The sequence below is a fragment of the Hydra vulgaris genome, chromosome 02, assembly GCF_038396675.1.
Source record: "Hydra vulgaris chromosome 02, alternate assembly HydraT2T_AEP".
Taxonomy (NCBI): domain Eukaryota; kingdom Metazoa; phylum Cnidaria; class Hydrozoa; order Anthoathecata; family Hydridae; genus Hydra; species Hydra vulgaris.
Genome location: NC_088921.1, coordinates 59,978,380 through 60,122,558, shown reverse-complemented (window position 1 = coordinate 60,122,558; position 144,179 = coordinate 59,978,380). Strand labels below are relative to the sequence as shown.

The 144,179-nt window shown below is 29.4% G+C and overlaps 4 protein-coding genes across 4 annotated transcripts; 1 reads left to right on the top strand and 3 right to left on the bottom strand.

The window, feature by feature from the left end:
* The first annotated feature begins 2,778 nt into the window (after positions 1 to 2,778).
* LOC136076192 (zinc finger BED domain-containing protein 4-like) lies at positions 2,779 to 3,471 on the top strand. The gene has a single exon (XM_065789665.1). It carries the CDS (start codon positions 2,779 to 2,781, stop codon positions 3,469 to 3,471), a length of 693 nt encoding a protein of 230 aa, XP_065645737.1.
* Positions 3,472 to 46,116: 42,645 nt separating this feature from the next.
* LOC105848251 (melanopsin-B) lies at positions 46,117 to 80,897 on the bottom strand. Its single transcript, XM_065791580.1, has 2 exons — positions 80,871 to 80,897; positions 46,117 to 47,290 (listed from the first exon to the last, which is right to left on the bottom strand). The coding sequence occupies exon 2, from the start codon at positions 47,138 to 47,140 to the stop codon at positions 46,229 to 46,231; it is 912 nt and encodes a 303-aa protein (XP_065647652.1). The 5' UTR covers positions 47,141 to 47,290; positions 80,871 to 80,897; the 3' UTR covers positions 46,117 to 46,228.
* A 7,613-nt stretch (positions 80,898 to 88,510) lies between these two features.
* LOC100203767 (pre-B-cell leukemia transcription factor 1) lies at positions 88,511 to 130,230 on the bottom strand. Its single transcript, XM_065791579.1, has 10 exons — positions 129,882 to 130,230; positions 126,094 to 126,167; positions 125,638 to 125,846; positions 114,848 to 115,038; positions 114,231 to 114,366; positions 112,350 to 112,476; positions 104,737 to 104,810; positions 104,320 to 104,415; positions 102,110 to 102,157; positions 88,511 to 88,824 (listed from the first exon to the last, which is right to left on the bottom strand). Exons 1-10 carry the CDS (start codon positions 130,061 to 130,063, stop codon positions 88,795 to 88,797), a joined length of 1,167 nt encoding a protein of 388 aa, XP_065647651.1. The 5' UTR covers positions 130,064 to 130,230; the 3' UTR covers positions 88,511 to 88,794.
* Positions 130,231 to 137,015: 6,785 nt separating this feature from the next.
* On the bottom strand, positions 137,016 to 141,423 carry LOC136073625 (uncharacterized). The gene is made up of 3 exons (XM_065791577.1): positions 141,208 to 141,423; positions 140,866 to 140,944; positions 137,016 to 140,547 (listed from the first exon to the last, which is right to left on the bottom strand). The coding sequence occupies exon 3, from the start codon at positions 139,469 to 139,471 to the stop codon at positions 137,483 to 137,485; it is 1,989 nt and encodes a 662-aa protein (XP_065647649.1). The 5' UTR covers positions 139,472 to 140,547; positions 140,866 to 140,944; positions 141,208 to 141,423; the 3' UTR covers positions 137,016 to 137,482.
* Between the last annotated feature and the right edge of the window lie 2,756 nt (positions 141,424 to 144,179).

Genomic DNA, 144,179 nt, shown 5'->3' with positions numbered 1-144,179 from the left:
TATTTTTATTGCATTATTTTTAATAAAACATAACTCTTGTTTATATGTTATGCATATTTATACAAAATGATTTTTTGTGGATTTTTTTTTTTTTTTTTTTTTTTTGCCATATAAATTTATTAAAGTTGTAAAGCATAATATAAATACAAATAGCAGGGGCAAGAAGAAGACATAATTGGTCTTATCACCAAGCCCCTTAGTCTATACCGTAAATATAAGACAACAAAAATTAAAAAACGTAACACTATATAATATAAAACGTTTTTCTAAAGACTTAATAAAATAAAAATCATCGGTCCTAAAGTACTATTTTAATTTTTTGTTTTTGTGTTGGTTACGAAAAATTTAAAAAAAAAAAAAAGAAAAAGAAAAAAAGGAATTTGTACAAAGAAACTATGTTACTAAAAAGCAAGCAAGCAAATACGCATAATCCTGAAGCGTTCCTTTTACACCAGCATATACCTTAAATATGTGAATAATTCTTACAAACCATAATTTTATATATATGTATATTTTTTTTTTTTTTTCAAACCTCATTAAAACTTCAGAAAAAACTGAGCGCTACGTCGATCATCTGTAGTTTTTGCTTTAATTTATTCTTAAACTCATTTAGCATAGAAATTGTTTTAAGTTCATTAGTTAATATTTTATTCCATAATTTCGGCCCTCTAGTAGAAATTGAAAATTCGGTCGCCGCAAAATAACTTTTGGGTTGAATATAACTATTATTTGAAAATCTGGTGAGATATCTATTCTGATTTATTTTGAATAACGGGTAAAATATTTTAGGAGATATATTTTTATTAATTTTGAACATAAATATAAGAACTTGATAGACATTTAATTGATAAACATTCATTATATTTAAATTAACAAATAATGCTTGGGAGTGTGTATAACGGCCCACATTGGAAATGATTCTGATTGCATGCTTTTGTTTATTAAATAGTTTTTTTATTTTATTGATCTAAGTTTTATGATCTAAATTGTTTTGAAAGTCCTTCTAAACGGTGCTTGTAAACATCTTATTTGTTTTTTTGGAATTTTTTTGCAACTCTCTGCAAACACGGTGAAGATCTACAAGTTTTTTTAGACAGTTAAGTATAGCTCTTGTAGAATTTCTAGCTCTTTCCCAAAATACAATACACTCTCAAATGACGAGGTTTTCGCTTTCACTAACAATCAATTTAACTTTGCGAATGTTAAAAAAAGTACTGCAAGAACTTGACGGATAGACGGTAACTTTGCGCCTGTTACCTTATAATTCACGTCACCAAATGAAATAAATTTTGTTTAATACTGCTTCCTAATTTCACTGTCATTCCTTAAAAATAAAACAATATCTGTTAGTCATAAGAATGACTAAATTAGGGTTTTCTAAAATTACGGATTTGCTTGGAGCTCCTTTTACAATGTCGCAAAATTAATAATAACTATCTATTTACAATTATTGTAAGTAGATAACTGTTATCTATTTACTATTATCAATTGGTATTAAATTATCATGATAATAATTATTTATTATCAATTATTAAATTTGCACCATTGTATGAACCACTTTTAGCATATTTACCTTTTTAACAAATAGCGTGAGTAAGAACAACTTGTATAAACATGATCCTATGCAAGTCGAATCGGCACGGTTTATCGTACTTCAAATGAGGACTAAATTTATTTTTTAGTGTTTTAGAAGCAAATGAACAAAACTAAGACCTATGCGTTAGAAAAAAAAAACATTGGAAAATATAGGACACCTTAATATATATATAAATAAAACTCAAATTTAATTGACTAGAATGTTTTTAAAAACATTCTGAATGTTTTTATTTTAATTTTTTTTAATAAAATATTTTTATTTTAATTTTTTTTTAGTGTAAATCGTGCACTGAGTGTTGCTACATTGACTATCTTATAGCTTGACTCGCAACAGAGTGCTGCTACATCCTTTTACAAATAGCCTGACTCGCAACGGAGTAGTGCAACATCGACTGACAAATAGCCTGACTCGCAACGGAGTGTTGCTACATCGACTATCTTTTAGCCTGACTCGAAAGGGAGCGCTGCTACATCGACTAAGGGTTTGGTTGGGGAAGGTAGTCTATCGAGTAGTAAAAAAAAAAATTCCGGCCCTGCATTTTAATTTTTACTTTTTGTTAACAAAGTACGGAAAAACTTTTCATTTATCATTTTTAAACAAACGTTCTATTTGTTCTGTAATAAAAGAATAGTTTATACAATATAACGTTATTATCTATAGTATATAGATAATAACGTTATATCGAAATTATCATTTATTATTATAGATTCTATACCAACAAATATTTTGGTATCAAATGTGTGTGTTATAGTTAAATATTTAATATCAATTGTGAATACGTATAGTTTTATATTTCAGGAAAATTTAATAATGAGGAGCTTTATCTGGTCATTATATAAAATAAATGACGCAAGTGATGCGTATGCAACCTGTAATATCTGTAAAAAAAAAATTAAACGTGGAACTAAGGAGGCTGGGCAAAAGTGTTTTAGTACGACACCTCTGCATAAACATATTAAAATAAATCATCCAAAAGAATATCGTAAAGAGAGAAATAAAAGTGAACAGAAAAGAACAGCTCAGCTCACACCGGCAATTTCTCAACTCTTACAACAGAAAGTGAGGAAATCGCTTGTGAAACTTCTAAGCAGACTTCAATAGATGAGTATTTAAAGTCAAAAAAAGTATGGAACATTAATGATTCTAGATCCCAAGCTATTCATCGTAAAATTGGGTTAATGATGGCCTTAGACAACCAGCCGTTTACTTTAGTTGAAGATACAGATTTCAATAGTTTAATAAATCATCTAGAACCTAGATATTCCTTACCAAGTAGAATATATTTTTCCCAAACAATAACTCCTCAACTTTACATGGAATTAAAGAATAAAATTTCTATTAAGTTAAAAAAAGCAAACCACATAAGCTTTTCTTCAGATATATGGACATGCCCGATATCTCACGAATCATTTATTTCGTTGTCAGGCCACTGTATTGATAAAGATTTTAACAGAATTGATGTGGTATTACATGCTTCTCATTTTTCTGAAAGCCATACAGGAGTAAACATATCTGAAAAGTTAGAAAGTATGTGGGATAGCTGGAAAGTTCAAGTTGAAAGACGACACCTTCTTGTAAGAGATGGTGCTAGCAATATGGTTAAAGGGAGTAATCAAGCCGAAATTCCATCAATCCATTGTACCATTCATTTACTTCAATTAGTTGTTTCAGATTCAATCATGAGTGAAAATATTGTAATTGATGTCCTTGCAAAATGTTGTCGACTTATAACTCCTTTCAATCATTCGTCCCTAGCATGTAGCAATTTTAAGAAAATTCAGCAACAACAAAATCTTGACAATCTTTGTCTTGTTCAAGATGTCCCAACAAGATGGAACAGCACTTATTTGATGCTTGAAAGATTAAACAAATAAAAAATTTCAGTTCAACTATACTTAGCAGAACGTTCTGACGTTTTTCTACTTTTGAATGGACACTTATATCAAGCATTATTAAACTGCTAAAACCTTTTTTCCAATTAACTCAGGAAATGAGTTCAGAAATAACAACTTTGTCCTCTGTTATTCCAAATATATGCACATTACATAAATATATGTCCAAATGTCAAGTTGATTTAAATATTCAAAAAACTCAGAGTCAACTTAAAACTTCTTTAAAAAATCGATTTTTTGCAGAAGCAAACGATGTAAAGTCTTTGCACATCACGAAAAAAAGATGCTATGTTATGGCTACATCAATAGATCCAAGATATAAGTTTTCTTTTTTTGATGATGACACCAAAAAACAGGCTAAGTATTGGTTAATAAATGATGTTTTATCCTTTGAAAAAACAATAATTTGTTCAGAAGAAGTAGATTTTCATGAATCACCACAATTAAAGTTTTCAGTAAATACTGAAAAAGAAGAAGACTCACTTGAATCGTGTTTTAAAGAGATTATAAATGCAACATCTGAAAAAACGATACCTTCCAAAAAAGGAGAAGTAGAAAAAAATCGAATGAGATTTTGATTAGAAAAGAAATTAAAAAATTTATTTCTGAACCACTGGTAGACAGAAAATGCTGTCCATTGAAGGCTTGGATGCAAGAAGAACGATTTCCTCTATTAAAAGAAATTGCTTTAAAACACCTATGCACTCCAGCATCATCCGTATTTTCAGAAAGAATGTTCTCAGAATATGGTAACATCTATGAGAAAAAAAGATCTAGATAATTAATGCTTTTATTTATTCATCACAATGGTAGAAAAATAGATTGACTCTTTCATTTGCATTTACTCATTTGAAATTAGTTATTTGTTGAAATTTTGTTTGTTATTTTCTATGTATTTTTTCTTTCTTATGTAATATAAGACTTGTTGCTTTATAAAATTTGTTAATTGGAGTTACGAGCCATCCATAAAGTATGTAGACACGCATGGAGTGTGGGAATACCAAAATATCATATCCGGCCGGATAAATAATATATCCGGCCGGATACAGAATACGGATTATCCGGATATCATATCCGTTACACCTCTAGAATTAAACGCGCTTGAATAAATTATAAAGTCTGTAGTTTGCGACGTATATTTTAAAGACTCTTGAGAATTGCTACTTTGGAGACGGCGAGCTTCAAATAAAACAACAAGTTTGTTTTTGTTGGTATACATTTATTATTTTGTTTTACTTAAAAAAATTCTGCCAAACATTTTTTTTTATCATTCTCTTTAAAATAAACACAGCTAGTCTCGGCACTTTGGGATCCCTTTAAAACGAACACCGATTTGTAAGAATATTTTTGATGAACCACATTTTGAAGAAAATTCTAACAAAATTCGAGAACAGATTTTTATTGACAATATATAAGAAAACTTTCGAGTTGCTTTTTTCTCAAATTGGAAAAAGATTTAAATCTACAATAGAATTAAGACAATTTTTTAGCTTTTTAAAATCATCTAATTTGTTGGAATGTTAAGATTTGGAAATGGTTCATTTATCTTGAAATTTTTACAAGAAATTTTTACAAAAATTTTATTACACCAAGTTTTGAATATGAATTAATGGCATAAAAAAAAAACAATAACATGGTGGAAGAAGTTAACAAATGTGTTGATTTAATAGAATTGTTGGAAGTAATTTTAATTTAATAATAATTTACTACGGCTTTAATGACTCATTTAACTTTACGAATATCAGTAGCTTTAAACGAAAGAAGCTTTTTTAAAATGAATTTAATTAAAAACTATTTGAGAAACACTATGGCAACAAATAGACTTCTGCGCGATAAAATCGCGCTGAAAATTATAAATTTAAATTTATTACATTATATTGTTTTTGACAAAATTACTTTCATGTGCATCAGTGATATTTTCGTTCGGAAAATAATTCTAGTTTTTGTTTTTATTTAGTTTAGAGGCAAAGTTTTTTAGTTCTAATTTTTATTCATTTCAGTAAATAATTTTAGTTTTAGTTTTTATTTAGTTCATGTTAAAATATTTTTAGTCCTAGTTTTTATTTAGTTCAATTTTCGTTTGTCGGATAAATTTTTTATCTCATCTAATTTTAATGTAATATGATTTATAAAATAATATAGGCATATATAAGTAATGGAAGTAGAACTTAATACCATAAGCAAACATAAAAATGAGAAAACATAATTAAATGTAACATTATACTCCCAGTGGCTTGGCTAGGGATTCAAAACCCCCACCCCCTCCATTTAAAAAATAAAAAAACTCAACAACAACCTGTCCTTAGGGCTCCAAAATTTAAAAAAAAACTTTAATTATTAAGTATAATTAAAAAAAAATCTCTTTAAATTTGGTAACAATAAAACTTAATGAATATTTATTAACTTTAATAACTACTCATATTTTTTGCAAATAAATTGATGATATGATTATTATAATGAAGCTCAACATGTACAGACTTATAGTTCCTAGCCAAATAAAGCTAGGAAAAGATTTTTACCGCATTACTCCCACAAAAATAATTCATTCAAGGAACTCCAATTAGTAAATTTTTCTTTTTATTGACAGTTGCATTAATTTTACAATTTTGTATAGTTTTTTATTTGTCTATTTTTATTTTATTTATCAACCTATCTATAAATAAGTTCGCATACGTTATTGAATATTTACTCTAAAATGATAAATCAAGTCGTTTGTTTCAAAATAAACACAATTCCACAAACAGATAAACTAACCTTAAAATTTGTTAGGTTCTTTCCACACAACTTTGTATTGCATACTTTTTTATTTTTGTTTTTATATTTTTTGTTTTATTTTTAGGTGCCCCAAGATGTTCTAACGGTCTTGTCACAGAACACCACGGAAGTGCATTTAACCGGGAAGTTCACGCCTCCTTCCCTACCGTGACGCGAAAATTTGTCCAGAGCACGTTTCGAACCTCGATCTCCTGCTTATTAAGCAAGCGCTCTAACCACTGCGCCACGGCCGCACAAATTTTTCACCATTACACGTTGGTAATTATTTATTCTATGCAATTTCTCCCACTAGCGAATTTATTTTATTTATTTATTTATTTTTTTTTAATTTTTAGGTGCCCTAAGAAGTCCTAACGGTCTTGTCACAGGGCACCGCGGAAGTGCATTCAACCAGGAAGTTCATGCCTCCTTCCTTAATGTGACGCGAAAATATGTCCAAACCTCGTTTCGAACCTGAATCTCCTGCTTATAAAGCAGACGCTCTAACCACTGCGCTACGGCCGCACAATTTATTTGAAAAAAGAACTGGTTGTCGATGATCTAGCTATTAAATTTAGTTATGGGATTGTCCATAAAGTACGTATGCTCAGAGACGAAGAGGGGGTTTGCGAATGGCGCATATGAGAAGGGGGGGGGGGGAAGTAGGTCAATTATAAAAGCATAAAGACACTAAATTAAAAAAAATATCATAAAATGTTGGGTTGGTAAGTTAAAAGTGTAGGTACTTTTAGAGAGGTAGAGGGTACTCAAAAAAGCGTATGGCAAAATGCGGATGGGGGGGGGGGGCGGAGGGTAGGCAAAAAAAAGCTTACGCACTTTGGAGGTACGTACTTGGACGACCCCTATAAAACTTATCAAAAATATTTGAGTTGTTTCCGTCAATTTTAGTATTCAGTAGTTAAAGGGTAAATAAAATTTAAATTAGCAATTTGGGTTAAAAATTTCCCGCATATTTAAACCACCATATTAGTTTTTCATTCAAAATGGCGTCCTCCCAAACTGAAAGAAATTGTAAATTCTGGATAAAGACTGAGCTGAGATTTTCATCATTTGAGAGACTGTGGTTGCAAAACGAAATGAATTTTCCGAAAGACTACTCAATGGGAAGTGAAATGAACTCAGAAATTGAAGAGAATGTTTGGAATCGCCTGGTTTTGGTTGGGCCGATGCTAGATGGCTATTTAAAATAAATAGGGATTGCAATATTTTCCAAACTGACTAGAAGTCATTTAATAGGCCTTGTTTCATCAATTAAATTATGTATTCCGTGGTAAATATGAGGTTTATGGCAGCAATTTTTGAGAGCTATGGAGGAAGCATAGAGTTACTATCACCAAAAAATAATATGAAAAACCTTCTTATTTTAATAGAGAAACAAGATACAGCAATTCAACTGTTTTATCCATCAAGATTTAATGGAATGAATTACCTTAAAAAACGAAATTATTCTTAAATAAAAGATCATGGTATATCAAAAACAAAATTATCTTAAGTTGGGAAATCAAATGTTGTTGTCAGCATAAATAACCCAATACGTATGAAATGCTTTCACAATATAAATCATCTTAAAGTTTCCTTTTATATACAAAGATATACTGCTGAAGGCTTTGTTGTTGACACTTTGTTGTTGACACTGCTACACAATCTCTTGTCAAAAAAGAGTTCAATAATACATGAATAGCGATTAAAAAACGGTTATTTTCATAGCCACACAAGCTTTTAAAAGCATTATTAGGCATAAAATAAATAACAATATGAAAATAGCAATCTTCAGTTTGTGTGGATAACAATGTGGATTTTGAGGTAATTATATTCTTATGTGAGAGAGATTTTTTATTTAAATGACTAACAAATAAAGTTTAATTTATAATAAAAAATAAATAAAAATATACTTAACTAAATCTTCAAGATATAAAATCATGCATTTTTGGAATTCTTTTTCTCCTAAACTGGTTGAATGTTCTTATATCATAATATGTTTTTATTAAGATTTATGGCTATGAAAATAACCATTATTCCGAAGCTCTATATCAATTTATTCATTGTGCTTAAGAGATCCCTTCTTGGTTCTTCCATTCTTACTTTCTAAAAAAAAGGTGGAAAATAACTTCAAAAAAACATAATTCTAGCTGAAATTTGGTGTGAGAAATAAATTTACTATGAAATTTCTCAATAAGTTCACATATTCATATATATGTGAACTTGTTTAAAACTTCCATAGTAATAAATTATTAAGTTCATATGTCAATAATAATAGTTTTTGAATTTTATAAATACATCAACTCATCAGCTGAGAACCAAGAGGCCGTATGTCTACATTTCAAATAATAGATATATGGCCTCTTGGTTCTCAGCTGAGGAACTCACAAATGTAAAAAAATAGTAATTTTTTTATTTCAAAAACATACTATCAACTTGAAAACAAGTCTTACTTGGTTTTAATTTATATTTACAAAAAGCCCTCAAGGCGTCTTATCAAATCTGTTTTTGAACCAATAACACTCTTCTTACGAGCCTTCAGCTCATTTCTTAGCTGGTAAATAGTCAATGCTTGCGGAATAAGTTGAGTAATGACTTGATTGCATTCACTTTTTGCTGCGTGTTTATTTAAAGAACAAACATCTGTAAATCTTTTGCTACATATTTTGCATTTTACAGGCTTTATTATGAATAAAATATCTTCTGTCAGATATTTCTTCTGGATGCAATCTAGAATTGCAACAGACTCAATGCAAACTTGACATAAAAGCTCAGATTTTAGTGAACATGAACAGCTACAGCATTCTTCGCCTGTAACAGGTTTACGAGATCGAAAATGAGATTGATACATGGATGGTATCGGAAATGATAAGGCAAGTAAAAATTTCGTACATAGCTAGACCGCATAAGTTGATACCATTTACCTCTTTCGTCTTGTTTTGTAGATCTGTTGCTGCAAGATTTTAATTCTATCTTAACGGATGAATGTTTAGATTCATTACCTTGCATAGAAAGAATCCCATAACCAACTCCATAACCCTTGAAAATTTCTTGCACATGAAATGGAACAACATAACCAATAGTCCAAACTGTACCGTTGCAGTTTAGAGGGAAAAAAAGTGCAAATAATAAAAAATATCTTTGACAAGCAGCAGTAACATTTTCAATATAATTTTCTTCAGCATCTACTATATTAATGACACTTCAAACATATCGCTGTAAATATCTGCGCTAGAACTAGTCATGTTCTTTTTCTTTATCGTGTTTCAAAACGCTAACTAGGCGATAACCATATTGGGCAATCGATATCATTTGTGCACCAATAATCCTGACAGATGGAGTCTTCAAGCTTTGAAATAAATAAATATTACAATTTAATAATTTGATATAAAAATTCTAATAAAATAATCCATTATGAAAAATTATTTATAATTATTTTAACTTTTTTTTGCTATAAATATAACTTACCGATTATCTTCAACAAGGTAATGTTCTTTATACGTTTTACCAATAAAACTTGAGCCAATGCCAAAAATAGAATCAGAAGAATGCTTAGCTGGTGCTTTTAAGATTTTACAAAACTCAACAAATCTGTTTCGTCTTGTTGCTTCAAAGTATAATACATTTAGGCAATGTGTCCAATTGTTTATTTCTAAATGCAGGGGTCTGGTTTTATTCTGTCTGAAAATATACCAATTCTTGATTCACCTAATTGACACAATCCATTCTCAGCCATAAAATCCAGAGATTTTAGATGTTTGGCATTTTCTGACAAATCATTTGAAAATTTTTTTTGAAACTCTTGTAAATTGACAAGACCATTTTTTCGAGAATTGTTATCAGAAATCTTCCATTTCTTATCAGAATTTGAATACCTAATAGATCTGTCTAAAAAAGTAAGTTCACTTTTGTTGAAATTGCAGAACATTTGCTGCCCAACACAACCAGGATGTATCACCAGCAGGAACAAAGGAAAATGTTTTCATTGTTTATATACAACTGATTACCTTCAATTAACTCCATTTCCTCACTATGCTGACTCCATAGGTGTGCACATACATTATCTTTTTCACCAGCTGTTAACATATGAAGAGGAAAGTAGAATTCACGACTACAAATACAACTGCCATAGTTCCATAGTGACATTGTAGCTATAGTCATTATTTCTTCTTTTGACTCAGGTGCACTATCATCAGAAAACTCAACAGCAAAGTGATTTATGTTCCCATTAAGCCACTTAAGTTTATCTTTCATTGTTTTAAATTTCAAATTTAGATCAGCAATCATTGTGATTAATGATGTCACATGAAACACCACTTTTTATAAAATGAATATCTCCAATATTAAGATTTTTAGCAAAAGTTTTAATAGCTTTATCAGAAATATTTGATGTTTTCAATAAAATTTTATGTTCTCCATAAGATATTATACTACTTTCATTACTGTGTTCAGTGAAAGAATTATTCTGTATTTTACACAGCATGGTATACTTTCTCCTTGACATATAATTTAAGTATTTTGTTAGAACTGCTTTTCACAAACAAGTGTGACTTTTTAATTGAGCATCTGATATCTTACCAACAAAATTTTCAAGAAATTTCCCTCTTTTATAAGAAAGTATTAAGTTTTCTATCTCAGTTATTGAAGCAATACTTCTCAAATAATCCCATGCACCATTAATTGATCCATTTCTTCCACCGTGAACATATTCAAGAATATTTTTTGTTTCTTCATGACATCTATAATGGGTTGAATTAGTTGTATCATTAATCATTTCAAAGCTTGTATAATTACTTTCACGTCGCTTCCGTACATGACTTTTTTATCTAGGAAATGTTTAAGATCTTCAGATTTGTCTTTTAATACCTTTCCTAGGTTAGTTTTTCCATAATATATAAAAATTTAACGCCTTACTTTTATAAACACTGTGTTTATTTAAAGACTTTTTTTTCAACATCAACTCTTTTTTCTGATGAAATCTTTGAGCAGAGGAGGTTTTCTATGATCCAGAATGCATGTTTAATTTAGAGCAGTTTTTTTTCTTTATACACAACCTAAAGATTAGTTTATATATTTAATGACAAACCCAATAATATAAAAAAGATTTATAATTTTAAGTATTTAAATCTGTTCTTTTCTTCTTTGTATAGTTGAACTTAAAGAGATTTGAGGAATAAGTTTAAAAGGTTTTAGGGTTTAACTATCACTATAAGAAAAATACGTGAAAGATTTTTAGGAAAAACATATGCAGTTATAATTTTTATTATAATGTTAATTGTAACATATTTATAATATAATTATGTTTCAGTTAACATCATAAAAAGATTTTTGCCAATTTAAGGGGGGATCATTTCAATTTTAAGAAAGACTAATTATTTAAATCTTAAAGGCACTCACGCCCTCCATCCCTCATCCGCCTCATTAAACAAGTTAAAATAAATAAAGATATGCTTAAAAGATATATTGCTAAACATAAGCACATTTTTTATATTTTTATCAATCTAAAAATTATATTTTGAAATAATAATAATAAATAAAAAACGTTGTTATTGTTTATATAAAAAGTTACGAAAATCGTAACTTTTTATATAAACAATAACAACGTTTCGGTGTCGAATAAATATAATTTTTAGAATGATAAAAATATAAAAAATGTGCTTATGTTCAGCAATATATCTCTTAAGCATATCTTTATTTATTTTAACTTGTTTAATTTCGAAGTCGGTGCAAAGCTTTCATCTTTCTATGAAACACAAATAGTGAGAATCAAAAGGCATATTCGTAGTAGATAGGCTTTCAACCATTTTCTTAAATACTTAAGGAATGACTTGTATATACTTAAAACTAGATTTTGTCTTTAGAACTTTTTTATTATTTTCAAATTGCACTTTTTAAAATCAAAAGCTCAAAAAATACATGTGTTTTGACACATTTTTGAAACTTTTATTAAGACTTAAAAACACAAGTTGTAAACTCAAAACACGCAATTTTATAACAGTTGATGTTATAGCTAGTTTTTCAATTTTTTCGTTGAAGCAATCTCCTCAACGCATACCACTTTTGATTCCAAAATTGAAACAGCACGATATTAAAGTAAAAATTGCTTTTAAAAACACTTATTATTATGTGTTTTTTAATGAAATATTTTTTTATATCTTTTCTAAAAACCTTCTAAAAAATCCCCACAACCAAATACGTTATATTTTTGCTTAATTAATGTTTTAAAGTATACTAGTCTGGTCGCTACATTTAAAAAAAAAGGAAAACTAAACATTTAGAGTGGACATTCTAATTTTTGTATAGACTTGTTTCATATAACTAAAGAAGTTTAAAAATCTTTACGTGCCACTCGGAAACTGCTTATAACTTTAGTTAGAGACAAAAATAGATGCTACTTATTGAAAAGATTTCAAGTATTTGATATCCGCCATGTTGCTTATAAATCGAATACCGCAAAGCATTAATTTAGTTTTCACAAATTATTGACTGGGGGTTAAAAATTTATAAAATTAGATGTTTTAAATACAATTACTCAAATCTATATAACTAAAATTTCATAAACCTTATTTAAAAACAAATTTTTTTTAAATTGCTTCTTATTATTGTATTAAAATTATTAAATGTTTTTAATTTAATAAATCTAAAAAAGAAAATTTGTTCCCGTTCTTAGTTTACGAAAAAGAAATGTTTCTTTTTCAAAAACCGTTTACTAAAAAAATGAGTTTTATTTATTTTTATTTATTATTATTAAAGTAAATAATGACGAGTAGCAAAAATCGCAGCATCTTAATCTAGTTCCTAAATAAGAAATTAAAAATGCTTGCATACTTCATCGAGGAGAAGTTGGTGATAGTAATAACAAACTGTGTGGTTTTACTGAAAATGCGCTTTCGAAAGTGAAGTAGCTTGGTAAGTCACAAAAAAAATATTCAACTCAATTTGTTTATTTATATACTGCTTAAAACAATGGTACGGAAAAAATTATAAATACCATGGATTTGATAATAATATTTTTTTTTACTTTAGTCAAATTCGAAATGACTTTAAAATTATAAACATTTTACCTGATTCGTGCCCAACAACTCTCTTGTTTCATCAAAGATGTTACGATAAGTATGTGAATATAAAAATATTAAACATTCTATAACATCAGAAAAATAGAGCCGAAAAAGTCAATGAGAGTGTAGTCGTGGTTGATGCATCCTCGTGCATCATCTGAGCGCAGAAGCTCAGCTCGAAATGAGATAGATCAGGTAATTTAAAAAACCTTTGGGTGGGAAATGCAAACAAAGAAAATTACCCTCAGTTTTCACGTTATTTATTGTTTTATGTACTACTTCAAAGTTAAAATAGTTTCCTTGTTTCTGGAAAAACTATTGCGGATGAAGAATGTCGCATTTGCTATCGCAAAAAGACTAGTAAATATAGGAACGGAGTGAAATGCTTATAAAATGTGTAACGGAAAGTGCAGCAAACATGTTAAAAAAAAAAACGCTGTAAGTAAACCTGGCATCCCTCGACTAATAGCTAGTATCTCGGGCACAGAATTCTCCAAAACATTTTGTTTGGATTTCAACAAGTTTTAGTTTTAAAAGTAGCTTCAAATTAAATCTTTATAATTTATTATCTTTTTGAAAACAGGGATGGAAACTTCTCCGTAAGAAGAACGAGCGGTGCGTTTAACAAAGTTCCATCTGATCAATCCATTAAACAAGCAATTAATCATGATCAGAAATGATAAGGTGGAAGAAAAGGTTATAGTACGTCTGAAGGAACCATTCAACGCTGGGTACTTACAAATCATACTGTTTCAAAATGTGTTTCAATTTTAAAAAATGACATGGGAATCACAACCAAAAAACAAACACCAAAAGATTTAAAACCATCAATAAAATATTTCAACAACGGATGTATAGAGAGAACTTTGATACTAACAAAAAATTGGGGTCCTTTTGAGCAAAGAGATTCTTTGGTAAATATTTTTTCTGGAATAGAAGCACCTGATGATTTAAAAGAAAATTTATCGAATGCACAAACCGTCGGGGAGGCAGAGTTCCAAAGGTTCTTTAGAAAATGCATTCAATCTTCAACAGTTTCTTTTTACGTTCCAATTAAAATTAGTCATCTGCAATTATTTAACAATTTAAAATGGAAAAAAAATTATTGCCTTGAAGAGAAATCATTCACTATCTCAGCCGAACGAAGCATGTTTGGGAGATTGCCTGTTATTGCAAGAAGTAGAGAAGGTCTAACTTTGAAACAAATACTATATTATTTTTTAAATTCTATCCAATGGGCGTTGGGATTACCTGATGGTAGCCTCGTCAAAACAAACAAGATAAATCTTCTTAATAAGTTGATTTACTACTGTTATTATAGGTATTGATAAATCTTCTTATTCAATAAGCAGTTTAACTTAAACTAGTTGCCAATAGCCGAAATCATTTGTTTGTTAAAAGCATATTAGTCATTCTAAAATAATTAATAAATACTACCTAAATACTAAATTTTGATATTCAGGTAACATTTTCAGTATGTTTAGTACCAATACCAAGTCACAATTTTATAAATTGACATGCGAGGTCGGCGGTCAGTTTACCTAATAAACTAATACTTTGTTTTATTCATTTACTTGGTATAAGTTTTTTCTGTTTTTGTAGCGTATTTTATAAAATCATATTATACATAAAGGTTTCCAGCGAGGAAGTTGTATCACTGCACACAAGTCACGAAGAGGCTGATACAAAAGCATTCTTGTGCTCTAAGCACGCAGCATATATATATATATATATATATATATATATATATATATATATATATATATATATATATATATATATATATATATATATATATATATATATATATATATATATATATATATATATATATATATATATATATATATATATATATATATATATATATATATTTGAAAAAATTGTTTACGTGACGCCATCAGTACCAAATAAAGGCTTAAATTTGATCCTTTAAGCACTTTTAGAACTGCTCGTAAGTTTTTCTTAAGATGTTGTTATTTATTATAAGGTTTTCTCAAGAAGTTGTCTAACGTTTGACGTAAACATGTATTTTTCAGTTTGATAAAAAAATATACATCAGGGTGACGCCATCAGTTCCAAATATGGGCCCAAATTTGACCCTGTAAGCACTTTTAGAATCGTTCGTAAGTTTTTCTCATAATTTTGTTATTTGTTTTAAGGTTTTCTCAAAAGGATATCTAACGTTTGACGCAAATCTGTATTTTTTACGTTGATAAAAAAAGTATATATTAGTGTGACGTCATCAGTACCAAATAAGGGCCCAAATTTGACCCTTTAAGCACATTCAGAAAAGCGCGTAACGTTTTTCTCAATTAAGACATCAACTTTAAACTATTTAATTAGTTTTTGTAATGTCCACTTCATTTCCAAGAAAAAATTACACGTAGCGTCCAGACTATACTTGTTTTTACTAAATTCAGTCAAATTTTTGCTGGAAATACGTTCTTTTGGACTATGGATTTTTAACTCAAATTTACCAGCTTGTTAAGTAAGACTAAACATACCGATTTTTCAGATGGCGCATCGTAATTAAACCATTTCCATGCTAAACTATTTCTCTTTCCAACAGCACAAAGTCTACTCAAACTCATCGTGTAGAAAGTTGCGTGAGATGATCAGGTTCCTAAGATGGTATAACCTTTTTTACGGGTAGACTGATGATTTTTTCGCGAACTTTTTTGTTTAAGGATATTCATACAAGTATGACGGTGTTATTTATTTTAGTTTCTTGGTTGTATAGTTAATATTCTTTGATTGTTTTACTGTTAAAAAAATTTACCATCCCCGTTATAATTTTTTATTATTCAATATTTTGTAATTACGTCAGAACGCAACAAGATCATCAAAAATTTATTACCTCATCAATATTTTATGCTTATCTACTGCTTATTCCATGGGTTATATGATATAATACATAAGCTGTTGTTATGCTATTTAAATTATGATTGCGCTAAGTGAAGTTGCTTAGGATGATACGTTTTGAGACGCTCACGATGAGATGCAGCTTTTTATTAAGAAAAGCGCTATTTTTTTAAAGTTAATCTCCGCGGAGTTTTATTTTGGTATTTCAAGAGCGAAAGTTTTTTTCAAAAAATAGTGTCGTTAACTTTATTAGAGATTATTATTTTAAAAATATTTATATAAATTATATAATATTATATATATATATATATTTATATAATTATATAATAAATTATATAAAATTATATATATATATATATATATATATATATATATATATTAGGGATATGACTTTTTTGCAACCTACTAGGCCTGTATCGTAATTCAATGAACTTTTATGTAAAAAGAACGAATAGATGTTTCATTTTGACATATTTTGAAAAAAGGTCACCCCAAAACCTAAAAAATCGAATTTTCAATAGGTACACTTTTGTACAGTAAATGAATATTAAAGGCTGAAGATGTTGTAAGAGTCATACTCCTGTTGTTATTTTATTTATTTATGCAACATGTACTGTGATATAACAAAAAACATTATGTGATATATAATTATACAAGTATTACAAAATTAACAGTATCAAAGCGTCTAGTACAACAATATACATAACTGTCTGTGTCTATAGGCCTACTGTGTTTAGTACATGGGTCACATGATGCTCACGTCTCATAAAGAGTCTAGCGCTTATTACTTAGAATGAATCGAAGTTGCAGTTTGTCTTTCTTTCTGCAGGAAGCATACAGGTCTTGCATCACCTTGATTGCACGTTCAGCTATCTGATTACTTCGTGGTATGTCGATGACGGATGGCTCTTTCTTCCAGTGATTTTTGAATGACTGCAATGCCTTTTTGTAAGGCTTCAATACATCAGATAAATTCTTGAAGTCATTGTCATTGTACTTTTGACTACTAAACCAATGTTCTGCCCACTCATATGAAATGAACCTGCAAACCTTCTCCAAATTCTTTCTCGCTTCAGGCATAAGAATGAACGCCAGAATGGCGAGAATGGCTCTTGAGTTCCATCTGGCATTGCTCATATTAGGAATGTTCTGAAAGTGAATCAGAGGGAAGTTTCTTTGTTCTTCATAGAACCTAAACACTCTTGTTAAATGGTACAAAAACTTCATATCGTCTCTCCACCCTGATTTATCAAGAATTTCTACAGTTCCATTCATAAACTTATCCTTCAGTTCATCATACTTATTCAACAGTTCAGACACAAATGGGTATTCAATGTTTGGAGATTTGGTATCACCCCCAAGTTCTTCGTCCATCACCAGACGGAGAATCCTGTCTAGTACGTGATGCTGACAACCGATAAATTGTGGTATTGTGACACCCTTTAATTTAAACATACGTTGCAACTTCACAACAACTCCATTTCTCTTCCCAGTATTGACGTTTGTTGTATCAGTAATGATCATCTTAATTGAATTCCACAAATTGTATTCATCAATAAGTTTGGCAATTTTTTCAGCAACAGTTTCAGCTTTGCCATCTTTTAAACGCAGTGCATCAAGTTTCACGTCAGTTCTTTCATTCTGAAGTACAACTACCTGATATTCCTTATCATCTATTCGTTTGCCGTCAAAGTGTAAGGACCACTGTTCCATTTTAAGTTGTTGTATCATTTCTTTTTTTAATTGACCTGCCTCTTTGAATATGGACTTGTAAATTGCTGATTGACTTGGAGTTGGAATATCAATACCTTGTTGTGATAATACATTGCATATTTTAGCAGCTTTCTTTGTGGAAACTCCACTTGATGTAACCATACTTACAGCAAATTTACTTTTGTAGTGCTTTCTGGGTTTTTTCTGAGTGTCCTCATCATCGTCTTTATCACCGTCGTCGTCTTCATCATCTTCAATCTTACTTTTTCAGTTTTCAGATTCAGTACCACTGTCTGTGGTAGACAGGACTTGTGATGTGGAAGGTATTGCTGTTCCAGACTGGACTTTCCTTCTCTTGGAAGGGTGAATGGTTTCTTTACTTGCCACTTGTCCTGTTGAGTACCCCACCTGTCCTTTACTTTCTTTTTGTAGGTGGTATAGACGTTTATCTTCCGAGGATAACCACTGGCCATTCACTTTCGTGATGTCAAATAATGCATTGAGAACATCATATTTTCCACGCTTGACACATTCATCATAGACCTTCAGCACCTTCATAAGCTTTGCTCTTATCACTTGATCAGACACACGTGGAAAATTCAGTTTATTGTCCCACAATTTTGTAATTTCCTTAGAAATTTGGTCTATTCGTTCTTTTCTTCCTTTAACATATGCTCCGAGAAACTGGTATCTTCCTACGATCTGCAATTGAAGTGGTATTCTGGATTTTTCATCGAGTGAATGTTCTTCTACAGCCACGCTTCCTCTTCTTCTGTGTGACTCTTGAAATCTCACCAAATTTTTAGTCCAAGTCTTCTTGTTCTTTGTTACTGTGGTATGACTTTTCTTGTGAGACATCATATAATATTGTTACGACTTTACGGATAGCTGAGCGTAAATATCCGTTTAATAAAGTCGTTAAATTAATAAAATACTTTAACTGTATAGTAATCCAATTATAGTTCGATAATCCAGTCAATGTTGATAACAGTTCGATAATCCAGTCCGTATCCTAACGATAATGCTACAACTACTTATACTTCGTACACTTACAGCGTCTTTAGTTCGCTACAGTAGTTCCTTATTAGCTCAGTTACACGCAGAGTACTTCATAGAACTATTCACATTATCAACACTGAGCTCTGACAGCAGCTCGCTTATATAATTATTTAGAGCTTCCAGAATGTTCTACTAAGTTCTATAATCTTCTACAGTCTGTTACAGTCGTCTATATCACCGTGGTAACACAATGACGTCATCACATAACAATTCCAAGTATTTGCCGGCACACGGCCGTTTCGTTGCCATGGTAACGTGTGGCGTTATATTTATAAATTCATAACAAAATAATGAAATAAATAGAATTAAGCTGAGAATTAAGCTTAAGATTAAAACATCGGTCAAAAATGAATGTATAAAAATGGTAAATCAAATTTTTATTTTGGGGGTGACCTTTTTTTGTTGCAGAAAGCTATTTGGGCCTTTTTTCATGATTTTAGGTAAAAGTTCATCGATTTATGATACAGGAAACATTTTATTTGAAAAAAAATTAAAAAGTCATATCCCTAATATATATAATTATATAAATTATTTAAAAATAGTGTCGTTAACTTTATTAGAGATTATTGTTGTTGTTTTTTTAATGGTTTTTAATGGTTGAGATAATTTTTTTTATGGTTGAAATAATTACTTTTTACTTAAGTATAGTCCTTGAAGATACAATTTTGAATAATTTTTTTTGTGTGATTATTTTTTTGTTATTTTGAGTTTTTTTGAGTTCCATTAAATAAAGCTCATCTTAGAAAACTGGTTTCCTAAGATGATATGATTGGGTTTGTTAAAAAAAAACGCAATTTTTGGTATAAAGATTTTTTTTTAATGAACTATTTATTTATATACTGTAAGAGGAAAGATTAAAGTATGATATCTGCAAAAATAAATATAAATATTATAATATTTCGGCTGCAAAAAATCAATACACTGTTAACATGCTCAACATACGCAACCTTCCTCTAGTTGTGTTTGTCATTTAATTTTTTTCAGTTCGAATAAATATATTCCAACTATATAATAACTATATTCAATTAAGTTCGAATAATATATTATTACAATAAATTGTATTTTAATAAGTATGTATAAATATCAAATAACTCAACTCGTTTCAAAACTAGAACGAAAATATTTTCGTTTTAAAATAATTTTCAATTCAGTTTTTATTCCGTTCAAAAATTTAAAATTACCGTTTTTATTCTGTTTTCGTTCTTAAAATAAATTTCGTTTTAGTTTTAGCTTTCGTAAACAAAAAGCTTTTTTTTTTCGTTCTCGTTTTCGCTCTCGTGCACGAAAATATCACAGATGTGCATATTTGTATTTTAATGTAAAATATAATAAAAATTTTAGTTTAACTATTTTTTATAAGTCATTACTTTTTTTCTTTTTTAAAGTACCTTATTAGAGGAACTAGGGGCCAGGGGCAGATTGTATCCGCTTGCCTTGGGCCTCAAAACTGAAGTTGCGTCTTTGATTAGACGTAATATTTATTTGGAAATTTATACAGACAATTGTTCACATATTTCAGCGGTTATGTAGACTCAGTGGTTTTACAGATGCAAGCAATACAAAGCATATCATGAAAAAAAATAATAATAATAATGAACTTGAAATTTTTTGAAAAAGCTCTAACTTCACTAACACTGGTTCTCTGTGACAAGACCTGTCTTCTTGGAGTATCCGCGTTCTTTTCACTTTATTTCTTATTTTTATACTTTAACAATATCTTCTCTTGTAATTTTTTAAATTCTATTTGATTGCATCTTTTCTTATATATTAGGAATTGTAATAAAGAACAAACAAACAAAAAACTCGATTATTTACAAGTGTTGGAGTATAACACAATATATTAAAGATCAATGGCATGTAAATGTATAGTTGCTAGGTGTCGCAATACCGAAAACCGAAAAAAGTTGTTATAACATTATAACAATATTTTTCATTGTTATTTTAAAGCCTATTAATCTTTTATTTAAAGAAGATAGTGTATTAAGTTTTTATATTGTCTATATGCTAACCAACATGATATGATACAAGGATTTTTACTTCATGCAAACAGATTTTCGCTTTAAATCACACCTTTTCGATATTGTTTTTATAGTACAACTAAAAATACAATTACTTTCTGTATTTCTAATAATGTTTTTAATGTTAAACAAAAATTGTTTAGCTTCTTCTTCTATATTGACATTTTATAAAAATATATAACTTGCGTATTAAATGTTTAAAAAAGGTATTTACAAATAAAGTTTCTGTTTGTAACGTTTAGAAAATGACCTAATAAAAAATATATTGTTGAAGTTACATAACTTATTCATCCAAAAACGATCCGTATGTTAAATTTAAGCATGATATCATGTGATAATAAATAAGCATCTGCATCTTCTCCTATACTCTCGGAAGTTCGGTTTGACACGGTACAAAATAATAATTTTGGTTTTGTGCCGTTTTTACGAAACAAAAAAAAAATTTCATATTGTTTTGTATCGTATTTTTACAAAACAAGTAAAGCTTGTTTCGTTTCGCACCGTATTTTTACGAAACAAGAAAATTTGTTTCGTTTTGTATCGGTTTTTACGGAACATTTCAAAGTTCCCCAGCTCCAAACATATATTTTACAATTCCCTCACCCCCGGTTTTTTGCGAAATTGTATAAAAGCTGTTTCGTTTCGTACGGTTTTATCAAAATAATATTCTTTATCGTTTCGTCTAGTTTCGTCTTGTACCGTTTTGAGAGGCAGATACTTAACAATAACCTCTTAGAACAAATAAAAAATTAACTTAATTATTTAAGTCAAAAAAAGCATAAGCATTTAAGAATTATGTAAATCAAAGTTTCCGAAACAGATTTTAATTTTTATGTATTATGCTTATCTTGTTATAATTTCTGTAGATCTGCAGGTTTTTATTAAATCTACAGATTAAAAAAAATCGTTGCTCAGCAAAATAAGCTTAAAAATACTTAAATTGACCCAGACTTTATAAAAATATCTAAAATTCATATTTTCAAAAATTTTTAATGCAGTTCCCTGGTAGATTAAACTAAAGTTTTTTTGAAAACTTAAATTTTTAAATAGTTCTTAATTTAATGTGTTAAATCTCACCATTTTTTTTTTTTATAAATAGCAATGGTAAATCTGATTTTTTACGTTTTGATCTGAATATGACACACCCTGTTGCACATGAATGCTTTAGTTACGCGGACACATTTTTGTTCACATTGTTTATGGCTTTGTTCATGGTTCACAGCTAGACGATCCGTATGTTGAACTTAGGCATGATATTATGTGATTATAAGCTCAATAAAAAAAAAAAGTCACATAATTATAATTTAAAATGCTGAAAAGTTCTCCAAAGAATGAAAAACCAATTATTTCTTTATTCTTACTTGAAAACGTGCTTTAAAAATTACTACATATGATGGCTAAATTTTGACGGACCTATGGTGTAACTTTTATGTCAATATTACTATTCACATGTATTATTATGTGGATGAAAGTAGCTATATTTGTTCATTTGACAGATGGTTGATGTCTATTAGTAAGTGACCGGGGTTGATATTTACCCAGGGCTGGGTTTGATAAAATATAGCCGGAGCCGGGGCCGGGCCAGGTTTGTAGCCGGGGTTGCATAAATATTTATTCATCCTAAAGTATATATTTTTTAATCAAAATTGTCATATTTTGTATATATATGCATATATAAACATCATTATGATCAACTTGATTATCATAATCATCATTATTATCACGACCATGATGATCATGATCCTCATCATCATCATTATCATTATGATCATGATCATGATCACCAACAGCATAAAATAAGATTGCTTAAGGTTGATGATAATGATCATAATGATGATGATCATTACCATTATCATCATCAGGCTTTGGCCTTCCTCCTTTATGCTGTTTCTCTAATATAAACAATCTAGGGCATTTTTTTCTTAAATAAAGCTCATTCATACTACAAGTATGGCAGTCTCTTCAAGTTTTCTTACTTCTACCTACCTACTTCAAGTTTTCTTACATTTTCTACTGAAGCTGCTACCACTCTACATGCTGGTTGCTGGTACCTAAATTACTTTAATCTTTTTTAACAAACGTTGTTCGATACAATGTTTTTTTCAAATCTGTCTAAGATTATGCTTTCTTTTTTTGTCTTGCTTGAGTCATATTACACATCCATCTGATCATCTTCTCTTTTGGCAAATACTAATCCATTTAAATACTAAAGTTTATATAACAATGAAAGGATTCTATAAGCCAGCATCTAAATAAATAGCAAACATATATGTTTATATTCATAATATGCATGCATAAAGTGTTTCTTTGAAGTTTTTAATCCTTCTGGAATAATAGTTTAGAAGCTTTTATTACCTCTTTTCAATTTTAAGTCAAGGTGGTAGCCCTATAAAAAATGATGAAAAAAATATTTTTTTGAAAAAAAATTTTATTGTTAAAACAGCATCATATATACCACTACATTCATTCCCAAAAAAATTAAATCACCTACCATACCTTTTATGTCAGTTTTGATAACTTTTTAGACTATCTATATTTGGAAATTTACATAGCAACGCCCTTAGTTACGGTTCAAAATGATTATGGTCTAATATAATCCCTTCATGTAGTTCTTTTAACTCTTTTTTTTTCCAGGTAAAACATCCACTTTGCTCTACTCAAATATAGTTCTAAAAAGTATTTTTTTAAACAACAAACAGCATGTGGAAGTTACATCGAAATTCATTACATAGTAGTCATACTTTTATAGCTTCATATATATGTTTACTATTTTATATGGTGAATCCTTTATGTATTTATTAGTATATGCATGTGTGTCTTTATACATATAGATAATATTTTTTAGATTTTAAATAATAATAGAATGCTAAATAAACAAAAATGCATTGTTAAATAAAAGAAAAAGTGGAATGGTGCAATTGCAAATAAAAAAAATATTGGGGATTCATCTGTTCTTGGTACTTGTTCAAGTCAAAGGAAATTGAATATGAATAATGAAATGTCTGCATCTATAGTAAAAAATCCTCTTGATAATGACTATTTTATGTTGGTACATTTTGCAATGCTTCAAAATATATTTTGTGAATTAATGTGTCCGAATTGTGGTAGTAACATCATATTATATGACGAAAACTTAAAACGGCAAGGGTATTCACACTTTATTAGTGTCAAATGTTCCAATTGTGACTGGATTAAAGCCTCATATACATCTCCTGAAACAAAACCAAAGGAAATTAAAAATATTCAGGGTCGCAGAGCCTTTGACATAAATGTACGAGTTGTTGTTGCATTTCGTGAAATTGGATGTGGTTTTAGTGCTATGGATACCTTTTCTTCGGTAATGAACTTAAAATGTTTAACTAAAGGTCCATTCATCCAACTTAATAAAGTTGTTAAAGATTGTTACAAAAAAGTAGCTGAGTTTAGTGTGAAAACTGCTGCTGGAGAAGTTGTCCATATTGACACTGTTAGTGATATACCATGAACTCGTATTTCTGTTGATGGGACGTGGCAGAAACCACGTTTGCGCAATCTTGTGAAATCATATAAAACACTAAAACACCTTTATCTGGTAAGGGAAAACTTACCAACAAGTGCATTGACTCTATGCAAAATTATTATGGTCTGGCCATTCGTAATAATATTGGAAATTTGTATGCTATAAAGAAGGCAATATTATCGATCCTTTTTCATTTCACTGACCTACAAGATCCTTTCGATTGTCATAAATTTTGCCCACGAGATGCTCGAAGTTGGTGCTAATATTGGTCAAAAGAAAATAAGTCATATAGGTCACTAAATTCAATTCCTATGTGCATAAAAAATCTCATCTTTCCAACTTTTAAGGCTTTAATGGAAGATGAGCTATTGGAAAAGTGTATGCATGGCAAAACACAAAATGCAAACGAAGCTTTGAATGCAATCATAAGGTCTCGTGTACCAAAATCTATATTTGTTGGAAGAGAAACCATAGAATTGGGTACCTATTCAGCTTTCATACATTTTAATAATGGCAGAAACGGAATCCTTGGCATATTAGAATATTTCGGATTGACAGGAATAGTTTCGCACCAAATTGCAAAGAAACTGGATATATCACGTGAAAACTTCAATTAATTAAACGTCAGAATTTTTATGAATCACTCTAAATATTGATTTATAGACCTAAACGTTTCAAATCATACCACAAAACTATTGAAAATCGATAGGTTCATCCAAAAAAGTTAATAACTTTTTTAATATTCTGATTTAGGAAAAATCTGACGGTTAAATGGAGTATCTAGGTGTACTGCAGAATGTTTTAAAATTTATTTGAAAACAGATAAATACAAACTGACTTAGAGCATTTTGAAATGTGATCAATTTCGCTGATTTTATGACACTTTTTCCCCCATTATGGATCAACCAAATGTAATTTTTTTTTGAATCAACCTAACTCTCTCCAAGAAACTCTATAAACACTTAAATATAGTAGATTTCTTTTTATTTGTCAAAATCATCTTTTTTATAGGGCTACCACCTCAAGCCTCATTCTACTCCAGATTTTTCACCATTTTGAGCAGTTGCTTTACTAAACATTAATTATTTTTTTCATCGTTTTTCCAAGAACATCTCTCTTCAGAACAAATGTCCTTTTATTATTCCAAAAAGCTAATGTAAAAAAGTCCTATCTAATGTTAAGCTCTGTTATTCTCAGTTTGCTAAATCTTGTATCATATTAGTCTTCAACAGTGTCATTAACTAAAGTAAGTCTAACATTTAATCTCTTATTCATTGGTTTGATCTTTTTACTTCTTCTCAGAATAAAGCAAAGAAATCTTACTCTTATTTGACTGTTGAATATAATGGCCATACTCTTCCTGAAAGTTAAACAGATTAACCCATTGTTAAACATCCAAATCACTCTGGCTCCAATGCTAAAGTTAATTTTTACTTCTATAACATTTTTAGGTTACATTACGTATTGTAACGTAAACGAGATTCGTTACGTTACGTGCAAAATGTCCGTTATTTTTACGTAACCGAGACGTAAGATTTTACGTAACGACACGTAACACTGTTACGTAACAATACGTGCAAAATGTCCGTTATTTTTACGTAACCGAGACGTAATATTTTACGTAACAATACATAACATGGTAACGTAACGTTACGTGCAAAAATGTAATTTTTACGTAACCGAGATTTTACGTATAACGTATTAATACGTAACATTTAGACCTAATAAGGTGTGATCATGGTCACTTACGGCGACTTTCAATTTGCGACATTTTTAATTATTGAATGCGATTACATAAGCAATTAATGGTATACATTTTAGTCACAGCTAACACTTATAGCCGACACAGCTCAGTCTTAACAACAGAAACATTCGTCTACAGCGTGAGGGGTAGACAGATACTTTTGCAACAATAGAAATCACACTAAAAGTTGAAATAGCAACCATCATTACTAATAAAATTCTTATAATATTTGATTTCAACGAAAACTTACTGTTATACACGTAATATAATATACAGCCCCTATAACATTTTAAAATTATGTTACGTCTTAATCGGTTACAATTGGTAACAAGGCTACATTCTCTAACTTTTAATTAAATATTAAGTATATAAACTTGATAATGCAGTAAATGTTTGTTTTATATTGCCGTATTGCTAAAAATCATCTTTTATTTTATTTTTTATTGTAAAATAGCTTCGTCTCAATTGGTTACTTTGTCACGAAAAAAAAAAATTTTTTTTTTCGTGACAAAGTAACCAATTGAGACGAAGCTATTTTACAATAAAAAATAAAATAAAAGATGATTTTTAGCAATACGGCAATATAAAACAAACATTTACTGCATTATCAAGTTTATTTACTTAATATTTAATTAGAAGTTAGAGAATGTAACCTTGTTACCAATTGTAACCGATTAAGACGTAACGTAACTTTAAAATGTTATAGGGGTTAATTAAACACTTCTAAAGTTTGTGCTCCAGAATAGATTTCCATCATAGTCTTAAAAAAGTGTTCTCCAATACTCTCTTCAATTATTGCTAAACTTTTAAAAAGTGCTAAATAAGTGGTTCCAATTTTTTAAAACTCTAGAAAACACTATGACATCTCCAACCAGTTTCTTTATATAAAAGTTTTGAGGTTATTAAATTACTTCTTTCTAACTACAGTAGTAAAATTATTCTTGAAGGCCTACCCTCTTCTTTATTTCAAGTAACTTTAAGGGTTCCACAAGGTTCTATCTTAGCTTCTGTATTTTTCTTATCTATAATAACAATCTTCATGAAATCTAAAGTGTCTCTATTTGCTGACACCTTAACTTACTATTCTTCTCTTGACAAAAACTCTTCACTTTTTGATTTCACTTTTTTCTTTCATTTTTCTACAAATACAATCAGTATTTTTTATTTATTTTAAATTTTTCTTTTTTCTACAAATACTCTCGCCACTTTTTTTTTCTTTCTACAAATACAATCATGGTCAATGCTCAAACGAGCTATCATTTCTATTACGATAAACCAAAACTCATTCTTGCTCGGCTTTTTATTCAACAAGTGACATTCTTTTACTATATCTGTCCCTTCGTGCAAAAAAAACTTTTATTAATCCATTTTTTTCCTTGAACATCAAAAAAACCTAATAACTCTGTTCATATAAGTTTGTTCATATAATCTTTGTTCATATAAGTCTGTAAATGTCACTAATTTTTATATTATTACTAAACAAAAAAACAAAAGAATTGTTAGGTAAACAGTGCAATTTGTATTGAATTAATTAACAAACAAAATAACATGTGTTTTTGTTGACGAGAAATAAAAGTTGATTTCAACCAAATAACATAAGTTACAAGTCATTATTTTAAAATGTTAAAGAAACCCAAAAGGGGAAGTAAGGGGCAATATGTATATTCAAATAGCTTGTATACATATTACATTTACAAGTTCAAGTATTTAATATAGGTTCTCGTAGGTTTCCTAAACTATGTACAAAATAAAAGTATTAAATGTTAAAAATTAACGTCGTTATTTTAAAGCCAGATTTTATGCGTATTATTAAAGGCTAATCTTTACTTTATATTTTTTTCGCACAGCTTTACTGTTAAATAACTAAATAATAAACTAATTCCGTAAGGTCATAAAATTTTAAAAGTTACTGTTTACTATAGCTATGCATAAAAAATAAAAATGTCTCGCTTTTAAAAAAAAAAAATTTATTATACATGAAACCGCAACTGATTTTTGTGGTTTTAATAGATACTATTAAGGAAAGTGTGGGTAATAAGGCCCACCTAACAGACTTTTTGTCATCTAGGACCCTAAAAATTAAGTTTAAAAAAATATTTTTGATTGCTGCTTAAGATTAATTATTTCATTTTTACATCCTTGATGTTAAAATGATATCTGCATATTTAGAAATTAATTATAACAAAAGTTGTTCAACAAATGTTTTTTTAACATGCTTAAGTTGGCCTTATTAAACCCTAGGGGGGGGGGGGGGGGGTAATAAGGCTAAATTAAGCATGTTAAAAATACAAAAAAGAAAGAAAAAAAAGAAAAAAAGTTAGTAATTCATGTAAAAAACACAAAAAAGAAAAAAGAAACAGAAAAAAGTTAGGAAACATTCTTTTAATGCATAGTTTATTTCACATTTATAAAATAGTAAGTAATCTTGCATATTTATATACTTTAAAAGAATTTTTTATACAGCCGTGAATAACAACAGAAAATTAAAAAATTCAATAAAAAAATGTTACAAAGAAAATCATTAATCTTCACTGAATGAATATACTAACTCTTCCTCATCTTCAGAATCATACCCCATGCACGCCTTTCTTGGTACCATACTTTACATTTACAACTTTGTCGAATACTTTTCACAGACTTTTGCTGTCACAACGAACAAAACCAATCATTCACATCCACACTTTACAGACTTCTTTATTATTATAAAGTCTATTGTTCTTCTTATTTGCATAAAGCGTGTACACGAAATAAATGTGAAAGTAGAAAAACAATTAAAAAAAAGTACTCCTCAATTTTTATTTCGAACCAAATAATAATTCTTTTTATTTTTATTTTTTTTATTATTATTATTCTTTTCCTTATTCTTTTTATTAACAGCTTTAGAAGTGAAAGATTGAAAATCTTCGGGGCTTGAAAATTGTCAGGGCTTTTTTTGCGGCCAACCATAGCCATGTTTCTTTTCAGTAGGGCTCAGCATTAAATCAGTGAAACTTGCATAAAGATTCATTTCGGGTTGATTGACTGAAGCTGTTGAGGAACTGGATTGATCGACTAAAACCATATGTAGATATGTAACTTTTAGTGGGCCTTATTACCCGCTTTGGACCTTTTTTTTTTTTTTTGTAGTTATTTTAGGTTCTCCCAGAAGTCCGTACGGTCTTATCACAGAGCACCGCCGGACCTGCCACGTTTATCGATAATGTATCCTTTTGATAAAACCAGATAACTCTAATATTTTAATGCCGAAAAGTTTCGCAGTTTTTATATTTTCCCGTAGTTTGGACGAGTGGGCCTTAATACCCACACCCATCTCATACTTAAAAAAATTTTCAAAATTTTAAATGAGAGTATTACAAATATGTTTTATAATATGGTTTTCATGCAAGCAAGAGTATCGAAAGTTCCCAATAAATTAAAAGTAATTCAAAATTTTAATAATTATAAAACTCTTATAAAAGTTTTTATATGAGCTAAGGTTTATTAAAAAGCATTATAATTCATAAAAATGCTTTTCAAAACTTACATCTTTTTCTAATCGGAAATGAATTTAGGAAACACAAATTATTATTTTACAAGTATTTTAATTTCCTCTTAACACTTTTACATAAATAGTATATTAACCTAATTTTTAAGAAAGAAAAGTTAAATAATATTTGTTAACAAATTTTAAACAAACAAAGAAAGTAAACAAAGACTATGAAGAAACAATATTTGGATGGATGGAGTTATCGAAAACAAATTTGAAAATTGGGATGATACTGAAAAAAAATTTCAAAATTTGTTCGAGAGTAATCTACGTCTTGGCAATATCAACATAAAAAGAGCTCACAGAACCAGAAAAAATGAAGAAAACAAGACCAGAACCATAGTTGTCAAATTACTTCACTATAAAGACTAAGTAAAGGTGTTACAGGCAGCAAATAAACTAAAAGGTTCGGAAATCTATATAAATCAAGATTTTTCCAGCGAAACACTTGAAGTAAGAAAAAATTTACTAAACAAGATGAAAGAACAAGAAAGAATGGTAAGTATTCTGTTATTATTTACGATAAACTCATTGTGAAAGATTTTAGAAGAAAGCAAACCAGCGCTTAATCACATTTTCTACTTTTAACCTTTAAATAAACACAGTTTATGATACTTAATAAAATAATTATATTATTATTAGTTATTATTATTATTTTTTATTTGATACATTTATCCTTACAATGAGTCAAAATACTATTTTTTTAAACCCTGAATTTAAATCAATTCTAAGTAAAAAAACAATATTATTGAATAAAGATTCTGATCCAGATATTAACTGTTATAAAAAACAAATTAAAAATTTCAATCCAATATACTATGATATAGAATCGGAAAACCTTATTGAATGTTTAGATATTAATTCATTCTCACTTTTACTCTTAAACATAAGAAGCTTACAAAAAAATTTTGAATTATTCAAGCAGTTTTTGTATAAAAGCAAAATTGATTTAAAGTTATTTGTCTTAGCGAAACTTGGTGTCACAATGTTAATATTGAGAATGATTCAAATTATCAGTTACAAAATTATAAAGCAATTCATCAGTTTAGGAACTCAAAGAAGACAGGTGGGGGATTATGTACCTTTATAAATTACTTTTTGTCATTTTAATGTAAAAACGAATTATGCTCAACCACAAGCAATTATGAGTCGTTGCGCATTGAAATCGCAAACAAAGCCTTAAAAAATATTATTGTCTTATTATACCTTATATACACCTTTTGAAACAATAAAACCATTTGAAGATTACATAGAAAAGATACTTAAAACAGAATCACGATCAAATAAAAGCGTGTACCTCGTGGATGATTTTAACCTCAACTTGAGTATGACGCAAATAAAAAAACAAAAAACTTTTTCAACTGTATGTTCCAGAATGATTTCATTCCACTAATTAATAAACCCACTCAAGTTAACAAAGAAAGTGCTACTGCAATTGATCAAATAGTCACTAATGAATTCATAAACACCAAATATAAAACAGGAATATTTAAATCTGACATTTCTGACCACTTTCCAGTATTTTTAGTGTCACAAAAGTGCGATAATATTAGTGCCCTAAAAATGAAAAGAACAACTAGAGTAAGAAATGAAACTAATGTAAAATATTTTCTTAACCAATTATCTTTTATAAATTGGAATCATCTTTTAAAAATTACAAACGTCAATAAAGCATATGATATGTTCCTTTAACAAGTTTCAAAAAGTTTATAACAAAGTTTTTCCGGAGACTACGAAATTTGTCAAAACAAAAACGCTATTAAATCCTTGGATAACGTTCTAAAAAATTTTATTATTCAGAACAGTTAAGTAACCATAAAAATGAAACGCAAAAGATCTGGAGCATAATTAAAGAAGTAATTGGGAAAAAAATCTTGATCGTAATACCCTTCCAATCAATCTTAAATCAAATAATGAACTTATTACAGATAAATCTTTAATTGCAGAACAATTTAATCAGTACTTTGTTAATGTAGGTTCTAAGTTAGCATCAAAAATAGAAAACACAAAAGTAAAATTCGAACCTTTTTTGAATTCTAATAATACCAATGTAATGGACAATAATGAGCTTACGGAAAAAGAACTGTTGGATGCAATATTTTCGTTAAAACAAAAAAAGTTTAGAATAACTATTCCACTATTGCACATATTTAATCTATTTTTAAAACAAGACGTTTGTCCTGAAAAACTTAAAATTGCAAAAGTTGTACCAATTTTCAAGTCTGGTGAGGCTTTAAACGTTGTAAACTATAGGCCGATCTCAATTCTTCCTTGTTTCTCAAAAATACTAGAAAGAATTATGTACAATAGCCTTTATTCTTTTCTAAATAGTAATAACACTCTTTACAACAAACAATTCAGATTTAATTCAAGACATTCCACTGACCATGCCATTATTCACCTTATTCATGACATACTTAAAACGTTTGATTAAAAAAAATATACAGTAGGAGTTTTTATAGATCTCAGCAAAGCGTTTGAAACAGTTGATCATAACATACTACTAGCTAAACTAAAACATTATGGCGTAAAAAACTCAAACATTGATTGGTTTAAAACTTAACAAGGAAAATCAAAATATACGACAGTCACACGCGGTGTTCCTCAAGGATCAATATTTGGATTATTACTCTTTCTTTTTATATAAACGACTTACATAGTTTTTCTAATATTTTAACTTTAATTTTATAAGGAACTCACAAATTTAACTGAATGGTTCAAGTCGAATAAACTATTCTTAAATATAATTAAAACCAAATACACTCTTTTTCACAGACTCCACGAAAAAAAAATTATTCCATTAAAATTTCCCTATCTTTGTATTGATAATTCTATTATAAAAAGAGAGCACTCGCGCGCGTTCTTAGGAGTATTTCTAGACGAAAATCTTTCATGGCATGAACACATAAGTGTCATAGAAAACAAAACATCAAAAAATATTGGCTTATTATAAACCTAAAAGGTTTTTAGACCAAAACTGTTTAAAAAACATATACTTTTCTTTTATTCACAGCTACCTTAATTATGGGAACATTGTTTGGTGCAGCACCAACGCAACCAAGATAAAAAAACTACTCAATAGACAAAAACATGCTATACGAATTATTTCAAACGTAAACAGTTTAACGCCCACAAAAGGTTTATTTATTAAACTAAATATACTGAATGTTTATCGACTAAATATTTATCAGATATTTACTTTAATGTTCAAAATTGATAATAAAATGACATCTCTAATATTCAATACTTTTTTTAACAAAATAAATCATGTTTACTAGATTTTCAAATCAAAACTAGATTCAACCCAAAACCTATTATACGGCCACCAAATTCTCTGTTGCAAATAAAAGACCCAAACTATGGAATTCTATTTTTAATAACGACTTCAAAACTACTACTTCTTAAAGAAGTAGTAGTTTTGAAGTCGTTATTAAAAAAGAAGTTCGTGAAAAGAAGTTCTTTTCACAAATTTAAAATAAAACTTAAACAAAAACTTCTTACTATTGACAATGAATTAAGTTATTTCTAAAATTTTTTTTTTTTTTTTTATGTAACTTTATTTTTATCTTTTTTATTATTTTCTGGTTGTTTTTTTTATTTATTTTTTTAAATTTCCTTTTGCGAAGAAGCCACCTGGTTTGCTTTTTTCTGTTCTTGCTATTATTAACTTAAACAGTGTAAAAAATAACTCTTAATCCTATTAATAATTATTGATTAATAATCAATAAAATTATTTCAACGAATTGTGCTTTTTATAACTTTATTTCAAATTTTATATATAATTTTGTTTTGTTTTTTGTACACCTTGAGGTTTATATTGTCTTTTATTAAATTGTCATTTTTTTTTGTTTTTTGGCTTTTGCTAATTAAATATAAATATATTTCAATTAATTTTTAACGGTATAATAAAATATTGATCTTATAAAACTACTGCTTTATAATCTAAAAATACGACGTAAACTACGGGGCTTAGTGATAAGACTGTTTCTGTCTTCTTTTTGCCCCGGCCATGTAATTATTTATTTATAAATTTTGGTATTGTAACATTTTTTAAACGGCGAAATATATACATAAAAAAAAATTTTATCCGACATTTGTAAAAAGGGTAAAAGCGACATCACTTTTTGGATCGAAGTTAGACATCTAGTATGTTTAATATAACAGTTGAGAGACACAACTTTTATAAATTGCGTTTGCGCGTCCCAGAATGCTTCCAAGCCAAAGGCGATTCTACGAATAAATGAGAGGGGGGAGGGGGATGAATCTTTAAAAAATACCGACTGGCTTCTGATAAAAAAAAAAAAAAAGCGGCCTTAAAAACTAAAATTTACCCGACTCAGTTGTGTCAAATATCTGACTAGCCCACTAGATTCGTAAAAAAACCGACAATTACTTGAAAATCACCTTCTTTGGGGGGAAAGAGAAGGGAGGGGATAACACCCTCCCCCCTCCCCACACACACCCATACACACCCGTAAAATCGGCGCTGTTCCCACCAACCACGGCTACAATATCCTTCAACGAGCAGAGAACGCAGTTTTATACTAATCGAACTCGTCCAAACAACTTCGTTGAACCATGGAAGTATAAAACAAATGGAAGTTTATCAAGCTGCAAATATTAAAGCAATTTCGAGTTGTCTCGGTAGTATGCTTGCAACCGAAAATTAAAAAAAACGAACTTTACTATAAAAAAAAACAACAAAAATTCACTAAAATGATTTTCATGGCCGTACCGTGAAATTTTTTACGGGTAAGGGGTTGTTTTTGAAAAAAAAAGGCAGTTTTAAAACACCAAACAAATATCTTATTAAATTTACTAAATAAAATTTTCGTGAAACATAGGTATTTTTGTGTAAACAATGTTTACATAAACGAATTTATTGTTCTCGGAATATTTTTTCTATTTTTATACTGCATAGGCGTATAAGCAAGCTCCTTGTTAGAAAATAGGTATCGATACACAGATTAATAATACTTTGATAAATGGTTTAAATTTTTATTCAAAAACTAAACTTTTTTCATGCAATTTTTTAAGATGTAAAGTGAAAAATAATTTTGAGACTAGTTTATAATCAACAATTTTAATGTAGAGGATATTCATGATGGCTAATGAACCAAGTCTATCATACTGGCTCTCAACCATGTTCTTAATCTTCGCATTGCTGAAAAGTTGCGTTTACGTTCTGCAGATGTTCCGGGTAGTGTACATCCAATCTTTAGAAGCTCAAAGAGATTAGGATATTGATTTTCATCGCAGATTTTAATGGCTTTAGGTAGAGCATTAGGCCTATCTTCAGGTTTAATAACAGACCATTTACATTTCCAAAACATGAATTCTTGATCTACAGCTTCTGAGTTTGGAAGATTACTTTTATACATTTCAACTAACTCCTGAAAAGCAGTTACCCCTCACTGCAAATTATCGAGGGAACCAAGCATAAAACCTTAGCAGCAATCCAATTTATCTTTTGGAATTGTATTTTGATTTCTGAAATGATGGTGTTGAGAAAAGGTATAACCAAGGCCCGTTTATAATATTAATGGAGACTCTCTGCAGGTACGTTGCTTTTTTTTTATTTTTTTTTATTTTAGGTGCCCCAAGAAGTCCTAACGGTCTTGTCACAGAGCACCGCGGAAGTGCATTTTTAACCAGGAAGTTCACGCCTCCTTCCTTTCCGTGACGCGAAAATATGTCCAGAGCTCGTTTCGAACCTGGATCTCCTGCTTATAAAGTAAGCGTTCAAACCACTGCGCCACGGCCGCACAATTCAAACCACTGCGCCACGGCCGCACAATATTTCTGTAGACCTGTCTCATAGTGATTCTGGGAATCGTTGGTTCTACAAATAATTTACTTGCCATACGAGTAGCATGTTGGTAAATTGCGTAAGTTTCTTTTTTAACATTTTTCCGTAGATGGTTCAAATCGTTGATTGTTTTTTGAATGTTACTGTATGTATACACAATATCAGTTGTGCGCCGTTGTAACCTCTCCGTTATATGCGACAACGGGTGAAGTAAGCGGCACAAAGTCATAATACCAATTATAAATTCGAACTTGGTGAGTGCATTAAGGAGTGAGTTGGCCTCTCTTTTTCCTTCTGCGTCCCAATGCATTCTAAACTCTATATTGAAGTGTTTTTTATTAGAGTGTATTCCTAAAATAATCTCTAATGCATCTGCCATAAATGGTATAACTAAATAAAAGTGTTCATATGCGGCATCTATTTCTGACCATCTTGTTTTGCACATCCCTATCAAAATCTTTTTTCTTTCAGTTGATTTACAATGGATCTCTGCAAAATGGTCCAGCAAGCGCTCTCTTTTCAGAGAAGCATTGAAATAAATGAACATATTTCTGTATACCTCCAAAATGTTATCAATAATTGATATTTTTGATGTTGCAGCAATTGATTAATTCAAATTATGTGAGCTCCAATGTGTTACAATTGCTTTTGGTGATCCTTTTAAAATATAGCTGACAACATCCTTTTTTACAGATTGCATGTTTGGTGCGCCATCGTAGCACTGGCCTCTACAAGAACTAAGATCAATTCCACTTTCGCTATAAATTTTCATCAAGCTTTCCCCAATATATTTGCCTGTTATCCTGTCAAGATTCAAAAAGTTAAGAAATACATCTCTAATTTCTATTTCTCCGTTAACGTATCTCATACATACTGATAGAATTTGTTGGTTTGCAGTTGTTACCTCGTCTGCTGAAATTGAATAATAATTTGCAGATTTGATTTCATTAATTAGCTGCTTTTGTATACATTTCTTTACAATTATATTAATTATTTCATTTTGACTCTTAAGGCCAAGGTAGCTAACATATTTGCGTAATGGTGTTTGTATATGTACATTAAGTTCAGCGTTATGGCGAGCTATTTCTTGCACAATTGCAAGTAAGTTTCCAGGATTACTTTTTAGTCTGAGTTTTCCATACACTTTTCATAAGTTCTACAAAATGCAAATCCTTGTTTCCCCATCAAATGCACTGTTTTGCCTAATGCTTCAACAATGAACGGGTACATTTGTTGTCGGTTTTTTAAAGTGCTATTGCTTTTACAATGAAATGGTTTGTCTTGGATCTTCAAAACGACTACAAATCAACAACAAAAAATATAGCTTCTTTATGGTATCTATTGCCTATGAGTAATTTTTTTTTCTCTAAAACATTGTGCCGTTCCTTATATCCACGATTAACAAAAGCTCCCAAAGATTTTTTTTTATCCTGCTTTAGAAATAAAGTGCAGTAAATGCAGTAGACTTCGTCTTCACTTTTGTTGTAGACAAATCCATTTTGTAAATATGCTTCTTTACAAGCGCGTTTGTAACCATGTTTTAATGTTTTGGGAAATTTAAAATGTATCTTCTGTTTTAAGTTAATCGTAAACATTTTGTATATTTCATGTGGTGATAATTCTTGGTTTCCGCGCAAAAGTTCGTCAATATCTTATCGTTTTTCTTCTTCTTTAAAATCACATTCTTTTAAATTTGTTTAATCTACTTCGGATGACAAGCTTTTGTTAATATTATTATCATATTTAATAACTTCCTCTTTTTCTTCTACTTCGGGTAATGTTTTATCGGTTACATTTTGAGAACTGTCGATAATAAAAAACACTTGAAACGCATGTAATTAATAATAAACTTTCAGATCTTAAACTATACCGAAATTAAAAAAACTCGCATAAGCATTACAATTAAAAACAAATAATAACAAAAGTACTATCATAAAAAAATTTAACGTATAATATCTATATTAACTATATAATATCTTTGTTATAGATAATATCTATATCTGTATCTACAGTGGCGGACTTAGACATTTTGGGGCTCCAGGCGAACCTTTGTAAAGGCCATCCCCCCCCCCCAAGTCTGCCTAAATCACTGTCAATCAATTCTGGTCCTTGAGGTTTGCCCTGCACTCGTTTTACTCGTTTATCTGCTCCAACACACCTGATTTAAATGAATGGATGATTTTTAGGCTTCTGCAGAACTTGGAAGAGCTAATTCACTGACTGAATCAGGTGTGTTAGAGAAGGGAAAAAAGTAAAACATGCAGGGTTGTGGAACTTGAGGACTGGAATTTATTATCCCTGGCCTAAAAATACCATTAGGACCTTAGGGTCAAAGGTTTTCATTTTCATACTCCAATGCTGTGAACCATACCATAAAATCAACAGTTTTTTCTCTACTTTAACAAGATACAATTACTTATTAAAATCGTTTTGCAAAAACTTTTGTTTTATTATTGCATTAAAAAAGCTCTAAATCAAGTCTTGCACCAAAATTCAACAACACTGACTAAACACAGATGACTAGAGATGTGAACAATATAGTAAGAATATAAGATTTTTCTAAATTAGAAGATTTTTATAACTTTAATTATTTTAGTTATTACATATTCTGTAACAGGGAAAAGTTGTCAGATGTGAAAATGTGTCAGATGTGAAAAAGTCTGTGTTTGAGATGTAGTACTTGAAGGTGAACTCATACACTGACCCAATATGGATAGCAAGATATCCAGACAAGAGACTCTCTAGTGCAACCTGTAAAAAAGACAATAAAAATTTGTTCGTTTTTTCTTGTAAAACTTGTGACTTGTCTCTTGACTTTATGGATTTTAATTGAAATTGTTGTCTACACAATATATCAAACAGCAGAGGTTGTTGAAGATTCTCAGTCATCCAGGTCATATTAAATCCCAAAAGTTGAAAAAAAGAAAAAAAATAGTAGTTAAAAAAAACAACAACTGGACTGAAGCAGAAGATGTTTCACTTCGCATATAGGAGGCTTTATCAATTCAAAATTAACCATTTATGTCTGATTTTACCATTAAAACTTTACCTTTTTATAATAACTTATATTAATAAAGTATAAAACTGGTAGTTTGTGCTTAAGAGATGAATTATTATTCATTGTCAACTCTTTAAACCAGGGGTTTTCATCTGGCAGCCTGCGGGCTTAATCCAACCCGGTCTGGTGGGTCATACCTTTTGGGCTGTGTGAGGCATGCGGGCTGCCAGTTGAATACCCCTGGTTTAGGGAGTTGGCAAAGATTAATCGTGAGGTTTGTATGGATAACAAATTGTACTTACTGGTCTTCTGTTATGTGTGGTTAAAAACTGCATCTGAAAAAAAAAAGTTGGAGGAAATAAACTCACTCTACTGAACTGTACTGTGTTTTTACAGTGTTAGGTGATCATGAATTACCTTGATTATTCAGCTGTGAAAGTTGTCTTCTGTCTTGTTACTAGTCTTTAGTGACGTGTGGTTAAAGACTGCATCTTAAAAAACACAACAAATATGTTAATGTAGGAGGAAATAAACTCACTTACCTGCAGTGTGTTTTTACAGCATTATGTGATCATGAATTACCTTGATTATTTAGCTGGAGCTCTGCTTATAAGTTTTCTTCAATCTTGTTTTACTGAAGAAAAATAATCACATAAGAGCACAACAGGTTAAAGATAAAAGGTATGCATTAATGTAATTTACTGATTTACAAAGTACTACCTTTTTTTTTTTCCTCACTTCTAGGCTCCCTATTTCTGTCTCCTCTTTTATTCCTCTTTCCGTGGAATGTGGGTGTATTCTTTACTTTGTCCCTTTTTTTCTCGTCCTTTCCTTTATTCATTATCTATGCTTTTGTAACTGTACTCCTCTTCGTTTCTTCATTATATTCCCTTTAAGATATTTTTTGTTTGTTTGTTTCAAGTGTATTTTTTTGGTAATACTGTATTTAGTTATTCAGCAACAATATTCTCACTTTTGAGCTAGCTGGCACAGTTGGCATCACTTGCTGAACTTAACCATGCGGGCTTTATCCACTGCAAACCTTTGTATAAGTGTGTCCATGTCTATTGTTTTCCAGACCTCAATTTCAATGGCAATGACAGCAAGGGAAGACAACCTGCCCTATAACATGGTGGACCTCAGGTATGTTTTTAGTCGTTTAAGTACTGAGAAACTTCTTTCACCTGAAGCTACAGTCACAGGGAGGGTGAGTAGCAGTCTTAGAGCTATGCTTAAATTTGGATACAAGTCAAGCACATTCTGTTGATATATATAATCTAACATCTCAAACGGTGTTAAGATCTGTGAGGGGAAGGATCTGACAGCCCCCATTACTTCCATTTTCAGGTCCTATGCATCAACATCTCCTAGCCTCCTCCAATCTGTGGCAGCATTTACTCAGCTTGCCTTCCTGAACTGTGTTTCTCATTGACTCAGTGGAGTAAAGGAATCCATGTAAGTCAAAAAAGCCCTGTGGGTGAGAAAATCTTTTCCTTAATCTGACTATGGCTGTGTCAACTAAGTGGAGAAAAAATTCTCTTTTGAAGCGCTCCTCTGGAGTTGAAAGTGTTTTCTCTCTCCCTTCATACTCAAACCGCCTCTTTGCCTTTTTCTTTCGCTCCTCAAACCAGCACATCTCCCTCTCAAATGTTTCTGCAATTTTCTTAGCATCAGTTTTTGCAGCATTAAATCCATTCTCTCTGAAATCTTCAAGATATTTTGATATAGACAGTATCTCTCTTCTTACTGTTTCAATGGTTGCACTGGGGCTCTGCAAGATCTCACTGACTCTGTTTATGTGATACAACACATTATACTAAACAATGGTACTCACCAAGAAAGGCATTTTTTTCATGTCCTTGCAGAGGCTGTCGGCACTTGATGCACACTCTGCATCTTTTTTCTCCTGTGCATACTCTTTCAAAGCAGTTAGAGCTTTCATAATGTCTTTGAGCTGATAACGTACTGATTTCGCAGTCTCCCGACACTCCCATCTTGTTGTGGACAAAGCCTTGATAAAAAATCCTTGTACATGCTGCTGGAGAATTTTCCACCGATAAACAGACCCACTGAACAAAGTGTACAGCCTTTGCAATAACCCAAAGAAGTTGAGGGATATCACGGAAGACTTGGCAGCATCACCAACCACTAAGTTTAGGGTGTGGCTTCCACATAGCACACACAGGGGTTTGTTGTTAACTTCTGGGACTCTCTTCTGAACACCCTGGTGTTTCCCTTGCATATTACTTCCATTATCATTGGATTGTCCACGAAGGTGCAGTTTATTGAGGTGTCCTAGAAAAGGTCTAGCAGACTTTTCCCAGTAGTGTCCTCGGCCTCAAGAAAACCCAAAAAAAATGCTCATGGATTGTAACTTCTTTTGTGAGCTCACAGTTTACAATGTATAACGCTACTGAGAGCTGTTCAACATGGCTAATATCTGGTGTGCAGTCCATGATAACGGCATAATATTTTGCCTTTTTGATTCGCTCTACAATGACATCAGTGACACTCTGTGCAATAACTCCTATTAACTCATTTTGGATGGTCTTGCTCAGGTATGTATCAGAGATTTCTTTCTCCTGGATTCTCCTCAGATGCTTCTTCATCAAAGGGTCAAACTTGGCCAGCAATTCTACTTGGCCCAAAAAATTACCATTGCCATGTTCATACAACTTTTCTCCGTTACAATAGCAACAAATCTTTTTAAAATTTCTTTCCATCTTGTAACTTTAGCTTTTATTAGAACTTGGCTTGTCTGATCAATGGTTGTGTCTGTTTGAAGTCTGTCACTCAGTGTATGTCATTTTTTCATGTTGGTGATGTGTTCATCAAACTTCTCGTGCTGCCTAAGATGCGCGTGGATATTTTCCCAGTCGCCGAAACCACTGGAACTCAATTATGTTTTTCCATTTCAAAACAGTCTACAACAAAAGCATACAGCTGAGTTGTTTGCTCTACTGTAGATTAGCCAGGATCGTGTAATTTTCTGTCTGTTTTTCATTAGCATGTGTTAACAATGTGATGTAAATCTGCGGTCATCTGGATTTATAGGGAAGTTGATGTCTTGCTGAACAGGGCCTTTTTGAACAATAGAGCATCGTTCTTTGTCATTCAAGTCTTTTGGCCACAGTGTTGGATCATCTGCCAACACATGACCACCAGACAGTGAAGGGACTTCCTGATTTACAGCGTCACCAGGCTAAAAGGAAAAAGAAGACATTGTTAAAGTTTTAACCGTTAAATTTTTTTGTAAAATGGTTAAAAAAGTAGAATATTGTAGAATATTTTAGATCTGTTCAATGTATGGTCCATAACATTTATTACATGCCTGTGAAGGCTCTCATTCATCCAAGTCTCCATAATCAAGACTGAAGGTTTTGACTTTTTTTTAAACCTTAAGACTTACACAAAATGACTCAAATAATGCCACTTTTCATTTAACAATTCTAACATTTTAGATAATAGTTAAATTTACTTCTTCTAACCTTTTAATTCTGCTTTTTTAAACTAACAATGACATTTCTTTCAAAAGCAAACAAGTTAACATAAAAATATTTTTTGCATTATACTGACAGCTACAAGTTGTACTTTGTATTGCAATTAATGGAGGTAATATGGGGAAAATGATCAAACAATGATAGTTGAAGTTTTAACAGTCAAATATTTTTGTAAAATGGTTGAGAAAAATAGTTTTCATGAATAACATTGTAGAATATTTTAGATGTGTTCATGATCCATGAATCTTAACTTGAAATATTTTAAAAATGTAATGAACAAGCAGGGTTAGAAGCTAAAGTAGGTAAAATATGAAAATCTCCTCTATCTCTCCTCGTTTAAGTCAGAAGAATTACAGACCGAATATCGTTTTAATATTTAGATACACTGCACGAAACATGAAATAGTGATTGTCTCAGCTATTTACTGTCAGTGAGGGTCTCTTTTACCTAAACTTAATCTAAAAAATAGTTCCTAAAATTCTTAAATACATCGACGTAAACTGCAATGTACATCCTTCTATCATCATACCTCATCTTGTGAGTCCTCCTCTTCGTCTTGAAGCGCCATTGCCTCAGCATTCACTTGTTCTTCCTGTATGCTGTCCTGTTCTCTATCCTCCACACTTTCAATGAGCCGCCCGTCATTATCAGCCATCGACGACGTTGTAGACACATTAAAATATGTTGTCAATTTTGGTAGTGTGACTTGTATTGACGCCTTACGTTTGTGAAACAATAAATTTAAAATTGTTTCATGAGAATGATTGATAAAAATCAAACAATTATCATAAAAATTTTGATTAAATATTTTGACGTCAAAAAGAGTCTAGAAATAATTTTTGGCGTCAAATTAAAAAAGGCATTTTGAATAAAAAGGGGGGTCAATCGTACCCAACGAACCCACGGTAATTATTATAATTTAATTATTATAGCGTTAAAAAAAGAATTATTCAAAGGATACGTAACATAGTTTTAACCAATAGTTATTTAACAATATAGTAAACAGGATCACTTTATTTTAAAAGCATATGCTACTTTAAGCTTTTTTTCTTGCTTCAAATCACAACATGACATTTGATTAAAAAGACCACTAAAGCAATCTTTAAAAAATCAAAAAAAAAATGTTTTCTAAATTACTAAGTCTCATTAGTTGTATATCATAATTCCATTAATTTTTGTAATACTTCGCTTATTTAATATGAAGGTTTTTTTTAAATGTTTTCATTTGCCCTTTCGTTGTCGCCATTTTTTATGTTTATACTTGAGTATTATTGGCGAACCGTCAAAATACTTAATTTTTAATTTATAATGAACTTATTAAATTATTAATACTCTGATTTGCGTCAACGCTTAAAGATTAGGCATTTAAGTACAGCCTTGATGTCGTTTTCTTTTTGAATACTAAACAAAAGGTTACAAGCATAGTCCCGAAGCATTTCAATGCAGCTGAATTTCCATCTGTTTTATACATCCATGATTGTACTAATCGTAGCAAGGCTTGGCGCCAAACAAAAAAATTTATAAATTTCTTTGTACATTTTCTTGCTTTTAAACTCAATTTTAAAATAAATTTTTTATATTGAATTTAACAATTCCTCACCGGCACATAAAGTTTATTTTTCCGAATTACAACTTGTACGTAGACACGTGTGTGCCACAATGTAGGCGTAAACCAAAAACACGTAAATATAAGAGGCAGTTTACCCGAGTTTAGTGCGTGTTTCAACCAATTTTAAAGTTAAGGCCTAATGCTGCATCCTTTTATTAGTGGTATCACGTTCTTTGCGGGTTTATTATAATATAATACTAAGTTTTTGTAACGGTGAAACCATTAATTTAACTGTTATTTATGGTAAATAGTAATGATTAATTTCACGGAATGAAAACCATTAATTGCACGCGTGATTCTTTTTGTTTTAAAAAGTTTTAAACACGCAACAGAAACCAAGCGTAACTTTTTTCTTAGTTGTACCGGCTGAGTTAATTATTACAATTTTTTATTACGGAAATAAGATATTAGACTAAATTAGACTAAATTAAAAATTTTTGAATTGAATTTTTAATATATACTTAGAATTTTAAATTTAAAATTTAATTGTTTTAATAATCAAAAACTATCCAATTATAAATGATGAGTTCCAAAGAAATATTATAGCTGGAGGGCAAAAATGATTTTTAACTCGAGTCTATATTGTATAATTCCAGCGGCAAGTCAAAATGGCGTTTTTGCGAAAAAGTGAAAAATTTTGAAATGTAATTTTTAAGCTTTGAAAGCTTTAAAAGCTTTATAAAGCTTTTTTAAATTTCATTACAAGGGTTTCTTAAGAAAACTCCAGCCAACTTGATAAATTCGCACTCGGCTAATCGCAGTTTTGTTACAAAATATTTCATTGCTAAATTGCGCATTATTTTGTATTGCCTAACTTTTCATTGGAAACAACTTTTTAATAATTGGTACCTCCGCTGCGTGTCAAAATAGGGTATGAGCGTGTCAATATTTTTTGATGAAATTTGGCAGGCACGTAGAAAATAGTTATACAAAATTAAACGAAAAGTTACGAAAATAAATGAACATGCCTTCAACAAAAATTTACTTCAATAACACAAGCAAAGTTTTCAATACTAATGAAATCACTAAAAACGTTATTACTTGCAAAAAAAATTACAGAATATAAGAAACTTAAAACACTCTATTTTTAAAATAAAGTCTAATTTAATATAAATTTCTAAAGAATAGAACGACATAATATATCCACACAACATCTACATCGAGCACACTGTTAAAAAGAACACAGATTTTAACTTTAAAATCGATGCTGTAAATGCTAGATTTACACGTACCTAGTCTGTTATACCTCCTTGGTTAATCTAATTAAATATGATAAAATAACATATTAACGAATAACTGTCAAAATTTGTAGTTAAAATACTTTTTATTTTTGTATGTGCATATTGCACAGTTTAAAAGTATAAATTATATATATATATATCTTGTAGTGCATACACGTAGAACGTAATGAACATTCGCTATTTTCTACGTGCATACATCCCAAAGGGCACACGGTTAAAATGTAACAAATTGAAAAGCATTATCATGTCAATGTGGTTTTTCAATTTTCAACCCTAATGGTTATTTTTCATTTAGTGCTTCATTTTAAATATTGGCAGTATATTTAAAATGAAGTTCATGTAATAACTATTTAGCAACACCTTTGTTAGTTTGTTTATATGTAACTTCTAAAAATGTTAATCGCTTTAAATGATAAAGATTTTTTAACTTTTTTAAATGGACTTTTAAAAAAATATTTACTTGGGTCTTAAATAAATTTTTTTGTAACAGCTTTGAATTCATATTCATTATAATCTTTATTAATTTCTATTAGTAATATTTATTATAATCTATACTGGTTTTATCCCTATCCTTCTATGTATATATATCTATTTACATCATAGTATTATGTTTTTTATTATTTATTTCATTTCTTCATAAATATCAAAAGAACTGTACAAACATGACGAGTTACGTTAAATTTACACCCATCTTAGAACTTGATGGCACATTTTTAACACATCATAAGGAATAAGGTAAATATATTTTAAAAATGTAAAAACACGTTTAATAAGCCAATTGACGTTAAAAGTTAAAATAACATTAAAGCAAAAGTGATAATCTCAAGCCTAGGAACTTAAACTTAGGGGCCAAGCATAAATTTATAAAATTGAAAAAGAAGACTGAACATTAGATAATGAAGCGGTATGTTATACCCGGACTTAAAGGTAAATGTAAACAAGTTTCAGCTACTATCCTCAAAGTTTAATCGATAAAGGGTAACTATCCTCAAAGTTTAATCGATAAAAAAAACTGATTTCAACAAACATTTTTTTTTTTTTTTTTTTAGGTGCCCCCAAGAAGTCCTAAAAGGTCTTGTCACAGAGCACCGCGGAGGTGCATTTAACCAGGAAGTTCACGCCTCCTTCCTTACCGAGACGCGAAAATATGTCCAGAACTCGTCTCGAGCCTGGATCTCCTGCTTGTAAAGCAAGCTCTTATCACTGCGCCACGGCCGCACAACATACATCTAACTTAACTTTTTTTTTGTCATTCAAAGTAATAAACGTATACAATTTTATTCAAAATCGTTAAATCTTTTAAAATCACAAGTTGATTTTGGTTAAAAATGTTATTAATTGCCAACCTAACTGTTTTCTTGACTTTTTCTTATGAAAAATTTGGTTGTTTTAAACCTTTTATTCAAAAAGCATTTTTTAAATAAACCATCCTTCCAATAATATATAAATGGATTTACTAATGCAGACATCTTTCCGAAAAAAGCTGCCACATGAAGAAGCCACTTTGGTATTTTCAATGAGGTAAAAGCTGAGAAACAACCAACTGTTGCGTATGGTGTCCAGCACACTACAAATGAAAGCACCATTATTATAAATGATAAAAACGTCTTTTTTTCTTTCTCTTTATACCGTTTTGTTTCAACATTTTCTTTACCGTATGTCACGCAAAAATATTTGTACTTTGTATTAATCACGCGAGCTGTAAATAAACAAGATGCCAAAATTGATATAATAGGAATAAAAAACCCAAAGGCCATCAATATGATTAAATAAAGCTTTTCCACACCTGTTTTGGGTGCAAAATTGATAGAACATCTAGCACGCGTATTTTCTACTGTATACGAGGAAAATCCCAGAAGTGGCATAACAGCCCAAATGAAACCATAAATCCATGAGGCAATTCCAATTCTTATAAACAGTTTTTTATAATTAATTTGATTACTATGAAAGCATGTGCCTAGCAACACCATTCTTGAAATAGCCATTGCAGAGAGCATTGCAATTGTTGTAAACGAAGGAAAAGCAATAAAGAAGGCAGACAATTTGCACAACGTCGTAGCTTTTTGCATATTTGCATCAAAAAATAATGCTGGTATATATCCAGCGATGCTTTGTAATAAATCACTAACAGATAAGTTAATACACAAGATAACGTAGTTATTTTTTTTTTGCTTCTTGTATAAAAAATATAAAGAAACGCTATTAGTAAGAACAGCAATTGATGTAATTATAAGCAAAGTAATTTTAACTGCATCCATCGTTTTCTAGACTGCATCCATCGTTTTCTAGACTGCACTCATTATTTTCTAAGCCGTATCCGTCTTTAAACAGCATCTAACATTAAACTGCGTTTATTAATATTTAAACTGTATTCGCTTTTCTTCAAACTGTAAATACTTTTTAAAATTCTTTCAGGATTTTAAATAAAAATATTATTTTAAAGTTCAATAAATGTAAATAGTGTTTTGCATACAAAGAATGATACATAATAATCAATAATTATTAAATTACTTTTGTTTGTATAATATTGCTTGCATAATTTTATAAGTGGAAGTTAATATTATTGCTGTCTGTTAATATTACCGAAGTATATAAAACCTATTAATTTAGTATTGCAATTGTATTAAGTGAATAATAAAAAGTGACTCCGCCTTATTTTATCTTCAACTCTTTGTAAAAATGAACATTTATTTAAAAAAAAATTGTTATAAACATTCTACATACTAGTAATGCTACAAAAACAAAATTTTCTTATTCTATTCTTTAAATAAAACATGCATAAATTCTTTGTAAAAATTAAACACAGAGTGTTGTAATTAATTAAGTTAGTAATTAGTAGTTAAATTTAAATAAGAAAAACAAATTTTCTTTGTTGTTTTTATTTAAATTTAACTACTAATTACTAACTTAATTAATTACGACTAATTACGACTAGTCGTCTCGTTTGAGCTATACACTAATTTTCAAAAAAGTTTGTTTTGATAATTTTTCAATAACGTTGTGAAAAAGCAAAGCTAATTGCGTATTCGCCATTTCTTCTGTTTTTTCTTTTTTTTTAATTTTTCTTTTTTTTTTTTTGGTTATTAGGGTGCTTCAAGAAGATCTCACAAGTCTTTTCACAGAGCACCATGAAAGTGCATTTAACGAGGAAGTTCATGCCGTCTTTCTTTTTGGTGCCACGATATCGCTAGAGTAGGGATCGAACTTGGATCATTTGATTTTAGTTCAAATCACGTTGCGTCACAGCTGCACAGTTTTACGTATAAAAGTAATTGATTGTTCTTTCAACTTTTTTTGTTATTGTTGTTAATTTTTTAAAATGCTAAGCTTTGTAATATCGAAGTAACCTCATTTTGTTAAAATTTACTAATAAATCAAAGTTAAAACGTCCGTTTAAAAATTACTTTTTTTGTTATTATAGAGAATTAAACAGTTTAAAAGTGTATAAGTGTTTGTATTGTAAAACTGTAATATTATGAAAAATGATCTATATAATAAAAGCATATTAAATAATTTAATTAAAGTTATTGTTTAGATCAAATTATTTAAAGATAGTATATACTATTGCGTAATTGCTATTCTTTTACTTTATCTGAATCTTTGAAATTGTAAAATATTTATCATTATTCTTGCCAAATTTCTTTAATATTATATAAAAATAAATAATTATACATAAAAACCGGCTTATTTTTCCTAGAAAAGCAATACGTAGTAAGTATTGTATTTTAAGGGTAATGGAAACGAAAGGGACTTAAAGTTATTAAAAAACCTTTATTTGAGAATATAGTTATTTTTAATATTAGCTGTAGACACGCCGATTACAAAAAGTTTATAACTTTTTTTGCGTCATGCTTGACGTGATTGAAAATGTCGGCGCTACATTGACCCTTAAAGCACTTGAAGATAATCTAAAAAACATTACACGTTTTAATAGGTGTTGTTAGGTACTTTAAGTGTAATTGTTTACATGCATATTTACTTCTTATTTACGAGTTTATGTAATTTTAAGTTTTTCAAAAATTTTCTATTTATTTTTATAAACATTCAAGTAAATGACAGTGATATAAATATCTGAAAAATAAATTTAAAATAAAAAAATACACAAGTATTTAATTGTTTAGACAGAATGCTCCCAAAAACTTTTGAAGTCGTGAACCGTTTTTAAGAAAATCTAAATTCTCAATAAAAACATAAATCTCATAGGAAACATTAAATAAACATGCATAAATTAAACTTAATACTAATACTTTACCCATAAAAACATTTATTTTTTTTGAAAACTATGATTTTTGAAACATTATGAAAACTTAAAGATTTAAATGCATAAATACTAAAGAGATATTATTCACATTTGAATCAATTTTTGTTAAAAGAACGTCAAATTGAGTTTAATATGGTTTTATTTTGTTTGAAGATAGACACAATAGTTTGTTTTAAAAGGAAATTTATATTCATTACGACACAGTAAACTAGCAAATATTATAGTTTCTGTTAAAGAGGCGTAAGTCAGTACTTGTTTTTGTTAAAAGGTTATGAGTCAGCCAGATGAACCTAGGGTGTTAAGATGTGTGATACAAACCTAGGTCTAAACAGGTGAATCTAGGTCTTAACAAGTGGTATTGTGTGGTTTGAACCAAGGTCCAAACAGATGAACTTAGAGTTGGTACCTGCCTGTTTAACGAGGAATTTTTTTTTTTTTTACGGTTTGGCATTAGTCATCTGCCAGCTTACCATTACTTTTCTGATTGTTGCATCATACACGTGGATTTTTATTTTACACATCAATTTTATGTGTAAAATAAAAGGTTTATTATTCCTCTTCCTATTCATGTTTAAATAGTGAAATGAGTGTAAATATAAGAGTTAGAATGATGAAAAGTTAACAAACTTTGTTTGTTGCTGTACAAATTTTATTACTGCTGTTAATAATTTTATCGCCTTAAATGAAGTATAACACAAAACAGAAATAGCGGCTTTACAAATTTGCCCGCATTAATGGCAGAAAACAAAGCGGAGACATTTAGTTTTAAGAAAATACCTCATAGAATCATAATATACACAGTTAATGGATTTTTAACATAGTTCGGTGTATCAAAACTACTGTGGCTGTACAGTGACAGACATTCACAAAACTACAATGGCTTTGCAAACGGTAAACGACTTTTACTTTTTAAAGAAAAAAAAACAAAAATTATAAGTATATACTGATTTCAACATTGTGGAGCAACTTAGATTAGTTTTTATGTGTTAAAAATGTTTTTTCGGAAAAAAACTCGTATGGCATCCCCTCCCCACTCTAACCGCTTACTCGCTATTTTGAAAGATATGTATGCATCAATATCTCCAACAATGACAATTGGACTACAAATGAAAGACGCATATCCATTCTTAATAAAGAAATAGATGACATCGTGTTTTCCTAACTTGTCTATACTCTACAAAATTGACTCGAATCCTTTTACACCTGCTTATGATGAGAGATATTTTAGTTCACTGAAAGATTATCAAACGTTATCTACGAACAACAATGACAAAATAGTGTCTTTTTGGATTGACGTTTATTTTAATCGAATGTGAGGTTGGTGAGAGCACAGACTTTGAATTATCAATAAATCGTTTTACTTAAAGCAAGCGGGCACAGGCATTCATAGGACGTCTATACAACGTTTTATAGTCGTCAGAAGTCCGTATCATGTTCTTAAGACGTCTTAAAACTTGCATAAACTAGCAGGAAACTAATTTTTTTTCTTAATGCTTGCTCTCCGTAATATGTATAGTGTAAATATATTTTTAAATAACCAAACCATTTCAACAATATTAAATCTTTTTTTCTTTTTTTTTTTTAAACCATAGTTGTTGATCAACGTTTAAGGTGGATTTATAAATCATTTGAATTCTTAAATTTGTAATTTGCTGTCAGCGTTTTATACATAAACAAAAGCTTTAAAAAAAGAGTTAAATTATATAATTTAACTCCTTAACTAAAGTTAAAGAGTTAAATTATATATATTAAGCTAGAAATTGAGAAATATGTTCTGCCGTAGCATCAAATATAAAGCATAAAAATAAAATATTTTGACCGAATGCAAGAATATCCTGACGAACTACACAACTTCAATGCTCTATAACTTGAAGTCAAGATAAGATATTGAAATTTTTTTTTTCAGCTACCTCATACACTATTAGTTAATAAAAATAAAAGAGTTATTTTATTTATTTTTTTTCAATTTCAAATACGGCAAGGTTACTTTTGGTGAAGAGGTTACTTTTGGTGAAGAATTTAATGGAGATTCCCAATCTGGAAAAATTTTTAAAAACAATGTCTTGCTGGAGGAGTCAGCGTTATTTTAAACGGAAAAATAACTAAAATGTGACTAATTGTATGTAAATTTTAATTAAGATATCAATGTTATATAATATGCATTATAAAATGAATAGTATATAATATATGTTATAACAAAAGTGTTAGACTTACTATTAATTTTAGAAAAGACAGCGCACCCGACAATAACATTCACTGTCTAAAATATGAAAAAATCTAATTTTTCTAAAAGCAATCTTAACAAAAGTCCCCATTATGTGTTTATTTTTTTGACATTTTAACAAGATATAGTATTTTCATAAAGCTCAACATAGTTTATATTGAGTTTATCAAATAATTTAAAAAATTTTTCTAGATATAATTTTTTCTCTTTAATTATTCATACATTAGTCATTTTTTCGTTGAAAATTAAGCGTTTCCCCCAGCAAGACACATTTTATTTTTATTTATTTTTTCAGATTCAGATTCCCTATATAATTCCCCACAAAAATGAACTCCCTTATTTTTAAAGTTTGATAAAAACAGGAAAAAAACAACACACTTTACCGTAACATTCTTTGTATATGATATAAATATGAAAAAAGTGCCTGATTTTTGTAAAAATACTCTTCACAAAAACTCCTTTTCTGTGTTTATTTTTATGAGTTTTGAACCAAATAATCAGTTCTCTTAAAGTTCAACATAACAATTATTGAGTTAATCAAAAATTAAATTTTTTTTTTTTTAATTATAGTTTTGCCCTGTTAATTAGTCACATTTTAGTCATTTTCCCGCTCAAAACAACGCTGACCCACCCAGCAAGACATTGTTTAAAAATTTTTTTTTTTTGTCAATTCAGAATCTCCATGAAATTCTTCAGCAAAAGTAACCTAGCCGTTTTTGAAATAAAAAAAAAATCGACAAGTCCTACTCAGCTAGCACACATACGTTGATTAAACGTTAGAACAATGTTGTGCGTTGCGTTGGCCCAGCATTGACCGCCAACGTTGTTTTTATATCATTTTGGTTATAAATGCGATGTCGCCAACAACCAAGTCGACATTGTGTAATGTTTTACGTTGATTCAACGATGTACTTTACGTTTGCACAACTTTAAATTTAACTTTTATCAAAATTTAACTAGTTTGTATTTAGCTAAGCATATACACCTAAAATATTATATAGTTAAACACATACATATTTATATATATGTATTTATATTAGGTATGATACATGATTATATTATATATGTTATATTATATATGTATTTATACATACATATTTCCGCCATTTTGACGATTGATTGGTACTGTGGTTTATCCTACTCCGGCTAATTGCCATATAGAGGCCACATTACCAAGGACCGCAAAGACAAGTTTGGCACCAAAAGGAGCGTCATAACCCGCTCTACGGACCAAGAGATTTTAGGAAGAACGAAGACACGTTAGAGTGAAAGATAGAAGTAGTCGATTTAGAAAGATAGCATAAAGACAGCGGACAGGATTGCACGCGGTGTAAGAAGGTGCAAAATTAGTTCGCGAATTAATTTTTAATTAATACGTAACATCATATTGTTGTTTATTTCTCTCCTCCGGCTTCTGCCTTGAAGAGATATTAATAATGAATACAATGGCATTAATTACAAGACGGTCCACTGTTCCACTACTAAGTCACATATAAAACTCACAAGAGTTAAATACTTAATATAAAATAATGAAGACCTCACATACACAAAAAAAAAGAAACGAAAATGAAATAAAATCAAAAAACAAAACAAAACAAAAAACAACAAGAAAAACATGAAAAGCAAGATTCGAAAATAATCGAAAAAGTTCCAAAAATAATCTGGGCATTTTAGTTTAGAAAAAGATTGTTTATATCTATTTTAATTTTGTTATCTTCGCTCCAGATTTTTTCACATTGTAAAAGAAAAAACTCTTTACTGTTTGATATTTTTGAAATTTCGAATTCTTCATACAAAATCTTTTTGATTGAATTCCTATAACAAACTCACTTTAGCAAACATCGACTTTTCATGGAACGACCTCATTCTATTACAATATAATTTATATAAAAGTTCGTTAAGAAGTAAATTTCCAATATAAAAACTATTTACAGGTGTTAAAGGAAAAAGTAAAGTTTTGAATGTATTTCTAAGAGGTGGATGATGTGGATAGATTTTATGAATAAGAGCGAGTGTGTATTTTATGAGTGGTTGTGCTTTTTCACATCTAAACATCATATGGGGAAGGTTTTCCGTTTTTTTCATACATTGAGGGCAGAGATCGTCTGTTACAAAGCCTCTTTTTTTAAAAATCGAGTTGGTTGGAATTGCAAAGTGTATTAGTTTGTATTTAATTTCGTCTGCTTTATTGTTGATGTTACTTTTGTGGATGTAGTTAAATAATTGGGACCAGTCTTTTGTTGTTATGTTTCTCATGCTATGTTTATAGTAGTCTGCCCATCTGTAAAATTTTCCTGTTAGGTTTATTTCTGCATCATTTTTGGAGATAGTGTATACATTTTTTGGTTTGAGGTTTATAAATTTGAGAGAGGGTGAGTTTTTTAGATAAATAGATGTTAGTGCTTTGTTGTGGTCGTAATTTTGGCTTTGAGAATTTATGAGGTGTTTCCATTTCGGTGGGAGTGAATTTATTATTTTTGTTAGAAGGTGTTGCTTTATACCGAGGAGTTGACTCTCTAGAAAGCCGTTAGCAAATACTTTTGAAATGTCGCCTATCTTGATTATGCTGTTGTTTGTGGATTCTGGTGATGGTTTAAGGATTTTACGCTCGTGTCTTATATATGGATTGTAGAATATGGGTTGGTTTAGTATTTCCTCGATGGTAAGATTTTTGTGGTTGTTAAATTTTCTATAGAGATGACTCCACGTTTTTATTGTTTGACGGTAGTAGGGGGGTAGAGTTTTTAATGAGTTTGAAGAATGCGTGGTGAGAAATATAAGATTTCCTTGATTTGCATGTCGGTAATTATTAAAAATATGAAGGGCTGAATCTTTCCACGCTCCCTGTTTGCTGTCATCAAAATATTTGGAAATCCAACTTAGTTGAATCGATTGCAGTTTTTTTTTCACGTCGATAATGTTTAAACCGCCTTTATTGATAGGGAGTTTGGAAATTTGTTTAGGTGTTTTTATGGAGCTATTATTCCAAAGGAAGTTGTCGATTTTTCGTTCTAATAGTTTTATGGTTTTGTCACATGGTATAGGTAGGGTGAAAGCAAGATGCCATAGGCCACTTAGTAGTGTTTGGTTGATTATTAGAGCTTTTCCTTTAATCGATAATTTAAATCTTTCCCACTTTTCTATCTTTTTGTCCAATTTTTCTATGCTTTCGTTCCATTGTCGGTTGATATATTGATTAGAGTTAGAGAAGTTAACACCTAGACTCTTAAGAGTAGTATCATGCCATACGAAATTTAGAAAACTGTCTTTTATTATAGATCTGTTTCGTCCAAGCCACAGACCTTGGCATTTGGAAATGTTCAACTTTGTTCCTGTACCTCGTTTGTATATGTTTAGAGCGTTGCCTAAAGCTATTATTGAGTTGTCAGTCGATAGGAAAAAGACAGTGTCATCCGCATACTGTTGCAGTTTAGTTTCTTTATTGTCGATTGTGATTCCTTTAATTTCTGGATTTCTCCTAATAAATCCTGCAAAAACCTCTGCCTGAATTATATATAGTATCATGGAAAGGGGACATCCTTGCCTAACTCCTCTGTATATATTTATTTTGTTTGATAAATAACCGTTTATTTTAAGATATGCACTGATGTCATAATATAATGTTTTAATTACATTGATAAAGACAACACTAAAACCAAATTTAAATAAGCAGTCATATAAAAAATTCCTGTCCACACGGTCAAACGCTTTTATTTGGTCTATTGACACAATGGAGGCATCTAAATTAATTTTGTTAGCTATATAAATTATGTCTCTTGTATATGCAAGATTTTGATATATCGTTCTGTGGGGAACACTTGCTGTTTGGTTTTCGTGTATGATTGTTGGGAGTATTTTTGTTAGTCGGTTTGCTATGATTTTGGTGAGTATTTTGTAATCTGTGTTTAATAGAGATATCGGTCTCCAATTGGAAATGTCAGTTTTTTCGCCTTTTTTAAATAAACATGTTATGATGGCTTGTTTTTGTGTTTCCGACATCTCGTGTTTTTTTATGATATCATTTAGAATATTAACTAAAATTTTACCAATAGTATCAAAGTTTGATTTGTAAAATTCGACTGTTAAACCATCATTCCCGGGTGATTTGTTATTTTTCATATTCGTTAATGCGTTTTTGACTTCAGATAATGTTATTGGTTCGTCCAATGATCGTTGTTGTTGTTTAGATATTTTTTTAATATCCGAATTATCAAGTATGAATTTTTGGAGTGTGATATCATTTTTAGTGTCTTTGTATAGTTTTTGGTAGAAATGTTCAAAAGCTTTAGTGATGTCTTTGGTGTTACTTTTTTCAATTCCGTCTTTGTCTTTTATTAATGTTATGACTTGTTTAGGAACTTTTGATTTTTCCAGATGGAAGAAGAATTTGCTCGATTTTTCACCCTCTGTTCGCCATTTAACCTTTGCTCGGATTTCAGCACCTTTGGCTCTATTTTTCTCATACATTTCAAGTTTTGTTTTTAATGCATCACTCAAGTTTTTCATTTTTGGGTTGTTATGGGCTTTTTTTAACGAGTTTTTTAATTGGTTTTTTAGTCTGTATTCTTGAATTCGAGTTACTTTAGCTTCCGTTTTGCTGAATTTTTGTGAAAATATTTTTATTTGTTTTTCTAGATGGTCCTAGTCAGTAGTTGTATTTTTGGATTGATCAATTATAGAGGCGTGTGTTTTAATAATTTGGGAAATGTTTTCAATGTATTCTATTTTTTTTAAATTTTTATTATTTAAAATCCAAATTTCTTTTCCAATATCAATGTTCTTTATAGAAATCGCCGCACATATGGCATTGTGATGATCAGTAAATGTCATTGGTTCGTGTTTAATGGAGGTAAATTGGCGCATGTGTTTACTTATATATATCCTGTCAAGTCGAGAAAATGTTATGTTGTTTGTTGATTTATAGGTGTATTCTTGGGCATGTGGATTAAAAATACGCCAAGTTTCTTCGATGTTTAAAGTTTTTAATAAAGTTTTAAAATCATTTGTTGACAAACATTTTTTTCTGTTTATTTGTGGATATCGATCAATATCATCTAGGACCATATTAAAATCACCTCCAAATATGATAGACATATTATTTAAATTTTTTGTTTTGATTGTTTTTGTTATTTCTTTAAATAAATTTTTCCTTTTGATTTGGTCAGCATAACTTGAACCGGATTTTCCGTAAACATTTATTATTAAAAAACTGTGATAATCGTTTCCTACAAGTACGTAATTAAAGTGACTTTCGTGGTCTTCGTAATGGTCAATTATTTTTAGATTATGCTTTATTTTATTAATTAATGTTATAGTACCTCCTGTGTGTGACGTACTGTTAGAATAGTAGCCAGGATTATTCCAAAGTTTTATAAAATTTTCTGCGTTTTGTGCATTAAGGTGCGTTTCTTGCAATAAGAAAAAATCAAAGTTCATTTTTTTTAATTTTTCTATAATTATGTTTTGCTTGTTTATGTCAGCAATTATGTCCACAAATATTTACGGAGAATATTTTAACGGTTTCTATTTTTGTTTTATTACGTTTTATGATATGTTTGTGGTTTGCGGTGATATAATTATTGGTATGACAGTAAGAGTAATTAAATGCGTAAAGGAATGGAATGTCAGATGTTTTACATTTACAAAAAGTTTTCTCGTAAAAAATAAAATAAAAAGATTAAACCAGATAAATTAGAGAAAAAAATAACAATGACATACGACTAATTTTTTTTTTTTTTTTTTTTTCTTTTATTACAAAATAATAAATATTTACAATTTTTTACAACATTAACTAAGTTTTTATGTTTTTACAATATATGGTATTACAAAGCTAGCGTAAATATATACATTTTTTGTTTTTTTAAATTTTATTACATTATTTTTGAATTTTTAATTTTTTTTATTTTTTTGTGTTTTTTGATTTTATATTTTTTTGTGTTTTTTGGTTTAATATTTTTTTGTATTTTTTTGTTTTTAATTTTTTTTGCCGTTGTGCGGAAAGAAATCAAGAGTTTAGATTAGGTAAAAAGAGAGAAGAAATTTCAAATTAGGTTAAGGAGACGTTCATAAGGAAAAAGAAAGATTTATATCTAAAAAAATTAAAAAAGGGATTACAGGACTTTTACATAAACATTACGTTACGAACACTATAGATAAAAAAATTAATGTGCTAAAATAATATTTCATATATTAAGGTCTGTGATTTGCTAATTTTATATAATAATAAGTTTGTTGTATAACATAAAAAAATTGCAAGAGGGAAGAAAGTCTTTACTAAACATACCACGAGCCGTTGTTTTATTTCAGCTCATATGTTTAGTTTCAGACTTCCATTCTCTACTTGACAGAAAACATTTTTTATACAAAAATACTCACAGAAAATGTCCGCGGTGTTTCTGCGGACATGATAATTATATTTTAAGGTAATAATATGCCTGATGTTCCTGATTATTACCCTGATCACTGCCATTGGGTCAATTTTTTTGTTACTAAACATGTGGTGGCATCTACTGTTCCATATTGCACTCATGATGGTTTGAGTGAGTGTCAACAGCAGCTGCGAAGTGGGGCTTTTCTCCGATAAACTCGCTGCTTCAATCGAGAAAATCGAATTTATCGGAGAAAAGTTGTTTCGGGATGTCAAGGAGTTATATACATGTTTAAAATATTCCCAAATTTCGACAGAAGGAGGACAGAAGGCAAAGATATGCATATTGTTCTCGATTTTACAACAAGTTTTGCATTTGTTATTTTTGACGATCTGCTGCCTTGTGCTTTTGGCTAGCAAGGCCGCAGAAGGTAAACTGTTGTGTAAGAAATGAAAGAGGATGTTTTGAGTCGGTCCGCATGCGTGGGAGGTGAAGTTTTTTTCCAAATTTGGGTCCACGGCATTGTTGTTTTTGTTGAACTGTTCCAAAACAGTTCTGCTGGCACGACTGTCTTTTTGTTTTTTGCCACTTCTAAGTAAAAATTTTTTGTTGTTTTTAGGGGGATGTTAAAAAGGGACCCGTTTTTGCCTAATATTTCTATTGTTGTTTTGTAACACTGAGACGTTTTGTTGTCCCAGTGTTTCGGAAAATTGTTCTGCTTTAAAAAGTTCCAGCTTTGGTTTTGGTTCGTAAATTTTATAAGTGAACTCGCCAACCAATACTTTGAAAAGTAGTAATAATCGTGAGCTTTGTCCTCTTCGCATTCTTTCAGTTGAAAGAGTGTTTTGAGGCGAAGTGCAAGACTTTGCTCCTTCGGTGATAAAATTCCGAGACCCCCGCTTTTGACGGGTAAGAAAAGTGTCTCTCTCTTGACCGGATTGTAATTGGTCTTTTGCCACAGATTTTCGAAAATGGCTCTGTGCAGACGTTCTATTACCCATTCGGGAACGGGCAGCACGTTTGCCAGAAACCATACTTTTGACATTGCTAACGTATTTATCAACATAGTTTTTTCCCTAAGTGACAAAGTACGTAGTCCCAGAAACTTGAGTTTTTTCTCTATTTTGTTTAGAGTTACTAACCAGTTGAAATTGGTAGTATCGCTCAGTCTGGTGTAAAAAGTAACACCTAAAATTTTGAAACCGGTGTTGTTGTTCCACTCTATGCCGTCCAATTCCGGGTACATTTTGGGATCAAAGCCCCCAAGGGCGAGACCCTTGGTTTTTGAGGCATTGATCACTGAACCACTTGCTTTTTCAAACAGTTTTACTTTTTCGAAGAAACAACGGACTGATTTTACGTCCCTGGCAAAAAAGTTCGAATCGTCTGCGTACTGCTGTATTTTAAGGGGTTTAGGTGTACCTGGTAGCGGGAAACCCTCTATTCTGCCATCTGCTCTGATCACCAAAGCGAGAGCTTCGGCGACAAAAACATACAGCAAGAGAGAGAGGGGATCACCCTGTCTAACTCCCCTTTCCGTAGGGAAGGAGGCTGACAGGAAACCGCAATTCAGAACAGATGCCGAAACTTCTGAATATAAGGTGTTAACAAAAGATACAAAATTTTCTCCGAGATTGAATTTTCGGAGAATCAGAAGCAGAAACGCACGATCGACTTTATCAAACGCCTTTTCTTGGTCTATTGACAAAATGAAACTAGGTAGATTTTTAAATTGCGCGTAATCTATAAGATCACGGACTAAATGTAAATTTGAGAATATTGTTCTACCTGGGATTCCGCAAGTTTGATTTGGTTCTATAATTTTCCCCATTACTTTTGCAAGTCTTAGGGCCAGCGCTTTTGTGATTATTTTGTAATCAGCGCCGATTAGGGATATGGGCCTCCAATTTTTGCATTCGGTAAGATCTCCTTGTTTGGGGATCAGTGAAATAATAGATTTTTTCATAGAGTGGCTGGTGTTTTTTTCTACGAAAAGTATTTCGTAGGCAAGTTCTTCAAAATCTTTTTCTAAAATGTGCCAAAAGGTTTTATAAAATTCAGCTGGAAGTCCGTCAAAGCCCGGAGATTTTCCGTTTTCAAATTTAAAAAGGGCTTCTTTTAGTTCGGCGACGGACAGGCGGGTGTTTAAAAATTGATTTTCATCATCACTTAAACGTTTAGTGATGTGTGACAAGACATAGTTTTGGCTGTCTTTGCATAAACTAGTTTTGGTGTAAATGTTTTTGTAATATGAAACTAGGGAGTTTTGTATTTCACCAGGTTCACTCGTCAATGTGCCGTCATTCTTGCGAATTTCGGTAATTGACTTGTTCCGCTGTCGAGTTTTTTCCCAATTATACAAAAATTTGGAAGGTTTTTCTCCTTCTTCGATTAGTTTTTGTTTCGTGCGAATAAACGCTCCGGGAAACTGGAGCAAGAAAAGAGCATCGCGTTTTTCTTTGATGCTATCTAAATTCGGGTTAGCGTTTTGTCGCTCCCGTTGGATTTCGTTTTCAATCCTTTTGATATTTTTTTTGTTTTTCGCACTTTCCTGTATCGATATGTGTTGTAATTCAGCCCTAACAAAAAGTTTGCAGTCGTCCCACCATTTTAAAATTGACGTTTTGGACCGTTTTCTTGTTTGCCAATCTCGAATTAAGAGCTCAATTTTTTGCCTATGTACCTCTATTTCCAAAAGGGAGCAGTTTAATTTCCAGTATCCTGGTCCTCTCCTGGTTTTACTAAAATTGACAGTTGTTGACACGAACTCGTGGTCGGAAAAAGGGTTGGTGAGAATTTTGTTGTATGTTGTTTTTTTAGCGACTTTATCATGGCAGTAGAATCTGTCGAGTCTACATTTGACCGTCTGATTGCGCCATGTGAGTTCTCTTTTGTTGGGAAATTTGTAACGATAAACATCTACGAGGTTATACTTACCTTGGAGGACCCCGAGTTCAGCAATGCCGTAGGTGTGATATTTAGCGTTGTTTGTGCCCTCTGTGTCAAGAGGCAGGCTTTCGAACATGTTGAAATCCCCGACTATCAGGACGGGTAATCCTGTGTCCTGCAAGAAATCTCCAAGGTCGCCAAAAAAGAGGCGCCTTTCTCTCGGCACATTGGGCGCGTAAATATTCAGCACCTGCATTTCGTGTTCATCAATTTTTATCATGACATTTAATATTCTTCCGTTGTTGTCCCTTTTTAGTTCGTGCAAAGACACATTGGATTTGGAGAGTATCGCCACCCCACAACAGTTATGACTCGGACCTGAGTTCCAAATAGACTCGCCAGTCCATTCGTCACTCCACTGTTTAATAGTGGACAGTCCGGATTTTGTTTCCTGAAGGAGGATAAGATCGAAGGTGGATTTTTTGAGAAACCCAAAAAAATTATTGCGTTTTTCTTGATCGTTTAGACCATTTATGTTGCACGTTAAAATATTAATAGCCATGATGGAGAGGATCAGGTTTCCTAATTTGAAAACTCGTGTACCTTAAACATGAATATAATAATTTTACAACCTGACATAAAAAACACAAACATAAAAACCTTAACCCCTATAACATTTTAAAGTTATGTTATGTCTTAATCGGTTACAATTGGTAACAAGGTTACATTCTCTAACTTTTAATTAAATATTAAGTAAATAAACTTGATAATGCAGTAAATGTTTGTTTTATATTGCCGTGTTGCTAAAAATCATCTTTTATTTTATTTTTATTGTAAAATAGCTTCGTCTCAATTGGTTACTTTGTCACGAAAAAAAAAAAATTCTCAATTCGCAACGTTACGTCTCAATTAGTTTTCTTTTTAACTATATAAAGTGTAACCAAATAAGACGTAACATAACGTTACTAAATATAGATTCGAGACGTAACCAAACTACGTGACGTAAATGGATTTTCTTAACGTTACATTATGTCTTAATTCCCCTATCCCCTATAACATTTTCAGGTTACATTACGTATTGTAACGTAAACAAGATTCGTTACGTTACGTGCAAAATGTCCGTTATTTTTACGTAACCGAGACGAAAGATTTTACGTAACGATACGTAAAATTGTAACGTAACAATACGTGCAAAATGTCCGTTATTTTTACGTAACCGAGACGTAAGATTTTACGTAATGATACGTAACATTGTAACGTAACGTTACGTGCAAAAGTATAATTTTTACGTATCCGAGATGTAACGAATAGCGTATTAATACGTAACATTTTGACCTAATAAAACGGGATCATGATCACCAGTGGCGACTTTCATATTAGCGATATTTAATTGTTATCTAGTATGCGATTGAACACCTAATTATAGGCCTAAAATATTGCTGCAAGATACTCTTACAGCCTATATATATATAGGCATTAAAGAACGAACTATCGTCTAGAGAGTAAGGCTTAGACTAATGCCAGTCACACAATGTATAAATACTTAAACACTTATTACACTTAAAAGCTTATAACAAATTTTAAATAACTAAATATATCCTCGTAATAAATGATAGTAACACAAACCTTACCATTGTATATTTTAATCATCATAATTAGACTTAAAAATTGTCTAAATTGACATTATATACACGTTTTTGCTTGTGGGGTAATAAAAACAAAAGAAGTGTTACGCTGTTTAAATAAAAAAAATTTAAAAACGTTTTATTTATATTAAAAGTTTTAACGTAATTAGATTTAAAATATTGTAATTAACATTAATAATAAGTCGTTTATGTGTTGTGTATATATACATATATATATATATATATATATATATATATATATATATATATATATATATATATATATATATATATATATATATATATATATATATATAAATATATATATATATATATATATATATATATATATATATATATATATATATATATATATATATATATATATATATATATATATATATATATATATATATATATATATATATATATATACGGACCCGTAACGTGAAAATTTTTAGAAAAAAGGCAGATTATAATAGTAAATATAAATTTTTCTTAATTTTACATTTAAAAGTTAATTTTACATTTAAAATAAAGAGAATATGCAAATAAAGGGGGATTGATCGCACCTGATTACCCTCCTCCCTCCTCTTCATATATATTTCAAATTTCATATAAAATTTATTGATGGCGATCAGAAAAAAGCATTTAATTCAGAAGTTTATTATAACGAAAAAAATAATTAACATAGTAATAATATAATCTGTGTACATTTTGCCTCTAACTACTGTCTTTGGTAAACGAACTATCATCGTTGCAAATATCATCAAAGGCGTTACTGTCAGAATTATCATTACCAATAGATTCAGGTGCAATACTAGCCTTCTTTGGTGCCCGACTAGGTATGCCTATTAGTCTGGCTTCTGCCTTGATTACTGCGCGTTTTGCATGCATTGGCATTCGTTTTAATTGATCCCCGAGCGCCTCTGCTACCTTATGGGAGGTTAATGCGTTTTTGCGATCTTAGCTGCAGAGAATCTTTAAAATATAAAAATAAAATCTACATCTTTAAAGGAATAGAATCGGTAAAAAAAAAAAAAAAACATTTATCCAATTATATAATTATTGAAATCACATTAGCACAACAGTAAAACTTTTTTTGACAAAATAAATAAATTTAGCGGCAAAACACCTCGAAAAATGCCCCAAATTGTCCCCAAATTATTTGACTTTGAGCGCAAGCTAAATCTCAATATTTGTAAAAAAAAAATGCTAATGTGATTATAATGGTCCAATTTCTTTTTTAGATTATTGTGTTTTCTGGTTTCTTCGTATTTGTTGTTTAAAATAAAATAAAGTTTCGCAAAATTTAGTCAAAAAAATAAAACTTTATTGCGTATTTGCCCATAGTTTTTTTTTTCCTAAACCTTTTTTTTTAACTCAAACAGCATATATGAAAAAACCGGAATACATAACAATCTAAAAAAAATTTGGGTCATTATCACATAAAAAATTTTGTTTTCAGAAAATATTTAGCGCATTTTCCGGGGTTTTTTGCTGCTTGAGCACAAGGTAAATGTCAATATTTTTAGAATTTTTTTTTTTGTAATCGTATTTTTTTCATATTTGCTCCATATTGGGTTTCTTGTGTATTTTCGTTTTATATTAAAAAATTTTTGAACACCCCTTATGCCTAGTTTAAAAGCCGAAAATTGCAAGCATAATTTTAACTATCATTGCTAATTGTATATGTATAAATGTATTTCTAATTAGGAGCCGTTCATTAAATACGTACGCTTTTATTTCAATCCTTCTTCCCCTCCCCCATTTTTAGTACCCTCCACCTCAATAAAAGAATCTACGCTTTTAACGTTCCTACTTTTTTTTTAGTTTAGTGTCTTTTTTTATAATTTTAATATACGCTTTTTTTAGTACCCTCCACCTCAATAAAAGAACCTGCGCTTTTAACGTACCTACCTTTTTTTTAGTTTAGTGTCTTCTTTCTTTTATAATTGACCCCTGATTACCCCCTCCCCCAAATCGTGTTTACGCCATTTACAGATATAAATATAAGGTACAGGCGCAATGGAGTCTTCATACATCAACTGTGTATTGTTTCATCTACCTCAAAATAATACTTTTCTACCGCATTGAAATCTAAGTTTTAATCAAAAAAGTTGCAAAAAAAACTTGACTTTTAAAAATGTTTTAATATGCCGTCTTCGGATTTAATAACGATTTACGCCGTTTATAAGACTTTAAATAAGTTTCATTTTAAATCATACCACTAGCAATCTGATTTAGCTATTTTATAAAAAACAAGAATTATTTGAGATTTTTTTTATGTAAAAAAGAATTAAGAATATATATAATAATTAAATTGGATTGCTTGTGGGTTTTATTTAACAAAGATTATTTTCTAAACTTATAAATTTAAAAGCGTGTAGATCACGTTTTATTTTGATCAAATAAAACGTGATGTAACTTTATATAATCTAAATGTGAGACGCATTTAAAATACCTATAAATTTTTTTGACGTTATGTTGCGTCTTAGTTTACACTTATTATATAAGTGTCATGGTTTTTTTTAATTAATATTTATAAGTTAAAAAAAACCATACTGGTATTTTTTTAAACTTTTAACAATATACAAAAAATTAGTTCTAATTTTTTTTTATAACAAATTTGTCACGAAAACAACGTTTCGATTCGCGAAGTTGCAACTTTGCGATTTGAATTTTTAACTTACTAAATGCAAAAATTGGAGGCCTATATCTTTAATCGGCGCTGATTACAAAATAATCACAAAAGCGCTGGCCCTAAGACTTGCAAAAGTAATGGGGAAAATTATAGAACCAAATCAAACTTGCGGAATTCCAGGTAGAAACATTTTTTCAAATTTACACCTAATACGTGATCTTATAGATTACGCCGAATTTAAAAAACTACCTAGTTTCATTTTGACAATAGATCAAGAAAAGGCGTTTGACAAAGTCGATCGCGCGTTTCTGCTGCAGATTCTCCGAAAATTCAATCTCGGAGAAAATTTCGTATCGTTCATTAACACCTTGTATTCAGATGTTTCGGCAACTGTTCTGAATTGCGGCTTCCTGTCTACCTCCTTTCTTACGGAAAGGGGAGTCAGACAGGGAGACCCACTCTCTCTTTTGCTGTACGTTTTTGTTGCTGAAGCTTTGGCTTTGGTGATCAGTGCGGATAGCAGAATAGAGGGTTTTCCTCTGCCGGGAACACGAAAACCTCTAAAACTACAGCAGTACGCAGACGATTCGAACTTTTTTGCTAAGGACGTAAAATGTGTCCGCTATTTCTTTGAAAACCTAAAACTATTCAAAAAAGCAAGTGGTTCAGTGATCAACGCCTCAAAAACCAAGGGTCTCGCTCTTGGGGGTTTTGATCCCGAAATTTACACACAATTGGACGACATAGAGTGGAACAATGACACCGGTTTCAAAATTTTAGGTGTCACATTTTACACCAGACTGAGCGATACTACCAATTTCAACTGGCAAGTAGCTCTTAACAAAACAGAGAAAAAGCTCAAGTTTCTGGGACTGCGTACTTTGTCACTTAGGGGAAAGACTAATCTGATAAATACGCTAGCAATGTCAAAAGTGTGGTTTCTAGCAAACGTTTTGCCCACTCCCGAGTGGGTAATAGAGCGTTTGCATCGAGCCATTTTCGAAAATCTGTGGCAAAAGACCAATTTCAACCCGGTCAAACGAGAGACGCTTTTCTTACCCGTCAAAAGCGGGGGTCTCGGAATTTTATCACCGAAGGAGCAAAGTCTTGCGATCCGCCTCAAAACGCTCTTTCAAATAAAAGAACGCGAAGAGGACAAAACTCACGATTCTTACTACTTTTCAAAGTATTGGGTGGCAAGTTCACTTGTTAAATATACTAAGCAAAACGAAAGCTGGAATTTTTTAAGGCAAAACACGTTTCCAAAACACTGGGACAACAAAATGTCTCAGTACTACAAAAATACAATTGATATCTTAGATAAATACGGGTCCCTCTTTAACATCCCCCTAAAATCAACAAAAAATTTTTACTTAGAAGTGGCAAAAAACAAAAAGACAGTCGTGCCAGCAGAACTTTTCTGGAACAGTTCAACGAAAACAACAATGCCGTGGACCCAAATTTGGAAAAGAAATTTTACCTCCCACGCATACGGACCGACTCAAAACATCCTCTTTCGATTTCTCCATAACAGCTTACCCTCTGCTGCCTTGCTTGCCAAAAGCACAAGGCAACAGATCGTCAAAAACAACAAATGTAAAACTTGCGGTAAAATTGAGGACAACCTGCACATCTTTGCCTACTGTCCTCCTTCTGTTACAATATGGGAATACTTTAAACATGTATATAACTCGTTGACATCCCAAAACAACTTTTCTCCAATAAATTGCATCTTCTCGATTGAGACTGCGAATTTATCGGAGAAAAACCCTACCTCGCAGCTGCTGTTGACAGTCACTCAAACCATTATGAGTGAAATATGGAACAGCAGATGCCACCATATGTATAAAAATTCAAATATTGACCCAACGGCAGTGATCAGGATAATTACCAGAAACATCAGGAATATTATTACTTTAAAATATAATTATCATGTCCGTAGAAACACCACGGACATTTTTTGTCAACTTTTTTGTATTAAAAACGTTTTTTGTGAAATAGAGAACGGGAACCTGAAACTAAACATATGAGCCAAACTAACACACTGGCTCGTAGATAGAACTAAATGTTTAGTTAAGTGTTCCCGTGTCCATTAAACATATAATTTTTTTACAACAAAATTATTGTTATTTATGATTAAACAATCACTGCCAGCCCTTAGTTATTTTTCAGATATATTTTATTATTTGCATTTTTTTTCTGTAAATTTCGTAATGTGATGATTTGTGTAAAAGTCCTGTAATTTTTTTAGTATTAATTAATAAAATCTTTCTTAACTAAATATACTTAAATAATCTTTACAAACTTCATTATCAACATTTTTCCATATTCTCGATTTCTTTCCGCACATAGGCTCAAAAAAAACAAAAAACACAAAAAAATATAAAAATAAAAATACAAAAAAATAAAAAACTTAAAAACACAAAAAAATAAAAATACAAAAAACCAAACAAAAATTAAAAAATGTATATATATATATATATATATATAAACACGACTTTGTTTTTAAAATATTGGCATAGTAATTAATGAACTTTTTAAAATAGATCAAAGCAAATTAAATGTAAAAAGCCTGTTTTTTTTCGTTTTTCTTTCTTATAATATAAAAGAGAAATATAATAAGTGTATCATAAAAATATTTATAAACGGAAAAATATATAATGTTAAACGTTTTGTAATATCATTGTAAATATGCGTATTTATTATGCAGAGATAGTAAAGAAAATTGTAAATATTTATTATTTTGTAATTAAAAAAAAAAAAAAAAAAAAAAAAAAAAAATAATTAGTACTTAGGTTTTTGTTTAAGTTTATCTGTGATTATACATTGTGTGACATGTATCAGTCTACTCCTTACTCCCTGGACGATGGTATACTATTATTAGGCTATTTTATAATAGGCTTTAAGAGTAAATTGCAGCATTAATGTAGGCCAATTATTAGTTTTTTATTGGCATACTAGATAACAATTAAATATCGCCAATATGAAAGCCGCCGCAGGTGTTCATGATCACGTCTTATTAGGTCAAAATGTTACGTATTAATACGCTATTCGTTACATCTCGGATACGTAAAAATTATACTTTTGCACGTAACGTTACGTTACAATGTTACGTATCATTACGTAGAATCTTACGTCTCGGTTACGTAAAAATAACGGACATTTTGCACGAATTGTTACGTTGCAATTTTACGTTTCGTTACGTAAAATCTTTCGTCTCGGTTACGTAAAAATAACGGACATTTTGCACGTAACGTAACGAATCTTGTTTACGTTACAATACGTAATGTAACCTGAAAATGTTATAGGGGTAACCTTATAGCACGAGTTTTCGTTTGAACTGACGTAATACGAACAATAGGATTCACTGGACCATAACATTCCACAAAAAAGCGCGAACTACAACAATACGAATTGCGACAGCTTAAGCGCTTTTTTAAAAACGTGACAAGCATAATTAATGAAGTTTAAAATAGAACGTAAAAAAAGAATTTTTGTAGAAAGAAAAAGAAATAATAGTTTAGAACAAAAAAAAGTCGAAATAATAGTCTGACTTGAGAACAAAGCTAAAAAGTAAGATAAAACGAAAAATTTTAGAGTGAAATAAACTTACGTTTTCTTTTCCGCACATGTTTGGCTTTCATAGTCCTCATCAATGAATAACAAATCGCCCTCGTCCTGATCAAATTTTTGGTCTGTTTCTTCACGTACAACCATGTCGATCTCTTCTGGTGTTTCCAAGGTCGTTGTGTCAGTTACTAAAACATTTATATTTGTTACTTTTTTGGGAGTTTCTCCCTCCGATTGTCCAAGTCTTTTTCTATTTGACTGGACAGACTTCGATAGATTTTTTATTTTTAAAGAAACTTTATTGCTTTAAGGATCAGGATTATGAATATTGGTGTCAACTCTGCAAAGGTTATCGTCTGAATTTTTAATATCTTTGTCTTCACTTTTCTTGTCTTCATTGTTGACCTCTGCAGTTTCGATATGTTTGGGTTCAGAGGGTGAGATGGTTGGGCCAGCTCTTTGAGCGTTGATTTCTGGTTGACTGATATGTTTGTATCTGAGGGTAAGCCCATCAACGTTTTGATAGCGTGGCAGTGGATTTTGAGATGGGTTTTTCCAGTTTTTTATAATAATAATTACGTTACCTGTGTAAATGTCTTCCCCTTGGACTTTAACCTTTTGCAGGTAAAAAGAGTCAAACTCGCCTCTGCCTGTCGCAAGGTGCTTTCCAAGCAAGATGAATGCGCTTTCACACCCATTTCGTAAAATACCAATTGGGATATTTTGCACGAGTACATGTACCTTACGTACAAACTTTTGTTGAAAGCTAAGTGCGCAGCCTTTGATTTCAATTTCGGTGTTCAGAAACACTTCGCCTGCCGAATTGTTTATCACCGCAAACTCGAAAAGTTTATTTGAGTAATGCCTCGTAACTCCTCAGACATTAGATAACAGATTTTTGCCAGACAAAGCAAATAAAAAGTCGTTCACGCTGATATTCAAATCTCCATATCTGCACACCAAAACATTTGCACTGTCGTTGGACGAATTAGATTTAAAAATTCCAAGTAGAGTTTTCGCTTGAGTGTTGGATGTGACTGAAGATGAAAGTGCTCCGGCATAACTTTTCGCCATCACGATGTGGTGCATATCTTATTGACAAAAGTACTGAAGTAGTTTAGATGTGTTTTTTTCCGTGGTTAGTGGTGCATGCCTTATTAACACAAATACTGAAGTAGTTTTGATGTGTTTTTTTCCGTCATACGATTAATACGTTATATCATATTGTTGTTTATTTCTCTCCTCCGGCGTATGCCTTGTAGAGATATTAATAGTGAATACAATGGCATTAATTATAAGACGGTCCACTGTTCCACTACTAAGTCACATATAAAACTCACAAGAGTTAAATACTTAATATAAAATAATGAAGACCTCACATACACAAAAAAAAAGAAACGAAAATGAAATAAAATCAAAAAACAAAACAAACAAAAAAATAAAAAACAACAAGAAAAACATAAAAAGCAAGATTCGAAAATAATCGAAAAAGTTCCAAAAATAATCTGCGCGTTTTAGTTTAGAAAAAGATTGTTGTTTATATCTATTTTAATTTTGTTATCTTCGCTCCAGATTTTTTCACATTGTAAAAGAAAAAACTCTTTACTGTTTGATATTTTTGAAATTTCGAATTCTTCATACAAAATCTTTTTGATTTTGTTTTGGAATTCCTCTAACAAACTCACTTTAGCAAACATCGACTTTTCATGGAACGACCTCATTCTATTACAATATAATTTATATAAAAGTTCGTTAAGAATTAAATTTCCAATATAAAAACTATTTACAGGTGTTAAAGGAAAAAGTAAAGTTTTGAATGTATTTCTAAGAGGTGGATGATGTGGATAGATTTTATGAATAAGAGCGAGTGTGTATTTTATGAGTGGTTGTGCTTTTTCACATCTAAACATCATATGGGGAAGGTTTTCCGTTTTTTTCATACATTGAGGGCAGAGATCGTCTGTTACAAAGCCTCTTTTTTTAAAAATCGAGTTGGTTGGAATTGCAAAGTGTATTAGTTTGTATTTAATTTCGTCTGCTTTATTGTTGATGTTACTTTTGTGGATGTAGTTAAATAATTGGGACCAGTCTTTTGTTGTTATGTTTCTCATGCTATGTTTATAGTAGTCTGCCCATCTGTAAAATTTTCCTGTTAGGTTTATTTCTGCATCATTTTTGGAGATAGTGTATACATTTTTTGGTTTGAGGTTTATAAATTTGAGAGAGGGTGAGTTTTTTAGATAAATAGATGTTAGTGCTTTGTTGTGGTCGTAATTTTGGCTTTGAGAATTTATGAGGTGTTTCCATTTCGGTGGGAGTGAATTTATTATTTTTGTTAGAAGGTGTTGCTTTATACCGAGGAGTTGACTCTCTAGAAAGCCGTTAGCAAATACTTTTGAAATGTCGCCTATCTTGATTATGCTGTTGTTTGTGGATTCTGGTGATGGTTTAAGGATTTTACGCTCGTGTCTTATATATGGATTGTAGAATATGGGTTGGTTTAGTATTTCCTCGATGGTAAGATTTTTGTGGTTGTTAAATTTTCTATAGAGATGACTCCACGTTTTTATTGTTTGACGGTAGTAGGGGGGTAGAGTTTTTAATGAGTTTGAAGAATGCGTGGTGAGAAATATAAGATTTCCTTGATTTGCATGTCGGTAATTATTAAAAATATGAAGGGCTGAATCTTTCCACGCTCCCTGTTTGCTGTCATCAAAATATTTGGAAATCCAACTTAGTTGAATCGATTGCAGTTTTTTTTTCACGTCGATAATGTTTAAACCGCCTTTATTGATAGGGAGTTTGGAAATTTGTTTAGGTGTTTTTATGGAGCTATTATTCCAAAGGAAGTTGTCGATTTTTCGTTCTAATAGTTTTATGGTTTTGTCACATGGTATAGGTAGGGTGAAAGCAAGATGCCATAGGCCACTTAGTAGTGTTTGGTTGATTATTAGAGCTTTTCCTTTAATCGATAATTTAAATCTTTCCCACTTTTCTATCTTTTTGTCCAATTTTTCTATGCTTTCGTTCCATTGTCGGTTGATATATTGATTAGAGTTAGAGAAGTTAACACCTAGACTCTTAAGAGTAGTATCATGCCATACGAAATTTAGAAAACTGTCTTTTATTATAGATCTGTTTCGTCCAAGCCACAGACCTTGGCATTTGGAAATGTTCAACTTTGTTCCTGTACCTCGTTTGTATATGTTTAGAGCGTTGCCTAAAGCTATTATTGAGTTGTCAGTCGATAGGAAAAAGACAGTGTCATCCGCATACTGTTGCAGTTTAGTTTCTTTATTGTCGATTGTGATTCCTTTAATTTCTGGATTTCTCCTAATAAATCCTGCAAAAACCTCTGCCTGAATTATATATAGTATCATGGAAAGGGGACATCCTTGCCTAACTCCTCTGTATATATTTATTTTGTTTGATAAATAACCGTTTATTTTAAGATATGCACTGATGTCATAATATAATGTTTTAATTACATTGATAAAGACAACACTAAAACCAAATTTAAATAAGCAGTCATATAAAAAATTCCTGTCCACACGGTCAAACGCTTTTATTTGGTCTATTGACACAATGGAGGCATCTAAATTAATTTTGTTAGCTATATAAATTATGTCTCTTGTATATGCAAGATTTTGATATATCGTTCTGTGGGGAACACTTGCTGTTTGGTTTTCGTGTATGATTGTTGGGAGTATTTTTGTTAGTCGGTTTGCTATGATTTTGGTGAGTATTTTGTAATCTGTGTTTAATAGAGATATCGGTCTCCAATTGGAAATGTCAGTTTTTTCGCCTTTTTTAAATAAACATGTTATGATGGCTTGTTTTTGTGTTTCCGACATCTCGTGTTTTTTTATGATATCATTTAGAATATTAACTAAAATTTTACCAATAGTATCAAAGTTTGATTTGTAAAATTCGACTGTTAAACCATCATTCCCGGGTGATTTGTTATTTTTCATATTCGTTAATGCGTTTTTGACTTCAGATAATGTTATTGGTTCGTCCAATGATCGTTGTTGTTGTTTAGATATTTTTTTAATATCCGAATTATCAAGTATGAATTTTTGGAGTGTGATATCATTTTTAGTGTCTTTGTATAGTTTTTGGTAGAAATGTTCAAAAGCTTTAGTGATGTCTTTGGTGTTACTTTTTTCAATTCCGTCTTTGTCTTTTATTAATGTTATGACTTGTTTAGGAACTTTTGATTTTTCCAGGTGGAAGAAGAATTTGCTCGATTTTTCACCCTCTGTTCGCCATTTAACCTTTGCTCGGATTTCAGCACCTTTGGCTCTATTTTTTTCATACATTTCAAGTTTTGTTTTTAATGCATCACTCAAGTTTTTCATTTTTGGGTTGTTATGGGCTTTTTTTAACGAGTTTTTTAATTGTTTTTTTAGTCTGTATTCTTGAATTCGAGTTACTTTAGCTTCCGTTTTGCTGAATTTTTGTGAAAATATTTTTATTTGTTCTTTTAGATGGTCCCAGTCAGTAGTTTTATTTTTGGAATGATCAATTATTGAGGCGTGTGATTTAATAATTTGGGAAATGTTTTCAATGTATTCTACTTTTTTTAAATTTTTATTATTTAAAATCCAAACTTCTTTTCCAATATCAATGTTATTTATAGAAATCGCCGCACATACGGCATTGTGATGATCAGTAAATGTCATTGGTTCGTGTTTAATGGAGGTAAAATGGCGCATGTGTTTACTTATATATATCCGGTCAAGTCGAGAGAATGTTACGTTGTTTGTTGATTTATAGGTGTATTCTTGGGCATGTGGATTAAAAATACGCCAAGTGTCTTCGATGTTTAAAGTTTTTAATAAAGTTTTAAAATCATTTGTTGACAAACATTTTTTTCTGTTTATTTGTGGATATCGATCAATATCATCTAGGACCATATTAAAATCACCTCCAAATATGATAGACATATTATTTAAAATTTTTGTTTTGATTGTTTTTGTTATTTTTTTAAATAAATTTTTCCTTTTGATTTGGTCAGCATAACTTGAACCGGATTTTCCGTAAACATTTATTATTAAAAAACTGTGATAATCGTTTCCTACAAGTATGTAATTAAAGTGACTTTCGTGGTCTTCGTAATGGTCAATTATTTTTAGATTATGCTTTGTTTTATTAATTAATGTTATAGTACCTCCTGTGTGTGACGTACCGTTAGAATAGTAGCCAGGATTATTCCAAAGTTTTATAAAATTTTCTGCGTTTTGAGCATTAAGATGCGTTTCTTGCAATAAGAAAAAATCAAAGTTCATTTTTTTAAATTTTTCTATAATTATGTTTTGCTTGTTTATGTCAGCAAGTCCACAAATATTTACGGAGAATATTTTAACGGTTTCTATTTTTGTTTTATTACGTTTTATGATATGTTTGTGGTTTGTGGTGATATAATTATTGGTATGACAGTAAGAGTAATTAAATGCGTAAAGGAATGGAATGTCAGATGTTTTACATTTACAAAAAAGTTTTCTCGTAAAAAATAAAATAAAAAGATTAAACCAGATAAATTAGAGAAAAAAATAACAATAACAATAATATAGTATAAAAATATCTCATACCGCTTTTTTTCTTGGTAATCTCTTCGGGTCAATTTTTTGAGGAGTCGGTGGTGGGGCATTTCTTTTATAAATGTTTTTATCGTTTTGCCGTATTTCGCCTTCTTCCATATCTGATTCTATATCGCTAAACTCATTTTGTTCGTTTATGGTCTTCTTTATCTTTCTTTCCTCTTTTTTTTGACTTTTACTTTTCACAGTTTCAAATGCTGGTTCAGTAGGAGCAATTTTGGTTACTTTGCTTTCGGATAATTTTGATGTCAATTCATTATTATTTTCAGCTAGTTGATAACTAGGTACGAAATCATTCGATTCGTTTTTGTCTTTATTATTGTGTTTATTTGGAATAGTGTCTGCAGTTGGTTTTTCCGTAGGTTTTCGAGCAATACACCGTTGTTGAGGCGGATGAGAATACTGGCATGTAGAACAAAGAAAGGATTTACCTGCATAGTGTAAAGCTATTTTGATTCCACCAATTTCAATGGTATGAGGGATCTCCTCTAATTTTACTTTTGGATTAACTCGAAATAGTCGTCGGCCGTCTTTTAAATTACGGTCAAATTTATATGTTGTGTGTGTTATTGAATATACTTCCCTAATAAATGGATCCAATTCTGAAAGAATATCATGGTCTTCGACTAATGGGTCGCATTTAACCGTAATTAGTAGCCCTATGTCAGAACGTATTTTTAGATTGATGTTTTGGTTACTTCCAGATAATTGAATGGTTGATTCGCTAACATGTATAGCGTCTTCTTTTCTTTTTAGTTCCATCACCCAATTTCCTTTTTTGTTGTAAGTTAAACTATTGATTTTATTTTTCCCGATAATTAATGATACTTTCTCGTAAATTTCTTGAGCTCTGTTTTCTTGATATTTTTTATTAAAGCTTTCGGTCGGATCCATATAAACATGTAAGTCTAAAATGCATTCAAGTCGATTAGATTTCGAAGATGTAACACTCGCGTAACTAGCCATATTACGACAACAATAAGCAAAACTAGCAGTGTCTTAATAAATTTTCACGATCTCTAAATAAACTTCAGCCAAACAGATGTGGTGCATACCTTATTAACACAAATACTTAATACATAAATTTTTTTTTTTTTTTTTTTTTTTTTTTATTACAAAATAATAAATATTTACAATTTTCTTTACTATCTCTGCATAATAAATACGCATATTTACAATAAGTTTATAAATCGTTTAACATTATATATTTTTCCGTTTATAAATATTTTCATGATACACTTTTATATTTCTTTTTTATATTATAAGAAAGCAAAAGAAAAAAACAGGCTTTTTTACATTTAATTTGCTTTGATCTATTTTAAAAAGTTGATTAGTTAATATGCCAATATTTTAAAAACAAAGTCGTGTTTATATATATATACATTTTTTAATTTTTGTTTGGTTTTTTGTATTTTTATTTTTTTGTGTTTTTTAGTTTTTTATTTTTTTGTATTTTTATTTTTATATTTTTTTGTGTTTTTTGTTTTTTTGAGCCTATGTGCGGAAAGAAATCGAGAATATGGAAGAATGTTGATAATGAAGTTTGTAAAGATTATTTAAGTATATTTAGTTAAGAAAGATTTTATCAATTAATACTAAAAAAAATTACAGGACTTTTACACAAATCATCACATTACGAAATCTACAGAAAAAAAATGCAAATAATAAAATATATATCATAAACTAAGGGCTGGCAGTGATTGTTTAATCATAAATAACAATAATTTTGTTGTAAAAAAAATTATATGTTTAATGGACACGGGAACACTCAACTAAACATTTAGTTCTATCTACGAGCCAGTGTGTTAGTTTGGCTCATATGTTTAGTTTCAGGTTCCCGTTCTCTATTTCACAAAAAACGTTTTTAATACAAAAAAGTTGACAAAAAATGTCCGTGGTGTTTCTACGGACATGATAATTATATTTTAAAGTAATAATATTCCTGATGTTTCTGGTAATTATCCTGATCACTGCCGTTGGGTCAATATTTGAATTTTTATACATATGGTGGCATCTGCTGTTCCATATTTCACTCATAATGGTTTGGGTGACTGTCAACAGCAGCTGCGAGGTAGGGTTTTTCTCCGATAAATTCGCAGTCTCAATCGAGAAGATGCAATTTATTGGAGAAAAGTTGTTTTGGGATGTCAAGGAGTTATATACATGTTTAAAGTATTCCCATATTGTAACAGAAGGAGGACAGTAGGCAAAGATGTGCAGGTTGTCCTCAATTTTACCGCAAGTTTTACATTTGTTGTTTTTAACGATCTGTTGCCTTGTGCTTTTGGCAAGCAAGGCAGCAGAGGGTAAGCTGTTATGGAGAAATCGAAAGAGGATGTTTTGAGTCGGTCCGTATGCGTGGGAGGTGAAATTTCTTTTCCAAATTTGGGTCCACGGCATTGTTGTTTTCGTTGAACTGTTCCAGAAAAGTTCTGCTGGCACGACTGTCTTTTTGTTTTTTGCCACTTCTAAGTAAAAATTTTTTGTTGATTTTAGGGGGATGTTAAAGAGGGACCCGTTTTTATCTAAGATATCAATTGTATTTTTGTAGTACTGAGACATTTTGTTGTCCCAGTGTTTTGGAAACGTGTTTTGCCTTAAAAAATTCCAGCTTTCGTTTTGCTTAGTATATTTAACAAGTGAACTTGCCACCCAATACTTTGAAAAGTAGTAAGAATCGTGAGTTTTGTCCTCTTCGCGTTCTTTTATTTGAAAGAGCGTTTTGAGGCGGATCGCAAGACTTTGCTCCTTCGGTGATAAAATTCCGAGACCCCCGCTTTTGACGGGTAAGAAAAGCGTCTCTCGTTTGACCGGGTTGAAATTGGTCTTTTGCCACAGATTTTCGAAAATGGCTCGATGCAAACGCTCTATTACCCACTCGGGAGTGGGCAAAACGTTTGCTAGAAACCACACTTTTGACATTGCTAGCGTATTTATCAGATTAGTCTTTCCCCTAAGTGACAAAGTACGCAGTCCCAGAAACTTGAGCTTTTTCTCTGTTTTGTTAAGAGCTACTTGCCAGTTGAAATTGGTAGTATCGCTCAGTCTGGTGTAAAATGTGACACCTAAAATTTTGAAACCAGTGTCATTGTTCCACTCTATGTCGTCCAATTGTGTGTAAATTTCGGGATCAAAACCCCCAAGAGCGAGACCCTTGGTTTTTGAGGCGTTGATCACTGAACCACTTGCTTTTTCGAATAGTTTTAGGTTTTCAAAGAAATAGCGGACACATTTTACGTCCTTAGCAAAAAAGTTCGAATCGTCTGCGTACTGCTGTAGTTTTAGAGGTTTCCGTGTTCCCGGCAGAGGAAAACCCTCTATTCTGCTATCCGCTCTTATCACCAAAACCAAAGCTTCAGCAACAAAAACGTACAGCAAAAGAGAGAGTGGGTCTCCCTGTCTGACTCCCCTTTCCGTAAGAAAGGAGGTAGACAGGAAGCCGCAATTCAGAACAGTTGCCGAAACATCTGAATACAAGGTGTTAATGAACGATACGAAATTTTCTCCGAGATTGAATTTTCGGAGAATCTGCAGCAGAAACGCGCGATCGACTTTGTCAAACGCCTTTTCTTGATCTATTGTCAAAATGAAACTAGGTAGTTTTTTAAATTCGGCGTAATCTATAAGATCACGTATTAGGTGTAAATTTGAAAAAATGTTTCTACCTGGAATTCCGCAAGTTTGATTTGGTTCTATAATTTTCCCCATTACTTTTGCAAGTCTTAGGGCCAGCGCTTTTGTGATTATTTTGTAATCAGCGTTGATTAAAGATATAGGCCTCCAATTTTTGCATTTAGTAAGATCTCCTTGTTTGGGAATAAGTGAAATTATTGATTTTTTCATAGAGCGGCTCGTGTTTTTTTCTACGAAAAGAATTTCGTAAGCAAGTTCTTCAAAATCTTTTTCTAAAACGTGCCAAAAAGTTTTGTAAAATTCAGCTGGAAATCCGTCATAGCCCGGAGATTTTCCGTTTTCAAATTTAAAAAGGGCCTCTTTTAGTTCCGCGCCGGTTAGGCGGGTGTTTAAAAATTCGTTTTCATCATCACTCAAACGTTTAGTGATGTGTGACAAGACACGGTTTTGGCTGTCTTTGCATAAATTTGTTTTGGTGTAAATGTTTTTATAATAAGTTGCTAGGGAGTTGAGTATTTCGCCAGGTTCACTCGTCAATGTGCCGTCATTCTTGCGAATTTCGGTAATTGACTTGTTCCGCTGTCGAGTTTTTTCCCAATTATACAAAAATTTGGAAGGTTTTTCTCCTTCTTCGATTAGTTTTTGTTTCATGCGAAAAAACGCTCCGGGAAACTGGAGCAAGAAAAGAGCATCGCGTTTTTCTTTGATGCTATCTAAATTCGGGTTAGCGTTTTGTTGCTCCCGTTGGATTTCGTTTTCAATACTTTTGATATTTTTTTTGTTTTTCGCACTTTCCTGTATCGATACGTGTTGTAATTCAGCCCTTACAAAAAGTTTGCAGTCGTCCCACCATTTTAAAATTGACGTGTAGGACCGTTTTTTCGTTTGCCAATCTTGAATTAAGAGTTCAATTTTTTGCCTATGCACCTCTATTTCCAAAAGAGAACAATTTAATTTCCAGTAACGTGGTCCTCTCCTAAATTGACTAAAGTTGACAGTTGTTGACACGAACTCGTGGTCGGAAAAAGGGTTGGTGAGAATTTTGGAGCGTGTTGTTTTTTTAGCGACTTTATCAGGGCAGTAGATTCTGTCGAGTCTACATTTGACCGTCTGATTGCGCCATGTGAATTCTCGTTTGGTGGGAAACTTATAACGAAAAACATCTACTAGGTTATACTTACCTCGGAAGACCCCGAGTTCAGAAATGCCGTAGGTGTGATATTTAGCGTTGTTTGTTCCTTCTGTGTCAAGAGGCAGGCTTTCGACCATGTTGAAGTCCCCGGCCAGCAGGACGGGTAGTCCTGTGTCCTGCGAGAATTCGTCAAGGTCGCCAAAAAAATGGCGCCTTTCTCTCGGCACATTGGGCGCGTAAATATTCAGCACCTGCATTTCGTGTTCGTCAATTTTGATCATGGCGTTTAAAATTCTACCGTTAGCGTCCCTTTTTAGTTCGGTTAACGAAATGTTGGATTTAGAGAGAATAGCCACCCCGCAACAACTATGGCTCGGACCAGAGTTCCAAATAGACTCGCCAGTCCATTCGTCACCCCACTGCTTAACAGTGGACGGTCCGGACTTTGTTTCCTGAAGGAGGATGAGATCGTAGGAGGACTTTTTAAGAAAACCAAAAAAATTGTCGCGTTTAGTTTGGTCGTTTAGACCGTTTATGTTGCATGTTAAAATGTTAATTGCCATGACGGAGAGAAACAGCTTTCTAAGTTTGAAAACTCGTGTCGCTTAAACATAAATATAATAATTTTACAACCTGACACAAATAAAACGAACATAAAAGTCTTAATCTTAATGCACGAGTTTTCCATTTAACTGACGTAATACAAACAGATGGACGCACTGGACCATACAATTTTACACAAAAGCGCGAACTACAACAATACAAACATGGACAGCTTAAGCGCTCGTTAAGAAACGTGTCATGCATAACTAATGAGAAATTAAAAAAAGAACAGAAAAAAGTCGAAAAAAAAGATTTTTTTGCAGAAAGATAAAAATAAAAATTTAGAGCGAAAAAGTTCGAAATAAAAGTCTGATTTGAGAACAAAGTTAAAAGAAGAAAATTGAAACGAAAAAAATGAGAGGAAATAAAAATCTTACGATTTCTTTTCCGCACACAGTTGGCTTTCATAGTCTTCATCGATTACGAGAGAATCCGCTTCGTCGTCAAAACACGTCAAAACATCTTTTTCTTTCAAAAACAAAACTTCATCCAAACACGCGGGTTCTTTTTTCTCTGCTGTGTTTGTTACCTTTTTTGGAGTTTCACATTCCGAAATTCCCAGTCGTTTTCTGGTCGGCTGGGCGGATTTTCGTGTTTTCGAAGACTGTTTTTTTCCACTATGCTCTTCTTTATTAGTTTCCATGTCGACACTGATGTCAACGCTGCCACTGTTAACATCAATGTCTATACTTGCGCTGTCGACTTGTGATATAGTGGGTTTTATTGGATCTGAGGGTACAATGGTTGGGTTTGATGATTTTGGAGTGGATTCGGGCTGGCCTTGATGCTTATACCTTAGGGTGAGTCCGTCAACGTTTTGATATCGAGGTAGAGGATTTTGGGTGGGATTCTTCCAGTTCCTGATAATAATAATCACATTACCAGTGAAGATATCCTCACCGTGGGCCTTACATTTTTGCAAATAAAAGGAGTCGAACTCCCCTCTTCCTACAGCCAAGTGCTTGCCAAGCAGGACGATGGCGCTTTGACACCCATTTCTTAGCGTGCCAATGGGGATATTTTGGACCAGCACGTGCACCTTTCGAATGAACTTCTGCTGAAAAGTTAAAGAGCAACCTTTGACTTCAATTTCAGTGTCGAGAAAAGATGACAAAGAGGAGATGTTTACCACTGCAAATTCAAAAAGTTTGTTGGCGTAGTGTCTCGTAACACCCCAAACATTTCCAAGTAACTTTTTATCAGCCAAGGCAGAAAGAAAGTCGTTCACACTACAATTCAAATCACCGTAACGGCACACTAAAACGTTGGAGTTATCGACTTCGGCTTTCGATCCAAAAATTCCAAGATTGGTTTTCGTCAGCACAGATGATTTACCAGAGGTCAACGCACCAGCATAACTTATTGCCATATTAAAATAAAATATATACCACTAATCAGTAACCACAACTAAGTACACGGATTTTTATGAAGCATACCTTATTAACACAAATAGAACTGTTAGTTTTTTGTGTTTTTTTCCGTTAAATTATTCAAATATATATTTGTATATCTGCCTTTTCTCGATGCAAACGCAACGTTGATCCACTGTATAAAATCAATGTTGTTCAAAAGTATGTATATACAAAAATAAATACTGAAACGGAAAAAAAACACATACTGAAACTTTTTAGTCCCTGTGTTTTTTCTATCCGTTTTCCTGCAACGGGTTGCCTGTAAGGCGACTTTAGTTTGTAGGGTTTTTTTAAAGTTGCCTGTAAAGCCATCGTTGAATAGTATAGGTTTATGTGTCTTGAGTGTTTAACTATTTCCTTACATTGGGTTGCTGTAAGGCAACTTTAGTTTGTAAGGGCATTAAGTTGTTTCAAAACAACTTTTGAGTAGAGAAGATTGTGTATGTGTGAAAAACGAGCGTTGAAGGAAAATATTTAATCGCCAAACCCTGATCACGCTATAAATTATTCATAATATGGAAACATCGAAAATTAAAATAGACTTAAACCTCTCTAATAAAAGCTATGCTCAAGCTATAGCAACTAATTTTAACACAAAATTGTCTAATGAATTTAGCACATTGAAAAAACCCTTTTGTGTGAAATAACAGAAGATATAACTGAACCTAATATTTTAATCGCTCTTGAAAACGCCAATTTAGATCATGATCTGGAAGGCCTGCAAATTATTCGTAAAGGGACAATGATCGAACTCGTCATGAAAACTGATAAGTCGAAATCTTTGATCCTTGAAAATGGACTTTTAATTAATGGTGTAACCCACTATTTTTATAATTCTACTCCTACTAGAAACTTATGCAAACGAGTTGCAGTATCGTTAATGGGTTTGCCTCTCGAAAAAAATATTTACCTTTTGGTGTGGCTCGTGAGCAACTCGGATATGGGAAACATATACACACAAGAGCAGTATATCGCAAAACGCCTAAAAACAGAACATCCTACTATACAGGAATTCTATTTGCCATGATGAATCAATTAATTAAACCAATACCAAGATCTTTAAAACTATGCGGATATAACGTCAGGATAATCTATACCGGACAAAACAAAGAAGATAACCTAAAACCAAAAGAAAATTTTATAGAAGTGACCGAATAACCTAGAAAAAATGGAACGGAAACTAATGAACCAGAAACATCGGAAGAAATACCTGAACCAACAATTAAATTTTCTAAACCACAAGAATCAGAAGCCCCTATGGTGATATGTCAAAACTCTCTTGAAAACCAAATAATAAACAACAATACCAATAACTTAAATAAAGCAAAACCAAATAAAAAACCAAAAACCCGCCTGAAATAAATTCTCAAACACAAGAAACAGAAGCTCGCATGGAAGAAAGCCAAAGTTTTAACAATAATAATATTGAAAACAAAATCGAACCTCACAACGACAACATGGTAAATGAAGCAAACATAACGCTAAAAAAAAAAGTAGAAGATCCAGAAAAAAAAATCTAACTTCCCTCAGAATATCTTTGCTTAGATTATACTGGGAGGCATATTTACAACTTAAATTTATTCTACGGCTTCGATAAAACAAAATGCTTGGAAGATGAACTATTAATATTTAAGGCATACAAAAAAGCAGAATATGATCAGAGAAAATTCGAAAGACAAATAATAAGAAACAAAGCAAATAAGATACCCGTCGGACAATCAAGGGATTATATTAAAAGCAATACACAAATCCAAAATTATTCTTCATACAATCATGATGACTGGACTTAAAACTAATACAAAAAACAAAAGTATTACTTCAGAAATTTAAACTATAAGAATTATATTAGAAAATAAAAAATATTGAAAAAATTAAAAAAAAAAAATTTTTAAATTAATAAATAAATAAATAAAAATACAGTATCTATAAGCTTTAAACTAAGATAAAAAAACAAAGGTATAACATTAAAAAGTAAAATTACAAAAATTAACAAAGAAAATTTTTATAAAATTAAAATAAAAAAAAAAATGTACATACAATAAATCAACGTTGGTTTATACACATTAAATCAACGACGGGGTAATAACATTGGATCAACGTTGGGTTTAGATCGTAAAAAAAATCAAACTTTTGCAAAGTTTTTACATACATTGGATCAACGTTGATTTATACATATTGAATCAACGTTGGGTTATATACAATGGGTCAACGTTGGGATTATATTGTAAAAACAATCAACTTTTAACGACGTTTTTACATAAATTAATTCAGCGTTGGTTTATACAGGCTAAACAACGTCGGGTAAATAACATTAGATCTACGCTGGGTTTACATCGTCAAAAACAATAAACTTTTTGCGATGTTTTTACATACGTTAGACGTTGTTACTAGTTCCGTCGGTAATACGTTGTTGTTTTTAGTTCCGTCGGTATTAATTTCATCATTAAACAAATAACATTGGACCAACGTTGGTTTTGCATTGGAAAAAACATCCGACGTTTGCGATGGTTTTACATACGTTGGCCCAACGTAAGTGTGCTAGCTGGGTACTGACAAACTGAAAGTCTACAAACAAAAAATTTTATAAAAGCTTCAACTGTTATGACGTTCTCTTAATTTGTTGATTAAAAGTCACTAAACAAAGTATTATTTTTAAGTATAATGGTTGTTACTAAGTATTTTTAAATTGCGCTTGAACTATTTCTACAACCCTTTGATTTTATTACTAATTAAGTAAGAGAGAAGTTATAGTTCCAACAAGGAAACTTTGGAATATTTTGTTATATCACTGCAATATCATGCTTGCAGCAATTTATAAAATAAGTTAATATTGTTATTTTGCATTTTAAATCTCATCGAATTAAACACAAAATACCGTATAACTTATAGCAATTAGTTATAGGTGCTGTTGATTAAGTAATTCTAATCGGTTTGGTGATAAAAGAAATCGCCGCATTTTCAAATTATGAAACCTTTTTACATTGTTTTGACGTCGTATAATACTAAGCAATACTTGTATTTAAATCAATTTAAAGTTAAATCTTGCATTTTGTTTAATTTATATTTTCATGGATAATATTTTTTTAAACCATTTTATTTATATGTTAAAAAATTAAAATTATTCAAAATTTTTGTCAATTATGCAATATTTCTTCTGTTTTAGTATATTATTTTACAAAAAGATTCATCTTTTTCTAAAATAACATACTAAATCAGGAGAACTTGGCATTTCAACTACACATATATTAATTTTTTAGATATATTTCCAAAAAATACAAAACCATAACTGTCAACTAAAATAAACTTACTAAACTCAAACTTCAGAAAAACACATGATCGTCAATTTTTTATGACAAGTTTTTGATGACTATATTATGCACGGATATTTAGGGGCATGGCAATAAAACTATTTTTGTCTTCTTCTTGTTGCCATGATGAAAGGAGAATTCCTTTTGCACTTAGAGAAAAAGTTAAAGATGAACTTACAAAGCTTGAAGCAGAAGGAACAATTGAAACGGTAACGGACGAAGCAACACCCTGGATAAGTCCAATGGTAATTGTTCCAAAAAATGACGGTAACCTAAGTATTTGCGTAAACATGCGAGCCGCTAGCAAAGCTATTGGAAGAACGCGTTTTGCGACTCTAATACATAGTATTAGAAAGATTCAAACAGAGAGGTTTAAGTCTAAACTTTGAAAAATGCTAATTTGGAAAAGAAAAAGTCAAATCTTTTGGATTTATATTTTCAAAAGAAGGAATGCAACCAGATCCTGAAAAACTTGATAATATCAAAAACATGCCTATACCAGAAAAAGCTCTCCAATGCTTTCTCGGGCTTATGAACTATTTTAAGTGTTTCATTCTATACTACAGTACAATTACTTATCCTTTACGAAACCTCATTCATAAAGATTCATTATGGAACTGGAACTTTGAGTGCCAGAGTGCGTTCGATAAACTGAAAAACGCTATGATATCAGACTAATGCGTTGGGTACTTTGATCCCAACAAAGAAACTAAAGTCTTCAGCAATGCAAGTCTTGTAAGCATATTGGCAATCATTGTACAAAACACGTCAAATAAACAAGACTTTAAACTCATATCTTATAATTCAAAAGCGCTGTCACCTGTACAACAACGCTACTCTACGCTAGAAAGAGAATGTTTAGCTATAGTGTACGCCGGCGAATTCAACAGGACATACCTGTTTGGACACCCTTTTAAAATGTAAAACGATCACGAAGCTATTGTAATAGTTTTAAACAATCCAAATGCTACAGTACCACTTCGTATTGAGCGTATGATTTTACGATTACAGGGATATTCTTTTGATTTACACTACGTCCAAGGAAAACAAAATATATCTGATTATCCAAGTCGACATCCGGTTGACCCTTGTGACAACAAAAAGCTAGAAAAATATGTCAGCTTTACTACTAAATACGCATGTACTAAAGCCTTTTCACTACTAGATACTCAAAGAGAAACCAAACCTGATCCTATTCTACGAATACTTACAGAGTTAGTCGCCTCTAATACCTGGTATAAACAAACGCATCCGAATTGTCCTCCAGAAATAAGAAAGTTTCAAAAAGAGTTACTTGCTTACCGTAAGATTAGTCAAGAACTTATAGTAAATCAAACATCAGACATTATCCTAAAAGCAAATCGAATTATAATTCCACGATCACTAGAGATTACGGTTATACAACTGGCGCATAATAGTCACATGAGACTCGAGAAAACCAAAGTACTACTTAGACAGAAAGTGTACTTTTCTGGCCAAGACACTAAAGTAAAACAATATATAAAACAATGTGCAATTTGTCAAGCACTTGGTAAACAAAATCCACCAGCCGAACTACTAATCACACCAACACCATTGTAAGTTTGGGACACACTTAACATAGATTACCTTGGTCCTTTACCTAACAGATATTATTTGGTAGTTCTCATAGACCAAATATCAAAGTTTCCGATTGTCGATATTATAAATAATGCCTCCACTGACCTTCTTATTGATTTTCTACAGAAAACGATCGCAGTATATGGAATACCGAAAAAAAATATCAGTGATAATGGACCACCTTTTACATCATTCAAAATAAAGATGTTTTTTAACAAACTGAATATTGAACATAAACGAATCACGCCGCTTTGGCGGCAAGCTAACTCACAAGCCAAATCATTCATGAAACAACTGATGAAAATAATACAAGCAGCACACATTGAACGAAGAGACTGGAAAAAGCAGTTAGACAACTTCCTGTTCTCCTACCGTACCACTCCCCATTGCACAACTCGGATACCACTATTTGGGCTCATGTTCAATCGCCTTACAGATTTCACAATACCCTCATTTCAGACAAGGTTTAATACAAATATGAATGATTAAGCCAAAAAGTGACAAGAAAATGCTAAGTTATAGAGAAAGAAAAACCACGATCCAAAATACCTCGCAAAAAATCCAAATTTAAACAATGGAGATACAGTACTGATAAAACAAAAAAGATATAACAAAACTACGGCACCGTTTGAGTTTAAACCCTACACAATTATGGGAAAGAACGATACAATGATTACTGCCAAATCTCCCGTTGATAACTCGCAAAAAACTCGGAATGCTTCACTCATGAAGAAAATACCAATGGATATACAATTCAATCCGACACCAATTAAAGATGAGGGAAACGAGGAGTACTCTCAGAACGAATCAGTTTCACCAGAGAAGGAAATAAAAACTACTATGCCGATGCAACAAAGCCATTATCAAGAACAGAATCCGAAAACAAATCCAAACAGAGAAAGACGTTCTATGGAATTATGGAGGAAATATTAAAACATTCCCGAACTTAAATAGTAAAACATTTCATTTAAAGAAGAAAGGAAAGATGTAAGAATGTGCTCCGCGATAGAGATCTTAAGAAAACTATAGTCATGTTAATGTAATTTTGTAAAAGATTATTATATAGAAGTAAGCAATAATAAAGGTTGTTTTACTTCATCAAAAGCACCAGGAATTTGCTGATGATCATACTTCATATAAGTTTTATCATATATCATTTTATCATTATTTAGTAATTTTTAGAAATATAGTTGTCATACAGTATTTTTCAGTGGGTTCTTGTTATATTTTTTGAACTTCAGAACAGTCAGGCAGTTTTTGTGATTTGAAAGCTTGAAAAACATGTTTATATTAAACTTTTACTACGAAACAATGAGAAAATCCTCATATTATTGTGCGTTCCCTTAGAGAGAGGCTTTGATTATTCAAAAAACCGTGAACAAGTTTTTTAACTAGTTTTATATCTTGAAAAACCTACTTTCCACCATTACCAGATTTGCATTTGATTGATTTTGTTTAGGAAAAACGAAAAACAAGATTAAAAAGCTGATTGAATCAAAAAAATGTTGCTTTATATTTAATCAGACGTAAGCGTATTGTAAGATTTAACGGTAAAATGTGAGCACAGCCCCTAATAGCAATAAACATTTATATGAACTCAATAAGACAGGTAATTGTCCCATTTTTAAATGTGAAATATACAAATGAAACTTAATATTGTTTATGAAAGAAAGTTTCACATTAGATTTACGTATTTTAGACTTTAGACTGATGAACATAAAAATATAACCATGGTCAGTTTTATAACTAGTAAAATTTAAATAAGAAAAAGTTTAAAACCCAGGATTTTCATTTTTAAAGTCAGGGAAACAAAATATATAAACATCAATTAAGAAAAAGTTGTAACAGTTCATATTATTTTAAGTCTTTTAATTTTAAAACCTGAAATTAAAAGTTTGGAATCAAACTGATCAGTAAGACCGTGAAAAAACTTTTTAGAAACATTCGAAGGAGAAGAACCATAAGGATTATATCTGACAGTCACAGAAGATCATATTTACGTTTAAATATATGGAAATTTTTGTTTGGAAAAAATCTTTCAAAATTTTTATTTCGGAAGCCATTTTTGAGCTAATTCACTTCCTTTAAACAGAAATAATAAAATAAAACCAGACAAACAAAAATAAAAACAATCAAATAGAAAAAGATTTTTTGAAAAATCAAGTATGTGAACTTAGATCAAAAATTTTAGTTAAGTACTTTTAATCAAAAAAACTTTTTAAGCACTGCATAACGCATAACGCCTTATTATAAAATAATAAGGCGTTATGCGGTGCTTAAAAAGTTTTTTTGATTAAAATTTTTATCATAAAAAAAATAACGCGTTATTTTTTTTGTTTTGGGAAAACTAAAACAGAAAAACTATACTGATTTTTCTTTTACATCACAATGAAACAAATGAAAAAACATTTTCTGATTTAAATTATAGGCGATTGTCATTTAAGAGACGTCTGTAAATAATACCTTTTTACCATTAATTCAAAACCATTAATTAAAAATATTTAGGCGACTGAAATAATGACGATATACCACTCATACAGGCCTTTAGGTAGAAAACGATTTAAGGGAGAAAAACACTAGATAATTAAACTTGAACCCCCCTTAAAAAAGCAGTGAGCGACCAATAAATTAACAATGATAGTTTTTGACAATCAGTGGTGGTAAAATTAAATAGTCTAACTTTATTTTTATATGATATTTCACCTTATGTACATTTTCTATATTTATAAAATATATATTTTTTTAAATATACGAAAATTGGAATAACTAAAAAATCTTGTAAATGTAATTTATATATATAAATTAAAAAAATAAAAAAATAGCGTGGCAAGCTTTATTTCTAATTTCTTATATTTAAGTAAAATTTATTATCAATAAATCAGGAAAAATTAACTTAATACTTTTCAAAACTATGCACAAATTAAATCTAAGTTTATTGGTTAATAACCCCAATCACGCATTAATCGCGAACAGTTAAGATACCAATTACACATCCGTTAATGATACCAATCGCACATCCGTTAATGCAATCAAGAATCCAATCAATCAATAACAGCTTTAACAGTTCCTAGCTAAAATCAATAAAAATATAAAATAGTTGAACAAAAAATTTATTAAAAAAATAAATCCAAAACCTTACAACTTTTATAAAAACAAAAATACAATCTATAACTTGTTCCTGTTTAAACTATCTTTATGAATATTAGTTACCAACGAGGATTAGCAAAAAAAGGTCAAAGGGTGTTTATTAACTTTATTGAAATTTTTTTGTCGTGTATAAAAGTTTAACAAATTATTTATAAACTTTGGCATATATATAATTCTGACATAAAATTTGCCGAATGGTTACACACGAGCAGTGAACGCCTGAGGGAAGAAATGAAGTACATTAGAATAAAAGAGAATTATTTTTCAAACAAAGTATATTTTGACAGTTGTCAAGACAAAAAGAAAGATTAATTGAGGAATATTTAAAATATAAATAAGAAAGACAATGCACCTAAACAGTACTAACAATAATAATAAAAAATAAATTGTTACATAAACACTAATACGAACTAAGATAAACAAAAAATATATCACCAAACAAAAACTAAATAAAACAAAAAATACATTATAAAATAAAAAGTATGCATACAACAATGACAGGCCTCAGAATGGAAAAAAAACATTAATGCCAATGTGTAAACATAATTTGTGTAGTGATTAAGTAATAAACATCTCCTCAGAGTCGCGTCTATTATTACTGGCGTTTCGATGAGGATCAGCACTTATAACTAGTGTATCCCGTCAGACAAACGTCATCGCCACTTATGCTTTATCCCGCGACTTACGCCTATTCCATACTGCAGTAAAAAAGGATTCACTACAAATAGCCAAAACCCAACCATACCCAAATTTGTGAAGCACTATTTTTTTGATGATATGAAAAGTGTTGATCTACTGCACAATATAAGTAAAAATAATTAAACAAATCACTCACCATACCAACGGTAGAAAAAACTACGCACAATGAATTAAAATTCAAATAAAAACGCCAGAAACAAAACTAAAACAACTAAAGTGTGTAAACAGAATATACTAACAAATTTTCCCCTAAGACCATTTAAACCACATAGGTACTTCCAGCACAAATAAACCAAAAAACAATCAAATGGCAATATACCCTACTAAAAACCCCTTTTAAAATAAAATAAAACATAGTTCATTCGAATTTTTTTAACCAATCTAAAGTGTAAGAAAATGAAACAACCCGCGCAACTTAAAATCATAACTAAAAATCAAGTAATATTTGAAAGTAGAAAAAAAACCTATATATATCGCCTGCAAAAATGTAAAGATTTAAACATGTAATGAAGGATATAAGAAATTCTCCGAATAATAATAAAAGACGAAAATTGTGTCTGTGAAAATTAAAACAAAGCAGAGTAATGAATGTAAGATAATATAGCATAAAAGTTCCTTGATAATAGTAATAATATGAAAATCAGCGGATATACCATATATTAAAAAATATTGTAATAAGATTAACTAAATACTAAAATAAGACCAGATAAATTTAAGCCAGATGAGTGGTTAAAAAATTATTTTGGGTGATAAAGCAATAATATTAGTCGAGATATAAAAACGATGTAGAAGCGGGAAAAATATTTTTTACAAGTAAAGTCTTCTCTACGGTCCGAATTAGGTAGGTAACTTTGAGACCATATCTAAATCGAAGTTTCCGAAAAAGTAAAGTTTTCACTACGGTCCGAATTAAACGTAATTTTGAGACCATAACAAAAAAACAACAAAAAGACGTCCATCAACAAAACATGTCGAAAGCCGCTAGTCAAAAAGAATCGCTCTTATATATATTTATATGAATCCTAAAATGAAAACTCAATCACACATGATAACCTCATATACATGGCATACAAATCTATATCTACATTACAACCATATACTATCTATTAAAAGAAAATACTATTTAAATAAGAATGAGTTCAAACAAAGATAGTTTATCTAATAAAAGAACAAAAAGCATGTAAACGATGTAAACAGGCTGTATGTGCATAAGGGTGTATAGGTGTAATGTGTAAGTCTGTGCTGTTTATGTCGTTTAGTAGAGTCTTGTGTTGTTAGTAACCAGCAAAACTCTTAACTACACCAAGCCAGCCCCAGTCATACTCCAGAAAACCATGATGGATTAAACACCTGTGCATGGATTTATAACCGACTTATGACTAAAAAACTAGCCCATGCGTCTTCCAGAGACAAACAACTTCTTTCGCGGTGACAATAATTGTGATTTGGAAAATAGCCGTGCTCGATGACCGTAACACTGACCCTTACGGGCTAGGCCCAATGATCTGACTAGGCCCAATGTTCCTGTTTAAACTATTTTTATGAATATTAGTTACCAACGGGGATTAGCAAAAAAAGGTCAAAGGGTGTTTATTAACTTTATTGAAATTCTTTTGTCGTGTATAAAAGTTTAACAAATTAACTTCCAACATGACTGCAAGCAACCATTATTTAAATTGGGAGTTGGGAATGTAAATAGTTAATGAGTAATAAAACGATGACTTCAAATTGTATGAGTTAGAAATAAATAAACACAAGATAAAATTCCCAAGCATTTAATTTTGAGAGAAAAAATTAGACGAAAAAAAGTTTTCAGAAGTTAAAGGAACTGTTACACTAAAACAGTAACAGTTCCTTCGAGCAACGCACTTTACACTGGACCAGAGAGAGCGCTAGATTTTGTATCGAGGCACTCAAGCAAAAGCTTTTGAACATTAGAGTGTTTTTAACCTTTATAATAGGGATATCAGGCTCTGAAAAAATATACATTAATGTTCTAAAAACTAATTTAAACTTCTGTTTTAAAAACACATGCATAAATATAAATAACATCAGAAACAGCATTGTTATAAATATCTATAACAGAATTAATAATATATATACACACATATATAAATACACACATACAGAGGTGAATACAGTTTTACAAAAATAAATAAATTAATTTTTAAAGCTTTAGAAAATGGCCCGTGTGCCAACCAAGCAAATCATATCTCTATCATTCAGAAAGCATTATCTGGTATTTCATTTTTAGAAGTATAAAATCCATCAAAAGAGAAACATTTAAGTAGAAGACAAATGAAATCCAAATGAAACAAGATTTGTCAAGATCTTTTTATATATCTCATAGTAAGGCATATCCCTCGTTGCACAGTGGGCCAGAATTCACTTTTATGGACAAATTTCATGACTAATTTAATATTAGAGCTATATCCACTAAAAAAAGTATGAGTAATAATATGATGTCTGCGCTTTTTATGAAGGTAATACTTTTTTATTTTGTTGCAATGGATACCTTTATTTTGCTTAGCAACAACCTATTTTTGTTACCTGCAGATATTTTATAAGTGCTATATTCACTAAATTTGGCATGAGTACCAATATGAGATCACACTTCTTACAAAAGTGATCATTTTTTAAATTTAGTTGCTATGAATACTTATATTGCTTAGTTACCGGATACTTTCCTTAGTTACAATGTAGTAAATTGGTATTTGAATATTTTATCAGATTTTTGACCCACCTATATCAAATAACAATTGAGTATTTAGGTAAATAATGTTTTAGGAATAATAAAAGCAAAAAATAGTGCAAGAAAACATTGTCAATTTTGAATTACATCAAAAAAATTATAAAACAATAACATCGTTTGAAGATTGTTTAAGTAATTGTAAAACATCTGAAGAAAATGCTTTATAATTTGATTGGTGTGATGTTTATTTACACAGTGATGAAATAACAGGATCACTGGAAACTAGGAGTCTATTGATAAGATCAGTATTTGTTGCTCTTCTGGATGTTTTTCGGCTGAAAGTTTCGCGATAAGATTTGAAGTCTTTATTTCTAGCCTCTTGAGCTTCCTCTGACATAAGTCTGATGGGTAATGTAAGGCTTTTAATTATGTCATGTCCATGTATCAATACTTTGTGAACCGATTGAGCCATGTATTACCATGGATTAAGGGACACATATAGTCTAACAGTGTCAAAACATTAATCCTTGAATTTTAGGCAGTTTATTTCATATACTGAAGAGAACATTACCAAGATAATGTAAAATCTGAATATAAGGTTTTGGTCAATACCCAGAATTTCAGCTGTTTGTTCATATGCTGCAAAAGCACGCCTTGATGTATTGACATCATTGCTTGTTCCAGAACCACCACTTTTAGGGAAATCAACAACAAGTCCCATTTTGTTCATAAAATCAGTCTGAATCTTTTGTTTAGTTACAGATGCCTTTTCTTTGTGTTCTTTAGATCTTGCTTGCCACTTTCGTGTTTCTTTTTTATATGCAATGTGCAATACCATCTCAAGAAATTGAATCCATGCATGAAAACTGGAAAGACCATATTTGAACTCTCTGTTAGTATAACCTATATTAAGGATATCAAGACTATTCATACTTTTTGGAGAGACACCACACACTGAACAGCATTGGTATGAGTTAGTTTTTTCAGATAATATCGTTTGAACCTTCCCATCAATCATTGTAAGTTCAATAATACAATTCACTTCAATAGAAGATCCGCAAACCTCTAATAAAATCATACCCAAACTTTTTATCTCACTTTTAATGTACTTATCTTCTTAAATCACAGATTCCTTGGATTCCATTTTGTATGCAAATCTTATGGGTCTACAATAGGCTGTGGAGGATGACTTTTGACTTCTCCTAATAGGCACCTTTTCGTTGCTGTTGTTAAATCCAGTCAAATCCAATGGGACTAGACATGTAATAAATAATGATTCTTCACGCTTTAAATTTCTGTTAATATCAGGTTCTGATAAAAACTTGTTTATAAATGCTTTGGCCAGTAGCACCATCAAAACCAGCCTTACATGTGAGTGTCATTGTTTTTATTGCTTTGTCGTTCAATATCAAGTGCCTTAGCACAGGTTCCTGAACTGCACAGATTATTTGCAAAGTATGAAACATTAAATATTTTAAAGGAACTGAAGCTGAATATTACTCCACTGTTATATTTGCAGGATAACATTTCAATTTTGCATCTCTGACATCATTGTAAGCGGGGTAGATGTTATATTCTTTCTCCAAGGATCCGCTTCTAACCAATTGATAGGAAGCTTTTGTCAGACTTGAATCAATTATTAAAGCCAGTGCTTCGTCTGCTGAATATTTAGTTGCTTTATCTGTATTTGAAATATTTAAAATGCTCTTGGCAGCAATAACAATAAATTCATCTCTAAATTTATTATTAGCAGCAAAAAATAATTCATTGAATGAATGAAATTCAATTAAACAAGATACACGCTGTTTTTTGGTTTATAAGAACCATTATCAAATGCAACTGGTTTACGACCACGTCTACTTGTAGTTGGTTCATTGTCTTTTTTTCTGACAATTATATATTCAATAAGCCAGTTCACAAACTTATTTTCAAAATTTTTGACAATATAGTTTGCAGATTTCCACTTTTTTTTTTTAATACAAATAAACAAATCGTTGAACAGTATGCCTAAAATCAACGTCTTTAAATTCAGCAAATTTTGGCTGAATAAATTTCAATATTTTGTCTTGAAATACTAAGATTGTTTTTTTGGAGAAAATTATGAATGTCTAAGTTTAATAAAACCATATCTAAATAATTGTAACAAGCATTTTGTATTTAAAAGTTTAATATTACAATATATATGCCGCGTGGACTACAATAGTAGTAATAAAGTTACTACAAGTGTTAGTAATTGAAATTAAAAGTAATTAAATTACTATTAGTGTTAGTAATTAAATGACTAACAACTACAGATAATATGTTGTTGCTATGCTATGCAAAGTAAGGCATCCATAGCAATCAAAAAAAATTAACCTCATAAGAATTGTGAATCTCATTTTAATACGTACCCCCAATATTGTGTACTTAGCGCAAATAAAATACTGCTAAAACAACGTTAATGTAAAAATGAGTTGTTGCCATGCAAAATTTAGTACCATAGTAACCAAGTTGAAACATATATAAAATCTGAACAGGGATTTAAGGGGACGAGCAATCAATTAAAACACAATTGAAGCATCATAGAGCTTAAATAAATATAAGACAGCACATGGCAAATTGTGGTAATTATTAGTTATAGTGCGGCAAAAAAAAATTTCTTAAGGAATTTTTTTTTTAAATCTGTGATTTTCAAAGTATAACTGAGATAACATGCTATGACAAATTTATTTCACACATTGGTTTTTCTTACCTTTAAATACTCTAGAATAACATGTACTAATTTTTTTTTTCAAAAATGTAGATGTTATTGAAATATAACACAACCTTGATGTCACCATTAATTACTTATTTATAATTTTTTTTTTTTAATTTTAATATTCGAATGCTTAGAGTCTAAAAATTCGAATTTTGAAAGGTAACTAAGGGATTTAATATAAATAAATTATCAATAAATTTCTCCTAATATATATAGAAACTAAAATTAAATAAGTTTTCAAGATTAGATAACTAAAATTTTTCCAATTTTGACCACCTGCTGGCCCACTGTGCATTGCTATAGAAGATAACCTTTTCCTTATGGACAAAAGATCAAAATCAGATAGTAATGGGTGAAAAGACAAATAACTTAAAAACAAAAAAAAAACATTCCTGTAGCTTCTTTTTGTCATGTTAGAATTACACAAGGTATCAACACAGTAACCATGTTAGAATTACAAGTTATCAACACAGTAACCATGTTAGAATTACACAAGGTATCAACACAGTAACCATTAACAGAAAAAGAAATTTACCTTGATCTGCAAAGTAAAAGACAAAAAATACTCCTTTAGTTATGCACTGGGATTACAAGATGCTACCAGATTAAACAGAGAAAGGAACAAATATTAAAGCTGATTTACCCTCTCTGATTTACAATTCTGATATTAAATTTGAAATAGCTGCTTGCTATCCCAAAGCTTGTATCCAGCATAAAAACCCTAATGTAGAACTGTGGAAGTATTTATGATTAGCTTATTAAGATTTGATAGTTAAGTTCTAAATGTAGTTGCTGTTCTCGTTTTTGATTATGAAATGAAGTTCTTTTTAAAACTCTAAGTCATTTACTTTACAAATCAAAAATGTTATCTAATATTGGAGTGCAGCTTGTGGTCAAGTAAACATTTTTTATTGAACTTTTTCATTTTGCAAGCAATGTCTATTTATCATGTAGCTTTAGAGTATTTTCAATTCTGTATTTTTCTAATTTATAAGAAATATCGGCCTTTTCCCAGAAGAATTTGACTGAATTAATTGTAAGTATTATAGCTAACTTAGATTCCAAAATGTAGCTTTAACAAAAAAATAGTGTTAGTTGTTGTTACAGGCGCATCAATGATACAAATTGTGATGGTAATTAAAACACTCATCTGTTCTAGATGGCCTGACAAGGTTGTTATAAAGGCCAAGCAGATTTATAAACGTTATAATATCTTTAACAGGTTTTTATACTACAAAGGTAGTGGTACTATAGATTTTTTATTTGGTTGATAGTGACACCTGAAATGCCTGGCAACAGTTCATTTTGCATAGTTACTTATAGATAGATATATCTTTTTTTGTCAATAAAATTTTTTTTTTTAAACTGTTATTGTAAATAAAATTAACTGGAGCAAGCAGAAGATGATGGTCTTATCATCTTGTCCTGTTAATTTCAGTTACGTTTTACAATCAATATCAATATTATATAAAATAAACACAAATTTTAGGATTTTTAAAATTTTAAGAATTTAATTTTAAATTTTAAAATTTTAAGAATTTTAAAATTTGTAGCACATAAATAAAAAAATTTATATATATATATATATATATATAAACTCGTATAATTAAAATAGCCAAGTAAATGTATATTTATTAATGTAAACAATGTACAAGTAATCACACTTTTATAAGTATAACCATAAACATATCCAGCTATTGTGTAAATGAAAAAAATTTTGAGACATGTAAAAGTTTTAAAAATAAGAGATTGCTTCAGTAATGTTGTGATTAGGGATTGCAATCCCGCACACTTTTTAATCCCGCAGGATCCAGGCGGAAATTTTCAATTTCTGTGCCGATCCCGCGTGGGATTGGTAGATTTCCTATGCACATTATAAAAGGCAAAATGACAATTGTATTTTTCTTTCAAGTATTTTAGAAAAAATATACTCAACTTATTAAATTGATATGATGAGGTAAATAAAGCCAAAAAACACAATTCATTTGTAAATCAATATAATTCTTAACATTTAATGAACAAAAACATAAGCCAAAATACGTAGAACATCTAGCTTAACATAGAACATCTATTAGCTTTATTTATTTTTTAAAACATCAAATATGAGAAAATCATTGTAAGATTTGCCCTCTTAAGAAACAGACCCTATTTAAAGTATCATCACTTAATCTACTCCTCAAAGGACTATATATATAACCAGCAGTTGAAAAAACTCACTTGGCCTCTACGCTTGTTGGTAGTATGATCATCAAGTAACTATGTGCTATATCTAGGAGCATGCCTCTTACTTTGTTGCTTTCATAGGCAGACATTTTCTGTTTCAATAATTTATCAAAGTCTAAAGAATCTAAATTTGGTATCTCCTTTACATTTTCTGTCCAGCTTTTCTTGTCTTTCTGTATTTGATTTTCCAATTCTTTTTTCAGCGATAGAATTGTAGGAGTAAGTATTTAGGAATTGTTAATAGAATCTACAGCTTCTTTTTCTTCGAGTTCATTTTCTTCGTCTTCATTTCTTTCAATTGTACTCTTATCAATATTTTTTTAATTTCTTGACGCATAACGGTTCTTTTTGGCATAGAAAAAGTATTTTCATTTTTTTAAATTTTTTGTTCATATTTTTTAGGATTTTGTTAGTAAACTAGTAGTCCATTTAAATTCTTATTATGATGTTGTGTAAACCTTTCACGAAGTGCCGCAGCTAAATCTATGCTCAAAAGTGATGATTGCTTTTGTAATTTATCTAACATAAATTGAAAAGATGTTTCCGCAGTGACAAGGTTCGAATCTCTCCTGCATAATAGTTCGAGACCAAGTTTTAGTGGTGTCAGGCAAATAATTAAGTCATTGATTTGGGACCATTCTTCTTGGGTGAAACGAACTTCTGACCCAATATCAATTAAGGCTTTTTCAATACACACTTTTAGTCTATGAAATCTTTCTAACATATTGGACATACTGTTCCACCTATTTTAAAATCAAGAATTAACTTAAGCTTTTTCCCACGTTCTTGTAGGATATACTTCTGTAAATATGTATCATTTTTGACAGGAGAGTTTTTAAATATTTTCACAACCTTTCTCACTTTTTTTATTAGTTCTTTGTAATTGCTAGCCAATTCAGCAGATAGTCGGTCCAAAATTATTGTCAAACCATATTTTTTATTTATAACTTCATTATCATCAGTGTCACCATATTCATCTTCTTCTTCACATTTATATGTAGTAAACGATTCTTCGACTTCTCTGTTGTTTTTCTTGTATAAGATATCAATAACTGCAAGTTGTAATCCATGAGCATAACATAGTTGTTGATAGCAAGACATCATTTTACCAACTTTCACCATCACACTTGATCCATCCGTGGTCATGGCAATAATGCCTTTATGGAGGTCAATATCAAAGCTATTTAGCCTTCCTGCAGCTAACTTGACGCAATATTCTGCATTACACGATCCATGGATTCGAATCAATCCAAGATTAAAGTGTTTTGCCTCCAAATGTACATTTAAGTTTAAGTATCTCTGATTATTGAAAATTCTTGATTTTGCTTTTTTAGTGATACGAATTTTTGTATATCGGCTTTTACAGAATCTGAAAATTAACTACCATCGATCGTATAGTATTAGGTGAAGTAGGGAGCCGGAAACCAATCTTTGAAAACAAATACCGCAAATCTGAAGATGTGCAATAACTATTAAATGTAAAGCCATCTTTAGCAACCATGCGCGATACCATTTTTTCCATAGAAATTTCTTTTTACGAAAAACATGTCAATTGTTCTGACCTTTTTCGATAGAATTACCTCTTCGTCTTCACAGTTAATGTTTATTTTAGGCTTTAGTCCAACTGATTCATGCTGTTTTGAAGTTGAAGCTCTGTTTTGTTGTAAAACATTTGATTTTAAATCGGTGCCATAGTTTTTAAATGGATTATTAACCCTTTAGTTGATCTTTGACTTATTTTTAAAACAGCTGAACATAACATGCACTTCGCATTTTCTTCTTTATCACTTTTTTTAAAATAATTCCATATAGTTTTAATTTGCAACATGCTTATTTGATACTTTTGTTTTAAAATCTTGATGCAAATAATTTTAAAAGTAGTTTTTAAAAGTACATTTTTTATTATTATGCACGCACGTTTTCAATTTCACATTTTCAACATACTCATTAACAAAAATTTCAACATACTCGTTAGCAAAAATTTCAACATAACCATTAACTAAACAAAAAAAAATTTGAACGAGTTCCACTAATGTTTTGCTAAATAATTGCTTATTTTTGAATGATTTTTTGATATTTATAGCTAAGAAAAATATTTTAATAGCTGAAGATACATCTTATATATATATATAGATACTTCTTATATATATATATAATATATAAGAAGATACTTCTTATATATATATATATATATATATATATATATATATATATATATATATATATATATATATATATATATATATATATATATATATATATATATATATACATACATATATATATATATATATATATATATATATATATATACATACATATATATATATATATATATATATATATATATATATATATACATATATATATATATATATATATATATATATATATATATATATATATATATATATATATATATATATAAGAAATAAAAATAAAAATGTTGACAAACTTAGACAGTTTCTGATTAATTGCTATTACTTATTTAATAAGTTTCTCAGCATACACTTCATTGTGCATTGTATGACTAGTAAATTATTAAATGGATTTGTTTCGCAAATACTTTAAACACTTTTCATTTGATATCTTTCTGTTTAAAAGCAATAATTTCAAAATCTCGCAAATCCCACGGATCCTCCAGTAGTTTTTGGGGGATATTGCATGCGCTAAATTAATGCGGGATCCCGCGGGAATGCAATCCCTAGTTGAGATCATATAAATGTTGTTTAACAACGCATTTAAAATGTTGAATCAAGTTTATTGTTTTAATATCATTTGTGAAAAATGAGTTCCACAATTGTGGTCCTATTCTACATATTGAGAATTTGTATAGTATCAAAGACATTTTTGAAATATAGTAGTTCTGCATGTTTTGTTACGTATATTTGTGATAAGGTGGAAGTAATTATGGAATACTTTTTAGACCAAATTTTTTTTCAATTTAAACATAAACTAAAGAATGCTATAGATATTTTGTTCATAAATATAAGGAACTCTCAGCTCTTTTATTATTTGTTTAATACTAGCATATCCTTTGTGAATATACTGCATGCTTGCTTTTGCTTTTTATAGACTTAAGCTAGTTTAGATTGGTAAGTACTTGCCCAGGTAATATTGCATTACTTGCTTAAGTAACTTTTCATAAAGCATCAATGTTATAAACTAGACTAATATTAATATGGCAGTCTGATTAAAAATTATTTTATGCATTTAAAAAATTTAACACATTCCTAATTACTAATCTTATGCATTTTTATGCAGTTCAAGGGCTCTATTTTATATTTCATGAAACTACTACATAATCCATAAAAAAAGGAACCTAAAGCTTAAACCTTTTTGTGTATATAATAATATAAAAGTTTTGGTTCAAAATTATTTTTTAAACCAAAACTCACATATTCTGATAATTAAAAATAGCTTTAACTTCTTTTTCTTTACCATCTTGGCACAAATTACAACCTAATGCAAACAATAGTTTTTAAGATAAATATGATGCAACTAATAGCGTCTATCTTCTTTTCTTTGTTTTCCTACATAAAGCATCAAAATTCACCTGGGGTCTGCCAGATACTACAGTTGGATAAGAGCAGAGTTTTCTTTATCAATGAAAGCAGTAGAATTTTCTTATTATCGATTACAACTTGAACTGATATTGGTTCATTTTGTACCTATTGTTATTCTCTTTGAACGAATTTTAGAATTTTTGCATATACTCCACCTTTTTCAAAGTGCTTTACAAAATTAAACAGGTTGTTAATCGCAGTTTAGTTTATGCCATTTACAACTGCATTCAAAATATTAGGATTAGCTAAGCTCAAGTTTTCTTGTATTATATATGAATAAATATTAATATTTTTTGTGTTTTAACTTTATAAAAATATGAATTTCATTTACAAAATCTTATAAATATTTTAAGATGTATTAATATTAAAACAAGTTTGTAACACTAATCTAGTTTCACTGAGACCCAATTATTACAAAACCATTTAGAATAAAATATATACACTGTTTTCACCACATAAAAGTGAGTACATCTTTTTAATTTGTAAAAATCATTATTAGAGACCAGGTGGACATCCCCGGTTTATAAACCAAATTTATATTGATAATATACATATTGAACAATGTTTTCAAGTCTCAAAATACTGGATCGCTTTGGACCACAAAAGTATTCAACTATATAAGTGAAATTTTAACTAAAAAAAGTTCTTCAAACCAGGGTTATTGAAGAACTTTTTTTAGTCATTTGAAATCATTTTATTTGACATAACTTAAATGCAAATTAGTGTTGTAATAGTTCATTTTGAAAGAAAATTAAAATTAACATATATTTCATGCTTATTAGTAACACAAAAAATATTATCAAATTAAAAAAAAAGTTAGTGAAATCTTTTTTTTGAAAAAAAAAAGCTTTTTATTCTACAGCTGAGAAGCATACATCATGCTTTAATCAGATAATTTTAATAATTATGATAATTATACAAAAACATATACATTTCATAAAAGCTGAACATTGAAGCTATAAAATGGTATATGAAAATGTAATCTTTAAAGATGTATTTTTTTTACTTTTGTCCACCACCCCTAACCACTGTGCAATATCTGCTAAAAGTAAAATGTTATGTTTTAGGATTTTCTTGGAGCTAGAGGCTAAAATTTGCAAGGTTTAATTTGAAATCTGTATCGTCAAAATGAGCAATATCTGAGATGAATGGTGACATGGCCTAGTTTAATTGATATGGAATTACCCTTGACACATGGGTTTTGAAGAGATAAACACAAATTTTACAAAAACCAATAAACAATACCAATACTGTTGAAAAATTTGAAAATAAACCTAAAAATTCACAAATACCTTTGCCCATGTATTGATTGAATCCAAAAGACTATTGAAACTATTGACCTAAAAAATATATTTTGAGATATTAAAAAACTGCATAGATACAAACTTAAGCAATCTGTTTATAAAACAAACTTATATTATTTTGATTTAATCTGATGTAAAACTAGTTTGACTTAAAGCTGTGTCAATAGTTTTATTCTTATAGAATTTTAAATCTAAAATTTATATAAAACATATAATCCTTTTAAATAGAAAATATGATTTAATTGATTTTTCTTTTGTGTTGTGTGTTTTTATTTTAATTTTGTTGTCATTTCTATGATTCTAAAAACTTTTCACTTTTTTTTTACTATAGAAATAAATTAAAAAATTAAACAGTGTTTCAAAATAGATCAGATTTTAAATAAATTTATGTTTACAAACTACAAACAAGTTATAAAAAGAATGTTTTTGTTGATCCTTTACCTTGATTTTTATTATTTTACTATTTATTTACTTTTATTATTTATATTTGTTTTACCTCTTATTCAATTTTTTTAACTTTACAGTTAAAAGCTTTATTTTTGCAAAATTTTATTAATAGGCTTTAAATAATAAGAGTTTTTATTAACTTTTTATTAATATATATATTTTTTGTTTTCTTTGGTTTTATCCTCGAATCTTTTATATTTTAATAGAAAAGTTTATATATATATATATATTTTATACAAATTTATATATAAATATTATACAAATTTATATATATATTTTATACAAATTTCAAAATGTTTACTTTATGTTATAGTTTTGATTCTATTTTTTTACCTTATTTTGTTTAGTTAATTTTTTTACAGCTATACACATCACTTTTACAGGAGTTTTTATTTTTATTTTTTTTTAGGTTATTTAGATGCTCCCAGAAGTTCCTACGGGCTTATCACAGAGCACCGCGGGAGAGCATTTAACTAGAAGTTCACACCTCCTTCCTTACCAATGTCACTTATTGGGCTAGAGCCCAATAAGTGACATTGGTAAGGAAGGAGGTGTGAACTTCTCTGGGTTCTGAGCCAGAACTCTAACCACTGTGCCATGGCTGCTCATAGGAGCTTGAAGCAGACATTTATAGCTTGTGTAATATTTCTATCAAAAGTTGGCAATCTCTTTGAAAATAGCAATCGCTTTGAAATAATAAATAAAAAACATAATAAACTAAAATTAGTACTTGGTAAAGTACAAACTTTTTAAATCTGTATAAACATATAAACATGATACTAAATCTGTTTATGCAAGATAGGTATAAGGTATGTAAAAACATCCAAAAATATTTTTGAATAAAAAAAACCTTAAAAGAAAAAACTTTTCTTTGACTAATTTACTCTCGAGTCCTTAATACAAGGTGGAGGAGGGGAGGGGAATGGGGCAGGATATTTACTAATTTTTGGAAAACTTTCTTACCCACCCCAAGCTTATTAACCCCCCCATTTATTAATTTTTACTTGTCATCAATAAAAAATTTATACCTCAAAACTAAAAAAAAAATTTATTGAAAATTGGCCTTAAAAATTGGAAAATAATTCTTTCAGTCACTGTGAAAATAAAAACTTTCAGTATAAACAGGCTTTAAAAATTGCTAACCTAGTAAATCTTAATTTGTCGAAAATGAGCTTTTAGTTTATTTCTCACTAAAGTATAAAACTTATATCAGCATATATATATCAGCTTATATCAGCATATATATCAGCTAATTTTAAGTTCTGACTGATCAATATACGGAGTTTTTTTTTACTTTTTGACGTTTCAAGTCAAATTTTCAGATTTTTTTTTCAATAAATTTTTTAAAGTTATTTTAAGAAATATAATACTAAGTTATCTAGCTTTTAGAAAAGTTTTTTGTGTAAATATGATGCTATCAATACTCTTCCATTTTCAGTACTTTTACTGTTTACAAATATTAAAATAGATGCAAAAGAATAAAAACTTAATTTTAAAGATGTAAACAAAAAAATATAAATTAATAATGAAAGCTCAAAATATATTTATGAACAATAAGTAGCTAACTCATTTTCTTTCAATATTTTATCTTTACTTATTTATCCAGTTTTTCCGGCTATTCAGAGTTTATTATTTTACTGTCAACTCTATACTGCTAAATCATTAATTAAGAAACTCGCAATTTGGTCTGTACCACTGGCCATTTATATTCTTATTGATAAAACAATAATAACTATAATGTAAAAAAGTACCGGGTTTTGAGCCATGTTTGTTGAATCATTTAAATTGCTAGGGTTACTGGGGTTACAAAAATTTTCTTGTCCAGCAACAAGATGATGATTATTATTCTAGAGGAAAAACAAAAGTAAAAAAAAAACTTAAAGAAAAAACACAAGTAAAAGAAAGCTTAAAGAAAAAAACAAAAAAAAAACAAAAAACTAATAAGTGAAAATTTATTCAAGAATGAAAAAATGTTTTAAAACAATGACAAAAGAGTAAAATTAGAAAAAAAAGAATTATAACTTTTATTATTTAACATTTTTTAATATTTTATAATAGTTAAAAATATCTCAAAAACTTAGAAGAAAATACTTGATGTTAATATAAATGTGCAACATATTTCCAATTATCTACAACAGTTTAAAAAATAAAATTCAATTTAAACTTGCTTGAGAGACAGCGATTGCACAATCTGGAGATGTTAGTTGTGAATAAATTTCATTTGTCAATTGAACATGATCTCCTAGTAAAAAAAACCTTGTAAAACTACATGAAATAGCATAGCATAATTTGTAAAATAGCATAATTTATGCTACTTTATTATTTTATGTTAAAAAAACAAAAATCTTTTCTACACAATTAACTTGTTTACTAGTTAAAAAAAGATTTCTAGTGCAGAACTAATCAAGACAAATCCTATTTATACTTTTCAATTGTAATCATATACTTTTTAATTTTTGTTTATGAGAATTATTTATTTTTTAAAAGTATTGACAAGCCATCCCAAAAAACGTGTGGGGTTTTTTGTCTTGTATGTCCATGCATGAGTATTTTATTTTAGACAGCTTGGTCACGGCCGTTTGCAAGTTTTTTTATATTAGGCGTTACACAGTGGGTCAAATGTGACATTTTCTAGCCAAAACCCCCAAAACAAAAATTTTACTAACTTTTTTCTTAGAAACAGTTTATTACATTGAAAAACACAATCTGCGGAGAAAATAACATTTGTTTTAAAAAATTTTAAATTTTATTACATAATTACAAAATTATTTAAAACTCCAATTTTTTCCATTTATAAAAACTTCTGTTAAATCACCCAAAAAATTAACAACAAGGATATTATTTAAATTTATATTTTAAGTAGAGTATTCTCTAGTTGGCTCATACAATAGTTCAATGACAACAGACGGTAGACTTTTTTTTTGTTATGCATCTTCTTTCTAAATGTGCAAATTAAAGGATCAGATGCACATAAAATGAAGGTAAAAAAAAGGTCTAAACTGTTTTCAGATTGCATTTCCTTGTAAAATTTTCATGAATGATCTTAAAAACCTTATTGATAGCCTTTTCAGAAAACATACCTAATGGAAGAGTAAATAATTCAATGAATCATAGCCATGAATCAAAATCTTATGAAGTGTTTGGGTCATAGGATACTAAGAGTACAGATCTACATATAGCAAAGCAGCTTCCCAGCTGAATGTTTTAAATTTTGATGAGCTAATGTCATAATCAAATGACATTGTGGCCAGAATAATATGAATCCTTTTCATAAGATTTGCATCTATGTTCATTATATTAGCTAAAACCTCATATTACTGAAAAAAATCACCTAGCTGTGTTATCATCGATGGATGTACCTGCCCCACCTATTGTTGGTTAGTCTATGACAAGATCCATTTTCTCAGTTTAACTACACTTTTTTCTTCTTCAGTCCTAGCATTTCACTTCATAATTGGCATCTTGTAAAAGATATGAAGCATATATTCTAAAAACCTAATCCAAGCATGCAAAGTTGATACACTGTGTCTGATATTGCCTTCTAAAGATTTTTTTTGAACTATTAAAGATAGATTGTTCATTTTGGTTGGAGATGCAACACACACTGAACAGCATTGGTAAGAGTTGTTAGCTGTGGAAATAATAACATGCGGTAGTGGTGTAGTGGTAGAGCGCTCACCTCATAAGTGAGAAGTACCGAGTTTGATCCCCACCACGTCCCTGGTAGTACCGCACTCAACTTGTTTTGTTAAGGTTTGTGTTTCGGAGTTATATATTTGAGAGAGGGTTGTAACCACAAATAGTAGCCTCCTAAACTGTAGTGGCCTTCTCAGCCTTGAGGCTGTAAATAACTAAAAAAAAAAATAGTCTGAATTTTTATCTATAATTGTTATATTTACAATATGTTGTACTACAACTTCCTTCATTGCACCATCCTCCAATAAAACAGATACATTGGATAATTTCATATTTTTAATAGAAGCCATAGTTGACTCGTTTTCTATAAGAACTACTTTTTTTGATTCTTTTCTACATTTACTATGATTCCAGGTCAAGCCTCACTCATCTCCATGGTTTTCCTCACAATTCCAGCACATTGTGCTGCTGAAATAGCCAATCGAAACCGTAACTTCCATATCTATCAGCAAAACAATTCTCCAGAAAACAGACATCTGTTAATTACTGCTAGAAGCCATTGTAAAAAGGTTTTGTCTAACGCCAAAGCCCGCTATTCTCAGGTCATGAAATCTTGTATCTTATCTTAAAAATTAGGCTCTCGTGACTTCTGGAGAATATTTAATAGTATCAATAAAAAGGGCAAATCTGTAATTACACCTCTCTTGTATGGTTCAGACTTTGTCACCTCACCTAAAGACAAAGTTGAATTTTTTGCTAAGAATTTTTCATCAATATTGTCTCTTGATTCCACTAGTTGCGTTCTACCTGATATTGCCAACAAACAGGTCGATCCATTGCTTGACATTCGTATCACTCAAGCGTCTGTAACTAAAGTGATTTCCTGCTTAGACTCTTCTACAGCTTGTGGCCGGGACAACATACCTGTTATAGTCTTGCAGAAGTGTTCTCCGGAGCTGTTGTCTATACCTTGAAATCTATTCAACAAGTGTTTATCAGAGTCTTATTTTCCAGCCTGCTGGAAAGCGGCATCTGTTATCCCTATTTTCAAAAATTCTGAAGAGCAATCTGATACGTCAAACTACTGTCCCATTAGTCTTCTTCCTATCATAAGCAAGGTTTTTGAATCTTTAATTAACAAACACTTAATCTCTCATCTTGAATCTAATAACTTACTTTCTGATCATCAATATGAATTTTGATCTTTTCATTCTACAGCTGATTTTCTAACAGTAATAACCGATAGGTTTATCATGCATTAGATAAAGGTGGAAAAGTAAAGGTGTCACTCTTGGCATTTCTAAAGCATTTGATAAAGTTTGGCATGCTGGTCTTATCCATAAGCTTTCTTTTTAAGGTGTATCAGGTGACACCTTTAAGATTATTGAATCCTTTCTTTCCAATCATAGTATAAAAGTTGTCCCCAATGGACAGCACTCTTCTTCTTATTCTGTAACTTCAGGGGTTCCTCAAGGTTCAATCCTTGGCCTTAAACTCTTTTTAATTTTATTAATGATCTTCCAGATATTCTCACATCTAAAGTGGCATTGTTCGCTGAAGATACTACCATTTATTCTTGTCATGATAAGAAGCCAACACTCTCTGATTGCCTGGAGACGAGACATTTGAGCTTGAAAAGGATCTCACTTCTGCTACAGCATGGGGCTCACAGTGGTTGGTGAACTTTAATTCAGATAAAACTCAATTTTTTTTAGCCAATTGTTATTGAAATAATTTAGATCTTCCTATATTTATGAACGGTAATGTACTTGATGAGCCATCTACCCTTCATCTTCTAGGATTAACTCTTCTGATCTTTCTTGGAAACCATATATCAAATCTATTGCAAAATTAGCATCTGCTAAGGTTGCATCTCTTTATCGAGCTCGACACTTTCTTACTCTGGATTCTATTCTCTATCTCCAAATATCTCAAATCCGGCCTTGTATGAAATACTGTTGCCATATCTGGGGCGGATCTTCTAATCTATGATCTTCTATGATGCCCTTTTTCTTTTAGACAAGGTGCAAAAACGCATTGTAAACATAGTTGGACCTGCTCTTGCAGCCAACCTTCAACCATTATCACATCGTCGTAATGTTGCTTCTCTTTTTCTTTTCTACAAATACTATATTGGGCACTGCTCTAAGGAGCTAGCACCTCTTGTGCCATCTACTAAAATTCATTCTTGTGTTAGTCGTCATTCAATTAAGTCTCATCCTTTTTCTGTGACTGTTCCTAAGTGCTCCAAAAACTCTTATTCCTCAAGTTTTTTCCTTGAACATCAGTTCTAGGAAAAAAACTTGAGGAATAAGAGTTACGAATTTACTTCCTTCATCTTGCTTTCCTGATTCATATAATTTGCAATCCTTTAAGTTGCCTGTCAATTGTTATCTTGCTCTATAATCTTCATCTTTTCTCTTTCAGTAACTTCCAACTTTAATTAGTGGTTGCTTGCAGCCTTGTTGGAAGCAAAGATATTTAAAAAAAAAAAATTAAATCTGAGAGGCCTACAGTAACTAGTTGACAATGGTTTCGGATTTTTCCAAACAACCTGTTTTTTCTCATCTTTGAACCAATATAGTTCAAGAGGAACAAAGCAAGTTATGAAAAGCAATTTGTCGGTATTAAGTTCACTCATATTATCTGACTATTGTTTATAAACAGATTGTCCTGTTGCACCATCAATTTCAGCTTTGTATATTAGAATTAGTATAGCACAATCTTTAAGCACAGGCAAATTTAATACTACACTATCAGCATAATCTTGATGCAGCATGAAAAAGAAGATCTTGTAATAGTACCTCTGCAGAGTAGTCACTGACCTGAATGTTTTCAGGGTAGCATTTATATTTAGCCTCTTTTATTAGATGATATGATGGGTATACGAAGTTAAATTGAAGAGCATTATTTCTTAAATACTGCTTAGTGATCCTGTCGATAATTCTTTGTTACATATTTTTTTAACAACTTTTGCTTCTATAAATCTTTTATCTTTTTTTAAACTTTTATTTGCTGCATATAAAAGATCGTTTTAATTTTATTAATCCAAAAGCTCGGAAACAATGCAATCTTTCGTTAGCACAGATGCATCTTCAAACAAAACTGAAGGGTATCCATAATAACAATAATAACAATAGAAATAAACTGTATAAATTATAATAAATTTTATTCATAGTTAAAGTAAACATAACACAGGTTTTCGTTTTAAGTTTTTGTTTTTTCCAGTCAAATATAGTTTCATCTAACCAAATTTTGTTTCTTTTTTCAAATACTGCACTATTTGATTTTCTCCAATTTTTTTGGCTTCAGAAATGAATTTCGAAATTGCTTTCGGAAACAAAACTTCAAATTTTCGCATATATATCATCATTTTGCAGCAAATTATTTTTCTTTATATAATAATAATAAATATAATAATAATATAAGACATCTTCTATCCATTTTTAAATTACCGCCTATCAATTTAATAATTTTTTAGTTATTTTGTTATAAAGTAATTAAATTGCGGTATTGGTGCGGTAGTGGTGCAGTGGTAGAGCGCTCGCTTCATAAGCGAGAGATTCAAAGTTCAATTCCCACCATGTCCCTGGTAGTACCGCGCTCGACTAGTTTCTCTGCGCAGCAGCCTTGTTCGTCAAGGTTCGTGTTTCAAAGTTATAGTTGGGAGAGGGTTATAACTACAAGTAGCCTCCTCATCTGTAGTGGCCTTCTTGGCCTTGGGGAGGTGAATTACAAAACAAACAAAAAACAAAAAAACAAAAAAATAAGTATAATAATAAAGTAATAAAAGTAAGTAAATTAATATATTTTGTAATAGTTAAAATACTTTGTAAAACCATGAAAAGCTTTTTACGGTTTTTTTACGAGTCCTAATTAAGTATTTCACTGCCTTTCCTTTATTTCTGCAACTGTTCCTTCAAAGTATCAAATTAAACATAAAACGAAAAGCTTTATTAAACCATATGAACTAAATATAAAATGAGAAACCACAATATACTGTCTTTACTTTTCTCTACCTGCGAACTCTAATAATCACAAAATACATATAATTGTGTCATGATTTTGGCTGGCTTCTAAAACAAAGTAATAATAAAGCAAGTAAAAAAAGAAAATTATAAATATAAAAAAATTATTCTAATGTTTGATTTTCTGATTGTGGTAGAAAAAATGCTTATGTCTTTAAAAAAACAACAATAAAAAAACAACATCTTGATAGAAAAAATTTATACGATGACATCATATACTGAAACTGTTACAAATTAAACACACATGAAATAAATTATCAAGTCTGCAGATTACGGCTAACATTATGCAGACTCAGAGAACCAAAAAAATGGAGTCAGCAAGCTTCGAATACAACGAGAATTTTAAAAATAATGGTGTGCATTCATTATTTAGTTTTAATCAAAAAAATTTATAACAATTTATATAATTAACATGTCTTAAATATAAAGAATGATTTATGTCATTTTTTAAATTTCAAAATTTTTTTGTTTGGTTTTGCCACACTTTGACCGACTGTGCGTTGTGGAAAAAACTAAGTTTCAAAAACAAAGAAAGCAAAACTAACAAAATAGGAAATTAATATAAATCTAAATAAAAAAAAAGATTAAAAATAATTTAAATAAGTTGTATACTGCTTTTATTTCTTTAGAGTGGTTATTATTTTTAGCAAAAAAATTTGATAAAGCAAAGCAAAAAAAAAAAAAAAAAGAAGGAAAAAACTGTCTTAAGTTGACATTAAATATGATTTTATATTTTATTTGTATTTTATTTAAAAAGGAAAGCTAAAATATAAATTGCTATCTGTTTGTAAAACATATTTGTTTAATTTTAATGTAACAAGTACATATTGTTTCTATATAAAAACATCTATGTAATGCATGCGCATACTTTTATGTATAACTTTTTATTATATTATTGTATTTATTTGTCCATAGCTTTTATTTGTCCATAGCATACGCTTAGCTTATTTGAAAAAAGCATTTACTTCAAACACGAAGAGTCTGTAGTTTGAATCCCATCAACATTAATTCTTTTGAAATGTTTTTCTTTTAAATACTGCTGGTCATATATTTGAGTTGTAACCATTTATCTTTTCTTTTTTGTATATAAAAATCTTTTTATTGTACATTTAAAATGATACACATCTTTTCACATTCAGATTTCTTATACCATTTAAGCCTTTCAGTGTACTTTCTAAGTAAGGCACACACGTATATATAGTTTTTAAGCTTTAGTTAGGCCATGCCATCTACATATTTTTCACATAGCCTTAATTGTTTTATATAACTTTTTAATTCCTGTATGCTTTTGATCCCTGACCTTTTACCCCTATGTAATTTTGGATACTTGTTGCATTTTAACATTCGGCTCAGTGCGTTTAGTTCTACCTGACCCCTCCCTTTTAATCTACTATGTATTTGGTTAACAATTATCAATAATAATAATTATTAATTGATATGCAATTATCAATATTATTTATTATTAATTATTTACATATATATCACCAATAACATAGTTAACTAAAAGGAAGGGGAGAAAACAAAATTTTTTTTTGGATAAGGTGGAAAATGAACCACAGACATTCAGTGTATGAAGTGAATGCAATATCTAAATAAGCTAAATGTGCGTACACCAATAAACAAATAGATATAATTATATAATAAAAAAGTTATACATAAAAGTATGCATTACATAGACAATTTCATATAGGGACAATATATACTTGTTACATTAAAATTATATAAATATGATTTACAAACAGATAGCCATATATGTTTTTGCTTTCCTCTTTTAAAAAACAAACAAATAAAATATAGGAAAATTATTCATTTTTAATGTCAACTTAAAACTGTTGTTTTTTTTGCTTTGCCTTATAAAATTTTGTGGCTGAAAATACAAAACACTCTAAAGAAACAAAGATAAAAACAGTACATAGATTATTTAAATTATAGATTTTTTTTTACTTTTTGGAATTTATTTAAATAGAATAAATATTATTTAAATTTCCTATTTTATTAGCTCTGCTTTTTTTGTTTTTAAAACTTAATAGTTTTTTCTGACTCAATTGTTTTCATTAAACTTTTGTCTCTTTAACTCTTTAAGGTTTTTAAGAAAAAATAATTAAAAACTTTTTTACCACAATTATTTTTAATGCAATCTGAAGCAGGTGACGCCGTTGATTTTGCGTATAGAGTAGCTTCTTCTTGTGCTTTACCTATATTTTTCTTATACCTAATCCTCTTATTGCCAAACCAGTTTGAAACCTAAAAAAAAATACAATGAAGTGTTTATTTTTTGGGATAATTTAAAAGAATGTAATTATGAAAACAAAGCTGCACACAAAAACAAGATTTTCTTTTTTAAAACAACTTTACTTTTCAATTGGAGAAACAGGAGCTTGCTTGAGTAACAAGCAAGCTCCTGTTTCTAAATAAGGCTGCAAGCACTTAAAATCACTAAAAACACTATTTCATTACTACTTGAAATACTACTCGGAATTACTTAAAAGATGAGAGCTTTAGAACACGACAACAGTTGACAGAAGGCTAAAAAATGTAATTTAAATGAGTCAGGAAAACATGTAGAACTCCTAAGAATTGATACTTTGAAGGAACAGTTGCAGTAAAAAGATACAACTTTACTTCATACAATATCTTATTTTAGATGGTGGAACAAGAGATAATAGCTCACTTAAGCAGCAACCATTATAGCATTGTAGAAAGGAGATGCAACCTTATGAGTTTTTAAAGGGCTTAGAATTCACTAGCCATTGCAAGTTTTAAACCGTCACAGTAGAACAATCATATCATAAGCAGAAGTAAGAAAAACTTTAGCAATGGAAGCTGAAATGATTTGGATGTCAAACTTATATGTCTGCTTGAATCCAGATTACATTGGAGCCATGATTTTCAGAAGAGAGACAAAAGAAATCAGCCCAACAACCATTTCAAAGAGAATCATAAAAAAAATCCCAGTCAGCCTCAAGACAGTAGTAGTAAATTGTATTTGCCTTACTCCTGCTAATCAATCAAAACTAGTAACAAAGATCACTTTATGTGGCCTCAATGATGCATACCAAAAGCAGGAATATCTATATGGAACATGGCACTGGTAATATTCTGATATTTAAAAGCAGTTGATGGAACCAGCCTTCCTGGAAGCTACCATACCATGCAGAGTAAACCCTACTAGCAACTGGCCTCAGAATCATTTAATTATTTTTTAAAGTTGAAACCCCCATTAGGAGATAACAGGAAGAATTGCATAGCCATTACTAAATAGGCACAGGCAAAAACCTATCAGTAAAGTTAAGAAGATCAAGTGTTCAGCACCCTTGGCAGGAAACAATGTAACACAAGTCTAAGCTTGTGTTATCTTTTTAGATAAAAAAAAAAAGGATGCCTAGCTGGTCAGAAAATTTCTGTCTTAAACTAAAAGGCTTTTTTTAAGACAATAACTAGAGGCAGTTCAAATCTGCCGTAGATGAGTATTTAATTGAGACACCATCTTTAGACTTTGGTCAACCAAGAGTCTCAAGGTAGGGAAGTCCTACAAGACAGCAAGACATGTGTAACCTGTCTATTTGCATGGACAGGTTGCAATGAATTACATGACACCAAGAGGAAGATAATCATGTACAAAACACCAGGGACTACACAAAAGAAACAGGAAACAGACAAAAAAACTACATCACATATCCGGAACCATACAGAACAGATGCTATATAAAACTATATATCAGACGCTATTAAAATATCAGGAACTATGTAAAATATCAAAAACAAATATAAAACATTAGGAACTACACAAAATATTAGGAATTATATTAATAATATATCAAAAACTACATCATAATTCACAAACTATATGAAATATCATAAAGCACATAAAACATAAGGAAATACAAAAAATATCAAAAACTACACAATTATGATTATGATGATAATATTGAAAAGTTTTTTTTCAAAAATATTCAACTCAATTAGTAAAGATTCAAAAATATATAATAAAGACATTACCTGAGCAACACTTATTCCACAACTACGTGCTAGATCTTCTTTTGTTTCTTCTGATGGATAAGGATTACTCAAGTGAGAATAAAAGTACTCATTTAAAACTTCTGTTGACTGCTTACTGAAGTTCCTACGTTTACGCCTAAAATACAAAATAATAATAATAATAATAATAATCAAAAGGATACTTATTTACCATTGTAAAATATCATACAATGATATTCACAAACACTTAATAAAATATTTTTAAAATAATATTACACCTTTTTCATGCGGTCTTTGACAAAATCAATATACTTTAAGTTTGATAAAATAAAGTAGAACAAAATTTATTTATTATTTAGACAAAAGAATTATTGCTAATTTTTATTTTGAAAAAACTCTTTAAAAAAATTCTTTAGCATGGTTTTATAATAATACAAGCCAAATAATATAGCACAGATAACAGCACATTAAACAGGTAAACATACAAATATAGTAAAAATTTATTTTCAATTTGATTGACCAAAATTAATCAGGTTAATCAAAAGATTAACCTGATTAAGTCATTTTTGTGATACCAAGTGCTGATATTATTTATTATAATAAATAAAGTAATAGTAACTGTTGAATTGCAAATTAACCTTGCATCCAAAAACCGAGATCTAAGAATCATAACAGCCTCACAAGTGCTTTGTTTAAGTTGCAACTGAATAGAATTAAACTTTCGATGAATTATACTAACCATGCGATCAATTTCTTCTTTGGAAATAGGACGTGTACGCGATTGCTCACGAAGCAAGTTCATGACATGAGTAGTGAATTCAGCACAAGCCTAAATAAAATTAGAAATGATATTATCTTTAACTCCTGATCTTTAATTCACAATAACAAAAGCTTAAAGACATTCTTTTTTTCAATGATGTTTTATATCCAGATGTGGAATTATTTAGTAAGCATTAGTCATCGCTCACTAGTAAAAGTATATTAATGAAAATAACCCAAAAATAAAACTAATTACTAATTTGGCAACAAAAGAAAGAAATTTTATACTTTTATTATAAATCAAAGGATCTATTTACGATATAATAAAAAAATAATAATAATCAGGGATGCGGAGTATCAAAAGGACTCCGACTTTATATCTCTATTTTTTCCTGGTCTATGGCGTCAAGAAGCTCTAAACATGTTGGTTGACTTATGATCTTTTATAAGAAAATATTTTATGAGATTTAATGACATGAAAGTTATTGTTTTTAAGCTGGCAGGGACGAACCCAGACCTGTTTTTGTATAGCTGAAGCGGTATGGGCACCCAAAAATATATATACACACTACCATTCATAGTTATTCAAATGGTCATACTTATCAATATAAGATATCAAAGTTTTACTTACTATTGGGAGAGAAACTGAAAACAAAGACTACCTGATTTATATGTTATCTTCCTATTTATTAGGTTTACAAAAAAATTAATATATAATTCAATTAGATTAGTTTATAATTTACTTGCTTTTTAATCAACCTTAAAGACAATAACCACCATACATTCTTGGCATTCTACTTAACAATTTATCCAATTTGCAAAAGTCAATTTTATGCCACCAACTAATAAGTTTTGTCCACATCTTATGCATCATTAGGCATTAGTCTTTGACAATACTTTTAATTCCTCCTATAAAAATCTGATAGGAGAGTGATCTTGTGATTGGGGAGGCTAAATCATTCTATTCAATATTTGATCGTTCTCGAACTCAGTAGAATAATGTATAATACAATTTTTTGAAAATTATGTCCGGATTTAAGCTTAAAGTCATTTTCTTACAAAAAAGTAAATGGGTTCCATTAACACGTCTTTCCGAAGGTGTAGCATGATTTTTAAGTTTACAAGTAAACTACTTTTGTCATTACTCCCTCTATTTTTACTAAGTTACCAGTGGCATTCCAACTAAAACAGCCCCACACTACATTCACCATGTTGTACAGACAATTTTTTTTTTCCAGACTGGCTTTAAGATAAGATTGTTTAACTTATCTTAAAACCAAAGATTTAAAACTTTGACACACTGGTCCACATTTACAGTCATTGATGGTTTATATTTTACGTAGGTTAGCCCTTTTTAGTATTTTTATTATTCTTATAATTTTTATCAAAGCATTTTAATCAAAAAACTTTTAAATTATCTAATAGTGCGAAAATAAACATTAAAAAAAATTTATTAAAAATAGCATTTTTTAAAAAGTTATTGTCATTGGAATAATTTTGAACGGTAGTGTATATATATTTTTGCTATTTTATTAAAAATAGAAAAAAAAAATTTCAGTTTTAAATACAGTAGAATATAACTAATTTTCTGTTTATTTTAGCTATTCTATTTTTATAAAAAAAATGTTTTACGAAACTTAGTTTTAAAAACTTATTACAAATTTTTTTTTAACAAAGAGATGTATGAAAAATTTGCTTTTTTGAAAGATTTTAAAATATCCATTCAGAATAAAGTTAACTTTGTTTGTTGGCAATTAAGAGCGAACTATTTTTGAAAATAAATAGACAAATGTAAAAATTTCAGATCTAATAACAATCGCGTTAATTTAATTTTTAAATGAACTTTTGATCCTTAGCTTGTTATTTTATTTTACATAAAGTAAATAAAAAAACGAAATGTAAACTTTTTCAGAAAGTTTTGTTTCTTTTCCGTATTCTTTTTGACTTTAATAATAATAAAATAACTAGATCCTAATAAAATTTTATTAGGATCTAGGTATTTTTATGTTTTTAATTAAAAAAAAATTACACTTTTTTTTTTAATCATTAAGTTTACTGTAATTATCTCTTCTTTAATTATCTTTAATTTAAAAAGCGCCTTAAGAATCACTTTAAAAATTATTAACCATTAGTAAAAATTAAATGAACATATTTGCTAATATTTAAATCAAAATTAAAATTAAACTAATAGTAAATAGGTTAATTAAATGCTTGTATTTTTTATTTGAATAGTTACAGGCTTGGACAGGAATGGCGTGCAATCGAGCGCTATTGGTGACCACGCAATTGATTTTATTTTTTGACAACTTGACCATGATTGATTATATATTTTGATAACTTAAATATTTCAGAATTGCGATAAATGTAGAAACGCTAAGCTAAACTTAAACTACAAAAAAAAGTTTAAAAAAATTCTTAATGAAAAAAGAAACGAAAAAAAAATTCCTTACAAAAAAGTTATATAAGTTGTACGAAATAATAATATATATATAATTATAAAAAATATATAAAAAAGTTATAGTTATACGAAATAATAAAAGTTATATGAAAATTAGCACTAAAATAAAAACTTAAACAAAACTTTGCAAAACTTTGTTACGTTTTTTATTAGGTTTGAAATAAATGTTTTTAAAACTTATCTTTTTAAACGTTTTATTAAAGTTACGCAAAACGCTTTTAAATTAAGTAACAAATTACAACTAATGATTGTTTAATAAATGAACAAATTTTATCAAATTTATTAAAAAAATATTTATTGTTGTATATAATATTTTATATATATTTTTTAATATACTTTTTATATATTTTTTAATATATTTTTTATATATTTTTTAATATATTTTTTATATATTTTTATATACTTTTTATATATTTTTTATATATTTTTTATATAATTTGTATATTTATATATGTAACATTTATTTTTTCAAAAAGGTTGCAAAAAAAAAAAAATTGTTTAAAAAAATAACACAGTCATTTAAAAAAGTAATTTTAATAATTTCATGCTTTATTAGTAAGTCTAGTTAAAAAAAAGGTTTTAATTTTTTTTTATTTGTAAAAATAGGAAAAAATAAATAAAATACGCCTGCAATTTAAATAAAAATAAACTGCCAACAAGCAATTTAATTTTAATTTGAGCATTACAACTTAAGCGCTTCACACAATGAATTTAAAAATTATTATAAAAGATTTTAACTTATTCATTCCTATCATGATTGAAAAAAAAAAAAATTTTCAAAAAATAAAATGTTTGTTTAAAAGATTTAAAAAAATCAAAAGTTTAAATATAAAAATTAATTGTATCAACATTACAAAATGCTTCTAAACTTTTCCATTAATCAACAAAATACATGCTTATATAAGTAAATAAAGTTATTTTATATACTTGTATAATTCACATAAAATGTGTAAAAGCTAGTAGTCGGTTTTGAACTTATTCCTAAATAAAAGTAACTTCAAAAAAATTCTTTCTAAAGATAATGATTTAAAAGATTTTTAGGAAGACATGGAAAAATAGTTTCAAACGTTTAAATTTATAAAAAATTCATGCCTACATAAAAAAAACTTATATATTACATTTTTTATTAATTTACACACGGGTTTATGTAAACAATCCTTCTAGCAACTCCATGATATATGACCCCATTAAGATTTCGGAATCTTTTAATTCATTCTTTGTTTCAATTCCGAAAGAATTACAGAAAAAGATACACTTATCCAATACTGAGTTTAATAAATATCTTAAAAATCCTAATCTTAAATCAATATTCCTAAAACCTACAGACAAAAACAAAGTATTATCTATTATTCATTCTCTTAATGACAGCAAGGCTTCGGGACCTAACAGCATTCCAATACCTATTATAAAAGCTCTTGCAAATGATTTCTTTCCAGTACTTTCTGAACTATTTAATATGTACATCACTGGTGTATTCCCTGATATCTTATAAACTGCTTCTGTTATCCCAATTCATAAAAAAGACTCAAAACTTGAATGTAATAGCTACAGACCAATTTCATTATTATCAAATGTCAGCAAACTTTTAGAAAAACTTATGTATTCTTGTATTTACAACTTTTTGAATAATTCTGCTTGTTTTCATATTTGACAGTTTGGGTTTTGCTCAAATCACTCCACTTCTCATGCTCTTATTGGCATTACTGAAATGATTCGTGGTGCAATTGACAGTGGTTTCTTTGCTTGTGGTGTATTTATAGATCTTCAAAAAGCTTTTGATACGGTTGATCACATAAAGTTATTAAATATGGCGTTCCACAAGGTTCCATTCTTGGACTGTTATTGTTTTTATTATATATAAATGATTTATCTTGTTCATTAAAAAATTTTAAGGTATATCATTATGCTGGTGATACCAATCTTTTATATATCAACAAATCACTTACGACTCTTTGTAAAAAAAGTTAATAAAGATCTTCATCGCTGGTAAGTAACTGGTTAAATAGTATTCATATTTCATTGAATGTCAATAAAACTGAATGCATTATTTTTCATTCCCCTCAAAAAACTAGTGATAATATTAAAATTAAAATTAACAGAAAAAAACTTTTTCTGTCAAAATATATAAATATCTTGGAGTATATCTTGATGAAAACCTATCTTGGTATAATCAATTGTTATATCTTAAAAAAAAAACATACATGAGCTAACAGTATGCTTTCTCTAATTTGTTAATATGTTCCTATCCAAACTCTTCGAATGGTTTATTCTTCTTCGTTCTCTTCTGACCTTTGCTATTGTTGTATTGTTTGAGGTCAAAAAAGTAACTTTTTACTTAATGGCATAACTAGTTTACAACGCGCATCTAATAAAATAATGACGTTTTCACTAATGAGATCTGATATCTGAAAATATTTTCTGAAATAAAAGTCATAAAACTCCATGATCTTGTAAAGTTTTACAATTGTCTTTTTGTGTTTGACTTACTCCAAAATAAACTACCAAACTCTTTTTAAAATTTTTTTTATTAAAACAAATGAAACTCACAATCATCACACCAGGAATACAGAAAATAGTAAGCTGTACTCTTCTTTTTTCAACACAATTAAATATGGTAAGTTTTCCATAAAACAACAATGTATTTCCCAATGGAACCAGTGTATTCCTGCATTAAAAAAAAGTTTAAAAAAAATATCCCCTTGTTACGAATTATTTACTGCTCAACAGAGTTCAATTAAAAAAATATTGTTGGAGTGTATTTTATTATAATTTCTCTCTGTACTTAAGTTACCTTTGATATATAATTTCTTTAACCAACAAGTGGTTTGATTTTTGCTTTATTTATTATTTATCTTTATTGTATTTATTTATTATTGTGTTATTATTGCTAGATTTTATGTTATTATTATATTTAGTTATTATTTATGATATATACATACAATTTATATTGTATTATAATTACTCTTCATATTATTGATACTTTATTATTATTATTATCATTACTTTGTATTATTACTATAATTATTACATATATCATTATTATTTGTTTAACAATCTTTTCTTTTTTTTCTCTCTTATTTATACTTTGTATGTTTTCTAGGTGTCACTCCATTGACTAGTTTGTAAATATATGAGTGACACCTAACCAAATTCTATTTATTTATGATCAGCATTTGTAAATTTTTATTGATATGGTTGAATATAAAAAAGCCGAAACAGAAAGAAACTGAAATTTCGGGTACTCAAATTTGGTGCCAAAACCAAAATTTTGGCAAATATTTTACCAAAACCGATACGGAAAATTGGGCTAGTCAAAATATATTTTATAAGAAAAATTTATTTAAAAATGCAATTTTACATTTTTTGTTTTTTTATACCTGTATTATGTTAAAATTAATTACACATGTATCCCAAATTAATATTTAATAAAATAATTAGCAATATAAGTTAATAGCGAAATTTAACAACTGGTAGATTTTCTCCGCAAAACAAGATTTTTTGAGGTATTTAGCAAAAATTCTCAATATTTTTGCGAAAATTCTTAAAATATTTTGTGAAAAATCTAAACAATAACTGCTTTTCTAAATTAGATAAATATCGGCTTTCAGTTTGTTTTACAACCGAAATTTTAGTTTATACCAAATTTATAAAAAGTGCCAAAACCGAAATTTTGGTATCCGTTCATATTGAAATTTCTGCCAAAACTGATACCGAAACAGGTTTTGGTCGATCACTAATAGTGGTATACTTTTAGTTTTGTAACACCTTTTTAATACGTAAGGACTAATACCATCAACACCAATAGCTTTATTAACATCAAGTTTTTGCAGTATTCTTTTTAATTGTATTACAACTAGTTATACAATTTATATCAACAAGCAATGTACTCTTCCTTTTAGGTATTACATTTGAAGTATTTTTTTGCATCTTCATTTACAAATACAAATTAAAACTATTAATCAACATAATTTCTATATCGTCACTGCTGATTAAAAAAATTCTTTCCATATCATAAAAAGAGGTTAATCCTTTTTTAATTTTATGGAAATATTTGCATTGTTAAATTTATTGCAGTTTAATCATTTTATGTTAACCAGTTGCTTTACTAATTTGTCTAAGGTATGACTTTAGTAGTACATAAAGCAAGCCCTGAACATAGCTTAATAGCTATGTCATAGCTCAAAATATGTGTATATATATATATATATATATATATATATATATATATATATATATATATATATATATATATATATATATATATATATATATATATATATAAATTAGTAAGAACACTTACCTAATTTTTGATTACTTCAACACTGTGTTTCACCATCAGTAGGTTCATCAGGAAGAATCCTGATGAACCTACTGATTTTTACTAGTTTATTATTGCTCTGTTCTGTTGAACATTGAGCACTCTGTAGAATACACTAACATAATTTATATATATATATATATATATATTATATATATATATATTGTATATATATATATATATATGTATATATATATGTATACATATATATATATATATATATATATATATATATATATATATATATATATATATATATATATATATATATATATATATATATATATATATATATATATATATATATATATATATATATATATATGTAAATTATGTTAGTGTATTTTACAAATAGAGTACTCAATGTTCTTAAAGAACAGAGCAATAATAAATTAGTAAAAACACTTATCTAATTTTTGATTACTTCAACACTGTGTTTCACCATCAGTAGGTTCATCAGGAAGAATCCTGATGAACCTACTGATTTTTACTAATTTATTATTGCCCTGTTCTTTAAGAACATTGAGCACTCTGTAGAATACATTAACATAATTTATATATATATATATATATATATATATATATATATATATATATATATATATATATTATATATATATATATATATATATATATATATATATATATATATATATATATATAAACCTATTTCAGTTGCCCGCAGGACATACAGGAAAAAACTGGAGGATACACCACTGATATATATGTGTGTGCACGCATATGAATGTATATATGTATTTATGTATATATATATACATATATATATATATATATATATATATATATATATATATATATATACATATATATATATATATATATTTAATATAAATATATATATATAATATATATATATATATATATATATATATATATATATATATAATATATATGTATATATATAACATATATACATTTATATATATATATATATATATATATATATATATATATATATATATATATATATATATATATATATATATATACATATACATATATATATAAATATATATATATATATATATATATATATATATATATATATATATATATATATATATATATATATATATATATATATATATATATATATATATATATAAGTGCGATTGCATGCAATTATATGACCACGCTAAAAATACTTTGTTTTGATGATTTGACCACAGCTTTTGACATGTTTTCAAAATTTAAAAATGCGCTATAAAAAATTACCTAAGTTTATCTAAACAAAAACTTCAAAAAAGAAAAAAATCTTAACAAAAGAGAAAATAAAAAAATACTTAACTAAAGCAAAAGCACAATATATTTTTTAATATATATTGGGTCGGGGAATAAGTTTGTTCGGTTTTTTTCAAAGAGCTTTCTTTAAACAAAAAACAATAATTATAACAATAAATTAATCAATAAAGTATTTGCCGTTACTGTTTACTATCTCCTCCCAACTCTCGACCAATTTGTTGATGCCGCTCCAGCAAAAATCACCTGGTCTGGTGTTGAAGAAGTTGTTGATCCAGTTTTTGAAGTCCTCTTTGCTGTCCAAGTTAACATTCCCTCATTTGATTCAACAAGGAGCGGAAAAGGTGATAATCTGTTGGCGCAAGGTCCGGAGAGTATAGTGGATGTTGAAGAACCTCCCATTCAAGCTCTTGGAGTGCAGTTTTGACAACTTTTGCAACATGGGGTCTGGCATTGTCATGGAGCAAGAATACTTGGCCTTGTCGGTCAGGTCTTTTCAGTTGCACAGCCTCATTTACATGGCATAGTTGGGCAATGTAGAGCTTTTTGTTGACCGTTGCATTCCTTTCAAGCATTTCCCAGTGTATGATGGTTTCTCACAAAACGCAGATCATGGTCTTTTACGAGAGGAGATTTTGCTTGACTCTCAGCGTTGGCGTGACTCCTGGGGCCACCCACTCCTTTTCTTTGTTTCATATTGACATACAGGCACCATTTCTCATCTCCCATGTTAATTCGATACAAAAAGCGCAAATTATGGCCAAGTGTTACTCAATCGCGCTCAAAGTGTTGAGCAGCAATTTGAAGACAATTTTCTTTGTTGACTTCATCAGACTTGTTAGGCACCCAGGCTCCGAGCTTTTTGGCAACACCCATTGAGTGAAGATGATTGAGAATCATCTTATGATCACAGTTCATTCTTTCGGCTGATTCACGACTTGTTTGCAACCATCTTCCTTCAAAAGTGCCTTAAGATACTCCTCATTGAATTCTGTGGGTTGTCTACTGCGAGGTATGTCTTCGAGGTCAAAATCGTCATTTTTGAACTTCGCAAACCACTTCTGTGCTGTGCGCTCACCTATGACACCTTTTCCATATACATTGCATATGTCACAAGCGGCTTCAGCTGCTTTTTGATTGCAATAAAAAGCGAAGAAAAGTAGGTGTCAAAAATGCTGAATTTTGCCACCTGGGTATTCCATTTTTGAGGGTGGAAAATAGGAAAAACTAAAATTATTCAAAAAAGCAAATAACATAGTTCTATAGAGCAGAAAAGGCTCTGTCTAATGAATACAAACACTTTACTCAACAACAAACAAATCCTTTAAATAATCATCTCTGAAAAAACCGAACAAACTTATTCCTCAACCCAATATAATATATAACCCTACTAAAACAAAACTCAACAAACTAAAATGCTTAGTTAATTTAAATCATATTTTTAATTACATTCAAAATAATTTTTTATCTTTTTTAATATTTAGAACATTAATAAACACTAGTAAACAAAGAATTTTTTACTTTTAATGATTGGTTAAAATATACTCACACTTGATTTGAATTAAAGTGTTTTTTTTACTAATTTAGAAATGTCGGTTTCCATGTAAATGTACACAAGTAAATATTTACGTGAAAAACATTTCATTCTTTGTACATTTGCACTTTGTTTTTTTGTTTTTTTAAATTTGTTTCAAAAGATTAACATTTATCATTAAAAATACATAATTATACAAGTAAGTTTCGTTACTTCATTAAAAAGCGTTTCAATAATATAAAAGCATTAAAGATCAAACTTATTTAATTGTAACAACTTTCTGAAACATTTGTCTTTCTTTTCAACAAAATTTTACTTATCTTTTTAAATATATTAACTTTAATTATTCTTACTAAGATTCGTTAAAAAGACTTTTGTTGTCACAGAATGCCGTCGTTTATAAAAACAAATAATTGTTTATTTCTTAATAACATTTATTATAGAAAAATGCATACTTAAATAATTTATATAATATATATTTAAAATACTATATACAACTGTCAATTATACTTTAAAAAAAAAAATCATTATCAGTAAATTGTTACTTTATTTAAAAGTGTTTCGCAAATATAAAAACGTTTGTTAAGAAGTTTTGATGTAATTTATTCACTCAAGGTATAATTCAGAATACTTTCATTCAGGGCGTTTTTTAAAATATTTTTTGAAATAGCCGCAGTCAAATCATCAAAGCAAAATGCGATTTGCCTGGTCATATAATGACTTGCATATATATATATATATATATATATATATATATATATATATATATATATATATATATATATATATATATATATATATATATATGTATATATATATATATATGTATATATATATATATATATATATATATGTTTATGTATATATATATATATATATGTATATATATATATATATATACATATGCACACAATTATTATATATTATATATATATACATAGATATATATATATATATATATATATATATATATATATATATATATATATATATATATATATACATATATATATATATATATATATATACATATACACACAATTATTACAGTTACAATTTAAAATATTATTTTATTTTATTAACATATTAACAGTTTTACCTGTTCATACTTTTCTAGTTCAGTTTGATATATTTGACGAATTTGAGATAACTTCATCTTGTAATCACTGCTTTCAATATGGCTATCATGAGAAGAAATTGTTTCAGGACTAGTTTTATCAACTGCAACACCTTCAGCTAACAACATGTTGTCTAAACGAACCATCTGAGGATCTACTGGATCATCCATCTGATTACACATATTCATAGCTTTAAAAAAAAAATGTATTTTAATTATACATTTTGATATTCACATAGTATTTTAATACATCGTATTAAAATACTATGTGAATATCAAAATGTATAATTAAAATACAATTTTTTTTTAAGCAATGAATATTTAAAAATTTTATACTTGTGAGTAACATCAATTTGTAAATTGATATTACTCACGAGTATCAAAATTTAATAAAGTTAAGCATATTAAACTTCTTGCAAAAAAAAAAGACAAGCACACCTGTTTTTTCTTTGATTTCACACAAAACAGTGAAAAGAGCAGACTTCATTCTATGACAATTTAGTGCGTGCTTTCTAAAGTAGAGTTTGAAACCAGAAAAAATAACAACGTTAAAGACTACAGTTTTTAATAATTCTATAAAATATAGTTTACTTTTCTTTTTTAATTCAGCAATCATTGATAACGCACATACCTGTTGAAATTTGTGCATGAAACTGGTTAGATCTTAGTTTCATAAAAAGTTCTTTTTTACCATATTAAAATGCCAAATATATTTTGACAGCATAATCTCTGTCAAAATTTATTTGACAGTTATAAGAAAAAAATATTAATTTTAATTGAATTGGTCTATTCTAAAAACTGCACCTGCCTACAACAATATTTCTTAAATACCTAAAATTATAACCAATTTGGATCGAAAAAACTCACTAAACAAAAATGCATAATTTCTAAATGTAGAAATAAAAAAAAGTATCTTTTAAAAAACCATAAAAACAAATGTCCGAACTAAACTAATGAATCTAAAGAAGGTGAAACAAACTAACGAGTCAGTAAATGTATCTACTTATCCAGGCCTTGTTATGAGATTTTGCTGTGTAACACAAAAGGGTAACGTAAGTAAATATAACTTTACTCAGTATACATATTTAAATCATTAAAAGTTAAATTATGTCAGTTGCCTATTTTAAAGTACTGCATTGTAATTAAATTTAATTTAAAACCACATTAAAAACTATTTAAAGTCTAGATACCTTTAAATTAAACAATATTGTTATAATTATCAAATTGTTATAATTATCAATTATTAAAAATTATCAATGAAATTTAAATAGGTTGTTTGTAGAAAAAAAAACTTATTTTTAAAAACATTCATAACACAAGATTATTGTCTTTTGATTGTTTTCTCGCATTTTAGTTTTTTAATGAGGGGGCAATTATTTATGGGTGAACTTCAAAAAAAAAAAACAAAAAAAAAAACTAACAACAATTTTTTTTTTAACATTTTAAACTAGTTAATCATTTCTAATCAAATCATTTCAAATTTTTTAGATTGATCATTTCTGATCAATTCAAAAAATTGATGATAATAAAAAACTTGTTGAAAAGCAGATTTAAAACTAAATAAATTATCTTTTCATAAATTTGTTACATAAGGTTTACTTAAAAAAGTCTCTTAAATCATTTTTCCTTCAGGCTTGATTATGGTCTATCCGGTAATGCATTTATATACAGCATTACAAGCATTAAGCACTTTACTATATAAGCACTTTTGAAACAGGATTAAAAAATTTATTGATTTGAAACTATAAATAAACAAAATAGTTGAATGTAAAATAAACAAAAAAAGTAACTTAAATTTAATATAAAGAATTTTCTTTTCTTTAACATAGTTTAGATATTTTAAAAGTAAAAAAAAAAAAATTGTAAAATAGAGCACTTAAAACTTTTAAAAAATTTAAATTAAATTTAATAAAACAAATTTAAATTTATTAATCTTTAATAACTGACTCAATTTGAATAAAATAAAACAAAATTTAAATTGAAACTTTTTAAAAATGGAAAATAGAAAAAAATTTATTTAACTATCTGTTTTTTTATCAACACCAAAAATCAATTTTACAATAAGAATGAAAATATTTTTTTACAATTACTAATTACTGTTTAACCTTTTCAGCGTAAACTCAAAAGACAGAAAAATATTTTTACAAGCATATATATATATATATATATATATATATATATATATATATATATATATATATATATATATATATATATATATATATATATATATATATATATATATATATATATATATATATATATATATATATATATATATATATATATATATACAAATATATATGTATATATATCTTAGTTTGTCACTGAACCAACATTTATCAATAATACACTTTAGCCTGATGCTATATCATGACCTTGATCATATTAAATGTTACTATTGATCCCTTGCTTGGTTGTAAGAAACAACCTTCACAATATTTTTCACTTTTGGGATTTTAGACTTGAATCATTAATCAAAACTTTCAGACTACACAAAAGTCAAGTATCCTATGTCAGAATTTAACTGCCATCTATATAAATATTTTGTATCAAAGAATGATAGGTATTTCATCCAAGAACAAAATAAGTTTAAAACTCAACCACACAATGAACATAGACATGTAAAAGTTATTAATATAACTTTTAAATCTCTCTAAAAATGTAAGTTTTACATGCCAAATTAACTTATATTTAATATATTGGTAAAAACTATTACAATGTTTCAAGACTGCAATATATCCAGTGCTGAAAAAATACCCTCTGGGCCTTAAGCTAAATCGATTTTCAGGGGCCTCAAATATATTTTGAATAAAAAAACATTATACAGTATATATAACTTTAAACTGTTTCATTGTTTGCTTTTGTATCTTTAACTCCCTAGTTTAGCGTTACTGCTTTTATATAGCTTTGTTCTAGAATTCCAAAAAAAATTGCAAAAAAAACTTTAAGGGATTTAAAAAGATTTTTGGTGTTGCTGATTGTGCACAATTGTTAATGATTGTGCACATTGAATTTTACAAAATGGTAATTGTCCAGAAGGAATTGTTATGTATTACAGACATGAAAGTAATATTTTTTAATAACTCCCTCAAAATTCTAGCAAACATTTTTTGAATCCAATTTGGAGCCTAGTTCAGCTATGGGAGTTTTAAATTTATTTATTTCACATAGTTAATTTTATAGAAATAAATTGCTTATAAGTATTTTAAATAAAAAACATATGTTCAACATATTTTAATGAGAAACTGTAGTATTAAGTATTTCTAGCTAAATTAGCTTTTAGAAAATCATTATCTAATTTATAAATGAATGGTATGGTAATTTATGGTAATGGTAATAGTAAAATGAATGGTACATTAACACAAGAAAAATATAAAGTATTTAAAACTTTTATACTAAAACATTTAGCCTAAAACATTTTTATTCTTTTAGTTACATCCTATTACAATAGTAGTAATTGTTTAAAACCCAAGCTTCTAAGAAGAAAAAAAATAAGTAAGAAAATCAATGCATTGAAGTGGAATTCTTAAAGTCACTTTACTTTAGGCTTAAAGATTTAAGCACTTTTCCTTTATTTTTTGATAATCAATTATTCTATTATTTGGTTTTTGGCAATTCTAACTAGTTGCTTTTTTGTAATTTATGTAGGTAAAAATACTAACAGGAAACAAAACCATTTATTTTTAATTTTAGGTTTGATCAATGAAACTATAATCTAATTTAAAAACATCCATCGTTATTTTATCCATTAAAAACAACTAAGTTATTTGAAATAAGCAATTAAATATACCATATAAATTAATTACAATTTAAGAATATATATATATATATATACATATTTTTTTTTTTTTTTACATTTTATCAAATATCAATCACAAATAATCAAAAATCAATTTCATGTTAATGAAATTTTTTAAAATCAATTTGTCATTATACTTTAAAAGCTAAAAAAAAGTACTACCTAGCTTAAGAACAGCTTAAAAAAATTTTATCAGTTCTACATCTATTGTATTATAGAAATATTTATATTTTATTCAGTATTATTTTTAAAATTATTTTAAATTAAATTATTTTATGTAAATATGCAAGTCTGCCAGTGTCATATATAACTGAACAATTTAATAAGTTTATTTTAAAAATAAATTTATTAAATTGAACAGTTATATATGATACTGGTAGATTTGCATATTTACTTAAAAATACGAGAACTTATAGTCCCTAACCTGGCTTGAGCTTCATCTAAAGATTGATCAGTTATATTCATAATTTGCTGCAAAATATCTCCTATTTCCTGTTTGCGTAATTCAGGAATGTCATCTTCTTGATTCATAGTGGAAATCTGAGATTCTGAAATAATATTTGATGAGCATTGACCCATTAGTCGCCCAGATGATATATTAGCCATTTTTAACCAATTTTGACTTTCAGTTAAATACGAATTAGAAACGCCATGATAAATAAAAACTCAGTTAAAACATATTGAACTAAAACATGACAAAACGTGTTAATAAACTTGAAAAATTTAATTACGTTTCAGGCCTAAGGACGGGAGTTTTACGAGCAAAACCCGTTAATAAAATTATATCAAAAACAAAATATTATCCTTTTTTGTACTAAAAAACGGAAATAAACATTTTAAATTAAATTAAATCTGCACAAGATTCATTTCGAAACAGAACTAACAATCTATAGTTTACTGAACTATTACATTTATATAAAAAAGTTTTTTTTCCGCTTTTTAATACAAAAAAATATATAATTTTTTAGCAAATGTTTTTGCTAATGTATTTTCTTCTTCTTAGTCTTTATAATAAGTTACGGTATTTAACAGTGCGTAATTAAAGTTCATGCTGACCGAACCCGTAAAAATACGTCTTTGTTAGTCTTTTTCTGTCTTCGTTAGTCTTTTTTAGTCTTTTCTTTGTTAGTCTATTCACACCGACTTTTTCTATATTTAATATGCACACCTTTTCCGCATACATAGAGCTTATAAAGATTTAAAATTAAGTTTGTTTTTCTCCTAAACGCATATCATTAATAGCTCAGTGATTCAGTGCGTTGTTATCAGTATCGTTTCAGTAGAGGGAGGTGGAAGGAAGGGGCGGTTAAGACCTTTCCTTAGCGTAATAAATTTTGAAATTTTTCCATCTGGCTTATATATTTAGATCAAAAAAAAATAGTAATAAAGCAAGAAAAAAATTTCTTTTTGTTTAAATAAAATTTTAAAGTTTCTCATTTTTATAGATAATAAATACGATTGTTCCATATACTGCCTGTAAACTCAACATACACTAAAGACTTTTGCACTTAGAGACATTTGTACGTAATGCTATGCAAGTGGCAGAACTGAGAAGATCTTAGACAACTAAAACCTATAGACAGGTGGGGGAGAGGGTGTCTGCATATGGCTCGTATGAGTTGGGGGGCAGGTAGTTCATTGAAAAAGTAAGGAGACACTAATTAAAGAAATGTACCATAAAATATTGTGTAGGCAGGTTAAAAGCGTTGGTGTACTTTACTACTCAAAAAGGTTTAAGCAGAATGGTTGAAGGCGGGGAGGGGGGGGGTTAAATGAGTGTTAAAATAAAAGTTAACGTACTTTATAGACGACCCCTTAGCTTTAAAACGCTAATACAAAGTTAAGCCAAAATTATTACTATTAATTTTTTTTTTTTTTTCCAATTTGGTTTGTTTACAATGACAGGGATTGGCTTCGTAATATTTACAAGGTTTGTCTCCAAAATATACCGTATATAATATAGTGATATATTTACAAATAAGTGGCTTTATACCTAAATTTACATTCTGGGTAGTTTAAATATGTTAGGGAATTATCTCTTGATATGTTTCTTAAAAACTTCACATTATATAGACTGTTAAAGGTTCAAACTACTATAAAAAATTTAGTAATTTTTATTATTCAAAATTAAAAACAGAAAGCATTTAATAATGCTGTCGTACCAAACTCAAATTTTGGATGTAAGATAGTTACAGCTTTAGCTTCTTGATGGTTATTTGCAATTTACATTTGTAATATACTTAACCGTAGCTAGCTTTACATCAAAAAGAAGAAGAACTAAAGTAAATATTAAATCGTGTTTATAAAATGTAATGCTGGCTATTAAACCTTGCATTTAAAAAATGAAGGCATGTCCGTCGTACCTCAGGGTCACTAGGGACATGCGCGTGATCGTGCTTATAATATATACATCGTGGCGATTAACCCACGATCTTAAAATATATACACACAACCTTCGCTGTCACTGGACGGCTAGGGTTATGCACACATTCCGTTTTAACGCTGCTTGAAGATCCAATTGTTTTTATCTTATATATGTTATTGTAATCAAGACCTATAATTCACCATACTTTAATGGTGAATTTTAAGTCTTGATTATTACTATTGCTTATTGCGTTGTTTATAGAGAACACTCTGTGGAACTTTTCAATGTTATTTTCTCTGGCATATTTGTTATAATGTATTTTCCAGATGTATTTAATTTCGTTTATTATGTTTTCAGCAATTCTTGCTGCAGGTACATTGCGGTTTTCTTTATGGTTAGAATTCATAAACCTCTATAGCTCATTAGCTGTAATATGAGTTATGGTGTTGATTATTTTTGCTGTAGGGTCTTTTTTCGGACGGTCCTCTATATTTATCAAAAAGAGGGCTTGTATCGAGTTAAAAGGTTTTAGTGGTAATAGTTTTTCATAGGTTTTTCTTATTCTTTTCCACACAGCCCTCGCCTTGCTGCAGAATATAAATGGGTGTAGGGTGTCCTCCTCCCGGCTGCAGTTTTTGCACTTGGAGTTACCGTGATATTGGCCACGTTTAATTTTCCAGGATTTGTTTTTTCGATGGCAGGAAGAGAATTAGTAGAGTCTTTTGAAATTTTGCTTCCCATCTCAAATGGATTAGTTTTAAATTTAAGTTTTCTTTCTGATGAGAAATATAGGAGTAAATATTTTTTTCAGTTTTTTGGGTGATGTTGAAGATTTCAGCATCATTTTTAATTCTCTTAACTACATCTTTATAGAAAAAAGGCATTGGGTTGAGGGATTTGGGGCTGTTGTTTCCGGTAAGGAAAAGCCATTGCGGGTATTTATTTTTAGCTAAATTTTGTAGAGGATAAGATAAGAAGTATTTTTGCAAGAAGTAGACATGATGACACTTAACTACTTCTTTCATTTGAAAAATTTGTTTCATTCTGATGGCCAAACATTGGTTTTGCGCATCAAGACTGCCCAGACCCCCTTTGTTGACGGGTAATTTCAGAATGTTTCTTTTAAGGGTTCGGCGTACATGCTCTGCCAAAGGTAGGTTGAGATTCCCTTGCCAATTTTCTTGAGATCAAGTTTTATGACAAGGAACGCGTTTGCTACATACCATACCTTTGACAGTGCAAGGGTGTTGATAAAGGTACCTTTGCATTTTAAAGATAGGTTTCGATATTTGAAATTTTTAATTTTTTGTTCAAACTTTTGTATGGCTTTATACCAGTTTATTCTGCTTGTGAAAGCCAGATCTGTGTGGAATGTAATTCCTAGTACTTTTATGCCAGTTTGGATTGACCAATTTATGTTAAAACTTTTTTGTTTAAGGACTCTTACAGTGTTCTCATATCCGATGTAGTTAAAGCCTCCAAGAGCTAGAGCCTTAGTTTTTTTCAAGTTAATGTTTGGGTCTGAGACTTGTCTAAAGCTATCAAGGATATTGAAAAATTATTTTGAAAAGCCAAAATTATTTTGAGCAGTGACGTTAGTTTGTAGCAAAGAAATTTTTACGTCTAGGTTGTTTTTGCAATCGTCTTACTTTTTTGATAAATTTTGATTATGGTGCACACAATTGCACAAAAAGATATATAACTGGTACAGATATATCATTTCACGCATACTAGTTTGTACGTATTACAATAGTGATGAATAAATAGTTTTAAAGAATTAACATAGTAATTACTATATTTAGTCTTTATTAGTATATATCCCATAAAAAAATATTCTATCAGTTTTTAATGAAAACAATTTGTCTATAAAAATTAAACAAAATCTTATTTCTAGTCTGTTTTTCTAGTTTTTTGCCACAAATTGACGTCACATACACAAAAAAATAGTTGCTCCAAGGATTTACAAAATAGCTGCTGATATCATTTTTAACGGTATAAAAAGAAGATAAAGTAATTTTAGCAATCAGAAATTATTAAGAGAGGGGCGATTCTAAAATTGATGTTTCGAATTTTCCACTCGGATGAGACAATATGTTTCGCGTTTTTTCAATCTTGTGACTGTTTTTAAACAGAATAACCCAAATACTAAATTTCAAAACAAAACAGCTTGAGCAAAAAAGACTTGTAATCAGTAGAAAAGCTTTCTTAAATTACTTTTGATCCTGTATAAAAGTTACGCAAATGGAATTTTTACATTTGCATATAACATGTGTTTATATAAAAGCACAACTTTATTCCTATGCTATAAAACTGCGCTTTTTAAAAAAGCTTGAAAAGTGTTGATTAAAGTGAGTTTATAAAACGATTTCAATTTCAATACACGATTTTGCTAGCTCTAAGTTAGCCGAACAACTTAGCGAAATATATTTTTTCGAGCAAACGGAAAAAAAAAGTTACAAAAATTAGGGGCCAAATATGCTTTAAAACACAATAAACGGCCTAACATTACTCGATTTTTAACTTCCTGAAAATATTCGGAGGCGTGTAACAGCAATTAGTTTTTCTTTAAATGTTAAAACTATGTTTTTATTTACATATTTAAAAGTTACATAAAAATAAAATGTAACAATTCTTTATATAAAGAGCAAGTATAGTATTATTTAAAAATAATAACCTTGAATCAATGTTACTGACATCTTAGCTTACCTCCGTTTTTACGGATATCTTGAAACAAAAACAAAACTCTTACAGCGTTTATGGTTGTCATAAGATAATGGAAACTGTTTATTTATTTGTTAAGTTAATTAATTTTGTAAAAGTATATTATTCATTTTTAAAGGTAAACTAGTTTGCAATACAACAATACAGCATTGAAAACAAAGTAAAAAGTCTGTTGAAAATAGTCTAACGAATTATTTTCTTTACACCGTTTCTCCAGATTTGCTTATTGATATAAAAAAAATTGTGGTAAAAAACTGTAGGTGAAGAAGATCAATGTATATATATATATGCATATATATATATATATATATATATATATATATATATATATATATATATATATATATATATATATATATATATATATATATATATATTTATATATGCGGTAGTGGTGTAGTGGTAGAGCGCTCGCTTCATAAGCGAGAGGTTCCGAGTTCGATCCCCATCACGTCCCTGGTAGTACCGTGCTCAACTTGTTTCTCCGCGCAGCGGCCTTGTTCGTCAAGGTTCGTGTTTCGGAGTTATAGAGTTGAGAGAAGGTTCTAACCACAATTAAGTAGCCTCCTCATCTGTAGTGGCCTTCTGGGCCTTGGGGAGGTGAAATAACAACAAAAAATAAAATAAAAAAATATTTATATATATATATATATATATATATATATATATATATATATATATATATATATATATGTATATATATATATATATATATATTAGGGAGTTTAGGCAATATTTATAGCAAATGTAAATATTTTTTATATTAAATGCATTATATTCCTTAATATGTATCTTTTTCAAAATGGTTTCAACCACCTCTGTAGCTTATTTAGTTCCAAAGATATACGTGTTTTAATATTTTCAATTCATAGATTTTTTATGAAATATTTTCTTAAAGTATCTCGTTCAATTTTTGGCACCGAAAAAAAAAACTTTTTTATCTTTTTTTTTTTGCGTAAAAAGTTGCGTAAACTAACTTATAATAAAATTTTATTAGAAAATAAATTGTAAATCTAAATTATTTGAACAATTCATAAGTAGAATTTTTTGGGGGGTTAACGCAGACGTACCATGAAGTAGTCAAATAACTGTATAATATGTTTGAATATGTTTTAAACCTTTTTGACACAAAATAAATTTTCATATGTTTTAATTTATAATATGTTGAGCGTAACAAAACTTTGATGATAAATATTAACTTAAATTAATTTTATTTTTCTTTAATAATTATCAATTGAACAACGTGGACCCAAATAAAACACGCCGAAAACGTCAAAATACGTACAAAATAAAAATAAATCTAAAATTTATTTTTACACAAACAAAAAAAGAAATTAGTCAAAGACTTGTTAATAATTTCAGTATTGTTATAGATTCAAAAAAAGATTTAACCACTTATAGTCTACTGATTCGACTAATTTATTGTTTTCAGCACCTATCATAATATAAAAAATGTTATATTTTTTAATGGGGTTAGGATTTTTAACTTTTTAAAAATTTTGAAAACAATGAATGAAAAACTTCGTTGAATTGTTCTATTTCATTGTGTTTGGCTTTATTTGATTGTGTACTCTCGAGTCCTTAACTCAAGGGGGGGGGGGGGGGCGTTTTTAATTTTTGGGAAACTTTGCCACCCACACTAAGCTTATTAAGACCCCCTCCCGTTTATTAATTTTTACTTGTTTTAACAGAAAAATTATATCTAAAAACTAAAAAAAAATCAGTGAAAATCAGCTTTAAAAATCAAAAAATACATACTAGTTACTGATAAGTAATAGAACTTTCAGTGTAAATTCTGACCCTCCCCTCCCCCGGTTCATTAAATCTTGACTAAACCCCCCATCCACTTTTATTACCCCCCTCTTGTATTAAGTAATTGAGATTACATAGATTAACAGACACATGGAAATACTTATACGGATTATCTTATTTATCTATTTGTCTTAAACTTTTTAATAGATGTTTTAAATCGTTTTGTCTTTGAAATAAATTATCGCACTATTAATGTACCCAAATTTGACTATATGTTGCAAATTATTTGAACTCAGAAAAAATATTTTAATTATCGAATTTCAATTCAAACTTCAGAGTAGGCTGTGTGTGTATTGTTAACAAACAATTTTATACATAATTTGCCTTGGCTATTCCGTTCATAAATTAGACAAAATTGTCTAACTTACTTAACGAAGTGCACCATTGAGAAGGTAAGCCATAGGACTTTGCACTCCATCCGTGAGGGGTCATGTTGCCTAAGGTTAGCCCTCCATTTCTGGATTCTTTCCTTTACTTGATAGGCAGTTCATGTAAAAGTAATAGTAAATTAGCCTAAGGTTAGCCCTCCATTTCTGGATTCTTTCCTTTACTTGATAGGCAGTTCATGTAAAAGTAATAGTATATTAGCCTAAGGTTAGCCCTCCATTTCTGGATTCTTTCCTTTACTTGATAGGCAGTTAATGTAAAAGTAATAGTATTTTTGCATAAGCTTTTTTTTTTTTTTTTAATAATAAAAATGTGCAGTTAAGCTGCAAATAAACAACAACAAATAAACAAAATTGGTACAGATAAACATATCAGATATGATTCATACTATTTGTAAAGATAAAAACCACTGAACTCAAATGCAGTAAAAACAAACTATTGCAATATAACAATAAAAAAAATAAGATTAATATATACTGTAACATAATTCTAAATTTACATTAAATAAAATTACGTCGCAACCCCAGCTATAAAGAATAAGATCACCTTTTTCAAAATCAATCAATAAAGGAAATGACCATACTTCATCAGGTTCGTTATCATACTTAACAAGGTATGTAGTTCTTCTACCGTTTAATTGATCAATTTGAACAACTTGCGCACGTTCCCAAGATACTTTAAGAGCATCTTCTTCTCTAACACGATGTTGTATAGAAAAACCTACAAAATCAGATGGATTGTTAATAAATTTTGATAAGGAGTGCTTTTTTTGTTGCTCTATTAGTTTGTTTAGTCTTGCATCCTGAATTTTTTCCATTAATTCTTTTTTTTTTGTTTTCAACAGCTGCATCACGTATTGTACGAGGCTTTAAATTATTACTTATATTATTACTTAAAGATTGTTTGTTTGGTGTTAAATTTGCTTGAATAACAATAAGAAGATTTTGATATAATTCCTCTGAAGACAAGTTTATTCTTTTGCTTCCTTCTATTTTTGTTTTACAAAAATGTTTTTTGTCACATTCAACACATAAGATTATGCGATAAAAAATAAGTTGAGCAAGGAGTACTTTTGATTTCAATGGCTCTTCTATATTAGAAACTGTTTTCTCTGCTTCCTCTAATGATATCCATGCCCTTACATTTAAATTTATCAAATCATTACAAGCTGCAACCTTTTTATGTTGTAGTTTAATTTCTTTTCGATTTTTTTCTTCTTGCTTTGCTAGAAGGTGCATAGCTTTATCTTTTTTAAGAGCTTCTTTTCTTTCATCATATTTGCTTTTCATTAATGTTACTTTAGTTCTTGAATATTCAAGCAATTGTTTTCTTTCTTCATCTGATTTACTATTAAGCCATTCTAATGTTTGGTTCTGAGACCACATTGTCAAAGCCTGGATAGTTTGAACATTTGCATTGGGTTTTGTGCGAACCATTAAATCCAAAATGGCAAAGTCGCTTTCTGATGCTTTATTAGTGACAGGGACATTAGAAGCAGCTTCAGAAACAGAATTAGATGGATTCCAATATTTACCACCTGGTAATTGATCAGCACACTGACGTTCCAAAATAACAAGAATTGAGTGGAAAATAATTTCAAGTGATTGAACAGTTAAAGAATCAAACTCATCATTTTGAATGCATTCAAACAGCTCGGTGTAAACCACATCTTGATGAAGAAGATTGGTATCCTCAAAAATTTTTCCATTAGCAAACAATAAAGAAGATGCATCGATACAAAGAGATGAAAGTCTAACTTTCAAGCGAAGTAGGTAGGGGTTTAAAAATAATATACTATCAAGTGATTCGATAATTCTCCACATTGGACCAGTAAGTAGTTTGTCAATAATACCAAATGCACGGACTTCAGCAATGAATACAAGATTTGTGATATCTTCCTTAATTGCTTTTAATAAATTATTAGGGTTAGGCCAAGCATTAAGAAATTCTGTTATAGAATCCTTATGATAGTATAGGGCAGCTGCATTGTAATACAAAATATTAAATCGATTTCCAATAAATGGAACAAAATGAGATTTATCGTTACGAGAGGAAAGAAAAGAATTAAACCATGCAACACCAGCTTCCTCACTACCCCTTGAATGAAATGCCTTACATGTAGTACGAACTAACCGTACAGCACCACATTCTTTACCACTAAAAGCAAAAACAGTTTCAAAATCATTTTGAAGCAGAATTTTTTCAAAAGAATTTAAAACTTTATCAGTTTCAGAAGCAAAATTAGCAAGCAAATGAAGTTTACAGAAAAAATTACTCATGTCCTTCATATTGCCTTTGACGTTTGAGGAAAGAAAATCCCAGTTACTAATTGCAATAGGCAAAAGTTTTTCCCTTAATGTTTTTAACTGTGAGTTAAAAAGAGGATTAACCGAAGAAAGATCAGACATTGTTGATTTTATTGATGTTATTAGTTTAGCAAAATTAATTTCTTTTTCAGTAGCTGAGTTGCTAACAACGTCACAAATGTCATCTATATTAGTAAAGTTTTGCAAAACAGTTGCTGCATCTTTGCCAACCACTTCTGACAGACCAAAAGATAAAGTTTTCCCACTAGTTGTAGTAATTTGAAAGTTTTGATAATGCTTATGGTATTTCTGAGTACCATCACCATGCAAACAATTGCCTATATTAGAGTTTTTATTTATCAAATTATTTTCAAGCATTGCTTCCGCAACTTGAAATTGACCTAAAATTGAAGCTTCCTGCATTAACCTACATTTTACAGCGGCTGATGGCAGTCTAGATATGTTCTTTTTGACTAGTTTGTTTAAAACTACTTTTATGACTTCGAAAGAAGTTTCATTATTGTTTCTCGAATGTCATCACTGTATCTGCCATCTTCAAATGTTATTACTTCGTCATCATCCAGCAAAGAAACCAATTTTTGAAGTTCTAGATTCTCCTCTTTTAAAATGTTTGTCTTACTATATAACGAAACAACTTCCTTCCTAAACTTATAACATCTTTCATATTGTTGTCATTAATATAGTTGGTTTTATTTTGCAAAATAACTTTTAAATTACTCACTTTTTTTTGCAGCTTTATTTTTTCGTTTTTTAATTCAGAAATGTTTATGTCTGAGTTTTCAAGAATTGAATTAATATCTGTTATTTTATTTTTTAATTGCAATATTATTTTTTTTTCTTCATTTTTAACGAATTTATTTTATTCTTTTTTATTTCCAGCTGAGTATCACGATATTTTATTTTTTTATTCAAATTTCTAACATTAAATGATTCTTTTTTTGACTTTAATAGCTCTAATTTGTTTTCGATATTATTAAGCTTTTCTTCTTTTTCACAATAACACTTTTTAATAAAGTTTAATTCAGCTTCTATTAGAGAGTTTTTTGAAATAAGTATTTTTAGATTGTTTGACATATCTTCATTTGACATATCTTTTAGATGTGTAAAATAATCCATTTGTAAATCCATCATAGATTCCATTTTCCTTTTTAAAATTTTATTTTCTTTTTTAAGCATTTTGTTTTCGCTTATCAGTATTGTTTCTTTAAGAATTTCGGATGCATTCACTGTATTATCAGAAAAATTTGCCACAGGTGGAAAAAAGGCTTTACCTAATAACAATGCTAATTTTTTATTTTTTCGTTGTTTCTTTAATTTTCTGATGGTGTCAACTAATCTATTTATCTTTTTGGCTAAAGCTTTCTTGCAGCAGAACAGTTCAACTTTAAAATCCACACAATATCTACAATATATTGCATCATAAGATGTATCTTTTAAAGCCAAATACCAATCATAAATACTTTCATTTATCATTTTATCTAAATAAATAAAGATTTTCCAGTCATCAATTCGAAAAAATATATAAACATATAAATATATTATTTTAAATCTTTTACTTATTTTATATATATATATATATATATATATATATATATATATATATATATATATATATATATATATCTTAAGTCTTTTACTTATATATATATATTAAGTCTTTTACTTATTATATATATATATATATATATATATATATATATATATATATATATATATATATATATATATATATATATAAACTTAAAAACTAAGTAAATTGTATAAAAAGAAAATTGTAAGTTACAAATAAGACTTACTGATAAATGCTGTAATTCAATTACCAAATGGTTAGCAAAAACCACATTAACAACACAAAACAAACTCACTTTAGAATACCTTTAGTAAAAATTTATAACAAAATCTCAGCTATATAAAATATTGAATTCAACGTGTGCAAAAATCCTTAGTCAAGTAAAAGAAGAAACGGCAAATTTACCAAAAATATCTAAAGACGGGGAAATTATAATAATCTTTACTTAGAAAACAAAAAACCCACCCTATAAGACTACAAAAAAAACAAAAAAAAACTTATTCACTTAATAAATAAATAGTTGCAGAATTTGTTTTTACGTTGGGATGAAAGAATTATTTTAACTTACTTGTATTTTAACAAAACTGAAAGATTTAAAACTAAATAACTTTATCAATTCTAAACCAAAACGTCGTCCCCAAACAAATTATTGTAGTACAACCTTTTCTAAAAAAAATAACATCTACATGTACGTATTTACTGTTTATTTTCATGGGTGGGTTTTTATTCTTCAACACCTACATAAAATCATTTCTGGCGTTTTTTGGTTTTTCAAAAATATATTAACGATTTTTTTCTGAGATAAAATGTCACGTGACAAAACTCCCTACATATATATATAAATACATATATATATATAACAAAATAAAAATTCAGATTTAACCCCATAAATTAAAACATACAAGTTAAAAAGTTATCAAAATTTTTGTCCTTATTTTGTTCCAAAATCCTATTGGTCCAATTTTGGCTAGGGTACTAATTTTTCAGAAAACAGACGAGAAACTGATTTTATCATACTGCTAATAACAGTACACTTTTACAAAAATAGCATGTTTTTTACGGAAAAATTCCGGCAGCTGCAATGATCAAACCTCTTGTTATTTTACGGAAAAATTCATCTCATGTGAACGAAAGTTTCCGTAAATAAAAAGATAATTCCGTTAAAATACAGTGGATTTTATCCGTTAAACAACGGCAGGGTTGATGATCATCGCAGCCATCTAGTTTCCGTAAACAAAAAGGATGTTGCAGATAATATTCTGTCCATATGAAAATTTGAAAAGATAATTTCTTACGAATAAATTTTAGATATAAAATGAATTGCATGTTATCGAAAAAAATATCTAAAGACAAATTTTTTTCGATTTACATAAAAGATATTAAATTTTCAGTGATTTACATATCATTTTAACAACAAACTTGCATAAAAATAATAAATTAGTAAATAAACAATTTACAAAGATTATTAACAAATTTTATAAAGTATAAATAAGCGCATAGAAATACAATTATATTACGTATTCATATATCCATTTATAGAATAGATAAAATTAAAAAATTATTTTTGAGTGATATACAGTGGGTTGCATAAATATAAAGCCAGTTGATTTTTAATATGATTTTTTTAATGATTTTTTACAATTTAAAGCAAACAAAAAAGTCAAAAGTTTAAATTGTTTTAAGTTTTATTAGCAGTGGTTTTATGAACAAAATAAGAAAAAAAAAATTTCAAAAAATAAATGTAAGATTTTTAAGAGAAATATATACAACTGTTAAAAAAAATTAACAAATAAACAGAGCAAAAATTTAGAGTCAGGGTGCATTTTAGTAATTTGTATGCGCACCATGAATTTTCGCACACATCTAGGCATAAATTCAACTAGTCGGATGCTTAATTCTTTTGGAAAATCTTTCCAAACCTTTTCTAACGCCTGCTGTAAATGCGCAACACTAGCTAAGCTTTATTTGATCAATCTCCTATCTATCAAAGCCCAAAGTTTCTCGATGGGATTGAGATCTATAAAACAACCAGACCAAGGTATGAACGTAATGTTATTCCGATCAAGCCACTCTTTAACAAGGATTGCAGTCCATAAAGACAAATAAAAGCTTGCGCTTTGTATACCTTTTATCTTGCAACACCCTTTACCTCGACTAACTACATAGTCAAAATAGGTTTTCTTTGAAAAATAACTTTGGACAATTTTGGATGTTCTCTATATTTTCGATTTTATGCTCTCCAAACACAGCAATACTAACCAATCATCTCTCACTTTCATCTTCCAAACAATTACCACTTTTTCTGACACTAATGTTTTTTGAGGCTTAGCTTGAAAGACATTTTTTCTTTTCATTGATTAACCTCAAATTACGTCATACAACACATGAGCATAATTTTACAACTTACATACGCTCAGTTTACTGCTCATTTACCTTGCGCGAAATATCTTGTCTTCGTAAGACTTATTCCTATTCAATATCAAACTAAGGTAAGACTTTCATCTTAAATATTATTTATTTTACAGTATGGTTGTTTATTTACATTCAAAGCGCATACCTAGTTAATGAAGATAGATGTTAGCACTAAGTTATAATGTCACTAGGTAAGTATTTGTTTCCGAATGTTAATTCTTACGCAACGCGTACTATTGACTTTCTTAAAAGTGTGTAACATCGTACTTTGCTCAAAATGGGACAAGTTTAGCTGGGCAGTAGTATGTTTGGCTGAGCAGTAGTATGTTCTCTCAAATGTTTCAACATAAGAAGGCTTTGATGCAGACTTAGAGGTGGGTTTTACTTGCTTGTTTTGAGGATGATACCCCGACGGGGGTTTCTAGGAATGACCATTAAAACATTCAAAACGTCACATACCAGAGTATCAATACTCTGGTATGTGACTCTGGTATCTTTGTAAGGGTCAATACTATATCCATTTCCTGACGAGAATCTGGTGTTTTACTACATAATCTACAATTTGTTTTTAACGCTGATATACTTTTATACTCTTTCTGTAAGTAACTATGAGCGTACTTTCCGTATTATACTATGCGTTTATTATCGTTGTCTCCCAGCCGGTATATGGTCCTAAAAAGACCTCTTTTGAACGTTCATGAGACGTCTTTTTATGACCAAATACCGGCTGGGTTGCGAAAACACTGCTGATGTTGTGCTGTATGAATAGTGAATTGAGTAATTTCGTAATTAATTAAGTTAACTGCTTTATCACATTATCCTTACCACAACGGTGGCAATCTTAATTGTTTTGGTTTTAACATTTGTTTATGGTTTTTCCTGCCATAACCAGATTTCTAATTTTTTTTCTATCTAATTTATTCATTTGTTAATGCAACTTTTTACGTTAACACACGAAAAAGTTTTGTTGTTTCTTTCATTGTATTTGGGAAGTTTTGGGTTGAAAGTGTAATACCTACTCTTCCAATGCATCAAAATTACTACGGGCCTTAAGCGTTCAAATTAATTTTAGACTAATAGAATTGCACTGCACTGTAGAAATGACTTGAAACTAAATAAAAGTTAAAC

What these genes read in the sequence shown, in the direction of transcription:
- LOC136073625 (XM_065791577.1), bottom strand. Translation starts at nt 139,471, where the DNA reads ATGCAGGAAGCTTCAATTTTAGGTCAATTTCAAGTTGCGGAAGCAATG.
- LOC136076192 (XM_065789665.1), top strand. Translation starts at nt 2,779, where the DNA reads ATGGCCTTAGACAACCAGCCGTTTACTTTAGTTGAAGATACAGATTTC.
- LOC105848251 (XM_065791580.1), bottom strand. Translation starts at nt 47,140, where the DNA reads ATGGATGCAGTTAAAATTACTTTGCTTATAATTACATCAATTGCTGTT.
- LOC100203767 (XM_065791579.1), bottom strand. Translation starts at nt 130,063, where the DNA reads ATGGCTAATATATCATCTGGGCGACTAATGGGTCAATGCTCATCAAAT. An exon ending in TGAAATCAAAGAAAAAACAG is followed by an intron (nt 125,847 to 126,093) that starts GTGTGCTTGTCT and finishes TTTTTTTTAAAG; the next exon opens with CTATGAATATGTGTAATCAG. An exon ending in AACTAGAAAAGTATGAACAG is followed by an intron (nt 115,039 to 125,637) that starts GTAAAACTGTTA and finishes AATTTTATTTAG; the next exon opens with GCTTGTGCTGAATTCACTAC.